Source organism: Balaenoptera ricei, chromosome 9 (genome assembly GCF_028023285.1).
Source record: "Balaenoptera ricei isolate mBalRic1 chromosome 9, mBalRic1.hap2, whole genome shotgun sequence".
NCBI classification, from domain to species: domain Eukaryota; kingdom Metazoa; phylum Chordata; class Mammalia; order Artiodactyla; family Balaenopteridae; genus Balaenoptera; species Balaenoptera ricei.
Window position 1 is genome coordinate 55253041 of NC_082647.1, and position 144179 is coordinate 55397219.

Sequence of the window (144179 nt, forward strand, 5' to 3'; positions counted from 1 at the left end):
TATATTCTCCCAGGTTGATATCCAGTAGAAAAGAGTGCATGCCTATCTCTCAACAGTCTCTGCAACTGTCTCTGCATCTTGGGACCCCTGATTGGCCATATGCCCACTCCTGAACCATTCATCATGACTTTGGCCAGATCTGAGAACTGCCTATACCCAGAGACAGAAGGAAGCCAATCCCATCCAAAGCATATGGATGGAGTAGGGAATCAGGATATTATAAATATGTTATTATAAGTATATATAAATACTGGGCAGCAAAAACATTTGCAACAAATATGTTGGTCAAAGTAAAATAAGTTCTCTCTCCTATAAAAAGCAAATGTTATTCATAAGCTAAACAATAAAACTAAAATAAACATGTTTTAACTCTTAATATATAAACAAATTCTAATGCTACATCTCTTCCTTAATGGGGAAGGAAAAGGGGGAGTAGGGAGAAATTCTTTTGGTGGTGGAGGTATCTTGCCAAATAGGAGGTAGATGCCTTAATGCTAGATGTAGAGCAATGCTAGATGTCTGTGTCCCTGTATGGCATTATGCGGTTTCCACAGCCTGTCTCCACTTCCGTCAACCCCCTTCTCCACTCAGGAAGCTGCAAAATTGAGTTCATGTCCAGGGCTGGGAGAGACAAGAATCTGTTTTCTCAGAAAGGAAAATATACTGGAATTTGAGTCTAGACTCTAGGCCCATAGGGTGCACACAGCAGTGTACTGGTTAAATGTATAACAACCAGCTCTGCAAGGGGAAAAAACCCTTATTTGTAGTGTTTGCCAATCCCACTATGACCAGTTTCAAGCTACCAACATGGTGCTACTGAATGCAGAGTTGGGAAGACACGCATAGAATCCACTTTCATTATCAGATAAAAGACGGCTCCAACACCCCACTGGGCCCACCTTCTCTTACTTTCTCCTCCCTCTTCCCCTTACTCCTCCTCCCCCAATTCACATTCCTCCAGGAATTTTTCATTATTCTGTCTGTGAGGATAGTAGCATCTGCCATGAGAGGAGAAATTACAATTGTTGTTATTGTTCTAATTAGAATGAGTTACCAGCAGCCTCTCACCCTGGCCCAGCTGCCCATTCTCCTTGTGGCTCACAGGAGTACATAATATGCATCAGCTTATCAGTGAGCTTTGTGCTCTCTTGAATCCCTTTCTCTATTACCACCACCCCCAAGAAGATAGCAGACAGCATAATTTGTTCCTCTTCTTCACAGGCAGCCCTAAGCACAAAGGTTCCATGTAAAGGGGAGTTACTGAGACACAAGAATGGATGTGGGTAGGAACATGCAACGATGAGATGCCCATACAAAAAGCACCAGATACACATTCAGGAACATCTCAGATACACATAGAATCGAGATGAAGTGTCCATGGCTAAAAGCAATGAATGTTTACTCCATTTTGTAGACTATAAGTTCCTTCCTCAGACTCTAAGCTCCCTAAAGACAAGATAGAAACCACATCTCATTCATTATTGTAACCAACACCTCAGTAAATAAATTATTGAATTAGTGTGATGGTGGCCTCAGCTCCTGGCAACCTTCCCCTCAACTTCTGCAAAGGCAGCAAAGTCCTGAGCTCAAAGGGAAGGTTCAGCCAACAAAATACTATACAGGGAATGCTAAACATGGACATGTTAAAGTAGTTCAAATATATGTGCTTCATAACAGTGACAGGCTTTCTCTAAAATGAGGCATAAATACTATTACATTAATATAACCAGTGGGTAGAAATAGAATTGATATTTCTTGGCTGAACATTATTTTTTGTATTTAGTACAACTTGGTATCTCCAGATTGATTAGGACTGACTGCAATCAAAATAATCTGTGAGTTCTGTAGAACTTCTCCCTGCTGTTGTAGATCTTACCCATCAGGAAGAGGAAAGGTAAAATAGGGCAGGTTATTACCTAGCAGCCATTTAACAGAGGAAGAAATGTACACAGATGGAGGGTAGTAAGGTTGCTTAATCCAGACACTTGCACTTGGTAGACAGACTATACCCAAAGTTCGCATATTATAATTCCAGCCACCCGGCAGCGAGCCAGTGAAATCAGTCCCTCTGTCTGACAGGGTCACTAATTCTAACACGTCTCCATCTCTCCTCACATCCTGTGCTCCCACCATACCACTTCTGAGCCCTAGGGGATTGGTGCCTCTCCCATCCAGCCTGGCTGAAAGGTGGACAATATATTTCCTTCCATGAGTCAACTGATACAAAATTTCACCTCCCAGACTTCTGCTAATAAACTACATGAAAAGAAAGTCAAGAAAATAAAAACGGAGTTGAGTGAGCACAGATGAAAGTGGCTTCAACACTCCTCGGTAATGAGATTTTTACCACATGAGGGAGGAGTTCATTCCATGATTAGACCCTGTTAGCCAGTGCTTGCTCATATTGGATGAAAACCAGTGAATAATGAGGTGAACAACTTTTGTTCATCTGGTCCTCAGTCTGCCTTCTGGAACACAGGGTACATTTCATACCACAGGAAAAAACTATAATGTTCACCCTCAGTCTTTCTGGGTCAAATATCCAGTTTATTTAATCATTCCAGACCATGAATCTGGCCAGCCCTTTCTGAAGTGCTACAGTTTGTGATTATTCCTCTATACTGAGACCAACAGAACCGAACAACAATTTACAGGTGTAACAGGACACATGGAGGGTATAATGAAACTAGCCCCTCTCATTTTTACACACCTTCTGCCAACATAGCCTGAGCTTACATTAGTTTCACTGGCAACCATGTTTCATAATCGCTTGTATTTATTTTAATTTTTGTAGATATTTCCTTTTAAAGGAGATGGAACATAACTCCCCATTCCCTAAAGTGTGGGTAATGCTTAGTGCCTTGCTTCCAAAGAATACAACATAGAAAGAGAAGGGAAAGTAACTTTACAGCCAAGAAACCTGGCAGATGCTACCTCAGCCAGGGTTAAACGCCATCTGTGTTATGTCATGTTGACAGCATGTACCCTTGATAGGAAGTGCTGAGAACAGTGCTTTACTCCTGTAGTTTTCACCCCAAAAAACCTATAACCCCAGTCTAACCATGAGAAAAACATTAGGCAAACCCAAATTGAGGGACATTCTGCAATACACCTGACCAGCATCATGAAGTGTCAAGGTCATCAAAAACATCTTCTTAGAGCCTAAGAAGACATGACAACTCATTGTAAGTGGTGTCCTGGATGGGATCCTGGAACAGAAAAAGGACATAAGGGGAAAAACTAGTGAAATTCAAATTAAATATGAAGTTTAATTAAAAACGTATCAGTATTGGTTCATTAGTTATGACAAACATACGACTTAACGTAAGATGTTAACAATAAGAAAAAATGGGTGAGGCATATACAAGAAGTCTTTGCACTAGCCTTGCAACTTTTCTGCAAACTTAAAACTATTCTAAAGTAAAAAGTTTATTTAAAGAAAAAAAATTCTATAGGAAGAGCAGAGGAACTTTAAGCATAGATGCTCAATTTTTATCCATTGTATCACCTCATGAAGAAATATTTTGGGAGCAATATTAGATGTTTTGCTGTCTTTTTTCAGCTTTCAGTGCTCTGGAAAACAACTGGTTATGAGTTAAGCTATATGAGTTCAGCATAAAACCAAAGCTGTGAAACTGACTGAGTCTTTACCATAATACCACTGCAAGAATTGGTGGGTTGTGGGGTTTTCTTTTCGGATGATCTGTCTGATCTCGTCTGATGATTTTGAATCGGGCAAAAGAGAAATACATATTGTTCCCCACTCAACCCTATGTTGGCTACAATTTCTCTTTCTTGGAAAAAACACCATATTTTGACATCATAAAAGTGCTTTTGAATTGTATTATTTCCTGCTGCATCTTTGTCCCACAGCAATGACAACTCTGGGAGTCAAGAACTGTGTCTCGATTGCTCAGCAGTGTACCTCCAAGCTCAATGAATTTTTTTGAATGAATAAGTAAATGATGAAAAAAGAATACAATTTGCTATATACAAATGACATGATTTGTGCCCCAAACTGGGGGGATTTAACAGAACATTATATCTAAGTACCATCAAAAAGGCTTAAGATGGGGACTTCCCTGGTGGCGCAGTGGTTAAAGAATCCGCCTGCCAATGCAGGGGACGTGGGTTTGAGCCCGGTCTGGGAAGATCCCACACGCCGCGGAGCAACTAAGCCCATGCGCCACAACTACTGAGCCTGCACTCTAGAGCCCTCGTGCCACCACTACTGAAGCCCGTGCGCCTAGAGCCTGTCCTCTGCCACAAGAGAAGCCACCGCAATGAGAAGCCCTCGCACTGCAACGAAGAGTAGGCCCCGCTCGCTGCAACTAGAGAGCACGCATGCAGCAACGAAGACCCAACACAGCCAAAAATAAATAAATAAATAAATTTATAATAAAATAAAAAATAAAATTAACTGCCTTTCTGCTTGTTATTCCTTTTTTAAAATGAGGACTATAAAAATGAGAACATAAAACAAAATTTTAGGCCTTAATGCATAGAAAAATAATATATAAGATAGCTTGGTGATGAGATACATATATCAGAAGCCACACAGTATACTACATCAAGATTAAATATTACTTTTTAGGATAATACTGGCATTAGTTTTGGCACAGTTTTAAAGTCAAAATTATGTATAAGATACCTGATAAAACTGGTTACAATTTTACTGCATTGATTGTTGTATTAAAAAATATGTTGTATTTGCATTTAAGTGGTTTTTTCTTTAAAAAAAAAAAGAGGCTTTACAAAGATGCCTTCTAAATAAAAAATTATTGACAAAATACCCCAAAATATGGAAATGATAATTCAATAGCCATAAAACAATTACATATCAACAAAAATACAATCTATCTTCATCAATATTAAAGAATTAGAAATAATTTTGATAAATGCTACAGGAAATATTCGAGCTCATAAATACTGACACAGGGTTAAGTTTTCAGGTTGGTGTCATCTTGCTTGAGGTATTTTCTGTGTTCTCTTAAATGTAAAACTCATGTTTTGTAAAATCCAGTCCTGTAAGGTTAGAGAGGAAAAATTGTTAACATTTGTTCTAATATGACTCTTAAGATTCCCTCCCTTTAAACAACCCTATTGAAAAAAATTAATTTCAAAAGCCTAAATACATGTTGATGTTTAAAAATTTTTTCAACAAATGTAATATGAATAATTACAGGGCTATATGGCTTTCTTATGAACTACTCATGGGGAAAAAAATAAGATGATAATTTAATGATCTACAAAAATATATCATTCCACGATCATTTAGAATCTAGTATTTGCACATCAGAGCTCCTGTGGTTTCTAAATAATATAAAATCAGTAAAAATGAAAATCAAAGCTGATCATATTAGGAAAAAATATGGCAAATTTGCTAGCTTATTAGATAAACTTTAAAAATCAGAAAGATTAAATATTGAATTTTTAAGAAAACTAAACTGCTATTCTCTTAAGTACACATTTAAATTACCTCCTGTTATCTTCTGTGGAAAATTATACTTGGGAGGCATCACCTGTCTTCTGCCCATTCCATGGGATCTTGAAAGCAAGCAGTCTACATACATGTCCCAGAAATCCTGAGCTATGCTTAAGAAGACATTATAATGTCTAAGCCGCTGGGATTTTTGCAGGAACAACATGAAATTCCAGAAAGAATCCACAGTGTGCTCTATCTTGATTTCCTTGAGATCTATCAGTGTCAAAGAGCAAGCATTCCAGCACTGGAGATCAATGTCTTCCATGATCCCTGGGCTGTTGCTGGCAAGCACCCCCTTTTGAAATTCAAAATCCGCATTAATCAGATTTATCAGCATCATGCAGCCCAGCGGCAGGTAGAACCATCTTCTTGTGGCAAAAACCATATTCTATACAGAAAAAAAAATGAAGGGATATATTTTTAACTTAAAATTATTCAATTACTTGATGATCTGTTTAAACCTAAAAAATTATAACTACTTATGTATTTGGTTTTGATCAAACCTAAAAAATTATAAATACTTATGTATTTGGTTTTGATCAAGCCAAATTTGCCTACTATGTATTTATTGGTTTTCCTCTAAGTTGCTGACTCTCAGACTTTCCTTCGAAAGGATATAACAACAGCTTTACCAACATTCTGATAAACAGTCTTCAGGAGCCACTGAAATCCAACACATGTTTATGAAGTTGTGATAGATTCATTTCATCAAAGACCTTTGGAACTGAAAGAAACTCTAAAAAGCATGTGTTCCAACCTTCTACTTTTACAGATTAGAAAAATTCTCAGTGATACAATTCAGCAAGTTCTCAGGTCTCCTGTCTCCCTATCCAAGACTCCTACCACAATACATTTCAACCAAGAGGATCAAAATGCAGCCCTTTCTACAGGTAACCATAAAAAAAGGTGTGTGTGTTTTTTTAAAATTGACGCTTTCCAATCTATCAAGCGTTGGATGCTCAAGCACCGTTTTGGGTTTCAAAGTTACTGATGAAATTTATTCATTGAAAAAATATTCGTTATGCACTGATATCTGGTGGATCCCTGGCTTTTCTCAGGTTGTTCAGGAGCTGGTTAGAGAAGATTAACATACATACACAAAGGAGCACGAAGACAATAAAAGTGATATAAGCCAATATGACATGGTGCAGCACCAATAACATTCAGTAAAATCTTGGTATTTCTCACGATTCTTTGCACAAGTTTCCCTGAAAACTGATTGCTCAGTAAATCGGCCTGAAGCGTATAGGTGAAGTCAAGGTCTAAATTCGCTTTGAATGGCCCTACCATTCCAGGCTGGCATTGGAAATGCCCCTGACACAACCTTGACAGCCAGGTCGGAGGAGTGGAGCGGCGAGGACAGATCCGGAAGACGGTACTCACCTTCTTCCCCGTAAACCGCTGTCTTCCACTCCCCCCCACCCCCCCACCCCCCAAAAAAGAAGTTAGGTTAAAGAGACAAACCCAATGAAACAAATTTAAACTTAGGTTATTCGGGTCGTTTCACGTTGTGGAAAATTGTGCAGGTTTCCCAAACAGAGCTGACAGTGGCCAAAAGGACTGAGTGGGGCCAGAGAATTTTATTCCCCAAGAATTTCAGGTTACCCTCGGGACCAGGGCGCTCCTCCCGGGTCGGGTCACCTGGACGCGGATAGGGAGCCCGCGGGGAATGGTACCTCTCTTAGGCAGCGGAGGCGAGCGTCCGGGTGCGATGTCCTGCGTGCGCTGCGCTCCCTCGAGGGACGAGGGCGGCTCCTGACTGGAAGGGACAAGAGGTCTCTGAGAGGACTCCCACCCCCTGCCCAGCCGAACCCACCCCTGCAGGCTGGTGACAGGCGGAAGCGGTGCTCTGCGACCTGCCGCCAGGGCTCCCCGGGCGCCCTGAACTCGCCCTAGGGAACCGCGCGGCCGCACCGCGCTCCGGAGCCAAGCAGCTCAGGCTCCCCGAGAGCGGCGCTGCGAAATCTGCTGCCGCCGCTGGGGCCTCGGAGTCAGCCCTGCAGCCCGAACCACGCTCCCTTTCTAGAGACTGAGTGAAGGGGCAGAGTGTGTGGCCGCTCTCAAGGCCCCGCCCTCACCTTGCCCGCCTCCCCAGTCCGAGACACAGGAACAAGGACAGTGTGAAAAAGAGTAAAGTCACAAGAGTATCTCACTAATGATGATAGATGAAAGATCCTAAACAAAATATTATCAAACCAAATTCAGCAGGATTTAGGAAAATACACATCAGTATCAAGCTGGGATTATCCCAGGGATGCAAAGATCAACATATGAAAATCAATTAGTGGATTCACCACAAAAACAAATTGAAGAGAGAAACCATTTGATTAAATGCAACACCCATTCAAGATAAAAAACAATAAAAAAAAACTCTTAGTAAACTAAGAATAGAAGGGAATTTCCTTAACCTCTTAAATGTTATCCACCAAAACCCTACAGCAAGCATCTTTCTATGGTAAATCATTAAAAGTATTCTCTTTTAGAGTCATGTACCAAAATGTTCATTGCAACACTATTTACAATAGCCAGGATATGGAAGCAACCTAAGTGTCCATCAACAGATGAATGGATAGAGAACATGTGGCACATATATACAATGGAATATTACTCAGCCATAAAAAGAAACAAAATTGAGTTATCTGTAGTGAGGTAGATGGACCTAGAGTCTGTCATACAGAGTGAAGTAAGTCAGAAAGAGAAAAACAAATACCGTATGCTAACACATATATATGGAATCTAAAAAAAAAAAAAAAAAAAAAAAAAAAAAAAAAAAATGGTCCTGAAGAACCTAGGGGCAAGACGGGAATAAAGACACAGACCTACTAGAGAATGGACTTGAGGATATGCGGAGGGGGAAGGGTAAGCTGTGACAAAGTGAGAGAGTGGCATGGACATATATACACTACCAAACGTAAAATAGATAGTTAGTGGGAAGCAGCCGCATAGCACAGGGAGATCAGCTCAGTGCTTTGTGACCACCTAGAGGGGTGGGATAGGGAGGGTGGGAGGGAGGGAGACGCAAGAGGGAAGAGATATGGGAACATATGTATATGTATAACTGATTCACTTTGTTATAAAGCCCAAACTAACACACCTTTGTAAAGCAATTATACTCCAATAAAGATGTTAAAAATAAATAAATAAATAAAAGTATTCTCTTTTAAATTAATAACAAGACAAGGATTATCTTTGTTAACATTCAAAAGAATACCCTCAAAGAAAGGTTAAAAAAAAAAAAAGGAGGAGGGAAGATAAGGATTAGAAAGGAAGAAACAGAACTTTTCAGTCTAGTGGAGAGGCAGCAAAGCTATTGGTTTAGCATGGAGCTTAGGGATCAACTGCCTGGATTTAAATCCTGCCTTCTAGGTTCAAATGAAAATTTGTGACTTTGGGCAGTTACTTAATCTCTTTGTGACTTAGTTTCCTTATCTGTAAAATGGGGATTAAAAAATAAACCTGTTTCATAGGGATGTTGAGATAATTAAATAAATATCTGTGAAGTGTTTGGAATAGTGCCTACAAATAGTAAGAATGCTATATATGTGTTTGTTTTTTTAAATAATAAATTATATCCACAGACAAACTATTTAACAAGAGTATTGTAAGGTTTTGTAAGGTGTCTGGATATAAGCTCAATCTAAAATATCCACTGCATCTCTATATCTGAGTAACAAACAATATAAATTAGAAAAGAGATGTTATTTATAATAACAAAAAATATAAGATATCTAGAAATAAATTCAATGAGGACATTAAATCCTTTATGGAGAATTTTTTTCTTGAAAGGCATTAAAGAAAATTTCAACAAAAAGAATGCTAATATGTGGTCTAAAGATATCTATCTTCCCAAAATAATATACAAATTTTCAACCAAAATCATACCAGGGTTAATGAAAAGTTATTCTAAAAGGTATATGGTAGAGCAAAGATCCAAAATAGCTAAGCTTTTCCTAAAGAACAACAATAAGGAAAGGGGACTCACTGGTAATTAAACAGGATGTCATTGGCTCAGGAAAAGAGAAATTAACCCACTGAGTAGATTAGAGAGCCTAAAAACAGACCTACACATTTATAGAGACTTATATGTGACAGAACCAGCATTGCAGATCTGTAAGGCAACAGTGTCTTTTTCACTAATTGAGGCTAAGATGATTGGTTATCCATACAGAGGAAAAAAAAAAAAAAAAAAGGATTCCTGGGAATCCCCTGGTGGTCCAGTGGTTAGGACTCTGTGCTTTCACTGCCAAGGGCTCAGATTCGATCCCTGGTTGGGGAACTAAGATCCTGCAGTGTGGCCAAAAAAAAAGTAGATTCCTACCTCACACAATCACAAAAATCAATCCCAAGTAGATTAAGAATTTAAATGTGAAAAGCAAAGCATTACAACTTTAAGAAGAAATTCAGAATATCTTTCTGATCTTGAGGCTGGCAAGCATTTCTTACACAAAATACAAGTAGTGCTAAGCATAAAAGAAAAATTAATACATTTGACTACATTAAAATTAAATCTGTTCATCACAAGACACCATAAATAAAGATAAAAGATAAGTATAATCTGGGAGAAGATATTTACAGCACATATAACCACAAATGGATTAGAATTAGGATCCAAGATATAAGAATCTTCCAAGGAATCAACAAGAAAAAGACAAATACCACAAGAGAAAACTAGGCAAAAGGCTTAGAGGGGCATTTCATAAATAAGGAAACATAAATAATGAATGATTGAATAAGTATATTCATAACCTCATTGCAAGCAAGGAAGCACAAATAGTGAAAGACCATAATAAGATATGAACTCACACCCATCAGGTCATCAAAAATTAAGAAGTCTAGCAAAATCAAGTGTTGGTGAGCATATGAAGGGTATTAGTCAGGGTTATCTAGAGAAACATGGGTTAAATAAATAGAGGGAGAGAGAGAGAGAGACTGATTTAGTATAAGGAATTAGCTCACATGATTATGGAGGCTGGGAAGTCCCATGATCTGCTGTCTGCAAGCTCGTGACCCAGGAAATCTGGTGGTGTAGTTCCAGTCTAAGTTCAAAGGATTGAGAACCAGGAGAGCCAATGATGTAAATCTCAGTCTAAGTTAAAGAGAAGACCAACGTCCCAGCTCAACAGTCAAGCAGAGAAAGCAATGGGAGGGCCATCTTCGTTCAGTCTGCTAATTCAAATGCTAATCTCATCCAAAAGTACCATCACAGACGTACCCAGAAATACTATTTAACCAAATATCTGGGTACTCCATGGCCCACTCAAGTTGACATATATACTTAACCATCACATGAAACAATAGGTACTCTTACACAGTGCTAGGAGGAGTGTAAATTGGTTCAATTAGTCTAGAGCACAAATTGGTACTATCTTGTGACTCTGAACAAGCACACAGTCTGCAATAAATCTTTTTACTCCCAGGAAAGATCTTGAAGAAACTCTTGTACATGGGCACTAAGAGACATACACTATAATGGAATGTTCATAGTAGCACTCTTCATAAAAGCAAGAAACATGGAACAATCATAATGACCTAATGTTTAACAGGAGAATAGATAAATTAACCATGGTACATTCACAAAACGGGATGTAATTCGGCAGTGAAAATGAATAGACTACAGCTATATGCATTATAGATGAAAAAAGCAAATTGCAGAAGATACCATTTTTATAAATTTCAAAGACAAGCAAAATGAAACCACATGTTCTCTATAAATACGTATATATGATAATGTAATTTTAATGGTAAGGAAGTGATTAACACAAAATTCAGGAGAGTGGTTACGTTTGAGGGAATGAGATGTAGAAGAATGCACAGAGAGCTTCTATGGATGGTAAATTTACTAGTCTTTATGATTACAGTTGCCAACAAATATGCGTTAGGTATATTCTTTTCTACTGTCAAATAATGCATGTTAAAACTTCTAGGATAGTGACAAGACATATTTCAAATACATAAAGACAAAGCTTGGTGACTGGTCATATTGATATGGGATGGAAAGAAAAGAGAACTAACATTTTTGGCATGCATCCTTAGGGGGGTGACAATGACAATATGAAAAATGGAAAGGGAGATTAGTGGGGAGGATAAATATGATTCAGGATGTGTTGCATTAGATTTGATTCTGGATCTTCTGGAGTATCTAAAATTTAGCTAGAACTATAAGTTGAAAGGTCTCTGTTTTGATAGAAAATTACTGCTGCTATGAGAGTATACATTGATAAAAGAAAGTTGAGATGAAGATGGAAGACTATGTCCAAATTTAGGGGTCCATGAACTGCAGACAGAATCAGTGAAGGAAGAAGAGATAGAACAATCAGCCTATACAAGCTCCAGGGTGGTATGATGTCACAGAACCAAAGGGAGGATGCTATGGTCTGAATGTTTGTGTCCTGCACAAAATTTATATGTTGAAATTCTAATCCCCAAAGGTGATGGTATTAGGAGGTAGAGCCTGTGGGAAGTGTTTAAGTCATGAGGGTGGAACCTTCCTGAATGCGATCAGTGTTTTATAAAAGAGGCTCCAGAGGGATCCCCAGCCCCTTTTACCAGGTGAGGACACAGCAAGAAGTAGGCAGTCTGCAATCCAGAAAAGGGCCTTCACTAAAACCCAGCCATGCTGGCACCCTGATCTTGGACTTCTAGCCTTTAGAACTGTGAAAAATAAATTTCTGTTGTTTATAAGCTACCCAGTCTCTGGTATTTTGTTATGTTATCCTGAATGGACTAAGACAGAGGATACAGCTGAAGAATCAGAAGACTGCTATAGGTCAAACACTTGGAGAATTGGTCTTGAAATAATATTTTTCATTTGGCAAAAAGAAGGTGCAGTGGTAAAACTCAAAAGCACATAGTACATTTAAAAATAGCCATGATAAATTCATGTAGAAGCTTAGATTTAACAGTTGGTTAAAGTCAAGTTAATTAATCCATCTAATTATCATTTTATCTACAACAAACCCTAAGTAATAAGCAACTATGTTTTCCATGCCATGTATCATTTTTATTAAAATCATCTTTGAAGATGGTGGAGTAGAAGGACGTGCTCTCATTCCCTCTTGCGAGAACACCAGAATCACAACTAACTGTTGAACAATCATCGACAGGAAGACACTGGAATTCACCAGTAAAGACACCCCACATCCAAAGACAAAGGAGAAGCCACAATGAGATGGTAGGAGGGGCGCAATCACAATAAAATCAAATCCCATAACTGCTGGGTGGGTGACTCACAAACTGGAAAACAATTATACCACAGAAGTCCACCCACTGGAGTGAAGGTTCTGAGCCTCATGTAGGGCTTCGAAAGCTGGGGGTCCGGCAACGGGAGGAGGAATTCCTAGAGAATCAGACTTTGAAGGCTAGAGGGATTTCACTGCAGGACTTCAACAGGACTGGGTGAAACAGAGACTCCACTCTTGGAGTGCACACACAAAGTAGTGTGCGCATCGGGACCCAGGGGAAGGAGCAGTGACCCCAGGAGAGACTGAACCAGACCTACCTGCTAGTGTTGGAGGGTCTCCTGCAAAGGTGGGGGGTGGCTCTGTCTCACTGTGAGGACAAGGACACTGGCAGCAGAACTTCTGGGAAGTAATCCTTGGTGTGACCTCTCCCAGAGTCCGCCATTAGTCCCACCAAAGAGCCTGGGTAGGTTCCAGTGTTGGGCCGCCTTAGGCCAAACAACCAACAGGGAGGGAACCCAGCCCCACCCATTAGCAGTCAAGCAGATTAAAGGTTTACTGAGCTCTGCCCACCAGAGCAACAGGCAGCTCTACCCACCACCAGTCCCTCCCATTAGGAAACTTGCACAAGCCTCTTAGATAGCCTCCTCCACCAGAGGGCACACAGCAGAAGCAAGAAGAACAACAATCCTGCAGCCTGTGGAACAAAAACCACATTCACAGAAAGAGAGACAGGATGAAAAGGCAGAGGGCTATGTACCAGATGAAGGAACAAGACAAAACCCCAGAAAAACAACTAAATGAAGTGGAGATAGGCAACCTTCCAGAAAAAGAATTCAGAATAATGATAGTGAAGATGATCCAGGACCTTTGAAAAAGAATGCAGGCAAGATCGAGAAGATGCAAGAAATGTTTAACAAAGACCTAGAAGAATTAAAGAACAAACAAACAGAGATGAACAATACAATAACTGAAATGAAAACTACACTAGAAGGAATCAATAGCAGAATAACTGAGGCAGAAGAACGGATAAGTGACCTGGAAGACAGAATGGTGGAATTCACTGCTGCGGACAGAATAAAGAAAAAAGAATGAAAAGAAATGAAGACAGCCTAAGAGACCTCTGGGACAACATTAAATGCAACAACATTCGCATTATAGGGGTCCCAGAAGGAGAAGAGAGAGAGAAAGGACCCGAGAAAATATTTGAAGAGATTATGGTCGAAAACTTCCCTAACATGGGAAAGGAAATAGACACCCAAGTCCAGAGAGCACAGAGAGTCCCATACAGGATAAACCCAAGGAGAAACACGCTGAGACACATAGTAATCAAATTGGCAAAAATTAAAGACAAAGAAAAATTATTGAAAGCAGCAAGGGAAAAACGACAAATAACAGACAAGGGAACTCCCATAAAGTTAACAGCTGATTTCTCAGCAGAAACTCTACAAGCCAGAAGGGAGTGGCATGATATACTTAAAGTGATGAAAGGGAAGAACATACAACCAAGATTACTCTACCCAGCAAGGATCTCATTCAGATTCGATGGAGAAATCAAAAGCCTTACAGACAAGCAAAAGATAAGAGAATCCAGCCCCACCAAACCAGCTCTACAACAAATGCTAAAGGAACTTCTCTAAGTGGGAAACACAAGAGAAGAAAAGGACCTACGAATTCAGAAAATGGTCATAGGAACATACATATCGATAATTACCTTAAACGTGAATGGATTAAATGTTTCAACCAAAAGACACAGGCTTGTTGAATGGATACAAAAACAAGACCCATATATATGCTGTCTACAAGAGACCCACTTCAGACCTAGGGACACATACAGACTGAAAGTGAGGGGATGGAAAAAGATATTCCATGCAAATGGAAATCAAAAGAAAGCTGGAGTAGCAATACTCATACAAGATAAAATAGACTTTAAAATAAAGAATGTTACAAGAGACAAGGAAGGACACTACATAATGATCAAGGGATCAATCCAAGAAGAAGATATACCAATTATAAATATTTATGCACCCAACATAGGAGCACCTCAATACATAAGGCAACTGCTAACAGCTATAAAAGAGGAAATCGACAGTGACATAATAACAATGGTGGACTTTAACACCTCACTTACACCAATGGACAGATCATCCAAACAGAAAATTAATAAGGAAAAACAAGCTTTAAATGACAAAATAGATCAGATAGATTTAATTGATATTTACAGGACATCCCATCCAAAAACAGCAGGTTACACTTTCTTCTCAAGTGTGCATGGAACATTCTCCAGGATAGACCACATCTTGGGTCACCAATCAAGCCTCAGTAAATTTAAGAAAATGAAATCATATCAAGCATCTTTTCTGACCACAACGCTATGAGATTAGAAATCAATTACAGGGAAAAAAATGTAAAAAACACAAACACATGGAGGCTAAACAATACGTTACTAAATAACCAAGCAATCACTGAAGAAATCAAACAGGAAATCAAAAAATACCTAGAGACAAATGACAATGAAAACACGACGACCCAAAACCTATGGGATGCAGCGAAAGCAGTTCTAAGAGGGAATTTTTTAGCTATACAAGCCTACCTCAAGAAACAAGAAAAATCTCAAATAAACAATTAACCCTACACCTAAAGGAACTAGAGAAAGAAGAACAAACAAAACCCAAAGTTAGCAGAAGGAAAGAAATCATAAAGATCAGAGCAGAAATAAATGAAATAGAAACAAAGAAAACAATAGCAAAGATCAATAAAACTAAAAGCTGGCTCTTTGAGAAGATAAACAAAATTGATAAACCATTAGCCAGACTCATCAAGAAAAACAGGTAGAGGACTCAAATCAATAAAATTAGAAATGAAAAAGGAGAAGCTACAACAGACACCGCAGAAATACAAAGCATCCTGAGAGACTACTACAAGCAACTCTATGCCAATAAAATGGACAACCTGGAAGAAATGGACAAATTCTTAGAAAGGTATAACCTTCCAAGACTGAACCAGGAAGAAATAGAAAATATGAACGGACCAATCACAAGTAATGAAATTGAAACTGTGATTAAAAATCTTCCAAGAAACAAAAGTCCAGGACCAGATGGCTTCACAGGTGAATTCTATCAAACATTTAGAGAAGAGCTAACATCCATTCTTCTCAAACTCTTCCAAAAAATTGCAGAGGAAGGAACACTCCCAAACTCATTCTATGAGGCCACCATCACCCTGATACCAAAACCAGACAAAGATACTACAAAAAAAGAAAATTACAGACCAATATCACTGATGAATATAGATGCAAAAATCCTCAACAAAATACTAGCAAACAGAATCCAACAACACATTAAAAGGGTCATACACCATGATCAAGTGGGATTTATCCCAGGGATGCAAGGATTCTTCAATATACGCAAATCATTGTGAAACACCATATTAACAAATTGAAGAATAAAACCCATATGATCATCTCAATAGATGCAGAAAAAGCTTTTGACAAAATTCAACACCCATTTATGATAAAAACTGTGCAGAAAGTGGGCATAGAGGGAACCTGCCTCAACACAATAAAGGCCATATATGACAGACCCACAGCAAATATCATTCTCAATGGTGAAAAACTGAAAGCATTTCCTCTAAGATCAGGAACAAGACAAGGATGTCCACTCTCACCACTATTATTCAACATAGTTTTGGAAGTCCTAGCCACAGCAATCAGAGAAGAAAAAGAAATAAAAGGAATCCAAATTGGAAAAGAAGAAGTAAAACTGTCACTGTTTTCAGATGACATGATACTATACATAGAAGATCCTAAAGATGCCACCAGAAAACTACTAGAGCTAATCAATGAATTTAGTAATGCTGCAGGGTACAAAATTAATGCACAGAAATCTCTTGCATTCCTATATACTAATGATGAAAAATCTGAAAGAGAAATTAAGGAAACACTCCCATTTACCATTGCAACAAAAAGAATAAAATACCTAGGAATAAACCTACCTAAGGAGACAAAAGACCTGTATGCAGAAAGCTATAAGACACTGATGAAAGAAATTAAAGAGGATACAAACAGATGGAGAGATGTACCATGTTCTTGGATTGGAAGAATCAATGTTGTGAAAACGACTATACTCCCCAAAGCAATCTACAGATTCAATGCAATCCCTATCAAATTACCAATGGCATTTTTTACAGAACTAGAACAAAAAAATCTTAAAATTTGTATGGAGACAGAAAAGACCCCGAATAGGCAATGCAGTCTTGAGGGAAAAAAGCGGAGCTGGAGGAATCAGACTCCCTGACTGCAGACTATACTACAACTACAGTAATCAAGACAATATGGTACTGGCACAAAAACAGAAACATAGATCAATGGAACAAGATAGAAAGCCCAGAGATAAACCCACACACCTATGGTCAACTAATCTATGACAAAGGAGGCAAGGATATACAATGGAGAAAAGACAGTCTCTTCAATAAGTGGTGCTGGGAAAACTGGACAGCTACATGTAAAAGAACGAAATTAGAACACTCCCTAACACCATACACAAAAATAAACTCAAAATGGATTAGAGACCTAAATGTAAGACCGGACACTATAAAACTCTTAGGGGAAAACATAGGAAGAACACTCTTTGACATAAACCACAGCAAGATCTTTTTTGATCCACCTCCTGGAGTAATGGAAATAAAAACAAAAATAAACAAATGGGACCTAATGAAACTTCAAAGCTTTTGCACAGCAAAGGAAACCATAAACAAGACGAAAAGACACTTCTCAGAATGGGAGAAAATATTTGCAAACGAATCAATGGACAAAGGATTAATCTCTAAAATATATAAACAGCTCATGCAGCTCAATATTAAAAAAACAAACAACCCAATCAAAAAATGGGCAGAAGACCTAAATAGACGTTTCTCTAAAGAAGACATACAGATGCCCAAGAAGCACATGAAGAGCTGCTCAACATCACTAATTATTAGAGAAATGTAAATCAAAACTACAGTGAGGTATCACCTCACACCACTTAGAATGGGCAACATCAGAAAATCTATAAACAATAAATGCTGGAGAGGGTGTGGAGAAAAGGGAACCCTCCTGCACTGTTGGTGGGAATGTAATTGATACAGCCACTATGGAGAACAGTATGGAGGTTCCTTAAAAAACTAAAAATAGAATTACCATATGGCCCAGCAATCCCACTACTGGGCATATACCCAGAGAAAACCATTATTCAAAAAGACACGTGCACCCCAATGTTCATTGCAGCATTATTTACAATAGCCAGGTAATGGAAGCAACCTAAATGCCCAACGACAGACAAATGGATAAAGAAGTTGTGGTACATATATACAATGGAATATTAGCCATAAAAAGGAACAAAATTGGGTCATTTGTAGAGATGTGCATGGATCTAGAGACTGTCATACAGAGTGAAGTAAGTCAGAGAGAAAAACAAATATCGTATGTTAACGTATATTTGTGGAACCTAGAAAAATGGTACAGATGAACCGGTTTGCAGGGCAGAAATTGAGACACAGATGTAGAGAACAAATGTATGGACACCAGGGGGGGAAAGTGGCGGGGGTGTGGGTGGTGGTGTGATGATTTGGGAGATTGGGATTGACATGTATACACTGATGTGTATAAAATGGATGACTAATAAGAATTTAAAAAATAAATAAATAAAATCATCTTCACCAGCAGCAACATATTCATCACCATCCTATCATGATCCTCTGTTCCCAGCATATTCCCATTGTCCCCAGATTTCATCTCTGAGTTATATCGCATCTCTCTTTTTCTCTCTGCCAATTTAGGCCCTGATCCCACTTCAAAGTCCCTTCCATTTAATTCACCCTTCCTTCTGCAATTAGGTATTCGTTTTCACTACAATATTTGGCATCTATTTGTATTTGGCATCTATTACTACATTGGTTGTCTTTTTTTTTTTCCATGAGAACATGTAATCTTCCCTACTAGTTTATAATAATACTATCTTTACTTCATGTTCTTCTAGTGACTGGTATGTGACACAATCGGCACTCAATAAATATCTTTAGCTGATTTCTACTTCATATCCATGATATTCCCTCCACTTAGGGAGTTTTGTCAGCTTTACACAAGGCTCACCCAAGTCTTTCAGAACTCTAGTGCTCCCTGGGAAGACTTCCAGGGTTAGTCAGGCCAGTGGCCTATTCATTTGCCCCCATTCTTCCTACCTTCCAATCACTTAGCTGAAGTTCTGTCACACTTTTGTTTATCCCGTTTCTTTTCTTTTTTTTTTTTATTTTTTAACATCTTTATTGGAGTATAATTGCTTTACAATGGTGTGTTAGTTTCTGCTGTATAACAAAGTGAATCAGCTATACGTATACATATATCCCCATATCCCCTCCCTCCCACCCTCCCTAACCCACCCGTCTAGGTGGTCACAAAGCACGGAGCTGATTTCCCTGTGCTATGCGGCTGCTTCCCACTAGCTATCTATTTATCCCATTTCTTCTGTATACAGCTTGTTTCTCCAGGAAATACTGCCATAATCACACCCCCAGAGAATTCAGAAGACCACTCCACACACAGCAAGGACATGTTGACTAATGCTGAATACCCACTAAAAGAATAATTTTTCAATTCACTGACTTTCTGACTCAGTATAATGAAAGACATTAATTTAAAAACCTATGATTGCAATGGCCTCTAGTAATCCTTAGTAACAATGTATTTATCAAAGTGTGATTCAATGACCTTGGGGAGAAAGAGAGCAGGAAATGAAGTTGAAACAAATAAGTACCCTGCAGAGAAAACAAGCACTAGTTGACTGCTGACTAATTGAAGGGAAAGTAGACATAATTTTTTTCATGAACACAGGAGACAAAGATGAGCAAAATGCTGACTCTAAGACAGGAGAAAAAGTGTTCAAGAGAGAAGTCGAAAAAATATCATATAATCCTTACCCCTGACAAAAAAGACCATTAATAGAAATAGTTTGTTGTCATCATTTAAGAAGAACAAGAAATAAAAAGTTTAACTTAGGTTTGTCTATCTTTAGTTTAGCTGAAACATAGCATATATATAAACATTATGTATTTCAGGATCCTTACTTTACCTCTTTGCATTATTTTTTAGTGGTTGCTTTAAGGATCACAATATATATACTTTTCACAGCCTACTTAGGGTCAATATTGAATCAATTCATGTCAAATACAGAAATCTTGCAAGGTAGGAGTTCATTTACTCACCCTTGCCTGTTTTTGCTAAAGTTGTCAAATGTATAACATCTACATACAGTAAAACTCTATGATACAATGTTATAATTTCCAGTGCTCTCATCCCCCCCCCAACCAAGATCTGAATTTTCATCTGTTTTTATTTCTCTTTAGTGTGTAGAACTTCCTTAGTATTTCTTATAGTACCTGCCCACTGTCAATATATTCTTTTAGTTTTCTTTTTCTGAAAATGTATTTAATTCTTGGAAGATCATTTTCACTGGATGTAGAATTCTGATTTGATGTGGGCTTGTTCTCCCTTCCCCTCCAGCACTTTAAAGATGTTGGTCCACTGTGGTCTGAATTAGGTCAAATTTCGGAAGTTAGGAGCATAATTCTACCCTCACTTCAGAAGCCAGATGTAAATTCCAGGGTTCTCAGGTCACCCATTCTTCTGATTAACTGGCTACAAATTCAGGGGTTCCCAGTACTCCCTAAAGTATTATAATTCACTAGAATGACTCACAGAACTCAGGAAAGTACTACACTTATAATTATAGTTTTATTATAAAGAATGTAAATCAGGAGCAGCCAAGTGAAAAGACCCATAGAGTGAGGTCTGGGGGTCCCACACACAAAGCTTCTGTGTCCTCAGAATGCCTCAACTTCCAGGCACGTTAAGGTATAAATACCAGTCAGGCAAGCTCACCTTAGTGCCCAGAGTTTTTACTGGAGTTTCATTACATAGACTTTGTTGAGTGAATCATTGGCCATGTGCTTGAACTCAATCTCCAGCCAGTTCTGCCCTCTTCAGAGGCTGGGCTCATATCACCTGACTAAAAAAGCCCCAACCCTGTAATTACCTGGTTGGTCTTTCTGGTGTGGCTAGCCCCCATGTTGAGTCATCTCATTAGCATAAACTCAGGTGTGGGCCCAGAGGCTCACCATGAGTAACAAAGATATTTCTATCACTCCAAGAAATTCCAGATTTAGAGGTTATTTCCCAGGAACTAGGGACAAAGACCAGCCAAATTCTTTATTATACAACAGTGTGGTTTTCTTTGTTTTTATCTCATTTCAGGTTTGTTAAGCTTCTTGAAAATGTACATTTATATCTTTCACTAAATTTGGAAAATATTCAGCCATGTTTTCCTTAGATATTATTTCTGCCCATTATTCCTTTCTCTCATCTCCTTCTGGGACTCTAATTACACATTCTTAGAGCTTTCAATATGGTCCCTGAGGCTTGTTCATTTTTACTTCAATATTTTTTCTCTGTGTTCCTCAGGTTAGATAATTTCTATTAATTAATTATTTTTTTCTTTTTTGGCCTCACCATGCAGCATGTGGGATCTTAGTTCCCAGACCAGGGATCGAACCCTTGCCCCCTGCAGTGGAAGCGTGGAGTCCTAACCACTGGACTGCCAGGGAAGTCTCAATAATTTCTATTAATGTATCTTCAGCTTTGCTGACTCTTTCATCGTTTGCATTCTGCTGTTAAATACATCTGGTAAATTTTTATTTCAGATATTACATTTTTTAGTTCTGCAATTTCCATTTGTTTCTTTTTTATAGTTTCTCTTTCTGTTAGATATCCTATATTTCATTCATAATGCACATATTTTCTTTTACGTCCTTGAATATGTTTTATAGCAGGGGTCCCCAACCCCTGGGCCACAGACCGCTACTGGTCCGTGGCCTGTTAGGAACCGGGCTGCACAGCAGGAGGTGAGCGGTGGGCGAGCAAGCGAAGCTTCATCTGTATTTACAGCCGCTCCCCATCACTCACATTACCACTTGAGCTCCACCTCCTGTCAGAGCAGCAGCTGCATTAGATTCTCATAGGAGTGCGATCCTACTGTGAACTGTGCCTGTGAGAGATCTAGGTTGCGCAATCCTTCTGAGAATCTAATGCCTGATGATCTGAGGTGGAGCTGAGGTGGTGAGGCTAGCTAGTGCTGGGGAGTGGCTGCAAATACAGATTATCATTAGCAGAGAGGTTTGACTGCACAGAGACCATAATAAATCAACTGCTTGCAGACTCATATCAAAACCCTATCAGTGAGTGGCAAATGACAATTAAGCTGCATCTGGCAGCAGTCTTTAAGTCAGAATCTGACACTTACTTTAGTCCACGCAGGGCCTGCCCATTATTTTATTTACCACTTCCATCTGTGCCTCTTTCCCCACACTGCACACTTGTCTCAGTCACAGTTTTGGTAAGCCCATAAGTTAACCCTAGCCAAAATGAGTAAAAAACAAACATCTCTAGAGAGCTTCTTTGAAAAGGGGGAAAGACCCAATTATGAGACAGAAGACTCTAAGACTGCCAACAAAAAGAAAGCTGCATTTAAAAGAAAATACCAAGAGTCCTACTTAAATTATGGGTTCATTGCAACAGGTGATTCACATTCTCCAAGCCCGCTTTGTATAATATGTGGCGACCAGCTATTCAATGAAGACACGAAACCTTCAAAACTGCTTTGCCACATGGAGACCAAGCACCCTGCATTAAAAGACAAGCCTTTGGAGTTTTTCAAAAGAAAAAAACGTGCACACAAAGAACAGAAGCAATTATTGAAGGCCGCCACTTCATCAAATGTGTCTGCACTGAGAGCATCATTCTTAGTGACTAACCGCATTGCTAAACCTAAAAAGCCCTTCACTATTGGTGAAGAGTTGATCCTGCCTGCTGCTAAGGACAACTTTTAGGAGAGGCTGCAGTTCAAAAGGTGGCACATGTTCCTCTTTCAGCTAGCACCATAACTAGACGAATTGATGAAATAGAGGATATTGAGGCACAATTGTTAGAGAGGATTAGTGAGTCACCATGGTATGCAGTCCAGGTTGACGAGTCTACCAATGTTGACAACAAGGCAACAATGCTTGTTTTTGTGATATATTTTTCAGGAGGATGTGCATGAGAATATGCTATGTGCACTTTTGTTGCCAACCAACATCACAGCTGCAGAACTATTCAAGTCTTTGAATGATTACATATCAGGAAAACTGAATGGGTCATTTTGTATTGGTATATGCACAGACAGAGCGGCTGCCATGGCTGGACAGTTTTCTGGTTTCACAACTTGGGTCAAAGAGGTTGCTTCTGAACGTGAGTCTATGCACTGTGTCATCCATAGAGAAATGCTGGCTAGCCAAAAAATGTCACCTGAACTGAACAGCGTTTTGCAGGATGTGATTAAAATTATCAACCACATTAAACTACATGCCCTTAACTCACGTCTGTTCACGCAGCTCTGTGAGGAGATGGACGCAGAGCACACAGGTCTTCTCTTATACAGAGAAGTGAGATGGCTTTCTAAAGGTAGATCACTGGTCAGAGTTTTTCAGTTACAAGAGCCACTCCAGAGATTTCTTTCAGAAAAACAGTCACCACTGGCAGCACATTTCAGTGATACTGAATGGGTCGCAAAACTTGCTTACTTGTGTGACATATTCAACCTGCTGAACGAACTCAATCTGTCACTTCAGGGGAGAACAACAACTGTGTTCAAGTCGCAGATAAAGTGGCTGCATTCAAAGCCAAACTGAAATTATGGGGGTGACGAGTGAACACTGGGATTTTTGACATGTTTCAAACATTAGCAGAGATTTTGAAAGAAACTGAGCCAGGGCCTTCTTTCTCCCAGCTGGTGCATGATCACCTATCTCAGCTTTCAAAAGAGTTTGAGCATTACTTCCCAACCACAAAAGACCCCCGAACTGAGAAGGAATGGATCCGCAACCCATTTGTGAATAAGCCAGGTGAATCGACTTTGTCCGTGCTAGAAGAGGATCAACTGCTTGAGACTGCAAATGATGGTGGCCTTAAAAGTATGTTTGAGACAACTTCAAATCTCCATACGTTCTGGATTAAAGTCAAGACGGAATATCCTGAGATTGCCACAAAAGCACTGAAAAGCCTGCTTCCGTTTCCAACATCCTAACTTTGTGAAGGAGGGTTTTCTGAAGTAACAGCAACCAAAACAAGATTACATAGTAGACTGGATATAAGCAACACACTTCGGGTGTCACTGTCTCCCATCACCCCCAGATGAGACCATCTAGTTGCAGGAAAACAAGCTCAGGGCTCCCACTGATTCTGCATTATGGTGAGTTGTATAATTATTTCATTATATATTACAAAGTAATAATAATAGAAATAAAGTGCACAATAAATGTAATGCACTTGAATCATCCCGTAACCATCCCCCCGACCCCGGTCCATGGAAAAACTGTCTTCCACAAAACCGGTCCCTGGTGCCAAAAAGGTTGGAGACTGCTGTTTTATAGTAACTGCTTTAAATCTTTGTCTGCTAGCTTCAACATCTGGGGCATCTCCGGGTTGATCTTTGCTGATTGTCTTTTGTCTCAAAAATGAGTCACATTCCCATATTTCTTGATTTATTAAGTAATTTTAGGTTGTATCCTTAACATTGTAAATGTTATTTTCCAAACATCTTGGAGTCAGTAATACTCTCCCAAAGAATGTTAGTTTTTTTGTATGTTTGTTTGGTTTGGTTTAGTGTGCAATTGACTTAATTGGGCTATATCTTTTGGGCTTGGTTGCTTAAAGTTTGTCCTGTGCAGGAATAGTTCAGGCATCAGCAGAAGATTTATTAAAAAGATTTTAGGATCCCTTCTCTGGATCCCTCCTACCTTGGATCTTCCCCTTACTTTCCAGCAACTATACTTATCCCAAACTCATACCTCTCATTCTTCAAGCCAAAAAACCTGGCGTTTTGCAGCAGAATTTTAGTCAACCTGCAGGGAGCAGACTGAGGCCAGTCCTTAGGCTAGAAACTGAAAAAAGGGATCTGAGTATCTCCCTTCTTACAAACGGTCAACTGCCCTCCAGAATCTGCTTACTCTTGGTCATTCTAAGGATAAACTTACAGTTTATCATTGTTATATATAGAAGGATCATCTGACAAGAGCAACTCATGTCAGAATTCCTCCATCACCCTCATTTTGTAGGTTAAGAAAACTAAGGCCTAAGGACGTGTTTCCTTGTTCATAAGGAATTTATTGGAATTGGGGCTTGCCACCATGAAAGTTGAGTTGTCGTAGTAAGATAGATGTTATCGGGCAATTTCCTTAAATTTAATAAACAAACATCACTAGTTTGAATTCATTGGCGTTACACCCAGTCAGTGTTTATCAAAATTCTATATTATAAAATATTGTAAAATAAATGTTATAACTTTTTATTATTTTTAAAGGACTTGGCTAGCAAAGTGCTAAAAGTAAAAGTTCCTAAAAGATATGTTTTATTGAGGTTCTAAAAACTGTTTGAAACTAGTATATACACCTATGCAAACAAAAAAATCTAACATGAATGTTTATTTCAAAAGCTAAAATAAAAGGAGACCTTCAAGATGGAGGAGGAGTAAGACGTGGAAATCACCTTCCTCCCCACAAATACATCAGAAATACACCTACGTGTGGAACAACTCCTACAGAACAACTACTGAACGCTGGCAGAAGACCTCAGACCTCCCAAAAGGCAAGAAACTCCCCACGTTCCTGGGTAGGGCAAAAGAAAAAAGAAAAAACAGAGAAAAAAGAATAGGGACAGGACCTGCACCAGTGGGAGGGAGCTGTGAAGGAGGAAAGGTTTCCACACACTAGGAAGCCCCTTCGCGGGCGGAGACTGCGGGTGGCGGAGGCGGGGAGCTTTGGAGCCACGGAGGAGAGCGCAGCCACAGGGGTGCGGAGGGCAAAGCGGAGAGATTCCCGCACAGAGGATCGGCGCCGAGCAGCACTCACCAGCCCGAGAGGCTTGTCTGCTCACCCGCCAGGACAGGTGGGGGTTGGGAGATGAGGCTCAGGCTTCGGTCGGATCCCAGGGAGAGGACTGGGGTTAGCTGCGTGAACACAGCCTGAAGGGGACTAGTGCACCACAGCTAACCGGGAGGGAGTCCAGGAAAAAGTCTGGAGCTGCCAAAGAGACAAGAGACTTTTTCTTGCCTCTTTGTTTCCTGGTGCGCGAGGAGAGGGGATTCAGAGCGCCTCTTAAAGGAGCTCCAGAGACGGGCGCGAGCCACGGCTATCAGCGCGGACCCCAGAGATGGGCATGAAATGCTAAGGCTGCTGCTGCCGCCACCAAGAAGCCTGTGTGCAAGCACAGGTCACTATCCACACTTCCCCTCCAGAGAGCCTGTGCAGCCCGCCACTGCCAGGGTCCCATGATCCAGGGACAACTTCCCTGGGAGAACGCACGACGCGCCTCAGGCTGGTGCAACGTCACGCTGGCCTCTGCCACCGCAAGCTCGCCCCGCATCCGTACCCCTCCCTCGCCCCGGCCTGAGTGAGCCAGAGCCCCCGAAGCAGCTGCTCCTTTAACCCCGTTCTGTCTGGGCGGGGAACGGACGCCCTCAGGCGACCTACACACAGAGGCGGGTCCAAATCCAAAGCTGAACCCCGGGAGCTGTGTGAACAAAGAAGAGAAAGGGAAATCTCTCCCAGCAGCCTCAGAAGCAGCAGATTAAAGCTCCACAAACAACTTGATGTACCTGCATCTGTTGAATACCTGAATAGACAACGAATCATCCCAAATTGAGGAGGTGGACTTTGGGAGCAAGATATATTATTTTTTCCCCTTTTCCTCTTTTTGTGAGTGTGTATGTGTATGCTTCTGTGTGAGATTTTGTCTGTATAGCTTTGCTTTCACCATTTGTCCTAGGGTTCTGTCCGTCCGTTTTTTTGTTTTTACTTGAAAAAGTTTTTTTTTTCTTTTTTTCTTAATAATTATTTTTTATTTTTAATTTTAATTATTTTATTTTATTTTATCTTACTTTATTTTATTTTATCCTCTTTCTTTCTTTCTTTCTATTTTTTCTCCCTTTTATTCTGAGCCATGTGGATGAAAGGCTCTTGGTGCTCCAGCCAGGCATCAGGGCTGTGCCTTTGAGGTGGGAGAGCCAACTTCAGGACACTGGTCCACAAGAGACCTCCCAGCTCCATGTAATACCAAACGACGAAAATCTCCCAGAGATCTCCATCGCAACACCAAGACCCAGCTTCACTCAACAACCAGCAAGCTATAGTGCTGGACACCCTATGCCAAACAACTAGCAAGACAGGAACACGGCCCCATTCATTAGCAGAGAGGCTGCCTAAAATCATAATAAGGCCACAGACACCCCAAAACACACCACCAGATGTGGACCTGCCCACCAGAAAGACAAGATCCAGCCTCATGCACCAGAACACAGGCACTAGTGCCCTCCACCCGCAAGCCTACACAACCCACTGAACCAAGCTTAGCCACTGGGGACAGATACCAAAAACAACAGGAACCACAAACCTGCAGCCTGCGAAAAGGAGACCCCAAACACAGTAAAATAAGCAAAATGAGAAGACAGAGGAACACAGCAGATGAAGAAGCAAGGTAAAAACCCACCAGACCTAACAAATGAAGAGGAAATAGGCAGTCTACCTGAAAAAGAATTCAGAATAATGATAGTAAAGATGATCCAAAATCTTGGAAATAGAATAGACAAAATGCAAGAAACATTTAATAAGGACCTAGAAGAACTAAAGAGGAACCAAGCAATGATGAACAACACAATAAATGAAATTAAAAATACTCTAGAAGGGATCAATAGCAGAATAACTGAGGCAGAAGAACGGATAAGGGACCTGGAAGATAAAATAGTGGAAATAACTACTGCAGAGCAGAATAAAGAAAAAAGAATGAAAAGAACTGAGGACAGTCTCAGAGACCTCTGGGACAATATTAAATGCACCAACATTCGAATTATACGGATCCTAGAAGAAGAAGAGAAAAAGAAAGGGACTGAGAAAATATTTGAAGAGATTATAGTTGAAAACTTCCCTAATATGGGAAAGGAAATAGTTAATCAAGTCCTGGAAGCACAGAGAGTCCCATACAGGATAAATCCAAGGAGAAACACGCCAAGACACATATTAATCAAACTATCAAAAATTAAATATAAAGAAAACATATTAAAAGCAGCAAGGGAAAAACAACAAATAACACACAAGGGAATCCCCATAAGGTTAACATCTGATCTTTCAGCAGAAACTCTGCAAGCCAGAAGGGAGTGGCAGGATATACTTAAAGTGATGAAGGAGAAAAACCTACAATCAAGGTTACTCTACCCAGCAAGGATCTCATTCAGATTTGATGGAGAAATTAAAACCTTTACAGACAAGCAAAAGCTGAGAGAGTTCAGCACCACCAAACCAGCTTTACAACAAATGCTAAAGGAACTTCTCTAGGCAAGAAACACAAGAGAAGGAAAACACCTACAATAACAAACCCAAAACATTTAAGAAAATGGGAATAGGAACATACATATCGATAATTACCTTAAATGTAAATGGATTAAATGCTCCCACCAAAAGACACAGACTGGATGAATGGATACAAAAACAAGACCCATATATATGCTGTCTACAAGAGACCCACTTCAGACCCAGGGACACATACAGGCTGAAAGTGAGGGGATGGAAAAAGATATTCCATGCAAATGGAAATCAAAAGAAAGCTGGAGTAGCAATTCTCATATAAGACAAAATAGACTTTAAAATAAAGACTATTACAAGAGACAAAGAAGGACACTATATAATGATCAAGGGATCGATTCAAGAAGAAGATATAACAATTGTAAATATTTATGCACCCAACATAGGAGCACCTCAATACATAAGGCAAATACTAACAGCCATAAAAGGGGAAATCGACAGTAACACAATCATAGTAGGAGACTTTAACACCCCATTTTCACCAATGGACAGATCATCCAAAATGAAAATAAATACGGAAACACAAGCGTTAAATGATACATTAAACAAGATGGACTTAATTGATATTTATAGGACATTCCATCCAAAATAACATAATACACATTTTTCTCAAGTGCTCATGGAACATTCTCCAGGATAGATCATATTTTGGGTCACAAATCAAGCCTTTGTAAATTTAAGAATATTGAAATCGTATCAAGTATCTTTTCCGACCACAACGCTATAAGACTAGATATCAATTACAGGAAAAGATCTGTAAAAATACAAACACATGGAGGCTACACAATACACTACTTAAAAATGAAGTGATCACTGAAGAAATCAAAGGGGAAATCAAAAAATACCTAGAAACAAATGACAATGGAGACACGACGACCCAAAACCTATGGGATGCAGCAAAAGCAGTTCTAAGAGGGAAGTTTATAGCAATACAAGCCTACCTCAAGAAACAGGAAACATCTTGAATAAACAACCTAACCTTGCACCTAAAGCAATTAGAGAACGAAGAACAAAAAACCCCAAAGTTAGCAGAAGGAAAGAAATCATAAAGATCAGATCAGAAATAAATGAAAAAGAAATGAAGGAAACAATAGCAAAGATCAATAAAACTAAAAGCTGGTTCTTTGAGAAGATAAACAAAATTGATAAACCATTAGCCAGACTCATCAAGAGAAAAAGGGAGAAGACTCAAATCAATAGAATTAGAAATGAAAAAGGAGAAGTAACAACTGACACTGCAGAAATACAAACGATCATGAGAGATTACTACAAGCAACTCTATGCCAATAAAATGGACAACCTGGAAGAAATGGACAGATTCTTAGAAATGCACAACCTGCCGAGACTGATCCAAGAAGAAATAGAAAATATGAACAGACCAATCACAAGCACTGAAATTGAAACTGTGATTAAAAACCTTCCAACAAACAAAAGCCCAGGACCAGATGGCTTCACTGGCGAATTCTATCAAACATTTAGAGAAGAGCTAACACCTATCCTTCTCAAACTCTTCCAAAATATTGCAGAGGGAGGAACACTCCCCAACTCATTCTACGAGGCCACCATCACCCTGACACCAAAATCAGACAAAGATGTCACAAAAAAGAAAACTACAGGCCAATATCACTGATGAATATAGATGCAAAAATCCTCAGCAAAATACTAGCAAACAGAATCCAACAGCACATTAAAAGGATCATACACCATGATCAAGTGGGGTTTATTCCAGGAATGCAAGGATTCTTCAATATATGCAAATCAATCAACATCATACACCATATTAAGAAATTGAAGGAGAAAAACCATATGACATTTCAATAGATGCAGAGAAAGCTTTTGACAAAATTCAACACCCATTTATGATAAAAGCCCTGCAGAAAGTAGGCATAGAGGGAACCTACCTCAACATAATAAAGGCCATATATGACAAACCCACAGCCAACATCATCCTCAGTGGTGAAAAACTGAAACCATTTCCACTAAGATCAGGAACAAGACAAGGTTGCCCACTCTCACCACTGTTATTCAACATAGTTTTGGAAGTTTTAGCCACAGCAATCAGAGAAAAAAAAGAAATAAAAGGAATACAAATTGGAAAAGAAGAAGTAAAGCTGTCACTGTTTGCAGATGACATGATACTCTACATAGAGAATCCTAAAGCTGCTACCAGAAAACTACTAGAGCTAATCAATCAGTTTGGTAAAGTAGCAGGATACAAAATTAATGCACAGAAATCTCTTGCATTCCTATACACTAATGATGAAAAATCTGAAAGAGAAATTAAGGAAACACTCCCATTTACCACTGCAACAAAAAGAATAAAATACCTAGGAATTTCTACCTAAGGAGACAAAAGACCTGTATGCAGAAAATTATAAGACACTGATGAAAGAATCTGAAGATGATACAAATAGATGGAGAGATATACCATGTTCTTGGATTGGAAGAATCAACATTGTGAAAATGACTCTACTACCCAAAGCAATCTACAGATTCAATGCAATCCCTATCAAACTACCACTGGCATTTTTCACAGAACTAGAACAAAAAATTTCACAATTTGTATGGAAACACAAAAGACCCCGAATAGCCAAAGCAATCTTGAGAATGAAAAATGGAGCTGGAGGAATCAGGCTCCCTGACTTCAGACTATACTACAAAGCTACAGTAATCAAGACAGTATGGTACTGGCACAAAAACAGAAACATAGATCAATGGAACAGGATAGAAAGCCCAGAGATAAACCCACGCACATATGGTCACCTTATCTTTGATAAAGGAGGCAAGCATATACAGTGGAGAAAAGACAGCCTCTTCAATAAGTGGCGCTGGGAAAACTGGACAGGTACATGTAAAAGTATGAAATTAGAACACTCCCTAACACCATACACAAAAATAAACTCAAAATGGATTAAAGACCTAAATGTAAGGCCAGACACTATCAAACTCTTAGAGGAAAACATAGGCAGAACACTGTATGACATAAATCACAGCAAGATCCTTTTTGACCCGGTTCCTAGAGAAATGGAAATAAAAACACAAATAAACAAATGGGACCTAATGAAACTTAAAAGCTTCTGCACAGCAAAGAAAACCATAAACAAGACCAAAAGACAACCCTCAGAATGGGAGAAAATATTTGCAAATGGAGCAACTGAGAAAGGATTAATCTCCAAGATTTACAAGCAACTCATGCAGCTCAATAACAAAAAAACAAACAACCCAATCCAAAAATGGGCACAAGACCTAAATAGACATTTCTCCAAAGAAGATATACAGATTTCCAACAAACACATGAAAGAATGCTCAATATCATTAATCATTAGAGAAATGCAAATCAAAACTACAATGAGATATCATCTCACACCGGTCAGAATGGCCATCATCAAAAAATCTAGAAACAATAAATGCTGGAGAGGGTGTGGAGAAAAGGGAACACTCTTGCACTGTTGGTGGGAATGTAAATTGATACAGCCACTATGGAGAACAGTATGGAAGTTCCTTAAAAAACTAAAAATAGAACTACCATATGACCCAGCAATCCCACTACTGGGCATATAACCTGAGAAAACCATAATTCAAAAAGAGTCATGTACCAAAATGTTCATTGCAGCTCTATTTACAATAGCCAGAACATGGAAGCAACCTAAATGTCCATCATCGGATGAATGGATAAAGAAGATGTGGCACATATATACAATGGAATATTACTCAGCCATAAAAAGAAATGAAATGGAGTTATTTGTAGTGAGGTGGATGGAGTTAGAGTCTGTCACACAGAGTGAAGTAAGTCAGAAAGAGAAAAACAAATACAGTATGCTAACACATATATATGGAATCTAAGGGGAAAACAAAAAAAGGTCATGAAGAACCTAGTGGCAAGACGGGAATAAAGACACAGCCTACTAGAGAATGGCCTGAGGATATGGGGAGGGGGAAGGGTAAGATGTTACAAAGTGAGAGAGTGGCATGGACATATATACACTATCAAACGTAAAATAGATAGCTAGTGGGAAGCAGCCGCATAGCACAGGGAGATCAGCTCTGTGCTTTGTGACCACCTAGAGGGGTGGGATAGGGAGGGTGGGAGGGAGGGAGATGCAAGAGGGAAGAGATATGGGAACATATGTATATGTATAACTGATTCACTCTGTTATAAAGCAGAAACTAACACACCATTGTAAAGCAATTATACTCCAATAAAGATGTTAAAAAAAAAACACGAAATTAATACTAAAATATCTGGGAGCTCTGCAGTAACCAAATGAAAGATTTAGTGCTGTTGCAAGAACTAGACTGAATGAATAAATGAATTGAGAGGCCAAAAGGAATTATTACCGATTTAATTTTTTTAATGTATATCTCTATTAAGTGTCTATGACCCTTAAGAAAGGTTCAAAAAACTGTATATATTTTATACTCTATAAAACTCTTTTTTTTTAAACATCTCTATTGGAGTATAATTGCTCTACAATGGTGCGTTAGCTTCTGCTGTATAACAAAGTGAATCAGCCATACATATACACATATCCCCATATCCCCTCCCTCTTGCGTCTCCCTCCCTCCCACCCTCCCTATCCCACCCCTCTAGGTGGTCACAAAGCACCGAGCTGATCTCCCTGTGCTATGTAGCTACTTCCCACCAGCCATCCATTCTATTTTTGGTAGTTATACTCTATAAAACTCTTGAACAAAATGAGTTCTCAATAAACTTCATTTCCAACCATAGCCTCCAATAAGTTATGTGTTCTGCACCATCTCAGAGTGTATTCTCTGCCATGAGTCTAAGTAGGCTATATAATGACTGCAATGTGTACAAATGCTGTTCCATTCCAAAGCTGTAGCTTACCATGTACAGAATGATAGTCTAACACACATGCCTAGGACAATGATTTACATATTCTTACAATACCTTTTTCTAGAAGAGAATATTTTAACTGATTAATTTATGATGTGGTAGTAATAAAGACAAAATAATACAGGAATAAGCTAATATAAACATTAATTTCCTTATTTTTAATTACTATTCAAATTATCTAAGAATTCTATTTGTTAGTAAGTGGTTACTGCTTTATGAAATATCAGTAATAAGTAACAAAGAAAATGGTTTAGGTAAATGAGAACTCAATACACTACCAACTTTCCTGCTGCATGAGTACTCTTGTTTTGGAGAAGCAGAAGTATCATTACAAAGGCCCTTCTGATAATTCCACTGCCATTCTTATACCTGTAGATGATTAAAAGAAAGAATAAAAAAGAGAGCACTCAATGACTCATAGTATAGCAGAAGCCCCTTAAAACTTTTTTCTTCCTCTAGTACAAATGGTTGACAATGGGGGTCTTCAAAACATGATTCAACTATTTCTTAGGATTTCTATATATATATATTTCTAATAAAATAACCTTTCAGTGATACCCTTCAAATTAAAAACAGGGTGCATTAAAAGCAAAACAAAATCATGTTCAGTAGAAATGTTTTTTCCACTCACTATGAATTCAGGTATCAATAATATTAAAATTTGCTTCTTTCATTAACACAACTACTGTGCTTAATTATTCTTACTTAGTTATTCCGTAACCAAGGCAGGGTTCTAGCACATAGCTGAGTGTGTGGGACAAATTAGGAACTTGGTAATTGTTACATGAATGAATAAATGAAGAAACTAAAAATCCTTAGGAAGAAAGGCAATAAATTCACTTTTTTTTTCTTTACATAGGCCTTGTTTCAGGACAATAATTACATGATCTGAGGCCCTTACTTTGACAATACTACATTTTAACTTAGAGATGAAGAGCTTAGATGGTATATAGCTCTCATTTGTTCAGTCCATTTACTTTTATCATCTAGGAGAACTTCATTTTATCGTATAGTGTAAGACCCCAATTTATAATGATTCTCAGAGTAACAATATTTTCAACAGTATGAAACTAAAAGAATATTTGACGTTAGTTTTGGGGATTATAAGGCTGTTGAGTGAGAATAACTTTATGCCCCACTTCAGGTAATTCATATGTCATAGGAATTAGCAATCTAGCTATTGTCTTTCCTAAAAAAATAAATTAACTAACAAATATTCAGAGTATATATTGAGCCAAAGGACCTGTTAGGAAATATAAAAAAGGGTAAGGTGTAGACATCTGAATAGTTGATGGTAACACATCCCCCTTAAAAAAAAAATCTTTTCAAGATCAAGGTGGCAATAAGATATAAAGATGGAATGTCCAAGAAAGGAACTTTATAAATGTTCCCATCTGAAACATGGATACAGCAGTCATGCTGAGCCCATGAGGGGATCTTGAATTCAGTGATCTGATTAAATCTGTATGTTTAAGGGGGAAAAAAAAAAAAAAACCACTCCTCTGGAGATCATACGGATAAAGGACTATAGTGAACAAGACCATTGTGTTATTTTCTTTGTACATGAAAGCTAGTGAAACCTGCTAAGTTGGGTTATAGAATCAATAAAGTAATTAAAGTTAGACTGAATCTTATAGAAACAATGTTAGCTGCTACCTTCTCTTATACAAAGGATACCAAAAAGCCTCCGCTTCTTTCACATATTCCCCCCATGGAAGGATCTCCCACACTTACGCTTGAATTTTTTTAGTAGAAGCTAGAGCCTTTTATTCATTTCACAATTAGAGATAAAAACTAAAAGTAAATGCCCTGAGAATCAACACACTGACTTAAAATCACATCAGCTTGTAAAATGCAGGTATCAAAGCTATGCCTGAGATCCAGTTTTGATAGGTACTGTGAGGGGAAAGCAGAAGGGTACTTAGTACCTGTAGTAAGAAGAGGCAATTAAAAGAAAGGGAGTGGGGGATGCAGAAAAGGGAGGTTAAGAACTAAAAAAAACCCAATTATGTCAACATTCTGTCCTTGGGGTGGCTCCGGAAGAGGAACTGCAGAGAAGAAGCCTTTTCTTAGGATGTACTAGTAAATCCAATTTAATGATTACTTCTTGCTAACCTATATCATAACAAAAATTATAGATGATGAAGAGTATCAGAAAGTTAATATCACAGCAAATGCTGAGGTAAATTACCTCTTGAGTAACTATATTAACAGAGAGAAGCGGGATGATTATAAAATAGCATTATAAAGTGCTAGATTTCTTAATTATATTTGTTCATTTTATGCTTAAAGTAATAAACTACACTAAAATGTTTATTAGATTAAATGTAATGTGGTATTCAGGATTGAGTCCTGGAACAGAAAAGGTTATTGTTGAAAAATTAGTGAGATCAAATAAAGTCTAGTTTGGTTAAGAGTATTGTAGCAACATTAATTTCCTAGTTCTGACAAATGGTTATACAAGACGTTAACTTTAGGGCAAGCTGAGTAAAGGGTATATAGGACTCTTTGGGCTATCTTTGTAACTTTCCTGTAAATTTAAATTATTCCAAAATAAAATGCTTATTAGGATGCTTATTAGTTATTTTTATTAGAATAACTCTAGTTTACAACATTTAAAAAATCAAATTGTACGTATGCCACTGGCTCATTTGAGACTATTGTGCTTATTATGCAAAATTCTCTAGTGCCTGAGTTTAATGGTTTGCCTATACTTTAATCTTAGCAGCCATGGGGAAGGCATTCTATCCACTCACTGGCAGAACTAATAATAGTTTCTGTCAGTAATGACTTATGCATCAGGGTCATTTCACCTCATGTTCATTTTAGCCGAACATTTAAAGGGGACGATTTACATTTCATGTTTCTTTTACTATCTGGTAACCAGAGCTGTAATAAATATTTCAGGCACTGATGGTGTTTTGTTCAAGAAAAATATTATGTTTTCTCATTTGTTTATAGTACCTAATGTTCCTCAGTATTTTGAGATGTTTTTATATCAACTTCCCATTTATTTTTATCTGCTGTTATCATGTTCCCATGTAAATGTTATGACAAGGAAAACAATCTGGCCTTGTGTTCACTAATAAAAAAAATAAACCTTAGAAAATAAACAGATTGGGCTCAACATAATTCTGAGATTGTAAGACCTAGTAAAGATAATAATCCAAATGGCAGCAAATGTTATTAAGATTAAACACCTACTTAGTAACAACCTAATTTCTTCCTTCCTTCCTCCCTCCCTCTTCCTCTCCCTCCCGCTCCCTCTCTCCCTTTCTTTCTCTTTCTTTCTTTCTTTCCCCTGCCGCGTGGCTTGTGGGATCTTAGTTCCCTGACCAGGGATTGAACCCGGGTCCTCGGCAGAGAAAGCGCCGAGTCCTCACCACTGGACCGCCAGGGAATTCCCATCCTAATTTCCTGATTAATTAATCATTACAGGTTAAATGACAATTATAGTTTTATTGATAGGGGTGGGGTAGAGAGAGGTTCAGTAGTACGAAGGGAATCAAGACTGAAAGGGATAGTTCTTACACCGTGTATTTCCTAACAATCACTGTCATAAGTGAGGGGTAGAAATAGGAGAAGGATTCTCAGTTTTGAGTTCAGAAAGATTCTTAGGCTGGCAGCGTAGTGCAGGGCCGCCTAGCAGGGCTGTGTACCTCTGTCCACTGCGCGAGGGCAGGGGGAGACGGGGTGGGTGGGGCGGACGGAGACCCAGTCACTCTGCTGGTCCTGCCCAGCTTGAGAAAAGGGAATCTAATTCTCACAAAGGCGCGCTGCAAATCAGAGTTGAATAATGACCCATAGTATCTACCGGACCCCTAGAAGCTATTATCTGACAAACAGTTGCAAGATTCCTTCCCCACAGAACACAGTGAAATTCTTACAGATCTCAGATCCTGACCTTTGGGTCCCAATTTTTAAATTCATTGTCTCTTGGAAGATTTTGCTGGATATTACTCAGCTGGTCAATGAATTAACAGCTTTTTTCCCAGGTGAGTTTCTGAGTCTTTTACGCGTTTGCTTTTACTGTCCGTGGGAGGTGTTTTGTTTTGTTTTTCCACTCTGCTTCGCCGAGAGTAAAGATTGAGGTATCTTGTGGTTACCTTAATTAGCATAAAAACTCCTCCAAGGCAGCAGAGTCTCCAGTGCCATCCTATTCAAAATATTCCTGAGGCACCTACTCCGCACGCGACTGTCCCCTGTCACATTGCCTCTCGACATTGCCTCAGCGTTTTACTCCGCTTGCTTCTAAACAGACACCACCTTCCACCTCCCCGTGGGGCACAGCAAAACGCATGCGCACGTTTCCGTGAGCGCGCGCGCCTTACGGCCGGTGAGGCTGTCCTGCGGCAGCGTGCGGATACAAAATAGCAGCGGCGGTGGCGGTGACGTAAAAAGACCGCGCCGCAATTCGGTGCGAATAGCTGCCGCGGGAGTGAATGCTCGCCCATCGCGGGCATGGTGAACTGCAGTCGGGTGTTGCTCAGAAAGGTCCGTGATTGGTGCCCCTCAGCCTGATGTCCGACGCCTGGTGCCTGTAGCCCCACCTGAGGGCTCTGGTTCTCCTTCGCCTCCATCCCTTCCCACTGTTTTCTTTCCTGCTTCTTTTCTACCATAGTCTTCTCCTTTTCGCCCCTCAAGGAGTCGGGCTTGGCCTGTAAGGGGTGAGAAGGGCGTGTCTAGTTTCCCGGGCATGGTTAGGACGGTTGTTTGGAACAGGGTTTGGGATTTTTCAAGGGAATTGTGTGCACGTGGGTTGAAGAGCTGGGGTAACTGCCTGCTGTTTATACATGCAATACGGTGTATGTGCAGTGTAGGTTTGACTTTTTCTTTTGGCTCAAATAGTGTATTTTCCTTCTTTTAAGTAATAATATCCATAACTTGTTTTTACATATTTTTTCATTGAGTGCATTGTTATTAAGAGCTTTCCAAAGACAACTTTTCATCAGTAAACGAAAATAGGTAACTGACTTGCCTTCTTGCAAGAAACTAGGTCAGCTTTTGTGCAGTGCGGGTTTTAGAATCGTTTCTGTAAAAAATTTACAGTTGCTTTTCAAATTTAAAAACCTCTTTAAGATCCTTACTAGCAATGTTTTTTGAAACCTGCCGTCATCAAGTTTGGTCATTACCTTATTACTAAGGATGAGATTGAGATACTACTTTTGAGTTCTAAATCTATGAACCTGATAAATCTAGAGCAGTAAAAAATGTGTCACATATTGAAAGGAACTTTAAAAACAGGAGTTTTCTTTTTGTCGGAGGAAAGGCATGGTTAGTAATACCATGGTTAGTAAAGTTTTACTTTATTCAACCCTCTATTTTCCAGAAAATAGGTGGTCAGAAGAAGAGAGACTTGTGAAGGATAGTACTTGGGCATATAGGATAACTAATCTGTAAGCTAAAAAAATGAACTACTGCATTTTTTGCTGGATATGTTATTAAATGCTAGTTGCGTAACTTTACTGCCATAACAGTAACTTCCAGTCGGTGTTGTTTGCAAGGGGAATCTACCTCTTCACTTAGCTGTGATGCATTTCTGATCTAGCTCTACCCAGCCAAAGCATAAGTTCATCAGCCTCCAGAGAAAAATACTCTGGCTAGCCCTTAAGTTCATGTTTTGTATATTCCTTCCACCCTCACAATGCTCTGTTTCATGACTATATTTGCATACTCAAATGAAAAGCTGTGCTTTGAATCTTTGCTGTGTAACTATCCACTGCAATCTCAAGTCTAGACAGATTTATCAGAATCAGCAAAGGAGCTTTTGATAGATGTGCTGGCTTACCCTATTCTCATCCCCTCCTCCAGAGTATCAGAATGGTCAGTGGAGTGTATGCATTTTTGAAAAAAGTTCCCAGATGTTTTTGATACTTAAAACTATCCTAAATGATTAAAGATGTGAAGATTATGAATTTAAGAAATTACTTTGTGAGGAATTTTGATAGCCCAGAGGGCTAAGACATAGGATCTTACCTGCAAGAAGTTCTTGATTTAGTGAGGGAAACAGAAATAAACCCTAAATACAGTGTATGATTTCTAGAAATCTAATAATAGAGATATAATCCAATTACTGAGAGCCCAGCAAAATCAATGGTTAAGTGTTGGTTAAAGGAATTAAGAAAGACATCGGAAAATATGACATTCAGGTGGGTTTATGATAGAAAAGAGCAAATGACATTGTAAGTAGATGAAAAAGCATGAGCAGAATGCCATGGAGAAGTGACAGTATATTGTGTAGCATAGAGCAAAGAGAGGAAGAGGATATAGGAGGGGTTGAATGAATGGAAATGAAATGGGAAGGGTAGGTTAAGAGCTTTGAATATAGCACTGAGAATTTTAGACTTAATTTCATAAACAGCAAAAAACCATGAATGGTTTTTGAGTAAGGGAGAAACATGTTGAGAGATCAGATCCATTGTCAGAAAAATCGCTCAGGCAGTGAGACAGAGGATGTGTTGAGGAAGGAATGACTAGACATTGAAAGACCAGTTAGGAGCTAATGTAATGATCAAGATACTAGGGTAGTTAGTTGTGCCAAAAAGGAAAGATGATAGTAGGGCTTCGGGAAGAGAAGCAGGTATAATCTAAGATCCCCATATGTGGTCTCAGTGAGTAGATAAACTATCGTTTCATTATTTGTGAGAACATTGGAGGAACAGAATTTACCTAGGGAAAAGTTTGGTTTTGTTATATAACATGTATTTAGGTGGCTATTATCCTTTCAATACCTAAGAACAAGTTATATATTTGAGGGGTTTCAAATATAAGTTAAATACTGATCTCGTTCTCAGTTGCTTTAGACTATTAAGCTCACATCTGGTGGAGATGTCCAACTAACTGGGATAGAGAATATCTCACCTAGGTGATAGTTACTGGTACAGACTGAGATCACCCAGGGGAGAAAGTCTAGATTGAAAAGTGGGCCAGTGTCAGTCCAAACCTTCAGGATTGGAAGGACAACAATTGATAGTGAAAAACAGGGTCTTAAGAGAGTTAATCTAATGGGAAAGTGAGGTCAGACAGGAGGTAAACTAAGAAAAGACAATAAATGTGGCATACGGAAAGCCATTTTTTTTTTAAGGAGTTTTAGTGGCAACAAAGAACTAGAAAGGAATTCAAAATTGGTAAGCACATGTGGTATACAAATGTTCTCTTTCTCTTTTTAAGTATGGAAACTTCATTGATAACTTGAGAGTCTTCACCAGGGGAGGAAGTGGTGGAATGGGCTACCCTCGCTTAGGTGGAGAAGGTGGAAAAGGTGGTGACGTCTGGGTTGTAGCCCATAACAAAATGACTTTAAAACAACTTAAAGATAAATATCCTCAGAAACGGTTTGCGGCTGGAGAAGGAGCAAACAGCCGGTAAGTATTTAACTGAATGACTTTGTATGGAATTAATTCCCCCCAGAAGAAGAAAAAAAAGTTGAGATAAAAATTTAATTGGTAATTTGAAGTAAATAATATCCTGGATTTGTAACTGAGCAAAAATCTACTATTTTTTGTCTCTAGTAAATATAAAAGATAGGTACTATGGAATGTTTTGACGTTTTTAAACTTTTTATCCTTTTCTTCTCCCAGTGTCTGTTTATATTCTTTTATACTTCCTTTGTAGAACCAGAAAATGATCTGAATCCCCACTGTTTTCTTCTAAAATTATCTTTGACAGTCTTTAGGAAACTTTCTAGACTCTTAACTGGCTACTCCACCCCACTACCACCCATAGTTCTGCCAGCATCTTGTAGGCAGTACTTAAAATTTAGAGCCTGTTTGCTGCTACATCTCTTGAATGTTTTCCTTTTGCCTCTATTTTGATTTTCTCTCTGTGACAGCAAAATCTTCCCTTTGCTTTTTGTTAATGTTTGCTATTTTCTGTGGAACATATTATGTTGGCCTCAAAATATGAGAAGAATTTTTTCTTTCATTGTAAAGAAAATGAAGAAGAAAATTCTTAAAGCTTCCATCAAAATGCAAGCTGTGATTCCTCAGGCCTCTGTCATTTTGTTGTTCCTTAGGAGGTGTTGGTATAAAGGTTAGGCTTTCTGTTCCTTTTTTCTTTCCCCTTCCCAAGGAAGTGTTTGGGTATATTTATTTGTCACAATCGTAGAGGATGGAATGTGGCACTTGCTTGGGGGATAAGTGTAAGCAAAGGATAGAGCCTGGATATAGGCTAAACACCCTGTAACACAGGGTGAGGAATGCCCCCAACAACAACAACAAATTATCCTGCCCCAAATATCCAGCAGCATCCTCTGCTGGTAAAGGAATCCTTGGAGAAACCCCTTAAATTTCTTTTGAGCATTTTTGTTTATGAATAGTCTTTACAGGGCAAATTTTGAGAGCCCTAAATTAGAATTCAGTAATCAAAGTTTTAAGATCAGAATGTCGTTTTATTATTTTGATGTTACAGGTAGAAAATAACTGCAGTTTATATCCTAAAGTAAAATTTTTCGTCATTTTATAATTTCTTTTGAAAAGTAAGGTTGCTGTAATTCCAACCTTATTCTGTGTTTAGATAAGTGGTATGCTAAAGATGGTGTATAACATTTTAAATGTTAAGAAAGATTTAAATAGAACAGTTACTGCGATTGTGTGTTGGAATTTTTAGAATGTAGAGGCTTAAATCTAAAGGATTAATAGGAGCCAACTGGATGAAGGGGAGGAAAAAGCATTACAGGAAAGATAGCAACATGAACAAAGACCCAGTGATAGAAGACAAATACCAGTATAAAACACTAAAAGAAGGTCAGTGTGGCTGGAATGCAGAAAACACAGAATGTAGAGGAAGATGAGACTAGAAAGATAGGTACAAGCCAGACCTTTGTCATTTCTGAAATACTGCAGTATTCTCCAGATTGGTCTCCTTCTCCAGTCTCAGTCATCACCTCCAATCCATTCTTTTTCCAATTATGTCTACAGTGCTTTTTCTGTAACACCAGTTTATTAATGTCACTTGCATATTTAAAATCCTTCAATGTTCCCCATCAATCTAAGATAATATTCAAACTCTTTAACATAGCATATCAGGCTCTTCGTGATCTGGACTACAGTGTCTTCCACCCCACTTCTGCTATGCTTACGCTAGAAGTAACTATTATTTCACCAAATACCTTGTTCCCTCCTAATCTGGGATGTGTGTGAGTGTTTTTTTGGTTTGTTTTTCTTTCTCTTTGCCAACACTTTCCTGCCTTGATTATCTGGCAAAATCTTATTCCCCTTCCGAGACTTGTTCTATCCAGAAATAACCACTATTAACCTTTTCATGACTTTTCTACGACTTTTGTGTGTCTACCCAAATGTAATTAAATGTGTCTGTAAAATTGGGGGATACAAAAACAAGAGCACAAAATTTTGCAACCTTCTCTTTTAACTTTTTTTTCCATTCCAGAAAATTGTTAAGCATGGCTGCATAGTCTTATAGTATTGGAAATAACATAAATTATTTTGTCATTCATCTATTTAGGTAATTAATGATTTTTTTTTTACTGTTATTGTCACAATGCAGTACACATCTTTGTGTATATAATAGTTTACATGGTTCATTTTTTTTTTTTAGGATAAATTCCCAGAAGTGGAATTACTAGTTAGAAGCTTGTATGACTTTATCCTCTCTTGAGCAGTTTAAGAATCACCATATGAGCCTCCTATAATTAAAGTACTCTCATTTCAGGTCATTTTTTAAAAAGCCTTGTTATTCACTGGATTTTCCATTTTTTTCTAGTTTATTCATGTTGCAATGGTCTCTTCCTTTCAAACATACAATATTTTAGTTCATTATGAGTTTAAATGACTTTTGGTAGTTAGCTTGGTAACTTAAATCATTACTTAATATTATTTTTATTGAGATACAGTAGTCTAAAATGCAAATAAATAGGGATAATTTTATTTTTTCTCCATTATTTGGCCATTTAACATCTGCATTATAAGAATTGGTCGCTAGTCTTCTTTGTATACCATTGTATTTGCTTGAAACATCAACCATTTAATCTAGCAGATTTTCTTTATGTTAATTTAGCTTTATTTTTTTATAGAGTTAGTGCACTGAAAGGCTCCAAAGGAAAAGACTGTGAAATTCCTGTACCTGTGGGTATTTCAATAACTGATGAAAATGGTAAAATTATAGGTAAGTGTATTGTAGATTCTAAGGTTGTGAAAAATGTGCACATTTTCTAAAATTGAGAGCTGTGGGGAATAGCACCTCTTATGTTTCAGGATTTTTTTTAAACGTTAAGTATTTTAGCTGCTAGTTTATAAAACCGCTTTTAAAAACATTATATAACAGTTCAGAATTAGCTGCTAGATTTAAAATTATTTTAAAGATGTAAGAGTATTTACTCGGTTTTAAAACAAATAACTAGCATTCTTTCAGCCACTTGCAAAAGTGTTTTCTTGGGGTCAGATTTTTAATAGAAACTTGATCCTATCGTTTAGCCCTTTAGATTTGTAAACTGGAATTTCCTGGCATCTGTTTCTGAAAGAAAAATGTCATTAGTGATTAGCTCCACTTACTAATCTTTGCTTTAAGTATCTTTCTCTCTCTTTTTTAAGGAGAACTCAATAAAGAGAAAGACAGAATTTTGGTAGCTGAAGGAGGTCTTGGTGGTAAATTACTTACAAATTTCTTACCATTGAAAGGCCAGAAACGAGTAATTCACCTTGATCTAAAACTTATAGCTGATATAGGCTTGGTGGGGTAAGTATCATTCATATTTTTATTTTTATACTTTCAGAGAGATAGTTCATGAATAGAAAGTAAATATAAATGGTAATTTGGGACCAGCATTATTTCTAGTTTATGGAATTTGTGTATTGTTTGTGTACTTTAAGAATATGCTGCTTAAAAAAAAAAAAAGAATATGCTGCTAATATTGCCAACATGGAGTTTCATAGTCACTATTCATTTGTCAAAGATCATAGCAATTGAATAAGGCAGTGGAAATGTTAGAAAATAAATAAACACAGAAAAACCAATCAAATACAAAAGAATGTTACCAAGTATTAAGGAATAAAATTAGAAATCCAAACAAGCCCATTTTAAAAAGTGTATAGGGGGCTTCCCTGGTGGCGCAGTGGTTAAGAATCTGCCTGCCAATGCAGGGGACACGGGTTTGAGCCCTGGTCTGGGAAGATCCCACATGCTGCGGAGCAATTAGGCCCGTGAGCCACAACTACTGAGCCTGCGCGTCTGGAGCCTGTGCTCCGCAACAAGAGAGGCCGCGACAGTGAAAGACCCGCGCACCGCGATGAAGAGTGGCCCCCGCTTGCCGCAACTAGAGAAAGCCCTCTCACAGAAACGAAGACCCAACACAGCCAAAAATAAATTAAGTAATTAATTAATTAAAAAAAAAAGTGTATAGAAGGAAATAAAAAGTAGGAGAAAAATATTCTTACAAGTCTTAATAGAGGTATTGAAGTATCATTAATCAGATGGCTAAAGGCCGGTACAGATGATCTCAACCATCAGCTTTACACACTATTGAGCACTAAGCTGGATCTTGCTATGACCGTTTCCCTATCCTTCACTCTCTGTTTAGGAACTGTCCATTCTCAGTGCTGCAGACCTTCCAATGTTGTCCTCCTCCACCAGCCTCCACTCTTTCATCAAACAATGCTACTTAGCTATAGGGTTTGCAGTGATGGCACATAAATGGAGGGAGATAGATAGCAAGATAGAAAGTAGATAAAGGAGGGGAAAACTTCAGCTTTGCATGTCTCCTCTCTCTCTCTGTCTTCCTCTCCCAAGTCCCACTATAGCATTACACAATAGTCAGATGGAAGGCCTCAAGAAAAGGGAGGGGAAACTGCCACTCTACTCCAGCTGCCAGTTCCATGCCTTGCTTTCCCATAGCTGCTTTCTAAGCTCTTTTCATCTTCCTCTTCCCGCATCTCACTGCTTCTTTACTACGCTCTTCACTCTGAATCCCTCACCTCTTTCCATGCCTGTTTAGGTCTTACCGGCAGTGGCTTAGCGTTCACAGAGGCCTCATCCCTGCTGAAGTTGTAACAGAGAAAGATGTGATCCTGGCATTTAAGCTTGCCATTCGCATTTAATTTTTTCAATGAAACATAGTTATGAGGGTTATGAGTCATAGGTTCTATAATACTATATATTTTTAGGAACATTATGGACTTAATAGGGTTTTGTGGATAAGACTGAGAATCTAGCCATTCACTTTCTCATTTCCTAGGAAAATATGTTTCAGGTTCCATAGAGACACCTTTACAGCCTAATAAGAACATAGCAAGGCTGAGTAGTGAATAAAAGTGGGATGGCGATGGGAGACTCACGTGAGACTGTTTGGGTTGGAATCTCAAATCCTCTGGAGGCTGGCTGGATGGTCTTGGATATGGTCTCTCTAAGCCTTTTTTTTTTTCTCATCTTTAATAGTAGATGGCAGTAGTTCTCACCTTAAAATGTTATTGCTGAGTAAGATATTGCATTTGCAGCATAATACATGCCTTGGATTTATGAATGCTCAATGAATGAATGGTAGCTGCTATTATCATCATCATTGCCAACTTATTGGAGACCACATATAGTGATACACTAAGCTTTTCAGAAGTGGACTTGATATTAGTCAATAGCAAGCATCATGATTCTAGAGCACAATGTTTAACATGTATGCTAGTGCTTTTAAATTAGGTAACTATTCTTAAAAAGTTGCTAATATGAATACCAGCATAAGCAGATGTCCTTTTAGCCAGTTTCAGGAATGAACTGAACATTAGAAGAAAGGTATCATATAACTAATACACTTGTACTGCTGTTTTCAAATCTGGTCTTTGCATAGGTTGGATTTCAGCCTCTAAAATTTTCATTAGGTACTTGGCAATAAAAATCTCAGGTATCTGTTCTTCACCTGGTAACTTCCTTTTTCTTCTTGTATTTTGATCTCTTTGGAAATAGTTGCTTGCATTTTTCTGTGTTTAATCATTGTTATGAAAATATGAGGATATTAGAAAGAAATAAGCAAGTCCAACTAATGATAATCATGGCAAAAATGATTGCAATTTGCTTTTCAAAAAGTTACAAGAGCCTGGGTGTAACAGGATATAAGAAAATACTGTATTTCCAGGGGAAACGAGTCATTAAGAAATCTCACATAGTTTTATTCTAAATTTATTATAGAAATATTTTAATGAGAAAAATTGTTTAAAGAGCTCCATTAAGAGCATATACATTTTTATAGAATTCCAATTAATATTTGTAAAATATTATACCATTATTCCAAATGAAAATTTGGCAGAGTTTTGAAAGATCTTGATTTGAATGAAAACTGTGAAGACAGGGATCACATCTGTCTTATTGATTGCTGTATTTCTCCTGCCTAGTATATTGCCTGACCCAAGTCAGTGCTCAATAAATATTTGTTGGATAATTTTTTTTAATTGAGATATAATTGACATATAACATTATATTAGTTTCAGGTGTACAGTGTAATGATTTGATATTTGTATATGTTGCAGAATGATCACCACCATAAATCTAGTTAACATCTGTCACCATGTATAGTTACAAATTTTTTTTCTTGTGATGAGAAGTTTTAAGATTTACTCTCTTAGCAACTTTCAAATATACAATATTATATTATTAATTATAATATAATATATGATTATAATATAATCACCATGCTGTACATTATATCCCCATGACATTTTTTTACAACTAGATTTTTTTTTTTTTTTTTTTTTGCACTACACAATGTGGCTTGCAGGATCTCAGTTCCCCAAACAGGGATCAAACCCAAGCCCTCAGCAGTGGAAGTGCAAAGTCCTAACCACTGGCCCGCCAGGGAATTCCCCACAACTGGATTTTTTTTTTACCTTTTCACGGCCTTTGCCCATTTTGTAACCCCCCCCCCCCGCAGCTGACACACACACACACACACACACACACACACACACACACACACGCACACACACATATTTTCTGTATGCATTCATCCATTGATGGACACTTAGATTGCTTTCACATCTTGGTTATTGTAAATAATGCTGCAGTGAACATGAGGTGCATATATCTCTTTGAGTTAGTGTTTTTGGTTTGTTTTTTTTTTTGGATAAGCATCCAGAAGTGTAATTGCTGGATCATTTGGTAGTTCTATTTTTAATTTTTTGAGGAACCTCCATACTGTTTTCCATAGTGGCTGTACCAATTTACATTCCCATTGGTTGAATAAATTTAATGAAAATATCTGAATGAAATTTAGGAAATCATCTCTTAAGTGGCCCCCATTCCTAGTACTTTCTTTCATCCATTGTGGGCCTTTCTTGAGGGATATTTAGCAATAAAATCAAGGCCTTTAAAACAGCCATATAGTTTAATCTAGTATTTCCTTATCTAGAAATTTACCTCAAGAAAGAAATTAAAGGTATATGTAAAGGTTCACTTCAGCGTTTAAAGTTTTTTAAAACAAGCTTGACAAATAATTAGTGCTCATTTGCAGCAAGAAAAAAAGAGTTGACTGTTAATTGCACCATTTGATGTTAAGGTGACTTAACGTTGGTGTATGTCTTTCTAGCTGTATGCGTATTTTTTGCAGAGTTATTAATAACAGTAAAAAATTTGAGACCACCTAAATGCCTAACAATAAGAAATTAGTTAAGTAAATTACACTACACCCTTGAAATGCATTCACCTTATATAATTCAGTTTAAAAGGAGGCCGACCAACTGTGAATAGTCTTTCAACAAAAAAGGAATCAAAGCTGAATCTGATCAAGGCTTCATATCTACCAATTTATAGGAGCATGTTAAATGACATCATGGGCATCAGCAGAAAAATACAGACTATGGCAAAGAAACTACAGGACAAATGGCCCAGTTTCTTTAAAAATAAAATTGCAAAGGGGAAACAACCTGGAGAGGGAGCCTGTACCAAAAGAAATTTAAAAGGCACATCAACCAATTGTAATACACAGACCTTATTTGGGTCTGTGTTTTAAACAAACCAACTTTAAAAAAATTATTAAGAATGTATTAATATTTGTTTAAGCTAGGTGATGGCTAAATAGGATTCATTACTTTGCTAGTGAAATGTCCATATAAAATGTTTTTTTTTAAAAATCCACAAGACAATATAAGAAATATTTTGTCAGTATTTGGCTAGAGATAGTGAATTGCAGGTATTTTTATTAGTTTCTTTATGTTTTTCTATGATTTACAAGCTGTTTTTTTTTAACATTATTTGATTTACTGTCAATACTGAAACATCTTTAGTGTTCACCATAAATTTATCTTTACCTTTTCTATAAGTATATTTTGTTCCTCAAGTTTTTCAAGATTATTTTAAATTTATAGTCTACTCCTAATCCCAGCAGTATTCAAGAAGCCTGCTTCTTGAAATGTTAGGAATTCAGAGATAAGCAAGTATTAATAATGCTGATATTTGTTGTAATGTATAAATTTATTTTCTTGTTTCAGATTCCCAAATGCTGGAAAATCCTCTTTGCTAAGTAAGATTTCTCATGCAAAACCTGCAATTGCGGATTATGCATGTAAGTATAATTTGTTTTGTTTTTTTAATGTGTAGAGGTAAATTTTTAAAGACTAATCTTTCTTTGAGTATGAAAAAAATGATAACTGGGGTAGCCTTAGTTTGAAAACTCTTGGCAGACAGAGTACATGTATTTCCCATTAATCTTTAAACCTTTATAGCTCTCAGCAAAGTTCCTAGTACTGCTTATTAGACACTTTGTTACATTTATTTGTCTGTTGCATAATCATTATTCAGTTTAGTTAATGATTTTATGAGCACCTACCCTTTATCAAACACTGTGATAAATGCTATGAAGGTAGAGATCAATTCTTTCATTCATTTAGCAAGTATTTATTTCTAGGAATTATCAATACAGTAAGTTCTGGAGTTAACAAAGACTGGTAAGCAGAAGTGAATACTGTTTTGATTTTTATTGAACTTACAGACAAGTGGGGGAAGGCACAAATCTCACTAATGAATGTAAGAGAATATAATATGGTTCTATGAAAGAGTGTAGGTGACTGCTTTAGATTTCTTTGGGAAAGTGTGATGGTGGGGCTGAGATATGAACAATAAATATGAGTTAATTGGTGACAGACAATGGAGGTGAGAGTCTTTCAGTCAGAGGAAATAGCATGTACACAAAGACTCTGTGGTGGCAGGGAGTAGGTATGTTTGTCTAGAGAACATGTAGTAAGGGGAAGAGGGAATCAAGATGAGGCTAGAGATGCAGGTGGAGACCTGTGATATAGGCCATATAGGCTGTATTTGATCTCTGTGGCTTAAGAGCAGTTGATAGCTTTTTAACAAGGGAAAACAGTGATGAGATTTGCTTTTCAAAAAAGACCTATTGGCGTGTAATGTAGAAAATGGATTGGTGTGGGACATAAATGAATCTGGAAAGAACAGTTAGTAGAACTGGCTATTGCAGTAGCTGGATGAGATATAATGGAAGCTTAGACTAAGAGTAGTGAATGAATATGATAGGATCTTTGCCATCATTAAACAAAATGGCACAGAATGACATTAACATGGAAAATAAAATTAAACCATTCTAAAATTGATAAAGTAGAGTTAATTTTGTACTAACTGCTATAAATCACATGGCCAATATTTATTGTTACAATACAGGGGATTCTTGAGAAGGAAAGAAGAAGAAAAGCAAAAAGTCCTAGGAAGGAGGCTAGGGCAGGATTGATGAAGCGTGAGGATAACTAAATGAGAAAGGACCGTAGAGAGATTTCACCCACAGCCCAAGTGATAGAAACCTAAAGTCTGCCCCCATCCTCAGCACCTTTACCATGCTCCTTAAAGTTTGAGACAGGGACTTTGAGGCCCACTAATTATATTACACCTGTGCTTTCGAAGATTATAAAAATCTATATTTTGTCCTTTTCCAAGTATATCATAAATAGCAAAGATAATTATACCTTTAATTTCAACAAATGAGAACATAATCTGAATTAGGTTGTTCATAGAAACGAAATATTATTTATTTTATACATGACGCTAAGACAGTTTTGAGAGTCTAAGCCTTTATTCTAGCCTCAATTTATTATTGTTTTTCTTTTAGTTACAACATTAAAGCCTGAACTTGGAAAAATTATGTATACTGATTTCCAACAGGTGGGTATTTTTAAAATAAGACACTTGGTTAGTAATGAAAGTACTTGCCTTAGTGCTTAGATTTTATAATATTTGGCAGTTTCTGTGGTGTTAGGGGGAAAAAGTAGCAGGATTTTGTTTTTGATAAGTGAAACCATGATCAAATCAATTCTGCTGACCACTATCAGAGTAAAAATACTGTATAAGAATATAATTTCTTGTTCTTCCAAAGTTTGGATCCAGTTGTTCGTTACAACATTGATTGTATCTTAATTGCCTTAATCAGTTTGTCCTCATTGCAAGTCCATATTTTACTGCCATATTTGATTATTGATTTTCATTTCCTAAAAATATTTTCTAAAGTTCATGGATGTAATTTTACTCCAACTTACTGTTTAAAAAAATGTTTTTTTTAATTGAATGGGATCCTCGTCTTAACTAGCTGTTAAAATTTATTTTTCCTTGCTACAGAAGAACTTTTGAATAATTAGAATAAAAACAAATTAAAAAGGAAAGTAACAAAATTTTAAAAATATGTAATGTATGATCAGCAGGTGCATTCCTTGGTATTTACCCAAATAAACTGAAAACTTACGTCCACTCAAAAGCCCGCACACGGATGTTTGCAGCAGCTTTGTTCATAATTGCCAAAACTTGGAAACAACCAAGATGTCCTTCAGTAGGTGAATGGATAAATAAACTGTGTACATCTCAATAATGGAATGTCATTCAACACTAAAAAGAAATGAGCCATCAAGCCATGAAAGGACACAAAGGAACCTCCAATGCGTATTACTAAGTGAAAGAAGCCAATCTGTAAAAGCTACATACTGTACGATTTCAACTATATGTCTTTCTGGAAAAAGGCAATACTATGGAAATAGCAGAAAGATCAACGGTTGCCAAGGATTAGGAGGAAAGAAAGGTTGAATAGGCAGCACACAGGATTTTTAGGGCAGCGAAACTATTCTGTATGATACTAGATACATGTCATACATTTGTCAAAACCCATGGAATATATAAAACCAAGGGTGAACCCTAATGTAAAGTATGGGCTTAAAGTGATGATGTATCAGTATACTTTCATATAATCCATTGACATAATTCAAAAGACATAGAAGATGTATATTTATAATAGTGGTATAACAGTAAAAATTTTTTAAAACTTTGACAATTATATAGAATGTTAAATAATAAGTAAAATTATAAGTGCAGGATAATATGAATTTAGAGAACAATATTTAGAGGAAAAGACAACATTATTGGTAATTTTTAAGGGAAATCAGTAGAAAACCTCTGAAGAGAATTTCAGGACATGAGACCTACATGTACATTGCTTTGTCACATAGCTCCAACTTCCTTTAAAACTGAAATTTTTAACCACACAGGCAGTATGTGTAGAGCAGTGTTTCTCATCCCTTACTGTACATCAGAATCATCTGGGTAGCTTAAGAACAACAATGATAAATGAAGCCTGGGCCCCAGTGATTTGAAACCAAACCCCTTGGGGATAGGGCTTGAGCATATGTAGTTTAGAAAAGTTTCTTAGATAATTACGACATGCAGTGAGGTTTGAAAACCACAAGTGTAGAATAATGGTTAGTAACTCTTATAACCTCCAAAAGGAGCATAGTAACACTATTTCCCTTACTTTTTAAGAGTGGTTAATAGTTCTGGTAGAGTATGAACAATAAAGAAACAATGGTACCAAATAACTATTTACATATAGAATAAAAAACTTAAAACTACAGAGCTATACTAAGTCAATGTCTGCTGAATTAATATCCTTGTATACTTTTAAGAATTTAGAAAATTGAAATTCTTTGAAAAGTTCATACTGAACAATATAATTTATGGAATTCTAAAGAGAATTTATGTGATTAGTAAATGTTAAACTAAGCCATAAAATTCCTAGATTGTTAAAGTAAAAAATGGGGCTAATTTCTGATAACAAAGGACTTTGATTCTTAATACATTTATTTCGTTATAAAGGTATCTTGGCTTTATAGAGATGCAGTGGTAATCACAAATTAAGAACTGTTTATAATTGAAATATCATGAAAATTGTTGAATGTAATTGTATTTGTGGTTTTCATATTTTTTTTAATTATCATACCATTTAATTTTGTGTTAGATATCAGTAGCTGATCTTCCTGGTTTAATAGAAGGAGCACATATGAACAAAGGAATGGGCCACAAATTCCTCAAGCATATAGAAAGAACTAAACAACTACTTTTTGTTGTAAGTCATATGCCTATCAATGTAATGTTTAAATGAATGTGAGAACCAGTGAATTTAGTTTTCCTAGAAATTTTTTATAATAACATTTAAAGATAAAGTAGCAGCATATATTATTCCACTAAATCTATTTAGATAGGAGTCAGATACAGTTAGTGATCTTTATTTATAATATGGGGATGGAAGTGGCATTGTTTACTATGTCAGATGAAAGTTTGGCCATACTTGTCAGGTTTAATTCATTAAGATTTTCAATATACTACTAAATTATATAGGATCAATTTCCTACTTCATTTCTGGTGTTGAGTTATATATGAGATTGTCTGTATTGGTATAAATTGTTTAATCTGTACTAGTTTCTTATTTTATTAATGATTGTGGTTTTATCAGAATAATTATAATTATCTTAAAACATCAATTTCTCTCATTTCGAATTACTAAATTACCAGAGTATAGATTGAGAAATTATTTTTAGCTTGTGCGAGTAAAACATTTCAAAACAGAATTGTATAGCTGTTGTTCTTATGTTAAAAGCAATCATTTTCCCTTTTTTTTTTTTTTTTTTAGGTTGATGTTTCTGGATTTCAGCTTTCTTCGCAAACTCAATACAGAACTGCCTTTGAAACCATACTACTGCTTTCAAAAGTAGGTTTTCTGTTTTATATCTGGTCTAATACATAGGCACATAGGACTGTATGGAATAACGTATGATAATTCGAATAAATATATCGTCTCCCTTTACTTTTTAAAGCTTTGATGTCAATTAAAGAGTTATCTAAACTTGCTGTCTCCAGTTTTGCGATATTCACCTGCTCCTCAAACTGTTGTAATCAATAAAACCTTCCTTGATTCCAAATCCCTGTTACATACTTCTCAGACTGTATCATGCTTAACTTTTATTCCTACTTCTTAGACTATTTCTCAGTCTACTTTTTAGGTTCTCTGATACTCAGATATTTTGGTTATGTTTTAGATCAGCTGCCTATTGGACATCTTTGATTGGATGTCCCATTAACCTCTCAAATTTAATATGTATAGAACTGAACTCCTTTTTTTTTTTTTTAATTCTCCAGCCTCCCCCAGAACTTTACTGAATATGTAAGCCAGAAACCTGGGTGGTAGTGATTCTATCTTTCTTACCACCTGTATCAAGCCCTGACAGTTTTATATCCTAAATTTCTCTGAAATGCAACTACTTGTCTTCACCCACACTGTTATAATCATCAGCCCCTCTTACTAGAATGTTCTAAGTCCCTCCAGCTTGTCTCCCTGCTTCCAGTCTTAGTTCTCTCCAGGCCATGTTTTATATGGCAGCTAGAGTGATCTTTGTTAAAGAACCAAGCAGATGTTTGTTCCCTGCTTAAAACACTTCGATGGTCTCCCATTGCTATTAGGTTAAAGTCTAACATGAACATGGTTTATGAGTTCTGGCAAGGTTGGGTTCTTACCAAGCACTGTATCTCTATTGTTCTCCTCCCTCCTCCCACCCCTGGCCGCGCCCCATACATTCTATATCCAGCCAATGATTTCTCTCTAACACAACATGATGTTGTTTATCTTCAGGACTTTTATATCCTATTTCATTTGCTATTTTTTGCCTGTTATTGATAACGCTGCTGTGAACATTTGTGTACAGGTTTTTGTGTGGATATGTTTTCATTTCTCTTGGGTATATACCTAGGAGTGGAATTGTTGGATAATATGGTTATTCTGTGTTTAACATTTTAGGGAACTGCCAAACTGTTTTCCAGAGTGACTGCAGCATTACACCATTTTACAATCTTACTAGCAATGTATGAAGGTTCCAATTTTTCCACATTAATGTCAACACTCATTTTTGTCTTTTTATTTTAGCCTTCCTAGTAGGGATGAAGTGGTATTTCATTGTGGTTGTGATTTGCATTTCTTTAATGAGAAATGATGTTGAGAAATGTGACTAATGATGTTGAGCATCTTTTTATGTGCTCATTAGCCATTTGTATGTCTTTGGAGAAATGTCTATTCACATTCTTTGCCCATTTTTAAAATGGGTTGTCTTTTAATTGTTGAGTTGTAGGAGATCTTTATAATTTAGATACAAATCCTTTATCAGATATATGATTTGCAAATATTTTCTCCTATTCTTTCAGTTGTCTTTTCACTTTCTTTAGGTTGTCTTTTGAAGTACAGAATTTTAAATTTTAATGAAGTCCCCTTTGTCTATTTTTTCTTTTGCTCATGCTTTTAGTGTCAGATATACGAAACCACTGCCTAATCCATAGTCACAAAGATTTGCTTCTAAGCATACTTAACTTTTTCCAAGAATAATACAGGTATAGCATTAAGTTGTCACTATCTAGTTCTGAATTTTATCTTTGTGCTTACTAGACGTCCAGATATCTGTATTTGGCTCTAGGCACAAAATCACAACTGTCTCTAGGATGTCATGTGAGCTAAAATGTATTAACACATGACTTAACTAGTAAGCATTTTCTGCATTTCCTTTGTTAATTAGTTTTGTGATTATTGGGAGTTACTGCATTTCAGAGGTGCGAATGGGCCCTAGATTACCCAGGCCTATAAAGTAAAGAAAGACATTACCAAATAGGTCATTTATATAGATATTTTAATAAAATTATTTGGTTTTTCTCTTTGATTTAAAGGAGTTGGAGTTGTACAGAGAGGAACTTCAGACAAAACCTGCGCTCCTGGCAGTTAATAAAATGGACTTGCCAGATGCCCAAGATAAATTCCACGTACTGATGAACCAACTCCAGAATCCTAAAGGTAAACCCATTCATTCATTTAGTGCCAGTTTAATGAATACCTGCTGTTTGCAGAGAGTGCTAGGTACTATAATCAGTGGAAAAGAAAACTGAAAGTTGCTACTCTTAAAAAAAAAGTATGTTTGAAGAAAGAACACATACCATATGAAACTTTTAAATAACACTGTAAAAAATAATATCCCATTTCAGAATGTGTAATATGGACAATAAGTTAGAGGAGACAGAATGAAAGAAAGATTAATTTGAGCTGAAAATGTCAGGCATCATCAAGAAGTAAAACTTAAAGTGGGCTCTTAAAGAGTTAATGGGATTTGGATCAGAAGAGAATAATGTCAGCATCTACCTGTGAAGTCTGTTAACATATTTCACAAGTTCTAGAACTTCATTCCCCTAGTACATCATGAATTTTAAAACAGAGCTAGTAGTTCTAAAAAGAGGTATGTATCTTTGCGGTGCCAGGTCTGTAGATCTCTGAAGAGTACGAATCTTCTAAAAAGAACTTGAGTCACTGTGTATGTATGGTACAGAATAATAGATGCTGTTACTCTAAAAGGATTTGTTTGAAATTTGTTCCTAAATGGACCATTATGTGTAAAGAAATTTAAAGGGATTCTCCATAGTTTTGAGTATTGACCTTTACAGAACACTCTCTATCCTACAGTGATGATGCTTTCATTTTTCTGAGTCTGTTTTGCACAAATGAGGAAAGTAGGGTGGAAGGTAAGTAGTTAACATGTTTTTAAATAGACCTAATCTCTCTTTTTATCCTTGGGATAAAAATTGGGGAAACTAAATTATAATGTACTAGGACTATCAGGCAGCACCAGAAGATCCTCTCTCCCCTCTTAAAATCTACCCCCCCCACCCCGTATAATTTACATATTGGGCTGTCCTTGAGTTAGTAAGTTACTTTGGGATATAAATATTCTCTGGAATATTTATAAATAAACCTTTATTCCTTAATGTCATTTGCTTTATGAGGTCATTAGATCTATCTGCTGGCTGGTCTTGCAGAAAAGGGAATTTTCAGAGGAGGTACCAGAAGGGAGGGTAATTCGGGAGTTTGTGGCTATTTTGGACCATCATAAAACAATGTAGTCCCCTCAGTGATAATTCCCAAGTTAGCCTCTCAGACTTCACTGGGGGTAAATGAATCTCAGAATCCAAGCTCTGTGTTGGTTTGGCTAACCTCTTTTAGGCAGCCTTCCCAGTTCGTGTCAATGTTGATCCATCCCATCAGGATGGCATCCCTACTTCTGTTGCCTTGGTGGCAGGGAAGAAGGAAAAGTTATATAATGGCTGTCAGCCCCTGTGGGGTGATAGATTGGATTCACCTAAAATGATGAATTGAACTCCTTGAACTCTTTTCAATTTTAGTATGGTTCATAGCACCAGTGATGATAAGCCATTAGGACAATTAAAGGCCACCTGTGTGCTGAAGCAAGCTAGAATATCCCAAATCACAAATGATGTTATGTTATAGGAAAGTTCTTTCAGAAAAATCTATGTTGTCTTACTTTATTGAACCACCCCAAAACAAAATTTATTGCTTCCGTAAGTAAATCATCTTCTGTGATTCATCTTTTAATTACACTTAATTTTGTTTAAAATATATTCATGCAACAAAAATTTTTAAGTACCTGTCATGTGCCAAGAACCTTACCATTGTCACTAGTAGAAACCAAAGGTTCTGAGAGCTTATTAGAAAGAGAAGGAAAAAAAAAATTTAAATGCTTAGTTTTCGGTTCACTGGTTCAGAGATCAAACCTCTAGCATAGTTTTGACTTACTTTCAAAGATAGTGAAAATCAGCCTAGTTTTGTGTTCTTTGTTTCAGATTTTTTACATTTGTTTGAAAAACACATGATTCCAGAGAGGACCGTGGAGTTCCAACACATCATCCCCATGTCTGCAGTTACTGGAGAAGGAATTGATGAACTAAAGAACTGTATAAGGAAATCTCTGGATGAACACACCAACCAGGAAAATGATGCATATCATAAGAAGCAGTTGCTTAATTTACATATTTCCAATACAGTATCTTATAGTGAGCCACCATCAAAGAATGCTGTTGCTAGTCCCAGAATAGATATAACTTAAATCTGTTAAAAGTGATATTGAAATTGCGTTCATTTGGAAGCTTTTCCACAGACATATTTTTTAGAAGGTTAGTTGTTACTAACCTGGTGTATATGCCATCATTCAAGAACCATACTTTTTAAAGATGTTTTGTACTTAAGTCTATCAACAGTAAAAAAAAAGTAACTGAGGGTTAAAAATGACAGTTTATAATTTTATGGCCAATCCACCTATAATAAAATCCTATAATATTCCTGTACATATGTCTCTAGTGAGATCATTTTTTTAATTATATAAAGGATTCCGTATGAGCAACTAGGTTTTGTTTGTCTTTAAGTCTGTCATGTACCTGGTTCTACTAAATATATAATAGTTTGGAAAACCTCAAACCCTAAATTTGAACATATTCAGTGATAATAAAGACCACTGATAATCAGTAGATAGATCTTTGTGATTTCAGCTTTTGGAAATTTTTCTTTCTTAAGTATAAGAGTATTTTTTTCTTGCTTTGGACATACTGATGTATGTCTCATCTTATTGTGTCCTAGTCTGTTTCACTGTCTACTTTCATATTTTAGTAAAGAGAATAAATAGGAAGTACAATATTAAACAGTATTATCCATCATCAGTATATTCTCAGGAGATTATAATTTCTAAATTTCTGCCTGACTTTCAAAAATACTTACATATTATACATTTTCTCTTAACGCATTTTATTATAAAATATACATGTTAATTGTAAAATAAAATAATATTTAAACAGTGCAAAAGCATATAAAGTAAAAAAGAAAAGTTCCCATCTTTCTGCATCAGGCTCTCCAGTTCTCAGGGAAAACCACATGTTCTTGCAGAATTTTTTAATGCATATATCTTTTTGCCTAAATGAGTTCATTATATAAGACTTTCCAAGGTTTTTTGGTTTTTACAAAATAGTAGCAAGTTAATGAGCTTCTAAAAATTATTCTTCAGTGCTACTTTTAAACTATTAGGAATTGTTTTGGAATTTAAGGCTAAGTGAAGCCTTAACATGTGGCTATAAGTATTAAATAAAAATGTCACTATCATTCTACTTAAATTTCTTCAGATATGACAATGTGAGTGACTTCTTACAAGTGTTATTTCACTTTTATTTGTTCTGTTTTCTATTCCCCACTCCCACCTCCCATCCCAGTCCCCAGATCACTGGCTTTTCTTGTGTTTCTTTTCATTGCACGGCTATTTATTGAGTGTCTCCCCTGTGCCAGGCACTGTGCAGGGCGCTGCATGTACAGTGTTAAGGAGAATAGACAGGACCTGCTGCCCTCATGGATATCACGTTCAACGTCAGAAGCTGCAGGGGATTAGAGCGCTTCACAGCAAAGGAGTAAGAGTGAGGAAAGCGTTTGGAATTTGAACATCTTTACTGATCATAGTGACCATGTTTCATATTGGGTATGTTTTACCTTTATGACTTGAGTGTCATTTTTCTCTTTTTCACTTCTATTATTTCCTAAGTGTGAACAAGTGGCAGTGTGATGACAGTTAGATCAGGTGAATTTCTGACGCTCTGACACCATAATCTTATTTTTTGCTGTGGCAAAGGATAGTAGATGTGTGTTGAGGACTAAGAGGAAATGTAGCTTATTTGTTGTGTCTGTATTGCCCAGGTTACTACTCCACGACTAACTGGAACATTTTATGTAACTCACTAAAATGTTCCATCATTTGTATTTTCTTCTTACCAAAAGTGTACTCTATGTACCTTTTTCTGATGGTTGATTTTTATTCTAAATGAATGAAGAAAATCTGGATTCCTTTTTTATTTTATAAAAAATAAATTTTAAACACTTAAAGATTTATTTTGAAATAAATATTTTAACTGCCATTTATTTTGTCCTTAATACTTCTTTGTTAAAAAGTATTGTTATAGTACTGAATCCTTAATTGGATCCTTAATTGTTATAGTACTGAATGGCCAGGGTATCAATACACTGTGTTTAACAAATTTTTACCAAGTCCCAGTCATTCTTGCAGAGCTTGCTATGTCAGATTCATTTACCATCATGAATTACAAATTTATGCTACCAGACACTGTCAAGTATTAAGTATACCGTACTGTGAGGTTGGATCTGTGCTCTGAAGATTTCACCTATGAAAAAAAAATTTTCAGAAACCTATTGTTCTTTTTGTAATATATATCCATATTATTTATCATAGCGAAATGACCTTTTTGTAAAATTAATGTTTTCTTTTAAGTGGTAAACATGTATTATGTAATCAAGGGGAAAAATCTGCTTTCATAATGGGCAAAATTAGGTCAAGGGTATTTTATTTCAGGATTTATCCAGTTAGTTTTCCTGTAAAGTTATGTCTTCTTTTAGCTCAGTGTTCATTTGGTTTGTGAGGATAGAGGTCAGAGAAAGTTAATGAAAGCTACTGATTTGTTTTTCTTGCTAAAAATGTACACAAAGACGTGGAGTATTTTCCAAGTAGTTTCACAGGGTTTTTGCAAAGTTCAGATAAAATGTTCAGTTAACAAAGTTATGTTCCATCGAGAAATTTGTAATACCATTAAGGTGCATTAAAAATAATGTTTCAAGGCAACAGCATATAAATATACTTACAAGTTATAGCTTAAAAAACAAAATGAAAATGAGGAATAATATAAATTGGTAAACTTTATACAAAAGACAATTTCAAAAATATGGCAACATTATTTTTGAAGTCCAAATTGTTAAGTTGGATGGTAGGTACATGAGTGTTTTGGGGGTTTTTTTAACCTTTTCGTGCTTTAAAATATTTTATAACTAAAAAAAAGTATTTGCCTTACGAAAGTTTATATACCTTGAGAATTAAGAGATAAACATAGTTGATAAATATTGGCAGACAACATGCTACAATTTTTACTGCAGAGTTTAATAATGAAAAATATCTGTTTTTTTTTTCTTAAAGAAATATTTCAGGGAAGCGTTCTATTTATTTTCTGTTTTGTGATCAGAGGTAGCAAGTAGAGGGAAAGTATCAGAGGACTCTTTTTAGCTTTGAGTGAGTGTCACAAGCCAGCTGAAGGAAAAGCAAAATCAAATAGGTAATAGAAATGAGAAAAGGAGAAAAAAATGAAAGAAAAGTATGTATGTTGGAAAGTTGGAGTATTTCCTTGTGGATAACTTAGGAGTAAAAGGTGGGCTCATTGCCTCAGTTGGATGAAAAGCCAGCGGCAATTTCAGCTACCTTTTCTGACTATAACTAACCACTAATTTTAGGCTGTCCTAATTAAAAAAATGTTTTTTCTGTTTCTCATTGTAAGACAGTTGCTTAATTAATAGTTGTTGGGTATTTGGAAGACTTCAAAGGAAGTAATCTCCTTTGTGTATATTATTAGTGTGTTCATAATAGAAGTGAAACCTTTTTGGGGTACCCAGATACCAAGCTATGTGAAGCATAGGTGTTATCTGAATCATGTCCTTTCCTTTGAAATACTTGGAATTTGAAGAACAGGATATGCAATTTATATTACAACTAATTCTGGAGCAAATATAGCAAGGCAGTTTTTTCCTGTTTATTTTGTAAACTCTGAGTGCATTGAAAGTTGAAAGCAAAGGACAAGAGCTTCCTTTGTTCATGGCACATATTTCAGTATATTTTTCTGAAATTGTCAGTATCTTCTGACCAGTGCCTTCATTTTCTTATTTGTTGTCAAACATTGTTATTGGCATTATTTCTGTATAAAAGGCTTTAGGAAGGCCATGGTGTAATATTCTTATATTAAGAAAAAGGATATGATTATAAAGCTAAAACATAGCTTCAGTTTTATTTGTATATGGTTTGCTACAAATTGAGGGAGATTGAAAATATTTTAAATCAAGAGCAGACATTGAGTAAAAGCTTATGGCTTTGGATGGATTTGAAGCATGATTAAATGATAGAGTAAATAAAAGTCCCTGGTCAACCAAATCCTAATGGGGGGAAGTAAGAGTACTGCATAATAATTGAGCCTCAGCTTCAAAAACAAATCTTTCTGTGAACTGGTACTACTCCCAGGGTCAAGAGAAATAGTAAGAACAGTACTGAGCACACATGGCCTTTCCTATAAAAATATGAACCAGAAAACTCACAAACTTAAAAGAACCATTAATGTCATAATCCCAAATTTGTAACACATTCACCAAATGTTTAACATACAGGTTTCTCTTTAAAAACGGGGTATAAAGCAGAAACTAACACACCATTGTAAAGCAATTATACTCCAATAAAGATGTTAAAAAAAAAAATCCATACAAAAAATAGTGGTGGTAGGAGGAGGAGTAATAGGCATGGTAAAAGACAAAAGATTTAAAACACCTGCAAGCTATTCCAGGAAAAAGCCTTCAATTATTGTACTTTAAGCCAATTCTGTTGTACAATCCTGTCCCCTCCCGGCTCCCTCCCCTCTTCACTAGTAACTTTATTAAAGATCAGGAACAAGTGCTGTCATCCTACCTATGTTATAGTAGATGACACGTTCCTAACAGTTTTTTTTTTCAAGCAAGGGGGAGCTCGTTCTGTGTGCTGCAGCACGAGGAAGCGAAAACAAGAAACAGGTGCCCTTGCTCGCTAGCCTAATAGTTTTTAAAGTGACATCTCACTGCTTGATTTATCCAGAACCTTCTTCCCTTATTTCCTGTATTAGCTTGCTAAGGCTGCCATAACAAAGTACCACAAACTGAGGACTTAAACTGCAGAAATCTTCTGTCTCACAGTTCTAGAAGCTGGAAGTTGGAGATAAAGGTGCCAACAGGGTTAATTCCTTCAGAGAGCCGTGGAGAGAGAATCTTCCATGCCATTCGCCTAGTGTGTAGTGGTTAGCTGGCAATCTTTGGCGTTCCTTGGCCTATAGAAGCATCACCCCAATTTCTGCCTTCATCCTTGCATGGCATTCTGTGTGTGAGGTTGTCTTCAGAGTTCCCCTCTTCCTAAGGAAACCAGTCATATTGGATTAAGGCTAATACTAAGGATCTCTTTTTAACTTGATTACCTCTGTAAAGACCCTATCTCCAAATAACGTTATATCCTGATGTATGCTGAGGGAGTTAAGACCTCAGTAGATGAATTTTTGAGGGACATATTCAACCCACAATGCTTCCCTTCTTTTCTTTCTACACTTCCCAACTAATAGTAAAAATTTACTTCCCAACTATACTTGCCAACTTCCCAATTATAATGTTATCTATTATTTTTATTTGACAGTCTCCTCTAAAAACAAGTTTATGGGTTTTTTCATTAATCTAAATTTGCTGAATTTCAGTCATGGAGTTGGAGAAATACTATGGTGAGACATGACTGGAAAAGGAACAGTGTGTGCAAGTTAATTTACAATTTGAGGTTGAACTATGTAGTTTACTATGTAGTTTAGAGAAGATACAAATATTCAGAGCAGGGGGGAGGTAGGTAGGATTTGAGTGAGCAAAGAGGATAGTATGAGGTCATTTCAAGTTCAGGAATAACTTCAATGAGCATTTAGATTTAAGTAAGATCTTAGAGGCAGAAATCCAAAAATAGGAAACTGTCCTGAGTCTGGACAATTCTGAATAGTGACAGCCACCTTTTAGGAAGATCTACCACTTAACTACTTCTTGACTTTGGGCAAATTATTTAACCTTTCTGCATCTCAATTTCTTTGTCATTAATATGAGGTTATGGTGATTAAATTAGAGAGTCCATGAAAAAGTGCTTGGTATATATTCAGTGTTATCTATTATTTTTTTAATTGATAATATATGTAAGGAAACTGTTAACATATCTTAATGTGAAGAAGTGAAAGCAGCTGGTGGACAGTGAATTAATCAGATAAACTAGAAGAAAGGTAGAAATGTTGATGTTTCCATATCCAAGGAAGAAAAGTTTAGGGAAAAAAGGTGGTCTGAATTGTATAATGTGGACCTGAAGCCGGTGGAAGAGAATTAGGACCAAAAAGAAGCCTTTGGATTCAAGCAGAAAGAGATTATTAGTGACTGTAGTAGGCAGAATAATAGTCCCCTAAAGATGTCTTCCTCCTCTCTGGAATCTGAATATGCTCTGTTACAGAATTAAGGTTGCAAGTCAGATGACCATAAAAATAGAAAAATTATCCTGGGTAGTCCAGATGGGTCAATTTTTTTTTTAAATTTATTTATTTTTATTTTCGGCTGCGTTGGGTCTTCGTTTCTGTGTGAGGGCTTCCTCTAGTTGCGGCAAGCGGGGGCCACTCTTCATCGCGGTGCGCGGGCCTCTCACTGTCGCGGCCTCTCCCGTTGCGGAGCACAGGCTCCAGACGCGCAGGCTCAGTGGTTGTGGCTCACGGGCTTAGTTGCTCCGCGGCATGTGGGATCTTCCCAGACCAGGGCTCGAACCCGTGTCCCCTGCATTGGCAGGCAGATTCTTAACCACTGCGCCACCAGGGAAGCCCCCCAGATGGGTCAATTTTAATCACAAGGGTTCTTAAAAGCTAGAAGAGGGAGGCAGAAGAACGTAGGGTGAAGTGATTTAGATGTTGAAAGACTCAACCAGTCATTGCTGGGTTTGAAGATGGAAGGGGGCCACAAGCTAAGGAATGGTGTCCTCAGGAACTGGAGCAGTAGAAGGAAAAGGAAATTTCCCTGGAGCTTCCAGAAAAAAACACAGCTCTTGCTTCCAGAAAAAAACACAGCTCACACCTTGATTCTAGCCCAGGGAGACCCTGTCAGATTTCTGACCTCCAGAACTGTAAGATAATAAATTTGTGGTGTTTTAAGCCACTGAGTTTGTGGTAATTTGTTGAAGCAGCAATACGAAACTAATAGAATAACCAAATGAGAATCTTCATAGAATTTTGGAGATGAACAGTATATTACAGTGAACTTGGAAGCCAGGATTGTTAATTGCTCAAAGTCTTACCTAAAGTACTTCTGAGAATGATATTCCAACATTCTAGTCCCACTAGGGCATGTAAGTATTTCATGTCATCTTTTCCATACCAAAGGCAGGCTAACCATAGACCTGAACTTGATCAATAAGTCTAAAAATAGGGTTGTCTTCCCTTCCTTTTATAGCTTTAAAAAAACATATTGTCAACTACATATACATCTCAGCTAAAGTCTGCTAACAAGGTAGTATTCATCAATGACTGGGAAATAAATTATAAAATGATTTTGTACACAGTTATTTGATTCAATTCAGTTTTATAGATAAGAGAACTGAAGTTCAGAGCAAAGAATCCTGTGTCATATCGTCATCATCCATCTGCTATTGCCAGAGCTGGCCTGGAGCCCAGAGCCTTTCTGTACCCAGAGATCCTTTTACCACCCAATGCTGTCCCTCTTTCTCATTGTTACATCTTGAGGTCTGGCTTTGGGATTGGATTGCTTCTGGCCTTAAATCACCTTACATCCTCCGAAGCAGTACGGAAGATGAGAAAGTGGTAGCAGTGCACAGATAGTAGCCTTTTTCATACTAACACATAGTCCCGTTACTAGAGCAACACAAAAATGTCAAATGGAAATAGCAAATATGTAAAGTCCTTATTGTGTGTTAGACACGTATACTGTTTATAGTAACTCATTTAATCCTCACCATAGTTTCTGGTATAAATACATTATTATTACAGATGAGATCCTGAGGTACAAAAAGGTTATTTAACTTGCCCAAGGTCATACCGCGGCAGAGTGGGATAGGGATGGATGCCATCCTTTACTTTCATTTAAAACTGTGATGCTTTTTCTCAAACTTTTTATTTTGAAAATGTTCAAAGGTACAGAGAATTTGAATAGTACAATGAACACCCGTATACGTACTCTCTCTAGATTTAACGATTATCAGTATTTGCCACATTTACTTTATCTCCATTTATGTGTATGTGTGATCATGACACTTCAGCATCTGCCCAGGGCAGGCCACCTCCAAATATGCCTCAATGGCATATTGATTGTTTTGAATTAAAGTTACTTGAGAAACAGCAGGTGGAAAAAAAAAATGATATAAAAACAAAAAAACACTCTGACCCTCCCTCCCCCTTTCCCACTGAAAGTGGTAAATAAATCATTAGTGGGAAATATTTACTTTGGTACCCAACTCAAAACTATTTTTAGTTTTGTTTCCGTTAACTGTTTTTTAGACCTATAACTCAAATCTGGACGGAACTGAAGGAGCTAGAGGAATGGTGGAGGTGGGAAGCGGAGCAGAGGGCGGGAAGTGGTCCCAGGATATTGCCTGGGACTGCCAGCCCAGTGGATTTTGGGAATTGTAGTCTCCCAGTCATCCAGGACATTCTGGTTTAGGGAACCTGACTACGAGTCCCAGAAGCCTCTGGTGTGGCTCACTGGGAACGCACTTCCTGGGACGCGGAGAGGGAGACGGTCTAAGAGGTTCCTCAGTGTGGGCGAGTAAAATGCTCTGGATGTGAGAAACAGGTAGGTCTGGTCAAGAATGTTCCGATTTCTGGGTCTTTTGCATAAGTAGTTGAGGATTTTGTGTAAGGTTGCTTAAACGACGGGAGTCATTTAGCCTTGAAAAATGCTGACCACATTTGCGGACGTGAACACTGAGTGAGGAGGTATTTGGTAGAGCTCTAAAAAATTATTTTGGACCCAGGAGTATGAATATGTCTAGGTGTCTGGTCGGGGCAGCCAGGGGCTTGGGGCTTGCCTGGCCGGGTGTGCGGTGTGGAGCTGCAGGTTGCTATTTTTGAATCAGCAGCTCATGCTGGTTGTGTAATGATGACCTGCTCGCTATTCAACCCACTCAGTGTTGCAGAGATGGGTTTTTCTGAGAGCGTTCATAGTCACTTTTGCGGTCTCTTTCCACTGGTTCTAACCTGGAAAGCTCTTTTTTTTTTTTTCCTTCTTTTTTTCTGCTCGCTCTGGTGCTCCTGAGGACACAGCTCAAAGGGAGTGGGGGGTGGAGGGGAGGCTTCTCTGGAAGCTTGATTTGCTTTCCTCTGAAGCCCAAGTTCTGTGTTACAGGCTTTGCAAGAGGCTAGTCACGACATTAGAAAGCCAGACTTGGTGACCCCACTTAAAAATGATTGCTCAGAGATCCTGTTGTGTGTTTTCTATTATAAAAATGATTTCACTTAACTTCAGAGTGAGCAGTTGTGCTTGAAACCAACCCAGACATACATCTGGAAAAGAGAAAAACAAAAACAAAAAAAACACCTGATTGAAATCACTTCTGTGCAGACTGTTGGGAACATCATTCTACTTAATGATCGTAGTAGGGCTAGTGATATAGCCTTAATCCAGGAAGTTTTCAGGTGTTTACAAGTTTTCCTTCTCATCCTCCTATTTGAGGTAAATAGTGTTTGAAGAGGAAGTTGTTGATGCTTAAGAAAGATATATGGAAACGTTTAAATGGCGGGTTGAGCTATTGGTGGCACTATAAACTCAAATATTCTAGATGCAAATTTTAGGAGGCACAGTGTGAATCAACTTGGACTAGTTTTGTTGTCAGTATCCTTTTAAAAGGTATAAAAGAAACATCATGAATGTCTTTTATGCCAAGACAACTGATCACACAGTGTTTCATCGGCCCTCCATTCTTTCACTATAGTCATGAAAGGATCTAAAAAATTCATTAAATATTGATTATCTATTTCTAGGACAGTAAAGTGACTTTTATCCTTATTTTTCCTATCTTCTCGAATCACAAAATGAGGGTTAATTTTTTCTTCTGTATCTCACATATAGATATTGTGTGAATTTAAGAATAAACTGCCTTTTTTTTTTTTTAACTCATTGACCACCTTTTTTGGTTTAAGATTTCATTGGTTTCAGATGATTGCTAATTACTTTTCCTAATGCCCTGTGAATTCAAATTGAGTTTTTAAACTAGTACCATATTAATCTGAAGTACTTTTCCTATTTCTTTAGGTCCAGATCATCTGTGCTGTGTGTTCAGATGTGCATATATTTCTTCTAAGTTGATTAAAGTTGTTTTAGAACTATCAAGTACCTCAAAGAGTAAGTACATTCCTTGATTATATCTCTTCCTTTTGCTACCATATATCAGATGACACTTTTTCTCTTGTTTAACAAAATAAAGTTATAGGACAAACCTCCATTGCAAGTGCTATGTTGATGATCTACAGTTTCTAAGAAAACCCAAACTACGGTAGAAGGGACTGCTAGTGTTACTACCAAGGATTAATGTAGCTGCTATTACAGATGTGTTCTCATGTATCTGTTCCTTAGAATTGTTCCTGAAAAAATACAATAATGGATCTGGTAATTCTTTAAGCTCTTAGCCACTATTCCTGCTCCAGACCTCTTTGAACTCTATTTCAAACCACAGGAAAGATATTCTTTTGAAAATATTTTTATTTGAAATATCTTTGATAACCTTTAATTGTGTACAAAAATTTATCCATCTTCTTCTCTGCAAGTCATTGTGGAACAGTTAGATGACAAATGTGAAGTGGGTGTTTTGAACAGAGTTCTTGTCTGATTTGGTCAGTAACTACTCTCAGAGAGAATGCTCTCAGATAAACCTACCAATAATCATTACAGACTTAAATTCCTGATCCTATTCTGCTTTACAAAGGTCTTTACTCTTTATGATCTCACAGCTACCTTGGGGGACATTTGAGAAATTTAAGATGCAGAGGACATAGGTGACTTTCCCAGTTTGCAAATGGTAGTTTATGACTGGCATATGAGTCTTGGGGTTGCCTGGGTTACAATACCAAGCTGCCTCTCAGATGGAAACAGCAAGCCCAAACATCTGTATATACAACCCAGCTCAAGACTGTCAGCCAGCTAGTGTTCATGGGTGTGCCTCAGATTGTTAAAGTGTGTTCTTAGCCTTGCACATTTGCTGCAGTCGCTAATAAGGGGTTTTCATATGGCAAAAAGATGTGTTTTTCCTCATTGGGAGAAATATTTTAAAGAGGAAATATAAATAAAAATATAATAAATTGTTTAACTTTGATAAGCAAACATTAATTTGATATATGAACCACTCTTAATGGCAAGGGGCGAATCCCGTATGTAACATACCTGTTAAGTTGAAAACACGAGAATCAACAGAGCCATAATTGATCGAATCTCTAACCACTGTGGAAGTTAACCAGTGTCGCCAGACTTAGATATGTGTTTCTAGAAGCATAGGCTGTATATAAATACCTGGGAATGGCCTCATCTTTCTTGGGAAGTTTCTGGGGGAAGAAAATGAACTTTATTTTTAAAAATGAGAGGCTTTGGCCAATAAAGAATGGAAAGCAGCATTCTAGAAGCAGTTTGAAGGCTTCAAAACACAGAGTGTGAATGAATGAAATGAGTGGAACTGATCCTAGAGCAAATTTTTAACTTTCTGTGTCCTGACCATACTCACATGGACCTTCCATTTGTTTGTTTGTTCATTCATTCAACAAATAATTGAGTGCCTTCTGTGTGCCAGTGTTGGACACAGTGAATAAAACAGAAGGCTCTCTGTCCTCCTGAAATTTACAGTCTGGTCAGAAAGATAAACATTGAACAGGGAATATAAGCATAATCACTGCTACCAAAGAAAAAGTACGAAGGTGCAGCCAGAGCGTGTAACTAGGGGCAGGGGGAAGGTGAAGGGTGGGGGAAGAGAGGGGAGGTTTAGGGCCAGACTCCCTGGAAACCAGAAAGATGAGTACGAGTTAGCTAAGCAAAGAATAGGATGGGATTAAGAAAGTTCTAGGAGGAAAAACAGCATGAGAAAAAGCCCTTAGCCAAATTGAAAAACAAAATTTGAGAAGTTAAAAGAAAAGCAGTATGGCTACGTAGACAGTAATATGTAAGGTGGGACGATGACACAATAAGGAGATTGAGAATCTGGCAGGAACCAAATGGTGGGATTTAAAACTTTGGAAACTATGGGAAAGATTTAAAACTTTACTCTGAGGAAGCTATTCAATAGGAAGCTATTGAATGGTAAGAAATGTAGTGAAATGATCAGATTTGCATTTGAAAAAATTATTCCAGATTCGAAATTAATTGGTATAGCTCTAAGAGTCAGCAATATCTTTCAGTTTTAAATCACTAAACATATTCCTTCTCCCAACTATCCCTATAAAATGTTACTTCATCCCTCTAGTGAGATATACTACTTACCATCAAATCATACATATGTGGAGTTAAGAGCAGGGTATAAAAAGTAAAGCAGCCAAAGAAAGTTACAAAGAGCAAGGACATTAATTCCAGCACTGAGACTGAAATTTAGTTAAATAGAGGTTAATAGTATTTCCCTTCTGAAAAATGCCGTGGTATACTTGTTGGCTCTCTAAAATAGGACTGTTAGTTAGTGTCTGGGATCTGAGCTAAGGATACTTCAGCAGACGCAAATTCAGGAGACTGATATAACACTTGTATTGATTTGATGCAGGATAAATTTGAACACACTTGATACTGAAATAGATATTGACTATTGACCCACCTCTGTTTATTAGTGTCATTTGATAGTCTGTAGGCTAAGAACTACAGAAATTTATTTATCAATAGCAAAGTCATTCATACTGATCTTGTGTCTCATTCCATTTGCGTTGTAGGAATCAGGGGTACAGGGCAGCTTGATTGAAGAAATCTCAATTACATTGATACTCCAAGTATTTGTCCCCTACCTCTGAAAGCAGGAAGGAATTGTGATTGGGTTAGGACTTTGCATGGGTTATCTGAAGGAGTTCTGAAGCTTTGAAAGAAACTGGGGGAAACTTTTTCTTACGTCTTTACAACATTGATTAAATCTTCATTCTCTTTCATTGCTCAGTTTTTCTCTAACACTGAATGATACATTTTTATGAACAGGTATCTTATTGGGTCACTTTGCTTAATACCTAACAATAATCACTTGATAGGTAATAATCAGACATCTCTTTCATTATCAGCATTTTGAGTTCTTATAAAACAGCATATTCTTTCCCTCAGTCTGACTGTTAGCACACTGGGGCAAGGTCCAGATCTTAATGGCCTCAGTGTCCCTCTAGGGCCTAACAGAGTGTTTTGCATGTGCTAGATACTCAGTAAATACCTGTTGAATGAATGATTGCTTAGTAATGGCTACTTCCTTGTCCAGTTCTACGTCATTAATAGCCTACCTTTGTGAGTTGCTGTGGCCTTGGGTCGGGGCCCAGTATTTATTTATTCAAATATTCCTAAAATGACTCTTGTGCCAGGCACTGTGCAAGTTACTTACAGTATACTGGGGGGACAGGCAAATGAGCAGAAACCAACAGGAAGCTGGATTCTAGAGACTGACAACAGTAGTGGCATTTTCCAGGGTAAACATCCTCAAACTTGCACCAGAGTTTCCATTATTGGACTAAGGTGGTTGGATGGTTGCTAAAATTAAGCATTTAAAATTTGCAGGAAAAAAATACATTAGGACCATAATTCCTCTGTTTGAAGTATTTTCATCCATAACATTTTCTTAAACAATTACTACTTTTGGTAATATTGACAGAAGACAGCATGATAAACAAGTAGTAAACTAAGAGCAGAGAAACTTAGAACTAGTTATGCTTAACTTGAGGACTTTAAAAAATGGTCATTTGTGCTTAAACTCCGATTTTTATATTGTACACTTATATATGTATGTGTGTGGATAGGTATGTACACATACGTATATGTTTTCTGCTAGTAAAATTATTCCTAGTTCATGTGATTGCATTAAATATATAGTAAATTAAAATAGTCTGTTCTGTTGTCTCATAGGAGGCATGATGGAAGGCAGAGAAAATATATTTGAGTGGTGTTTGGAGAGTGAGTTTCAAACTCTTGAAGAAATAAAGCTGAATAATATACTGTTTTTTATAATTTGTTGTATACAGAAAAAGAACACAGCCTTTTAATTTGAGATGAAAGGCCTGGCTACTTTTTTTCTTTTTCCTTATAATAGCATTAATAGAGATAGGTTGTCATTTCTTCAGAAATCTTTGTGTTCATCTTATATGAGCAGTAATAGTAGACTAACCAATCATAGTATATTAGTATAATAACCAATAACCAATAGTTTAATAACCTGAAATGCATGCCCGTCATCTTGAACCAGTCAGGAAGTAGATGAGTAGAATAATTTCAGGGACCTTTGTTCTCTCTTTTTCGTTTGAGTAACTCATTGGAGAGGAGTCTATTTACGTTTTGTGATTTTCTGGTATGCCTGGTATATAGGAATGAGATGTTTGCTTTTTTTTTATTTAACGTTTATTCAACAGATGTTCTTTGAACTGCTCCAGGATGCCAAGCACTGAGTTGATCACTGAGTGCTAAGAAGTAGTTAATGCTTGCATCACACTTACAAGGCGCCAGATATAACTTTAAGCATTTGACATTATATTAACTCATTGAATACTTAGAAAACCCTGTGAGGTAGGCACAGTTACTTTTCCCATTTTACAGATGAGGAAAATGAGGCACACAGAAGTATTGTTGTTGACCCAAGGTGACTTTGGTCACTTGGCTAGTAAGTGAGTAATTGGGGGTTGGAACCCAAGCAGTCTGGCTCAGAGTCTGCCCTCAACCACTCTGCTGCCCTGTAGTGCTTCTTTCCCTATGCCTTTGTCTTTTATGCTGGTCTCATTTTACATTTGCGTGAGCATTTGAAGCCGAATTTGTGTTTGTAGTTGACGGTTGATGAGTGCTTTGACCCTATATATTTGAGTGTCTGACACATCAAAGTGCTTGAAATGTGGTTGTTGAATGAGTGATTTTGGACAACTGAGAGAATTTCTGATGTGATGTTAAGAGAATCTGAAATTATTTTGGTTGTTCCTCTGATTCACTGTGTAGAAAAATACTCATGTGTGAAGACTCTAGTTGCTATATGACCCAGGCAGTAGTAAGCAATCGTGTGTGTGCAGCTGTGCTCTGAGGTCACATGCATGTGTGCTTACATACATTCATATTGTATATGGAGAGGAGACAAGGGACAGAATTTCCCTGTTTGCATTGATGTCATTGGTTGTGTTTCCAGTCAGCACCGTGCTCTCCTGTTGTCCCCTCATGATTTGTCCTCTTGTGTGTCACCCCCTAGTCTGACTGGCAGTACTGCACAAGCCTGCCTGCCATGGGCTGTCGGGATGTCCATGCAGCCACGGTCCTCTCCTTCCTGTGTGGGATCGCCTCGGTAGCAGGCCTCTTTGCGGGGACTCTGCTTCCCAACTGGAGAAAATTACGACTGATCACGTTCAACAGAAATGAGAAGAACCTGACTGTTTACACAGGCCTGTGGGTGAAGTGTGCCCGGTACGACGGGGGCAATGACTGCCTGATGTACGACACTACTTGGTACTCATCAGTTGACCAGCTGGACCTGCGGGTCCTCCAGTTTGCCCTGCCCCTCAGCATCCTGATTGCAACGGGGGCCCTGCTGCTCTGCCTGATTGGAATGTGTAACACCGCCTTCAGGTCCTCGGTGCCCAACATCAAACTGGCCAAGTGTCTGGTCAATAGTGCCGGCTGCCATCTGGTGGCCGGGCTGCTGTTTTTCCTGGCAGGTACTGTGAGCCTCTCCCCATCCATCTGGGTCATCTTTTATAACATCCATCTGAACAAGAAGTTCGAGCCAGTCTTTATGTTTGACTATGCAGTGTATGTCACTATTGCTAGTGCTGGGGGCTTGTTTACGACTTCCCTTCTACTGTTTATTTGGTACTGTGCATGCAAATCTTTGCCTTCTCCTTTCTGGCAACCGCTGTACTCCCATCCTCCCAGTATGCATACATATTCACAGCCCTATTCAGCACGCTCCCGCCTCTCTGCCATAGAAATCGACATTCCAGTAGTTTCACACACCACCTAGTGGGGAAATAGTTGCTAAAGAAAACTTGTAGCCTCACATTTCCCTTGTGCAAGGAGCTATCTTGGACCTATATACATTTTCCTTTGTTTCTGATCAGTCAGTGAAGCCAAATTAGTATGTCTTAGTAAGATGAAGTGCTGCTAGTTTTTATGAAAAGTACAATATTTAAATGTGAATCATTCCTTTTATCTTCTTATGCTAGAAGGATTTTTAACCTCCAGGTTGATATCTGGTCAGTTATTTCGGTGGAAAGGACCTGTGTCTCAACTGAGGTGATTTAGAGCAACATAGTAAAAAATGATTGCTAAGAGAAGCTCTTATAAGCGATCCTTATGAGTATTTCAGAATGTGTATTGTCCTTTTGCTACAGTACCTTAAATTGGGAAAAAAGGGCAATTTCAAATTAAAAATTTTTTTTCAGGTAAGGGTAATATTTTAACAGTAGCCAGTCTACCAGCTTAGGCTGTAACTTTTCTTACTTCTTTCTCGGGGCTAATTGTATTGAATAGAGTTTGGTATTTTGAAGATGACTTTCTTTTGTGAGTTCTAATCTTCTACCTCATGCCTGTGTTTAAAAATAAAATGTATTTTAAGTGATGTCAGAGAGAATAAGCCTAACATTTAAAATATCTATTAGTATGGATAACATTTAACATAATTTTAAAAGTTAATAGTTCTATAAGTTGTATTATTAAAGTTAAAGTGCCATGTGATGGATTGGTGCTTCCTCTGAGGCAGAAAAACTTTTCTCCAGATATCATCCACCAAGTGGTACTCATGCCCACGTATAATCTCTTAGTGATTAAGAGAAAGAAATAAAGAGGCCCGAGTGGTTAGTTCTCCTTTAGACAGTGGTAGGGGACAAGCATCTGTTCTTCAGTGACAACATCAGAGATTCATTCTGGTGGCTGCCTTTTGGGTGACGGGTGAAGTGAGGCATGGCTTCACCATGACCGCATTCACCCTTGATTCAGTTCCTGCCCCCATCACCGATTATTTCCTTGAGGATATATCTTTGCCCAACACTTTACTAGGTGCTATAGAGGATACATGCAAAGTATGAGAGCCGGTCCCATCTACTAAGAAATTTTAATTTAATAAGAGAAGATCAAACTGTTATCTGACAATTAGGGAACAGTCTGACTTCAGTGGCAGCTGGTCTTCACTTCTCAAGCATTGATCTAGGAATATATTTCACCCAGAGACATGGCTTTCTGTCAGACAGGCTTATTGTACAATACCAGCAATGTTTGGAACCCAGAAATTCAGTTTGTTGGATCCTTTAGAGCACCTACATTAGCCTAGACACTGTAATAACATGATACCAGATTCATAAGAATGGATGGGCAAAAGTGGTAAAGATTAAATTGTTCCCTTTTCACCTCTGAAAGTATGATGATGTATTAAAGAGGGAGGAATATTTAAAATCTTTCTAATGGGGTAACATTTAGAGGAAACCATGTTAACACCGAGATGAATGCTTAGAAATTCAGGGATATTGGGTGTTTACCCTTATGAATTTGAGCTGTTTATTTGATGTAATTTGCTACACATTAGTACTATGTTCATGGGGATTTTGTTCTGTTATCCATTACAGATTTCACAGACAGCTAGTTGCATGGTTAACAGATTATTGTGCCTCTTCTGCAAATCTGAGTATGCTTCTGGTATTTCTGTGGACGTAAATGGTACTTTTGTTTCTAATTCCAAACACTAGTTTATGTACATAGCAAGTAAATACAGTTGTATAATTTTTAAATGCCATCAGTTGAAAGCATGCAAAACTATGGTTTTCTTAGCTATAGCTTCTGATTTCCTTCAGTTCTTTTAATTCTTCTCAGATATAGCTGAGTCTTGATCATTCCAAGACAGCGTCAGGTAGAATTTTGAGATTAATATTAATTTCCCCCTTTGCTAATTAATTTCTGTCCCCTCTCTCACTGAAATTGTCCTAAAGTGTCGAATTCCACCATTCTTTGTATAAACAATGTTAAAAGCAGACTCAGCCATTAATTTTCTAGACAGTTTTTAGTCCATGGGATCATGTATATAAAATGTTAAACTTTTCCTGTAAGAATCTTTCGGATTCTTTTCATAATCTGTAGCCTCTAATTAGTATTTATTATAGATTCACTTGGCAAAAGAAACAATTGTTTCCCTTACTGTCATTAATATTTCAGATTTGCTATCAGGAGCTATTCTTCAAAGCCATCAAAGGAAATCAAGTATTTATAATTCTTTTTAATAACTTTTGAGCATTCATCAGTCTGTCATTGTGATGGGGGATATCTTTTTTTGTTGTTACAAGTCTCTTAATGTTAAAGGCCTTTTACAGAAGCTTGGAAAACCTTAAATGTAGTATGATCCACCAGATTTGGTTTATCCAACCATGGGAGAAAAAAACCCTGAGCTTACTTTACTTGTAAATAAATATACACTATAACAGATAATATGTTTGCTGTAAACTGCAATGTAAAACCTCGATAAAACTGCACTGTACTTGATGTTTATTAAAAGATGTATTTTTACAAGTTTCTGTTTCTATCCTCATTTCGTCAGTGCTTTAAGTTGAAATATTTTGAGAAATGTTTCTCAAATATGTGCAAATTGAAAAAGACACAGCACCGTTTAAAGCCCTGTAGAATAGCAATTGGAATGGAATTGGAAAACTTAGCATTATTATTTCAGAAGCATCAGGACCCTTCAATTCTAAGAGTGGTCTTTGGAGTTCACTGGACTATTTCAACATTCCACAAAAAAAACACCAAATAAAGTCAAATGTGCCAGACTTGCCTCATCAATGGAGTGTTTCAGCGGTCTGTGATCTTGTAGATTGGGAGTTCTCAAATGGTTAAGTGGGAGGATCTTTCCTTACTCTTCAGAACTCGAGGTTAACAGGAAAAGCAGTCCTAACAGGTAAGTCACCTCAGAATTTCTGGAGCCTGGAATGAGCTCTTAGTTTTCTGCCTCCTGGTGAGAGCATTCACAAGCACTCCTTACTGAACCCAAGGCTCTCTGGTGGGACATTAGATGCCAGAGCCGTACGTTGCGCTGGAAATCCAAAGCTGCTTCAAGCTGGCCATCCCCATAGCTGATTATACTAACGCACCACAGTCCGGAGTCTGCCCCTTGGTTGCACAGTCTCACTGAGGGTGGCTGAAATGCTAGAGAAACTCTTCATGCTAAGCAAATTCACAAGAGACTGATTTACCAACCAGAAGTGAGAAATATAGATGCCTTGCAACCACTATCCAAGACCAGTGTTTTAAAAATACACCCTACACAGAGCTCCTTGGAGAAAAGACCGATTCCACTCCTGGGGTAGGCAAAGTACAAGATGAGCCCAGCACATCGTCTTCCGTAAAGGAAATGGTCAAAGAATGATGGGGACTTATCCAATTACACAGAAGCCGGCTTAAAGAGGTTCCCACTGGCCAAATCTGGGACAATCTGAGCATCAAAATAATAGTAATGGGTTATAATCCATTGAATAAAGCAAAAATCCATGCATCCCTACTGATACAAATGGGAAGAAAGAAAAGTTGTTTCTTACAGTAAAATACCAAATAAATATGGAAAAATAGATGGAGTTGGGAAAACATCAATAGAATTGAAACTAGTTGGTGCAAGTTTGATGAGAAAGAGGATATTTACGTTGTCTCAAAATACTGCTCCACAAATTACTAATTTCGGAGGGAAAAGTAGTAACTTTATTAGTCGATAAACTTGGCAAACACAGCCTTAACCAAGTGATTAAATTTATCACCAATACAACAAACCAACACCATGCACCTTCTAATATGCAACAAGAAGGTCAGATCATTGCTTTTGTGGTGTTTCCATTAAAAATACATAGCTTGAGACTAATCTTGAGGAAACGTGCAGTTTGTCAGTTCCACTTTTACTTTTTGCCCCCTCCTCTACCTCTCCTGATCTCACACCTCTTCATTTTAATAGAAAAGCATAAAACCTTACAGCCTAAGTTGTCTCTAAAATATTTCCTACAGTAACTCTTTTAGGAGAGAACTTGAAGAGCTTGTGTCAGGTTTCTCTGGGAAAAATAAAAAGGAAAGGTCCTTGCAGAAGAGATGTAAATCAAAGTGACAGAACCACAGGACTCATGGGATCTTAATTAGCTGTCCCATTTCATTGCTTAGCAGTATCTTCAATCCTGAAGTATACTGATAGGTTAGCCTAAGGGCTATCTCCCTTCTTTCCCCTGCCCCACGCTGGAGTAACCTTTCTAGGAGAAGGTCATTCTCCCTGTGCTGGTGGGTGTCTCACCACCCTCCAGCCCAGGAAGGTTCTCTGTCAGTGACATAGCATGCCAGAGCCCTTTAAAACCTCACTGCAGGACTGGAACTCAGAAAAAGCACAACTATAGCCTGCCTAGTAGTCATATCCAAATCTGCTATTAACAGGAAATTTGGGTTTGTTTGTTTTAATTTCTTTGGAAATATGCCAGCTTTCCAGACTGTTATGTGAAACAAATCCTTCAGCAAATTTTGACGAAGAAAATGAGATGGTGAATGAGGAGAGAAATTGTTTCTTATTTTGTATGAAAAACCCAGTATGACTGGGTCCCGTTAGCAGGAATGTAGTAATCATGATTTTGAGTGGTCCTTGTTCACTAAAATCCTCTATAGAAAAAAATACAGATTCATGTCTCCAGGGTTTTGCTTTATAGAAGAAAGTTAACAGCTTCTCATTAAGAGAAAAGGCATTATTGATACTTCAGCTGCTTTATATATAGTGGCCTCGCTCCAAGATTCACTCTTTAACAGTTTGAAAGGGTACTTCTAGTAAATAAATACAGATAATTCATTTAAATTTAAAAATAATTTTTGCCTCTCTCCCCATGTCCCTTTTCTTGTCCTCATTCTCAGGCTAATCCTGTGTTCTGGACAGTCCAGGTGGGGAGTTTAGCACCAGGAGGTTTCTGCAGATAGTGGGGACCCCAGGTCCTGGCAGTCCCCCTCTGGGGTGAGCAGGTGCCTAGGAAGCGTGTCTTTCCCCTTGCTGGCCACGTGAATGAGGGCTTTGGCTCATGTTCTGACCTGCAAACCTGCTCCTGGCTGCTTCTGCTTTAACAGGTCAAAGGTAGCAGTGGATGCTGGAGCCAGCCCGGTGGTACCGGCCGGTTGTGCACATCTCTTCCCAACTCCTCACCCAGTGACATCATGTTGGTAGTTTGAAATTGGCCATGGTGGAAGTATTGATGCCACAGAAATTGGCAAATGCTACAAGTTAGAGTTTGGTTTTTTTTTTCTTTTTTTTTCTTTCCTCCCTCCCTCCCTCCTTCCCTCCCTCCCTCCCCTCCTCCCTCCCGCCCTCCCCTCCTCCTTCCCTCCCTCTCCTCCTCCCTCCCCTCCTCCCTCCCCCCCTGGGAAACTGGGAATTATAGCAAGTGCTGAGAGCTATAAAACCTTATCTGTGATAAAGGGACTCTCTGAAATAGACTTTTAATGGGTCTCTCTACCTCCAGTATTGCTCTATGTCCCTCCCCACCACCAACCCATCCTGTACACAGACAACAGAAGGAACCTAATGAATGCAAGTATGACCTAGTCTCTCCTCTACTTAAAATAATTCAGCAGTTACCTCTCAGAACAGAGTCTAAACTCTTGTTTTAAGTCTGAGTGGTAGGTCTTGTGCCGTAGAACAGATAAGAGTACATCAAAGAATATAGAGCCAGGAAAAACAAACTGCCTGGCATAGCACAGCCACACAAGTTATCTAGAAAGAGATTTTTTTCACTGTGTCCACAGCTGATCAGACTTTTAGCAATTATTGACACAATATCTCACAAGTCTAATGTGTAACAATGCAAATTCAAGAATAAATAATAGGGAATATCCCTTCTCAGGGACCTCTAGATTGGTTACATACCTTATTCAAGGAATTTCTGTTTCCTGTATGGCATGATGAATGTGATAGCTAGCCTTTAAGATGGCCCCCAATGATCCCTGCTTCCTGGTATTCATATCCTTATGCAGTCCTATCCCACACTGAACAGGGCTGACATGTGTTACTAATAAAATTTGGCAGAAATGATAGCCTGTGACTTCTGAGGCATAGGTCATAAAAGATGTTGTAGCTTCTGCTTCTCTATCTTGGATCACTTGCTCTGAGGGGAAGCCAGCTGCCATGTTGTGAGGACATACACAGCCCTATGGTTAATTTAGGAAGAACCAAGGCCTCCTACCAACAGCCAGTACCAATTTGCCAGCCATGTAAGAAAGCCATGTTGGAAGCAGATTTCAGATCACTGCAGCCCTGGCCAACATCTTGATTGCAACCTGATTGAAAGATCCCAAGCCAGAATCACCCAGCCAAGCTGCCCCCAACTTCCTGACCCACACACCCTGTGTGAAATAATGCTTATTGTTGTTTTAAGATGCTGTGTTTGGGGGGCAATTTGATATACAGCAATAGATGACTAATAAAAGAGCATAAAGCAAATGCAGGGGGTCAATCTTGAGGAATATTTGTTTTAATGCTATGAAGAGGTATTGTGAGATTTCCTTGCTCCATATCAGAAAAAAATCCCTCTCATGATCCCAGATTCCCTTGGAAAGTGCTGAATATTTTTTGCCAAAATGTGGTAAAAGAGCCTAATCTGAAGTGTGTATGTTGGGGGTGGGAGGTGAGAAGGATCTGAGCTTAGGTTGGGAGCAGAGTTCTCTCTAATTCTGGTTAGGTTATAAGTGACTGCCTTTGTTATCAGGGAAATAAACTGAAGAATAAACATTCATGGAGGTTGGAATAGATGTTAAATGCATTTACAGCCAAATCTGATATACATAGTGGTTATGTTGTTCTCTGGTTACCAGGAACAAATAAACCATACCTATAAAAAAATCATTTGTTTTTATCTAACCGTCCAATTATTTCTGGGGTCAGCCCTTCAGGAAGAAAATAAAACTGATAGTTTCCTAGGTAGATGAGGAAATAGCTGATTCTGAGACTCATTAGGCTGTTGAGTTGACAGGTAATACCTCCCTTTGATAGAACAAACAGCAAGATAAAAGCCTGTGGCAGCAATTGTGAGATAAGGAAGCTGGGAGAGGGAAGCTGAATTGTATTGATATTTCAGTGCAGTAAAGTTAATCTGATTGCTTTCCTAACACTTGGCCTGTAAAGGGGGCAAGCTAGGTGGCTTAAGATGCCCAGAGGGCAGCAGCCTAAGGACACTGAGCTCCTTGGTTGGGGAGTAAAAGAGATTCATAGGAGAAAATGTGACCCGGGATGGGGGTGGCAGGCGGCAGTGGATGGCTCAGCAATGGAAAGCATCAGAAGCCAACTTTCCCTACTCTTTTTAGGTTGCTTTTCTCCCCACCCAGCCTGTACAACTTGTCAGGCACTAAGGTGGAGAAAGCCATTAATGCTAAAGTGGAGTAGGGAGAGACTAGTAAATTCCCCCCCCCCCACCCCGGGTGGAACCGCAATGCCAGTGGAATTAAACTAGCTTTGACAGGGAACAGAGCAAGAATTAAGGAAGACCTAACACCTTGTGGTAAATGAGAATTATCTATAGTTCAGCTCTAGTGAAATTCTTGCTTTTAGAAGTGATACCATGAAAGAATGATGAACAGAAATTTAGTTTATTCAGAGAACAAAAGTATGTGATTGTTAAGGAAGTAAAGGAATCAAAGTTTAAGATGTTCCAAAGAGAAAAATGGCAAAGAAAAAAAAAATCATCTTTACTTAGAAAGCCTGCTATTGTCAGTCACTTATCAAGAGACTGGCAGCCTTTTTTTTCTGTGTTTATATATTTGTTTTTGTTTCTACAGATGCCTCTGAATTTTTTGTTAGAAGCAAAGTCACTCTCACTGCCAAGAGAAATTAGCAATGCTTTTACTGTGGCATAGAGACAAATCATAACAAGGACATATAAGAAGCACCCCCCTGCGCTCCCCCAGCCCCCGCTGGATCTGTGCTTTTGGAAGGCATTGTGTCATGAGGGCAGGACGGGCTTCATGGGACCTGTGCAGTCACGAGGCCCTGTGCTTAGCAGGGCTCTACCCTTGGTTTAATAGTCTGGTTGCTGTCTTGAAATTCTTAATTTATTCCAGTGGGATGTAGCGGAGAGAGAGCATTGGATGTGGAGTCAGGAGCACTGAGATCTCTATAGTTCCAGGTCTTGTCTCACTAAGTGGCAACCTTGCGCAGGCATGTGAAAATCCCTGCTCCTGTTTCTCAGTTTCTACATCTGTACGTTGAGACCAGTAACATCCACCTTACTTCTTTTTTTTTTTTTTTTAATAAATTTATTTATTTATTTTTGTTTGTGTCGGGTCTTCGTTTCTGTGCGAGGGCTTTTTTCTAGTTGCGGCGAGCGGAGGCCACTCTTCATCGCGGTGCACGGGCCTCTCACTATCGCGGCCTCTCTTGTTGAGGAGTTGAGGCTCCAGACGCGCAGGCTCAGTAGTTGTGGCTCACGGGCTAGTTGCTCTGCGGCATGTGGGATCTTCCCAGACCAGGGCTCGAACCTGTGTCCCCTACATTGGCAGGAAGATTCTCAACCACTGCGCCACCAGGGAAGCCCCACCTTACTTCTTTTAAAAGGTGGTTGTGAGGGTGCAATGGATTTTTCTTTAAGTTCTGCTCACTCTTACCTAATGTTGGGGCTGAGAATGAAGAAGGTGAAGCAAGGTGTCATGTTGCATATCAGAAGCTTCCTTTATAGATGGTTTGTATCCCCAGAAAAAACAAGAGTGCAGTCCATGCTAATGTTTGGATTTAGATAACAAGTATGTCTCTCTTCAAAATGCATTACAAGTTCAAGGGAACACAAATTGGGCCAATAGTTATAAGACCTGCCCCTCCCTTTTTACTACAATTTTAGGGCCAAATATGGGAATGAGAAGCAACTTATTTAACTTGGGGAAGGGGCCCAGTGAAAAGTTGACGCTGCTCTGATGGACAGGAGTTTGAGTGGGTGGAGGAGACGCTACAAATTACTCAGCCCTTGGTGTCGGTTGCACAACATTAGGATGTATTTAATACCACTGCACTGTCCACTTAACCATGGTTTAGATAGTACATTTTATGTTATGTGTATTTTACCTCCATAAAACATTTCGAGAAAAGAAAAGTGGTAGGCTGGACTTGGCTGGGTTGGAATATGTGGACCACTGCCCTAGTGGATCATCATGGGTGCATCCCACTTAGAAGACCCCTGGTCTATAAGAGAGAAGGGTGTGTATTTGCACAGTTCTCCAATAATATGACATAAAATAAATTAGGGAAAAAAAGAGACCTAGCCCTTAAACAGTATAGAGCTACCACACTGTTCTTCCATCATGTTAGGATAAAGATGCAGCCCTTACCCTTTAGCTCTAGGACAGGAAAAATGGAACATGGCATGGTCCAGGAAAAGGTATTACTATTTCATCAGTTATAAGCCATGTCCATCTGAAAGAGACACGTGCCAGAGCTGTGAGTGGGTTCTACTCTGAGCTGGGGGATAGGTGGCTAGGGGACTGGGTACTGATGTCATCTCTAGCTTTAAAAAATTTGTCCACAAACTCAGTAGGCAGACTTATTTTCTTCTTTTTGAAGTGCCTAAGGTTAAAGATATTTAATTTAGTTTGACCTGTAGATTGGATAGAGAAAATTGATAATAGGCTGTTAGTATTTTTTATACCAATCCAAAAACAGTAATTTTGTAGGAGAAAATCGCATAAAGTATGCAAACCTGCTTTGAAAATTATAGAAAGCACCATGGACTGAAGGTATTAGGGACTGACTGGTATCTATAGCTAAACATCCTTACACATATCACTTCGTTAATGTAATTCCTTGCAAATGAAAGATTTTTAAAAAGCAGCTGCATCTTCAGGTTTGATATTCCATATTTTGTTTTGCCAAGGTGAGATCTTCTTAGCCCTTTTCATTACTATGATTGTATTTTATATTTGATATAAAACTAAATTAATGAGCAACTATTTGTAAAAGTTATCACCTAACACTGTTGATTCACCTTCCTGTTTAATTTGCATCTCCTGCTTCTTTCTTTGATAAATTCTTATTTTAAAGCCAAACATGTATTTAGCCCAATGTCTACATGCAGTTGCTTGTATTTGGAACTTCTTAATTGGAACTAAATGTGGATTAGGTTTCAATATTTGCTTTAGCTATTAGTTTATGAGTACAGAAACAAATAAATGATATCTGTTTCCTAATATATTTGTGCTTATTTACTTTAGATCAACATAAAATATGTAGCTCGATATGAGAGCATTAGGAAATATCTGTGACAATACAGATTTTGATAAGCCAAATGTTATCTAGGGTCATAGGTTCCCCAAAGTATTCACATTTCTCAGAAGTAAGATCACACTGAATTGTGTCATATTTAGCTTAAAGGACAATAGAGTGGACATGCAGAGCCCAGGCTAAGAGCCACTGCTTTCTAGTGTGCTGTCACCCCACCCCATCTCTTTTTCTAGGCACCCTTTTTATGGTTCTTTCACAGTGGGCCTTGTTCTTGTTTAAACTCAATGAATCTTTAAAACTATTCAGCAATAGTACTTGAAGGCTCACCTCATCCAGAGGTATTTTACAGTTAACACTTTCAAAGATTGGAAAACCTTAAACTCCTCAAAATTAATCTTCAGTGGTGGAATTTAAGGTATTATGCATGTTTGTGGTGAGATTCTTTGAAGCCTGAGTTCTTCCTGGAAGCTTCCAAATCACACCGTATAAGCCTACCCCATTTTAGTGCATTTAAGGCTAAAGTTTTGTAAAAACATATAAAAATTTATTGAGACTTCTTTATGAGAAAAACATTTTTTAAAAAGATAATTTGAAGATCACTTTGTGAAATGTTCTGTTTTGCAGAGTACTTTGTGATATATTAAACTGTCCTTGCTGTAGAGTTGCACTGAGTGGCATGTATACGTACCAATTATCTTAAAGTGAAGGACTATATATATAGAAAGTTCTTTCTAGCCTTCATATTTGATTGATCTACCTTGGCTATAGCTTTATTTTTGTTGAACAATTGTGACATCTAGTGGTTATTCTAAGTAATTCTGAGAAATGGTTTCACGTGTTTTCCTAAAATTCATTTAAATGTGAGAACTTGCTATATAAACCACACTATAACAAATATTCTTATACACACCTTTTACATACTTAATTATATGAGATAAAGACCAAGGAGTGGAATTCCTGAGTGAAAGGATGTGTGTATTTAGAATGTTGATATTATCAATTCACCCTCCAAAGACGGTTGCACCAACTTATACTTCTACTGTAACTGTGAATACATATTTCTTCACATCATACCAACAATGACAATTACCAAAAGTTCATTTTTGTTTTAATTTTCGTTTCTTTATGAATGGGCCGTTCATCTTTTTACGGCTTTTTTTCCTTTTTCTTTCTTTTGTTTTTTATTTTGTTTGGCCTTGTTTTTCTTTATCAGTGAAGTGCCAGCACACATTGAGGAAATTAGTCATTTATCTGTAGTTTGCATTGAAAATATTTTTCCCAGTTTGTCATTTATTATTTATACTTTGTGATTTTTTGTTTGTTTGTTTTGCTTTGGAAAGGTTTAATATTTATGTAGTCAGGTATATCAGTTTTTTCCTTTATAATTTTTGTTTTATGTCATATTTTAAAAGGCGTCTCCTCTCCCAGAGGATAAAAATTAAATATTGTGTATGTTTAGTTATGGAACATACTCATGTATGTTATTCATAGTTTTTTGTTTTTGTTTAGTTTTTTACGTTTAGTCTTTTATCTATGTGGTATTTTAGTAAAGTAGGTAACTTTGTTTTCCCCTAACAATGTAAAGGAGATTGGTAAATGTAAATATAGCTCTTAAGATTGAGGTAGGTATCCATACTGATAAGAAAAGATGTCAAAAATATGCAAAGGGTAGAATAATATTGATAATATGATTCCTTTTATGTAGAAAAATTATTTCCCTGCAAAGGCACAGAAAATATGTGAAAGGATGTATAGTACACACATTTACACGTGTGCACGCATACAACTATTAGCAGTGGACACTTCTAGGGAGTGCATATGAGATATTGGTGAGATAAGTAGAATTTTACTTTTGTCTCTATAGCACAGTTTTCTACAACTTGAACATATTACCATGAACATGTATTGTGTATGTTATAAAAATTATTTTAAAGTAATAGTTAATAACATGGGAAGATATTTTAGGATCTGTAGTTAACTGAAAAAGCAAGTTATAAACGAGAAATAAAACATGATCCCGGGGCTTCCCTGGTGGCGCAGTGGTTGAGAATCTGCCTGCCAATGCAGGGGACACGGGTTCGAGCCCTGGTCTGGGAAGATCCCACATGCCACGGAGCAACTAAGCCCGTGAGCCACAACTACTGAGCCTGCGCGTCTGAAGCCTGTGCTCCGCAACAAGAGAGGCCGTGACAGTGAGAGGCCCGCGCACAGCGATGAAGAGTGGCCCCCGCTTGCCACAACTAGAGAAAGCCCTTGCACAGAAACGAAGATCCAATACAGCCATAAATAAATAAATAAATAAATAAATAAATAAATAAATTTATTAAAAAAAAAAAAAAAAAAAAAAAAAAAAAAAAAAAAAAACATGATCCCACTTTAGAAAATAGAAGAATGTCTGTGTAAAGAAAAAAGACTGGGTGGATATACACCAAAATGTTAACAATGATCTCAGAGTTGAAGGATTTGGGTAATTTTTATTGTTTTCTTTTGTGCTAATTTCTACTTCCCAAATACTTTACAGTGGACACATGTTGTATTTGTGATTATAAAAAGTAAAAAAATATATATATACTAGGGTTGATTAATTCCTGTGTACAGATCTCTGTCAGATACATTAACTGTAATTTCATGTAGCTTATGATTTACTTACCCAAAAGCCTAGCACTGCCCACTCTCTCTTCCCCACTCCAACAACCTATTTTATCATTAAGACGTTTGATTCATCAGGCATTTCTTATAAAATAAGATGATATACTCCTTAATAGTTTTAAAAGGAGAAATTCCTGGTTCATGGAGCCAGAAGATAATTGGATACAAAAATATCTGACATGAAGGTTATTTCCTCCACCAAATTTCAGTCATGCAAGACCTCTTAATCCTAGGATTTCTCCTCCGTACGTGACTGATTTCATCTATATTTTATGTGGAATAAGTAGCAAATACTTTTGACGTTCTTTGAATTCTTTTAAAATTATGTATATAATTATACTCAGCCTTGTTCCAGAAAGGATTTAAAGTCATTAGTAAAAACACACAAAGTTTAAAAATAAGTAAAATGTAACCAGATAAAGTAAAATATAAAATAAGTGGATGAAGCAATCAGGACAAAGAAAATATGAGAGAAGGAGAAAAAAAAAAATGAAACCACAAGGTGAAATCTATCCCTTAAGAGCCATCACTGTTTTGAAGGTGATCTAACTGTTCTAAATAGCTCCCTCACCCTCCAAGAAAGAGACCAGAGTTGGGAAGGGTCAAGCTATCCTGAGAGGGAGGCCAAAGGGAAATTACTTGGTGCATGAGGTTTATATATGACAATAACAGTGGCCCCAGCTTCTACTGAGGCTTCCTATGGGTCAGGAACAAGGCTAAGCTCTTTAAGTCATGGTTTTATTTCGTCTTCACAATAACCCTATTCTCAGTGGGGGACATTTTTTCCTGTTTGCCATGTTTCTTCTCCACTCTCCAGGTTCTTCCTTTGGGAGTGACTCTTTGGGCTTCTCAAATCTGCCCCTCGTGTAGCTCCTTCCTCCTCAGGACGAGCGTGGGATGAGCTTGGTAAGTTTGAGAGAAGGAAAAGCAGCAGCAGTTCATTCCCCAGGGAGACCTGTTCCCTAGTCCAGGGGGTTCTCTGCCCCTCCGTACACACCGGAGAATCCTGCCCCTGTACTCCTGGGGTTCCGATGTGTTCCTCAATTCAGCTCTATCTGTAATATGCCTGACACAGTACACAATTCCTTATCTGAAACTCCTGGGACCAGGTGGGTCTCAAATTGGAGACATTTTCCGATTTTAGAAAGGTTCTATGGTTCATTTGCAGGTTCTGGGACAACTCCTCATTGTCAAACACATTGTTATTTCTGCAATAAAAGGTATGAATATTCACACAGAGTTGGATAAATTAAGACTATATCATATTAAGTCAGAGCAGATTTTACTGGCAAATGAGTTCAGATGATGTTGGATTTTGCTGCCAACTGAGTTACAAAAACACTTTTGGTTTTTAGAACTTTTTGAATTTTGAATTGTAGATAAAGGATTGTTTGGCTGTGTTTTGATCTCCAACTGTGTCTACTTTCTCAGTGGGTTCCTGGCTTGGAGGGTAGAGAAAGGTTGAGGTAGATATACCACGAAGATAATAAAGCTTAAGTTTCAGGGCTCCTTCTGTGGCCCTATAACTTTGTATTTATAATTTTATATTCTTTCTCTTAAAGAGATCCCTCAAAAATATAAACTTCAGACCCCACAAAACCTAGGTCCACCCCTGGGGAGAGGTACGATTGCCTTCTCTAAAACCCCAGTAGCCTAAAGTTAGGTACCATCATCATCTCCATTTCACTTAGGAAGAGACTGAGGGAAAGTGGTTAATAAGGTGGCATCAGTTACAAGTGGCAGAGTCTGGATTCAAACCCAGACAGTGGAACTACTGAGTTCGTGCTTTTAACCACTGCCTTTCTACGTCTGTAGATAAAAATTTAAAAATAGTTAACATTCTCTTTCCAGTTAAAGTAACTCCCAGAGGATAGCCTTTATCCCAACAAAAATAACCTAAATCATCTTAATTTCTACCAAACATCTCAGTCTGATAAGAATGAAATTCTTCAAATAATATCCTCTAGTAACTTAGGGAAAAAAGCACTAAAATAACATCTCTGTACACTTTCTTCTAAAGAGAATCCTTGGGATTAAATCCTCTTTGTACATTATCATTCTCCTGATATCAAGCCTTTGATACTCGGCAGAGTTTACTCTTTTTCCCCCAAAAGTGATTGTCTTTGCACTCCCCCAACATCTTAACTACATGGCTTTTCATAACATTCAGTCTGAGAGTCAGTGAAAACTGTGTACACAGGATGCTCTAACATTTTTGCAACAGTAAACAGTCTCACATGTGCATTACCTCATTTATTCTGTGCAACAAGCCTATGAGAAGGGGAACCAGGGAGTACCTGCATTTTATTGTACAAAAGAAGAAACTGAGGACAAGAGAAAGTAACTTCTCCAAGGTCACCAAATAGTGGTAAAATTGGCACCAGGACTCAGGACATTTTTCTCCCTAGTCCAGGGCCACGAAAACCGCTTCTGTTTTAAAAAAGCTGGAGGGATAATTTTCTCCATAAGGGGAATTGTAGAAGGTTGTTTGTCTAAAGAGCATCAACTCTGGTCACGTACGTTCCAACTTGTTTCATGCTTCATCTCTGACTAAATTGCTGTTGAAGTGCCTAAGAAAAACAAAACCATTCACACCTTCACACTTGGATTCTCCACTTGGCAAAAGAGAACAATAAAAAATTTTTTGTACTATTCCTTATAATTACAGTGGCATTTAAAAAATTTTTTATGAAATATAAATAAAGTTATAGTAAATAATGATGATCCCCTGAAGAAAATAATAATGGTATTCACCATCCAGCTACAACACACCTTATCATTTTACCATATGTTTGCTTCAGATTTTTTCTTAAGTAATAAAGTCCCAGTGAATGTTTCCCCCGTCCCATTCTTTTCTTGCACTGCTCAGAGGTAACCAGCAACCTAAAATTTTTACATTAATCCATAAATGTTTATATAGTACTGTAGCATTTAAATTTTTTAATATGTTTTGTATCTATCTAAAAAGATAAATTATCATTTATATAAATATCTTGTATCTACAATTCTGCAGTTTATTTTTTACATTCAATGTTGTTTTGGGAGTTATGTTGATATTTGAAGCTGATAGATTTATACCTTTAGCTTTTATGATATTGTAGATGGGACCTTCGTTTCAATTACATTTTCCAATTGGTTATGACCAGCATATGAGAACAGTATTGATTTGGAATCAAGAAAACTTTTTGAACTCATTTATTCTCATAGCTTGTAGATTCTCTTGGATTTTCCATGTGGGCAATCATCTGAAAATAAGAACAGGCAAGCATTTTTAGAATGATCATATTTCTCAGTGTGACCTGCTGTTTTGCAGAATAAAGAGCTCCTAAGGATATCTGATTTCTAAAATAAAATCAGTCTCCAGTATCTACAAGCAAATGTTCCAATGCAGATATTCAGGAAATGCCTCCTAATCACCATCCCGGATGTTTTTCTAGAAGTATAGTTATAACCATGTTCTTTTCTTGCTATGTTGCCCAAAGACTTTATTCCTTGGTGTGGCTACAAATGGAGCACCACAAGCCCAAAGAATTGGAAGCAAATGGGTGACTTTTATTTCAAGAAGAGCATAGTATCCCACTTAATATCTGTGATTTTTATAGAACAGTGGACTTTGTGGAGAAATAGTCTTTAGATTTACGAAGCTCCTAATCACATTTCTCTGTAAACAGAATGAAACAAAGCTGTTCTCTTTTTGTTTGTCAGTAAAAACAAGTTGGAGAAGAGCTGTGAAGTCAACATCATCTGTTCCCATTGAGAAGAAAAATAGTCACATAATGAAAATCAAGGTCAAAGACCCATTATCTTTGTGGCCGTTTATTCTGACCACCTATCAGTGCTGGGCAAAATGATCAGTAGTCTTAATAAAGCAAGAGTCTCCTGGGAGAACATAGTCTGGTTTCCATGTGAACTGGAAGCCAGAGATTTAACTGTATGTCCTTTCTTATTATTTTGAACTGACATTGTTTTTTTGTTTGTTTGTTTGGGGTTTTTTTAAAATTTATTTTATTTTTGGCTGTGTTGGGTCTTCGTTGCTGTGCGCAGGCTTTCTCTAGTTGTGGCGAGCGGGGGCTACTCTTAGTTGTGGTGTGCGGGCTTTTCATTGCAGTGGCTTCTCTTGTTGTGGAGCACAGGCTCTAGGCGCGCGGGCTTCAGTAGTTGTGGCACGCGGGCTCTAGAGTGCAGGCTCAGTAGTTGTGGTGCATGGGCTTAGTTGCTCCGCAGCACGTGAGATCTTCCCGGACCAGGGCTCGAACCCGTGTCCCCTGCATTGGCAGCCAGAGTCTTAACCACTGCGCCACCAGGGAAGCCCTGGACTAACATTGTTAAAGGACATTTCCTCCAAGCTTTGCTCAATAGAAAACATTATCTAATAAACTCTGTGTGTCAATTAGAATTCTTTGGATGCAAACAACAGGAGCTGACTAACTTAAGGAAAAAAGTTATTGGAAATATCCTAGGTAGCTCAGAGAGTCAAAGAAAATGTTGAACAGTTAGACCTCAGGAAGGAAAGGGATGAAGGCAGCTCTGGGGATCTGGGTAACAGGAACGAACAGACAGTCTCTGCAGATAACTGCCACGTGTCAGCTTTACACATATTCCTGTCTGTGTCGGTCCACTCAAGATCCAGACCCCTGGAAAAGAGAGACTGATTTGCCTGACTTGTGCCAGGTGGTATGTGTGTTGGTGGCTGAAGGAGGGTAGCAGGGAGGTCACCTTCATTTCCAAGTCCCAGGACTACACGTGCTGGGGAAGTTCCCAAGGGAAATCAGGGTTTTCTTACCCAAGAAAGGAGGAAAATTGCTGTACGGGAGCACACAACAGATGTCCATTTCATTCCTCCTTAGTCTGCTTTTTATGAAAGCATAATATAGCAGTCTCCCGGCAGAACCTCCTGGCAATTGCAGGAAAGGCATATAGGACCCCAGAAGGAGATGATTCCTATGGAAAATAGGCTTGAGGATACTGGGAAGGGAGCCTCCATCAAGTCCACAGGGGACATCAGGCCATCAGCATGGACCTTAGTCCTTTTGGAGAAAGTAGCTTTATGACACGCATGAATAAAGGGGCTGAGTTTTCAAAACTGAGAAGAGCCCATTCGGTGAGTACTTATGGTTAGGCTGAACTGTAAGGCTTCCAGGAAAGCAAAAAGGTACCCTAAAGGGACTTAAAAAAAACAAAAAAACGGAACACTTCAGACGATTGATTGTTAGAGCAGTTAGCTACCATAGGAGACTTCTGTGGTACTCGTCTCCCACTTTGACACTCGGCTTGACTACATAGCCAAGGTTCTTCCTAAAACTTCTCTCCCATCACCCCTGTTTTGCTTCTGCTGCTGCTCCTGTTGCCTTTGCCTGTAGCGTCACTTCAATATGAGTGACTGCTGCTGCTTTACCACTTACAGCTCTCTAATCTCCTCCTTTCTACATAAGATTTAGTAAGATACCCAATCATAGAATTACCCCCATTTCCTGATAGCATCCAATCCAGAGAAAAATCCTGCTTCCTTAAGCTCTTCCCAAGACCAAATCCTTCAATAAGTCCTTTTAAACACACACTCACTGAGATACCCCATGTTTCCCCATACTGTGCATCCTCCCTCTCTGTAATAAGAAATAAACCCAACTTGTTCAACTACAGATGTGTTCCTGGTGGTCTTTAACTGGAGAGTATTGACACACTCATGGGTTTTGAAATTTCAGTGGCCTGGTTTGGCATCCTGGCTCCACCATTTACCAGCCATATGAGCTTATAGACATCTTAACCTATCTCTGCCTGTTTCCTCATTTGTAAAATAGAGATAATTATAACACCTTTCCATCAAACTGTTATGGTTTTAACATGTAAAGAGCTTAGGACAGTGCCTGACACATAATAAATAATCAATAAATATTTGCTATTATTATTGGCTCAGTAATAGTATCATTTTCTTTATCTAATGGGCATGCTAATTCTAAGATTTGCATTTCATTTTGCCTTTATAGATCGGTGGATATCCTTGATTTTATTCCACGGTTCTTGCCAAGTCACATAACCTTAAATTCCAATGTATGCATGCAAACCTGTGCGTGCACACATTTGATGAGAGGATGAGAGGAGGGCCTAACATTTACGGAACATTGCATACCAGATATGCAACGATATGAACAAAAGCTAAGGAGATTTTTCTGAAAAATTTTTCGAGCCTAGATGCAAAAATTTCCAGCAGAACTGCAAACAATCTGCTGAAAGAAGGGGCCATTCAGCCATCCTCCTGAGGAATCTGAGCCTGATTTAAGTCTGAAGCAAGGATTTAGATTTAATTTTCCTGCTAGGGGTAGGTAAATTCTCTGCCAAAGACATGACCTTCAGTTTTTTTTTTTTTCTGAGAAATGTCTTTTAGATCCTGCAAAACAAATTCAACTCACATGAGAATGTAAATCAAGTTAGGATATGAAATCACATATGCTTCTTACTGGTTCCATAGAAGTTTGACAGCAGGGTGTAGGTTGCCACAAGCTTCGAGGTATCCGAGAAGACCTTTCATTTCAGGGCTTGAAATGATTAAATGATTAAAATTGCTCTTTAATAATTAAATGTGCCATCTGTATAAGGCAGAGTGTGACCTTTCACCCAAGGTCTCTCAGGCTGTTCTAGAATTTCTGCAGTTGGCACATATGGTATCAGAAATCCATTGCTATTCTTCCTTTGAAATATTAGAGGAGCAGACTTAGAGCAGCTGTTTTTGTGCTGCCAGATTTCATTGAAATGTGGGTTTTAAAAGCCCTTGGCTTGTCATTTTGAGTTAGCTTACCTTAATCACAAATTTCACCATAATACAATTCAACTGATGCCTGAAACTCAATATCGCGGAACATTTGCTGAACAATGCACTTAACGACAATGACCAACCAGAATGTACATTTTCCATTGAAATGCCCTTTTCATGTTATACGTGCCCTCAGAAACGTCTAATAGATTATAAACATTCCTTTTTTCTATAACAACAAAGTACCAAGAAATCAATCCCCACCATGCTTTCTTTCCCCTGGTTGGGCACGTAAAAAAGAATGTGACATTTGCAGAACTATCTGCTCTATTACTGCAGTACTACTGAAATATTGATGGCAACCCTGTCATTAAGCCAACTGTAGTAATTAGACAGCAAGTGATGAGTACCGTTGCGTGTTTGTCTTAAACGTCATATCGGACATCGTTTACGGCTCAGTGGTCCGCAGGTAAAATGGCCTGAACAAAAGAACATCGGTCACCAAAACGTAATTTCTCTATGTGTTTGGGGGAAAGGGGCATAGACAGCAGCTGTAACAGTACTCACTAATTAATCTGTAGTATCCTGGGGACTTTTCATCTGCTTGCCTTCAACAGGCTGTTTAGTTATTAAAGTTCAGCTGTTAGACAACATCCAAATGCTATAAATTTTGACTTTAGTGTTTCTATTGGAGATAAACTCAATTCACTTCCATTAATAACCTACATGGGAAAAGAATATGAAAAAAGAATGGCTATATGTATAACTGAATCACTTTGCTGTACACCTGAAACTAACACAATATTGTAAATCAACTATACTCCAATATAAAATAAAAAATTAAACTAAACAAATAAAAAATAAAAGTGTGGACTTTCAAAGCCAAAAGCAAAGATAAGTGAGCTGGTCTTATTTTTTTTTAAATATTGCAAATTTAATTTTTAAAAGCCAAATTGTGGTGGAAAATCTCTTAGATTCTGCTATTTGAATTTGTTTCTCATGTACACTTATAGCCAGCAGTCAGGAAAAATTATCCTGTTTGTGTTTTTTTTTTTTAATTCCTAGTATATAGCCATTACTGATTTTTTTTTATAAATTTATAAATTTACAAATTTTTATAAATTTAAATGGGACCTAATGAAACTTCAAAGCTTTTGCACAGCAAAGGAAAACATAAACAAATTAAAAAGACAACCCTCAGAATGGGAGAAAATATTTGCAAACAAAGCAACGGACAAAGGATTAATCTCCAAAATATATAAACAGCTCATGCAGCTCAATATTAAAAAAACAAACAACCCAATCCAAAAATGGGCAGAAGACCTAAATAGACATTTCTCCAAAGAAGACATACAGATGGCCAAGAAGCACATGAAAAGCTGCTCAACATCACTAATTATTAGAGAAATGCAAATCAAAACTACAATGAGGTATCACCTCACACCAGTTAGAGAATGGGCATCATCAGAAAATCTACAAGCAACAAATCCTGGAGAGGGTGTGGAGAAAAGGGAACCCTCTTGCACTGTTGGTGGGAATGTAAATTGATACAGCCACTATGGAGAACAGTATGGAGGTTCCTTAAAAAACTAAAAATAGAATTACCATATGATCCAGCAATCCCACTACCGGGCATATACCCAGAGAAAACCATAATTCAAAAAGACACATGCACCCCAATGTTCATTGCAGCACTATTTCCAATAGCCAGGTCATGGAAGCAACCTGAATGCCCATCGATAGACGAATGGATAAAGAAGATGTGGTACATATATACAATGGAATATTACTCAGCCATAAAAAGGAACGAAATTGGGTCATTTGTTGAGACGTGGATGGATCTACAGACTGTCATACAGAGTGAAGTAAGTCAGAAAGAGAAAAACAAATATCCTATATTAACGCATATATGTGGAACCTAGAAAAATGGTACAGATGAACCAGTTTGCAGGGCAGAAATGGAGACACAGATGTAGAGAACAAACGTATGGACACCAAGCGGGGAAAGTGGGAGGGGGGTGGGGGTGGTGGTGTGCTGAATTGGGAGATTGGGATTGACATGTATACACTGATGTGTATAAAATTGATGACTAATAAGAACCTGCTGTATAAAAAAATAAAATAAAATGCAAAAATTAAAAATTAAAAAAAAAATAAATAAATTTATTTATTTTTGGCTGCATTGGGTCTTTGTTGCTGCATGAGGGCTTTCTCTAGTTGTGGCGAGCAGGGGCTACTCTTCGTTGCAGTGCATGGGCTTCTCATTGCAGTGGCTTCTCTTGTTGTGGAGCACAGGCTCTAGGCGCACGGGCTTCAGTAGTTGTGGCACACAGGCTCAGTAGTTGTGGCTCACAGACTCTAGAGCACAGGCTCAGTAGTTGTGGTGCATGGGCTTAGTTGCTCCGCGGCATGTGGGATCTTCCCGGACCAGGGCTCGAACCTGTGTCCCTTGCATTGGCAGGCGGATTCTTAACCACTGCACCACCAGGGAAGCCCCTGTTTGTGTTATTGATGTCTTTATTATACTTAGGAGCCAGATGGAATTCACTGGGCATTAAGAGATAACATAAAATAGGGTACGTTTGCCCTTTTTTCCCCAGCAAAATTTTAAGCCATGGGGACAGACAATAAGTATTCACTCATTTATTTATGAGTTCCTTCTATAATGGAGGACTTAACACCATGAATGAGACACGTAAGAACTCAACCTTGGTTTAGTATAGGGAGCCAAACACATAAAATGAGTATCCATAATACAAGGTGATTTTATATACAAGTACATATTTGTGTATAAATGTATATCAGAGGAGACGGCTATTTATTTTGTGAAGGAAAGGTATGGATTATTCACCAGCCAACCTTCCAAATCCGTTCTCCACCCTTCTCTGCCCTGCCCTGACCTCTACAGTTTGCATTACCTTGGTTTCTTTACCTCTTTGACTTTGGGAACCTAGATAGTAGGAGAAAAGAGAGGTCAGGGTATTTATTCTCACTGCTCAGCCAAACTGTATTTTCTCTACCTTATGGCCACAGCTCCTGTCAGGTAGCCTCTCTTCAGTTCTCTCTGGATTTCAGCCTCTCTGGTAATAGCTTCCCTTTGATGTCCCAGGGTGCTCCACCATCCTTTATTTGTTTTTGTTACTTCTTCATTGAATTCCCTTCAATTAGCCTTCCTGGGCCCTTGATTGAGACAGAAAGAAATACGGAAGGTCAAGAAAGATAATATAGACGTTCCTTTACCTTCAAATGTTCAATGTATACACTTTGATAGATATGAGCAAAGCTATTCTCCAGACTATAAACATGTCATTTCTGTTGCCACCAACAGATGGCATCAGCAGTCATGTCAGTCCTTTAGGGCTGTGCATTGTTCTCGAGTGTGTTGGCTCTTGTGATACTGTGATTTATAATAAGAAATATATATTTGGTCTTCATCCCCTTTCTGGCACAGAGCTCCTAAAACCCTTGGAATTTCCTACAGCCATTATTTTGTGATAAGTTTTAATGGAGTATAATCTATAAAAATACTCACTATGCTGTATCCCTGAAACTAACATACTATTGGAAATCAGCTGTACTTCAGTCAATCCCTTGAAGTTTCCTAAGTGAGGACAGTGATAAAGGTGTCTTGTTATGTTGATGAGGTGACTTTTGGAGCCCCCATCTAAGGATGGGGGCTGATTGCCAGTCATCCCCCCGCCCAGAAGAGAGAGGCTGGAGGTTGAATCAATTGCCCGTGGCCGGTGATTTAATCAAGCACACCTATGTAACGAAGCCTCCATAAAAACGAAAAAGGACTAGGTTTGAAGAGCTTCCCAGTTGGTGAACACAAGGAAATGCGGGGAGAGTGGCGCTCCTGGAGAGCATGTGGAAGCTCCTCACCCTTTCCCCATACCTTGCCCTATGCATCTCTCCCATCTGGCTGCTCCTGAGTTGTGTCCCTTTATAATAAACTGGTGATTTTGTAAGTAAAGTGTTCCTCTGCATTCTGTGAGCCACTCTAGCAAATTAATTGAACCTGAGGAGGAGGTTGTCGGAACCTCGAATTTATAGCCGGTTGGTCAGTAACTCAGGTGATAATGTGGACTTTCAGCTGGTGTCTGAAGTGTGTCAGGGGTGAGGGTGCAGTCTTGTGGGACTAAACCCTTACCCTGTAGAAGCTAATGCTACCTCTGGGTAGACAGCATCAGAATTTAGTTGAATTGAGGGACACCCAGCTGTTGTCCAGAGCGTTGTTGTGTGGGGAGTCTCCCACCAACACATGTTGAAATTAGTGACCAAAACCTAAAAGAGTTGGGTTTTTTTTTTTTTACTCTTTTTTAAATGTTTTACAAACATTAACTCTCCACCCGATAAACACAAAAGCAGTGAAAGTACTGAAAAAACTATTTTAATAGGCACACATTTGCTTTTGATAAAGGCAAGAATGATGATGATTTGGAAAAAATGCAAAGTAGAGAGAAAACAACAAAGTTTGCATGTGCACAAGGAATGAATTTTTTTGACAGGAATAATTCTGAAGGACAAAGAGTGAATCTTGTGATGAGGGAAAAGTGCTATGCCTGACTGTTAGGGACTGAATGTGTCCCCCCGAATTCATGTGTTGAAGCCCTAATCCTAATGTGACTGTATTTGGAGACAGGGCCTTTGAGGGGGTAATTTAGGCTAAATGAGGTCGTAAGGGTGGGGCACTAATCCAGTAGGACTGGCGTTCTTACTGGAAGAGGAAGAGACACCAGGTGTGTGCACACATAGAGGAAAGGCCATATGAGGACACAGTATGAAGGTGGCCGTGTACAAGCCGAGGAGAGGGGCCTCAAGAGAGACAAACCCTGCCGGCACCTTGAGCTTGGACTTCCAGCTTCCAGAAATGTGAGAAATTAACTGTTGTTTAGGCCACCAGTCTAGTATTTTGTTATGGTAGACCGAGCTTTATACACGGGATTTGTAGATTTACATATTCCCTTTCCTCATTGCAGATATTTACATCAGCGCCAGGAAGGAGAACAGGGGCTTTTCTTAAGAACGATTATCACAAATCTGTTATCACCATTTTTCCTTCCTATGAGGAGTCTTTTTTTTTTTTATTTATTTTTGGCTGCGTTGGGTCTTCGTTGCTGTGTGCGGGCTCTTCTCTGGTTGTAGCGAGCAGGGGCTACTCTTCGTCGCGGTGTGTGGGCTTCTCATTGCGGTGGCTTCTCTTGTTGCGGAGCATGGGCTCTAGGCGCGCAGGCTTCAGTAGTTGTGGCGCACGGGCTTCGGTAGTTGTGGCTCACGGGCTCTAGAGCGCAGGCTCAGTAGTTGTGGTGCACGGGCTTAGTTACTCCGTGGCATGTGGGATCTTCCCAGACCAGGGCTTGAACCTGTGTCCCCTGCGTTGGCAGGCGGATTCTTAACCACCAGGGAAGTCCCCCTATGAGGAGTCTTGATATGTTGCTGTTGAGGAATGCTCAAAGAGACAGAAAACGTAACTCAAACTGGCTTAAGCAAAAGGGGAATTATTGCCTTAGATGATAGAAGAATTTGATTCCAGGGACAGTCTGATACAGTGTCCAAAAGGATAAGCAGGAACATGTTTCTTCTTCTGAAATGACTATTGTTTTTCTTTTTGTCCTTTTCTTGTCAGTTTATAAGAGCACTTTTCATATTATAGCTCTGTCTGTCCTCTGCATTACAAAGAGGCAAGGAAAAGGCAGCCTGGCACTCTGTACATCTTCCCCTTCACCATCTTTATTGTCAGTACTGGATCCATAGTCCTCAGGGTGCAGTCTAGATCAATATGTCAAGGGTGCCGTGGGACAACTCCATCATTCAGCCTTAAAAAACAAACCAAGGTATAGATCCCGGACAAGGACAAACCTCTATGCCCTGTTCCTCCCTACCATACGCCCTCCACAATGAGGCAGCATTGCTCAAATTTCAGTCATTCTGGAACCACCTGCACAATTTTGCCTTACCCTTTAAATTATGCTACTATTTATATTTCTGAAACCTGACATTTTTACATAGATTTACTTTAAAAGAAAAGCATATATTGTTGCCATTATATCATTATAACTACTAGTTATATTTTTCCCCATACACATTAAAAATAAATTCATAACTATGAAAATAAAAGATACTCATCTGCATACCACTTAAAATACACCGTACTTTGGGAAGCTACATTAGAGCATGCCACAGGGCCACATACTAGTCAAAGACAAGATCAAGGATTGAGAGAGTTGTGAGTTTCAGGACCTCATCACTTATCAATCGCACAATAACTCCCATGGGGCGTGGTGGATGGTAGGTTCCCTTACATCTGAGGAAAGCGGCACAGAAAGCTGCTGCTGCTTTCCAGCTATTGAATGGTGGAAATTAGAATCCAGGCCTTCTTCAAAAGCAACGGCCAAGCAGGGAAAACCTGTGGGCTTTGGAGGGAAATAGACCTCCATCCAGACCAGTGGACAAACTAGACCAGGGTTGCATTACAAACATTCCGCGTTCTGGCCGGAACATTAGGGGTACTAAAATTCTGCGAATTATGCTGGGGTCCAGGGCTCGGAAGGGGCTGGGATTGGGACAGGTCACAGTCCGTGAGTGGGTCCACGGGTCCAGCTCGGTACCTGGTGCCCACCGCGGTCCCACTGGCCGGCAACCGGAGGAACCCAGGGCCGAGGAGCCATGTGCCGGCCGCAGTCGTGGAGCCAAATCCTCCTGCCAGTATTCTTCTCCCTCTTTCTCGTCCAACTGTTTATCAGCTTCTCAGAGAATAGTTTTTCCCAAGTCTCCAGACACAAGAACAAGCACAGACCAAAATCTATGGATGACGGTAAGCCGTCCTGAGCCCAGAGGCTGCTGTCCCAGGCGTGCCACCGCCGTTGTTTTTCCTACTGGTTGTGCCACGCTGGCAGGCTGAGATTTTCAGCTCTAAAGTTGCCTTTTGGTGTTGGCAGGAAGACATTTTTTAAGGATCTTAATGTTTTTGGTGAAATCCAGTTAAATTGGACTCAAATTCATTTGCTTTATCTGAAGTGTGAAAAGTGGATTAAAACAGTTTTAAATGTGGAAAGCATGTTCCCCACGCCCGCATTTTGCATGACCTATAGTGCAAAGCTTTGTGCTGTGAATAAGGTGTTGGGTTTTGTTCTAATCAGACCCCACTCAATGGCCATAGCTAGTCTTTCTTAGTGTTGTACGGTCTTAGTTAATAAAGTACTTAATTTGGGTCTTATCTTAAGAAATAATTACTTGGTTTGGAGACTTCCTTTGGCTCCCCTCCCCAACTGAAGAAATTCTGAAACATTAAAAGTTGTACTGAGTTAAATTCATGAAGCTGGAGATAAGGTTTTCGGTATCCTAAACTGGAATTGTATAGATAGAATAAGGACAGGATTTGAACTACTTGGAAAATGCCCTGTAAAGCCAAGACTGCCATTTTTATGAAGACTATAAGACAGAATAATTACCGCTTTCTGGTTTTCAGAGTCAAAAAGATAGTATCTGTGAGTGTCTTCCTTCCTAAAACCAAACCCAAAGCGCTTAGCTTTGCACTGAAATGAGACTCTCCTTTGAGAGGGTGGAGGATGGGGAGAGGCTGAATCAAAAGATCTGGCTTGTTTCCTTTGGTTTCATCTTTCCCATACATTTTTCTCTCATTTAACCTCTCAATCATTCCCATACATACTTCAAGAGGAACAATGTTCTCATACCATCCCTGCCATGTTCTTCCCAGGAAAAGTGCCTAAAAACATAGGCCAAACATAGAAACAAATCCCTCCCTTTGTTCCCTAACAAATTGGAGTCATACTAGAATTTTTCAAAAAACCTTTTAAAAATGTTGAGGAAGAACAAAAAGGTAGTAAACAAAAATAAATCAAGAATCATGGATAACATAGTCTGGTCTTCTAGCTAGCTTGGTTCTAGGGCTGACGAACCCAGTCAGTGTTTCTGAGGAAACAGCTTCCCTTTGGAAGGGAAAGCCTGGTCAGCCTGTCCTGGGCCTCCCCTGAGTGTTTGCTTCCTAGCCTGGGGTAATTTCTCCTTTGAACTTGCACTCAACCTTCCTATTTTATAAGGATATGGTTTCTTAGACATTATGATTCTTTCACTTCCAAAACTGCGAAAGGGATTCTAACCTTTCACTGAGATCTCCACATACATCCCTGCTGGTGGTCTGAGTGATAGACCTTTCCCACAGGCAACCCACAGGACTTTGTTAATGATCCCACATCAAGTGAGATCTCCTACTAAGCGGGTTGCTTTGATTCCCAGGGCTTTTAACCCTGATGTTTCATTTACATTTGAGAGCTTAGTAAGCAATATCCCAAGAAGTTGTAGTTTGCTCTTGGAACTTTGGGTTAAGAATCTTCTTTTCCAATACCTAATGAATGCATTAAAAAATACTAAAATGTAGAGAAATTCTCTTACTGGGAACAACCAGAAAACAAAGGGGTATGGCCTATAAAACAAGTGGCAAGCTAGGAAAGAAATAGAAGATTCTAGATCAAAATAGAATAGCACAACATGGTAACACTGCAAATGCCACCATCACCCTTTAGAAATGACTGAGTCACTAAATTCCAAGAATTTTGATTAGTACTCCCAGATCTAGAGAGATGCAAATTGAGTGGGTGTCCTATTCTTCACCTGTTCTGAAGATCTACAGAGAAATGGTTTTGGAGGAGAAATAAGAAAAACAGAGAAACTAAACAGTGGATCTGACTCTGATGGAAACACAAGTTCCTGGGCTACAAACTGGATTTAGGGGCAGAACTACCATACAGAAATATTCCCTGTATGGAAATGGGATATATCTCCAATTAGCTAGAGTGAACCCTGGCAGTGGAAAATGATAAAACCTCAGAAGAGAGTGTAGAGCCCAGATATTCTAACAAAGTCTGGCACAGACTCACCTGAGTTCTCTCCCTTTGTCAAATACTGAGAACAACCAAGTGAAGAGAGCATAAAATACAGTAAAACTGTAGTTTGTCAGAAAAAAAATTTCAAGGACAGTGGTAAGGTGGTCAAAATGTCACTTCTACTGTGTCAACACAAATAGAAGGTCTGAACAGAACTATCTAAGCATTAGTAAGATGAAAATAGACAATATAGAACCTGTGCAAACACTGCGTAGCTAACAGAATAAATAATGGAGTATATGCTCCCATGCAGAAAAACAGCTAATCTGTCCTAGAAGAAAACATAACTCAAGGAACAGATGAAAATTTCCCCACAAGTGCTGAGCTAGAGAACCACCAAATGAGAAATAGATTCAGTGAAACATATCTCAAAGTCAAGATATCAGAATGAGATGAAAGGCAGATTTCTCCAAGGAAATGAATTGAAGGCTAAGTAATTTGAACATGAGGCAAGGCTTCCAGGTTTTCTCTTTATTTCTGTAGTACCCATTTGTTTATTTCTGTAATGGTGAACATACCAAGAATATTTGTCATGCGGACTCTACATATACTTATTATATTGGACTCTGGTAGCTGCCTCCTTCCTCTGCCCTCTAGCCTAGCGTGTGCTGATATCTGGGGGGAGGTGGGTCTTCATTGTCTTTCCCCTGGTAGATTTCTCAATCTCTTCTATCACCTGCATACCTGATTCCCAGTACTAAGTTCCCTATGTTATATATAATCAGAGTGATTTCTGTCACTCACAGACCCTTTCTGAGAAAGGTGTACTCATGGATACTATTCAGCAAAATGAATATAAACTAAGGGGAAATGTGGGATTCAAGAAAGAGTAGTAAGCAAAGAAACCAGTAAAACTTTTATAAATGATTGATTACAAGTCAATAGCAATTTAAATACATTAACAGTCTAATAATGATTGATAACCATTTAATAATAATTACAATTCCAGATGATTTCTACCTGGGGAGTGGTGTGGGAAGGGAAAGGAAGAAAGTTAAAGCATATTAGGGTCCTTATATAGGTAGAGAATGTAGATCCTGATTAAGCAATGATAGAAAGTAGAATATAAAATATATCTCTCAAAAATTTTTAAGGAAGTAAATAAAATGTAAGGATGTAATATAGAGAATAGTAATATATGAAATCTTGTTATCTTCCCCCCAAATTTTTCTCTTAGCTGTTCATCAAAAATTTTTAATTCCAGATAAACTTTAGAATCAACTTGTCTGATTCAGTTGTTCTATTTTTTTTTAATTATTAATTAATTCTTTTCAATGCCGATCAAAAAGAAAGTTTTTGTTTTGATATCTGGTATAATATATGTTGATGCCTGGCATCTCTAGGTATTTGAAATTCTGATCCCTCATGGAAGAAGAGAAGAGAAACAAGGATGGAATTTTATGGAATAACAACATTTTAGACATTGATAGAGGGAATGGAACCAGTCAGGAAACTCTAAAAGGAATGGCCAGAGATGTTCCAAGAGAACTAGGAGAGAATGATGCTGCAGAAATTATGAAAATGTAATCAAGAGGAAGGAAGTGACTAGAGAGAAAACAAATACACAAAAAAATTGGGTCTTTAAGAGAGTATAGGAAGAATCTGGTCCTGAGAATGCTGTGGAAATAGCTAATTCCTCTTTCTTCAGGAACAGAGTAAAAGAAGAAAAGAACCTATTGCTTCATGTAGCACATTGTCATGTAGGTCAGCTGTCCCTCATTGGTTCTTCAGTAACAGCAAGAAAGACTGTAAGAAAGATTGCTGGTTAGTTGTACAAATACTCAGTCTAAATCTCTGCGATGTACCCTGATCGAGTCATTCACTGACATGAAGTTCAGGCTAAAGAGAAGGGAATGAGGCCATGAGGGGCAAACAGATTTGGAAAACAATGGAAAGGTCAAGAAAAGTGAAGGTCTGAGTCATGTCAAAAGGCAAGCAAGAGAGGAAAGGAAAGAAGATTCTAGTCAGAGACTAGAATATTGGTATTTAAGATTTCATGGTTGCAGTTATTTGGAATGATGGCAAAATCCAAGTTTAGATCATGGAAATAATTTATTTAAAGTAAGATGAAGCATCAGAGTTTCTCTGGATGGTGGAATTTCAGCTGATTTTTATTTTTTTGTGTATATTTATTTCTTATATTGAACATGTGTCACTTTTATAACTACATAAAGACAATCCTGTTTAAATTTTTGAAAAGTTGGAGACAGAGGCTCCGCACTACCCCTAACCCTCAAGTTCCAATCTGTAAATTGTGGAAGGAGGATTCTGATTGGCCTGACTTGCTCAGATTCCTTCTCCCTGGATCAATGAGTGTGGTGTGGGATTAGCCCAATTTGATTCAGGTACGTAGCTTTAGATGCCTGGTTGGGACCAGGGAGTTAGTGTAGGAGAGGAAAGTTATTTTTTAGAACTTACTTGGCTAATCAAAGTTGGATGATGCTATTTCATATTTTTCTGAGTAACAGGAGAAAGGAAGGAGTTAGGATTTAACTGGTATCAATGAGAAAGTGTCTAGACATATGAAAATAATAAAGGAAAATGCTCAGGGTATGGATACATTTGCCATGAAACAGGAATGACTTAATGAAACACATTTTATATAAAGTTGAGCAATAAATAGGCTTTGTATTTATATTTTTGTACTTAATTTTTTTGCAGCATGTACTGTATGGAAAAATTGTCAATTGTGCACAGAAAATAACAAAGTAAGTTAACTTTTATTTGAGGAAATTGTCTTGGGAATGTTATAAAGTCACACAGTTTACAGTTGTAGTCTAAAAGATATGCCAAACTTTGTTTTACACAATTTTTTAACAGTAGGAATGACTAATGGTGGTTATTAAGAAGTATTCTGCATTTCAAACCGCTCCTTGAGAATCTAGAAATAAAGGAAAAATTTAGTGCAAACATGTACTTGCTTCTAGAAAATTATACTTCAAAAACAAAATAATTTTTTGTTTGAAAAAAATTATACTTCAATTTAAAAAAAAGAAAAGAAAAAACACACTCTTTAGTCTGGTTCAAAACCCATCACATTCTGAGAAAAGTTTACCTTTCCAAATAATTCCACAAAATTTCATGACGACGGATTTCACTCCTGCCACAGTGGAAACCTGTTCTTTATTCTACCATAGCTTCTGTGTCTAAAGCCCTCCCTTCCTGCACAGATTTTACCTTTTCTTCAAAGCTCAGACAAATTCTCCCTATTCTCTGAAAGAAATCTTATCCAATCAACTAGAAGTGAGTACTTTTGCTATGAACTCCTATTACATTTATTATCTGTTCCACTCCTTTTGAAATTCTAATATTCTTCCATTTAGAAACATTTGTTTTTTATAGAGTAGAAATATTGTACCTGCAAGTTAAATTTTCAACCTCTAGAAAACAATGCTTTATATATCAATGTAACCTAACTTCCATTATATCTAGCATTTGCCCATAAATAATTAGTAAATGCTCTTTTTATCCTCTCTATGTCCACTACTTTAAAATCCCTCTTTGCACAATAACACTTATTTAATATTTTTGGCCAGTATAAGTATTAAACCATTTGGTTTATACAATGTTAACGAACGATTAAACATTACTATGTACCTTCCTTTCTGCATTTTTTCATTTTAATAATATTAACCATCATTCTAAAGTCTGTTAGCTGACTTCTCACTTCTCACTCTCTTAAGGGTCTGAGGTTGGCATGGCTTTGTATTTATATGGGTCATCTTCCTTAGCTACAAGAAAAAAATTCATGTAATTTGTCTTAAATTACGAATTACTAATTTAGAGATGTTGAATATATTCTACTGTTCCTCTGGGTAATTTGAAGTTCTTCTCTTTGAAGACTTTTTAGCCTTAGTTAAGGAATTAGTCAGGGACTTTCTTGGCGGTCCATTGGTTAAGACTTCACCTTCCAGTGCAGGGGGTGCAGGTTCGATCCTTGGGTGGGGAGCTAAGATCCCACATGCCTCCAGGCAAAAAAACCATAAAACAGAAGCAATATTGTAACAAATTCAATAAGGACTTTAAAAATGGTCCACGTAAAAAAAAAAAATCTTAAAAAAAAAAAAGGAATTGGTCAAATCTTTTTGAGGTAACTGACAGACACCCAACTCAAACTACTTTATTAAAAAAGAGAATTTATTAACTCACAAAACTGGTAAGCCCAGGGTGGCCTTGACATCATGTACAGCTGAGTCTTAAAGGATGTTATTCCCATTTCCTCTCTCTCTTTTCATCTCCCAGCTCTGCCTCACTCTGGGTATTGACCTCATTTTCTTCTATGGCAAATGAACATTTTCCATATAGCTGGGGAAGAGGCAGGCTCCCAGCAGACCTCTCTCAATGCCTGTATACAATTCCACAGAAGATTCTGATTGACCCTATTTGGGTCTTATGTCCAGTCCAGCACTAGTTACTGGGCCAGAGGGATGGGCTACTCTGAGTGCCATTGCCTGGGTCAGGTGATTCCAGGAGGAGGAAAGTGGTGGAGCACAGCTGACTGATAGCTGCAGACCCACATAAAGGTGGGGAAGAGGTCCGAAAAGGTAAGAGGGTGTGGGTTACCAGAGGAAGAAGGATGGTGACACAATCTGGGCAGATAGAGAGTAAAAAAATAAACTACCTTAGGCTACTGTGTTTCACCCTTTGACCTTTCAGGAAGTACACATTCTGTTTTCTCCATCCCTACATTTAAAAAAATGCTCCTGTTAATTAATGCAACCAACCCTCAAGTAAAATTGTACTTACCCAGAGTCATTGTCAGTTATTGCCCCCCAGCTATAACTTTGGAATGTCAGAGAGATGTACGTGGTGTGCAGACGTTCTGTTGAGTTTCCCTGGCCAAGCAGTGAGTTATTGGTCACCAATCTGGCTGCCCCAGGCTTAACCTGCGAAGGAGCTCCCTTTTCCGTTGTTCTCTGAGCTCCTATCAGAGAGAGGCACAGGGAAGAGTGCCTCTGGGGACTGCACTGCTTTAGGAGCTCATGTGCTGTGAACCTGGTTATCGGGGCCAGGGAATCAGCTTAGCGCTAAGTGACCACAAGCTCCTCTCTGACAGGTTCAGGTTTTTTCTGGCAGTTCATCTCCCTTAAAACCCTGCTAGATGGCATGAACTTGATTCCTAAAAACTCTGAGATCTAATAACCAAGGCCTGAAGTCTCTGGGCTGTAATCCTTGAATGTAGACTTTGACTTTGAAGTTCCAGTCTTTAAGCAGCAGTCTAAGAGGACAGGACCCATTTAGCCAAAATGGCTTCAATCTTAAATTTGCCTTCATTTGACCTTTGATCTTGGTTAACATGAAACAAAAGTTGGCCTGTGATATATCTCTTGCTCTCAGGCAGTGTCTAAGGGGTGACTTTTTACAATGGAATGTATATCCTGCTGGTCTCAGGATATACAGCAAGAAGTGATTGGGAGGGGTCTGGGATCAGTCTTATAGGATTGGTTACCAGCATAGAACCAAATTGATTACATTAGAACCTAAGCTTCCCTGTTTACTAGGTATGTGACCTTGTGTGAGTCATTTGACTGCTCTGTGCCTTATTATCCTCCTCTATAAAGTGGATATAACAGTACCTAGCTTACAGGGTTGTCATGAGGATGAAATGAGTTAATATATATAAAGGGCTCAGAATGGTGCCTGTCACATGGTAGGCCCTATGTAAGTGACAGCCATTTTTACCACTCTGTCCTCATTTTTTTTTACTCTTCCAGATTCTAGTTTTATCTTCCGTGGTGGTTGCCACCATTGTACCTTGCTTTTGCTTACTTCAGCAAGAGACTTAGAATTCAATTTTCCTACTTCCACATGATCATCTGGCCACCAGTGAGCAAAAAGGGGAAAGGGGGTAAAGCAAGGCTGGTTTACAGTACCACCAGGCCCACATGTAACAGAAGAGGAATCCCCAGAGGAAAGTGTGAATGCTGCAGACAAGGGGAATGGGAAAGAGTGTTAGAAAGAGAGAGGGGAAAAAACAAACAAACAACAACAACGAAAAACACCCTATCTTCTGAAGTCATTATTACTACTTTGTGAAATAATGTCTTAGATTTAGTTCTCTAACTACAGAGCCTGAGAAAGGGATTCAGGTACATGTGATTTCTTGAGTGACTGCTGTTCAGCAAAATTCTATGAAGGAGTAAGGAACTCAGAGAAACTAAGGGACAAGAGCCAAGCAAAGATGTGATCTCAGCTAAAGCCTACACTTGGCCTGAACCATGGGCAGCCCTGGGGCAAAAAGTTACATAGCAGAGTTGTGCCTGCCTTGAGGCAAGGATGTCCATTGTTTGGAACCCCATATACCAGTCAACTCCTGACAGAGGTGGAAGTAACCTCATAGGCAAGATGGTCCCTATCCACGAGGACAATGCAAGAAGAATGGCAGCTTGAGCCGTTGGCAGTCAACACTCATTGCAGCTAGGTTTGTGTGCATGGGCCTGGTAAAGTGGATCTGGTAAAGTGGCAGACCACCAACAGCATCAACTACAAATAATAATAATAAAATGATGATGATGATGATGGCTGTTATATATTGAATACTTATTGAACTAGTACTAGAAACTTACTGGGATTGTGGTGACTATACTTGGACACTACTTTTATTTTTTTCTTTCCAAATACAGTGTTTTTGGTGCAGTGAAGAAAGGGCTTGCAGAAAAATTTGTTTTCCATATTTCGGGTGTCATTTCAGTTCTATATTTTGGTTGAACTGTCGCGGTGAGTTGTCCTTATTTGAATTTTATGTACTTTTTACAATTGATTTGCAAACTAGTGATTTGCTACAATTGAAGAGTTATAAATTATTATATTTGCTTTATTAAAATATAGCAAGTTTGTTCATTGGTGTTTCCTCTGATACAGACTGATACTGATTGTTTCCAGGCAGTGTTGGTTCAAACTAGGTCAACATTCATTCTGATTTGTGGGTGGCTTACCATACCAATTGTTAAATACTTTAAATTTCATCTCTAAAGTACTCTGATGTACAATAACCATAACCCAGTAAAAGGAGGTTTGTGTTCTTAAGTTGTTTTAGGAACTCCAGGAGTTTCTTGTAAGCTAGTCCTGACGAAATATTGAGCCCAACAGCATTATTAATAACTTATATTTCCTCAGCTAATGTGTTCAATACTTGAGACTTGACATTCAGAACAATGACTCCCTGGGACTGAACTCATCTCAATCATCAAAGAATCTTTAATTTTATATCTGTAATGTTGTATTTTTGGTTTTTTTAAAAAATTGAAGTGGAAAAATGTAAATTGTGCTCACAAGTCCATGTTTTCTTCAGGTACCATCAGGTAAATTTAAATCATAGTTGTAGCAAAGAACATATATATAGCAAGTGACACTTCATGTATTTAGTATGAATGGGGAACCCTAGTCTCCTACTTCATCTTCTTCCCGTCTAGTTTCATTTTACAGGTACACCAGGCTGATAAGTTAAATAGTATTGAGAGGGGATACAGTTTACAGGTGCGCTGGCAATCTGCTTTCCCAGCAAGCGTTGGCTGCCTTTTTGATAAGGAAGCGCTGAAACTCAAACAACAAACCAACCCCTGCTACCTACTATTTTATCTTCATAGAAACAGCAACCTGAGAGATCTATTCTTTCTGTTGAGATATTGCCTGGAATGAGTCTAGAGACAAAATAAAGGAAAAAATAAGCCTGTGGCCTAATAGTTTACCAATCTGGAGATAAAGGACATTAAATGTTACCTCTTTTTAGCAACCCAGATTATTTTCAAATGTTAGTGATTATTGCATTAAGAGTAGTTTTATTGGAGCATATGATGTATGTTATCATTTTAAATAATGACCTGTGAATTTGTATTTAAGAATCAGACTGCATGATATTAGGAATGATGAAACTATGAGAAATTATTAACCTTCTGTTAGCTTAAAATATATTTCTTTTCTTTTCATACATTTCAGTTGACATGTTTGGATTCCTGATGCTTCTACTCATTGCAATATTGATTATAGTGTTCATTTGTCAATGCCTCATCTATCAATATTACCTGCAGCCGTATGTTCCTTTTATCCTTAATAAGAATGCACTTTAGGATACTATCATTGAAGGGAATGCTAAGCTAATAATCAGCTAGAATGTTTTACTTTTTTTATGTAATAAAAATAGTATATGCATCCATATGATAAAGGAAAAATTTTTCAAAAGGTACAGAAAATTGTAAAATAAAAAGGTTATTCTGGGACTTTCCTGGTGGTCCAGTGGTTAAGAATCCACCTTCCAATGCAGGGGACGCGGGTTCGATCCCTGGTTGGGGAACTAGGATCCCACATGCCACGGGGCAACTACGCCTGCGTGCCACAACTAGAGAGCCTGTGCCTGCGTGCTCTGGAGCCTGCATGCCACAACTAGAGAGCCCGCACGCTGCAACTACTCAGCCTGCGTGCCACACCTAGAGAGAAGTCTGCATGCCGCAACAAAAGATCCCGCATGCTGCAGATCCCACGTGCCTCAACTAAGACCTGACACAGCCAAAAATAAATAAATAAATATTTAAAAAATAAACTCCTTACCTTATTAAAAAAAAAGTTTATTTTTCCCACTCCCCACTCCACCTCCGATAGCTCCTCTCCAAAAATAATCCTTTTAATATGATTCTATTTGTAGTTCTTTTTTTGGCTACCTCCATGTGTTTGAAAAGTATGGTTTTATCTCCTTTTCATGATTTCTTAACTTTACATGTTATCTATCAACTCCCCATCATGAAAGCTGAAAAATTTGTCTTGCACTATCCATATTTTTTTGTTATTTTGCTGTTAGGGGATATTATTATTTTGCTATTTTTGAATTGTAACTATTGTTCATTACTAGCTCTTAAGATGCCTAATCTTTCTTCTGTTGGTTATCTTTTTGACTTTGAGTAATCCATTCAGTCCCTGTTTCTCTATCCATCAATACTTCTCCCATTATTTAAGATAAGAAAATTTGGAACCCTGTGTTTCCTTCTACCTGTGTAAGCTTTCGCACTCATTTGACCTTGTCAAGTGTATAATATTTACATTCTGTTCTGTAACTATATTTATATCTTGAAATGCTTACCCTATAGTTTGAATCTAAAATGTCTTAAACTAGTAAAATAATAAAACATATTATGATTGTGTTAATACTGTTTAGGAAGCAACTGAAGTGGAAATAGGAAAGGTAATTCTACGTCACTAACCTGCATTGCTTGAAAGGGAATTACCTAGTGTTAAGATCAAATAGAGTCTCTTTCCGTACTCTCCATTTCTCTAAGTCATGATACATTTCAGCTTGTTTCATGTTTACATTGTGACTTTCCTATACAGCTTTTGCATTTCCTAGAGTTTTAGTTACCTTCATTATTTCTTGTCAAGGACACAGGACACCTGTATCTTTATTCCTATCACTGTGATTACTCATGTAGTATTTGGTAAAATATATTCATTGTCTTCTTATAGATATTCTTTTAAAAGTCCTGTGACTTCCTGTTATAATTTACAAAAATTAGTTTCTTTTCACTGCTCTACTGAGAAGAAATTTTTGGATCCCATATCTTCCTTTTTTTAGGATTCATTTTTTTCCCCTTTTGCTGGAGTATATTCTCAAGTAACTTTTTCAAAAGTAGTTCACAGAGGTATGGAAAATATTTTCATAGTCCATACACGTTGAGAAGTTTGTTTTTCTTCATTCTCCTTCAGGCCAACACAGTATTATTTTCTTTCTTTAAATTGTACACCTTTTTCAAGAAGGAGCCAGAGACAAGATAGAAAGATCCATAGATAAGGCAGAGGCACTTTAATAGGCCCATCTGTAAGTAAAATGTGTCTGTATGAAAAGATAAGTGTTGGCCAAATGTTCTGTTTGCTTACTTAAGACCACTTCTTTGTCTAGGACTTTGTATTTTTCTGGCTATGAGACCTTATATCCTTTTCTTATTAACATATAAAGATAAAAGAAAGGGTAAGATGGAAGATAATTCCTTATTCTTACATCTTAGAAAAAATATATACCCAGAAGGAAGAACCAGTAAGGGTACATTACATATGTGGCAAGAGTCTGTGACAAACATGTTGTTTTATATATATATATATATCCCCCCCCACCAGGATCCTGGTCTCTTATAAGTGTCATCACTTTTTTGCATAGTGCTTATCAGTTAAGTGGCTAATTATTCCCAGAAGAGAATAGGGTCCTGAGCAAATATCCATCACTGAAGTTTCTGCAGTTTAGAAGGAAAACTCAAGCTTCTCTGCAAATATGGGCCAACAACTGCCCTCAGTTCTGGTGTAGCTCTGCTATTCATCTGCTATCTCTTCTTTTTTGATTTCTTCTAGAGATCTCCTAGACCTTGTTAATTCCATGAGCACTGCATTCTGTTAGAGGAATTTGTCTTATTAAGGACTTCTTGTACTTCATAATCCAAAGATGCTGCTTGGGTTCCAGAAACATCCATCTTTCATTAAAAAAATGAATGACTAATGGGGCATCAAAAGATTGATTACTACATCTGATCTAATAGTCTTGTTATTTAGCGATATGATTTTAAGTTAAAGCACTTTTAAAGTTCCAAGTGTTAGAGAACATAAATGTTTAACCGCTCGTGTACTCACTGCCTCCTTTGACTCTCATCTATTTTAGTAAATATTTACTGAGTATTTATTATGCCTTAAGTATAAGTGGTTGTCACTAGGGACATAATTATAACAAGAAAGATAAATCCTTGCCTTTGTGGAGCTTACATCCTACTAAGAGAAGGCACAGAGAAGTAAACAAGCAATTATTAATTCTATTGCTAACTTATTGATATTTTAAATGATATTTCATTTATTTTAATTGTATTACTGTATTCTTAATCAAACACTTTAATTCTCCTGGTGGATAAATAAAAGGAGAACTTAATGTAATAAAGCAATGGTAATAAAAAGTTACATAAATGTAGTCTATCTAATAAGATAATTCCAATTATAACTTTATTCTGAAAATAGGCCTCACTAACTCTAAGTTTACCATCCTTTTGAACAGAACTCAAGTCTATATTGCTGGAAGACCACACACAATTTACATTCCTCGTGGGACTGCTCCTGGCAAGTATTATAATTTGTTTGATGACGTGCCCTAGACTCTTTCAGTAACTCACAGCTCAAGTCTTCCCCTTACTTATCCCGGGCATCAAAATTAAAGTATGAGTAGGAAACACTGTTCTCGTTTCTAAAACACATTCTTATAACCTCAATAGATAGTGTAGGATGGGTAAAAACCATAATATTGATAGAGAAGAGTTTAAAATTTCCAACCTAAATTGGATATTAATACCTTTCCCAGTTACCCCAACTCCCACTCCACAAAAGCAACTCAACAAAAGTTTCACTTTGCTTTAAGGAATCCTTGAAGACTTTTCCCAAATCAATTCATCCTACCTAGTTGACTGACCCTCTCTCCACTCTTTTCAGCTTGATTCTTTAAACCTTCCCGTACTTACAAGGCTCCTGCTTACTCAGAACTCAGATCTTAGCTCCCTTCAGCTCAACATGCACAGCTCTGGGCGGGTCCTCACACTCCTCTGCCCAGGCCTAGATCCTGGGACCCCAACTGAAGTCAGAACCACAGCCCCCTTGTTCACCTGGGTAATTGAACCATAAAGTATCGACTGATGAAAGGGTACCGCAAGGTCCTTTATAATTTCCATTAAAAATAACATCAGGGGACATCCATATTGTGCTGCTCTGGGCCTCTGGGACATGATACTAAATCTGAATGAGAAGCAGGGTAAACCTTGTAGGGGCAAGGATGAACTGTCAAGCATGTACATACTCCATTGCTAACTTCTAGATCTTGTTACGTAGAAATTGTTTTGATCGTAACAGGATCACGAACTGTTTCAAAAAGTTATTTGAGGAGAGGAGCTGAAGTACAGGGTGATTGCTGCTTCCTAGGATTGAAATCACACCAGAGGGCTGCAGAGGACGATGCAGCATTTCAACTTGTCTCCCTCCATGTTCAATTCCACAGCAAACTGAACCAGGAGAAATGCTTTGAAAAGAGCACAGGGTTGGATATTTATTCATTTCAGATAGAAACCGTTATCTATTCACAGATTGAGAACAGTTAGTTACACTAGATTTATTGTAGGGAATAAAATGTAATCAAATTCAGAAAGCAGGATTATTTTCCACCCAGGAGAAAAAAATCTCAAGCCCAAGGGATAGCCTATATTAAAAGGTTGAATAAAGGAAACAAGATTCTTCAAAAGGAATTGAGAAGGTGGAAAGTGGAAGCATGGTGTCATAGACTTACAGATTGGGAGTTTACTGATACCCTACTGCATGTGGTAGTCTTATGCGTGTTTATTCGAGACACAGAATAAACAGACTTCTGACTTGTGGAAGAAGAAAATATGGAACCTGAAAAACGTCATACACTATGCACATTTGACACGATGCCTCTCACCCACAGAGTTATTTTCCTGGAGTGATGGTAATATCGCCCCTCTTGGTCCTTGGTCCAAACTTCTCTAGAAAATGAATTCAGAAGATGATTTGAAGGGATTAGGGATTCATTGAGCATCCACAGATTTTCTGTCAGCAGAGACAACTAGTCTTGTGGTCACCAGCAAATGTTTGGCCTTTTCCTCTTTGTTAAGCTCATACCCAAGTTGATAATACCTTAAGTCATTTGAGCCCTAAATATTAAAATAGCAGTAATATTGCAGTATCAGAATAGAAATCGTATGATTATTTCTAAATATTTTATGTTTAGCATTTTAAAAAAATTAGGCAAGTCCTCACTGACTTTTCTTAGAAAGACTTTGAAAAGGTAAACTGTTTCTCTCTTCTCATAGTATATAATGAATAGATAACTGAAAAGCTAGATCATCCAGAGAGAGAAGAAGGAAGTTTCTTCAATGGTAAGCTTTCAAATTATATTGCATGAATTTTCTGTATGACTTCCCTCCCTCCTATTATGTAACTTTTCAGAAATATAATCAGAATCATTAAGAAAGTAAGTGGAAATAAATCTGTAAAATGTAAACTGATATTCCATGCCTGACACACGTAATAGAAGGCAGCAGAAAATGGAGCTATAATAGCTCCTCAGTCAGGCTGCCTTAGTTGAAATCTGGGCTTCATTTACTAAGTATGTCACATTGGACAACTAACTTAACCTGTCTGTGTCTCAGTTTGCTCATTTGTTAATATTCTCCAGTAATAGTGAATAAATCAGTGGGTAGCTCTGAGGGACAAAATGAGATTTTATGGGCAAAATTTTTAGAATTTCCCTGACACTCAGTAAGTTCTTAATAAATGTTAATCGTTACTGCTGGAGTACAGAATCTCAGCCCTTGGAGGCATATGAAAGTCACCCTGCCCAACCCCTCCTCCAGTGCTAGGACCCTCTTGCCCGTATCTCTGGCATGTTTGATGGTGAACAGCTGGAGACTGTCACTTGTATGAAAACAATGACTAATTTGGCTTCGTGTGTGTGTGTGCGCGTATGTATATGAATGTTGTGTGCACGCACAGGTGCTTGACTTTCAACAGGGTAAACACACAGGCATACTTTAATTGCCACTTCCTACATCCACCTGCACAGAAAGGAAGACCCTAGCTAGAGGCATGCTCCATAATTGTATGGCTCCTGAAGTTGTCAGTGCCGGTGAATAAGGAAGGAGGGGAAGGAGAATTCAGGTAACTCCCAGAAGCCTGCAGGCCCCCTAGAGGCCAGAATGATCTCCAGGAGAGAAATCAGAGTTTAAAAGATCAGTGACACTAGGATGACCATCTATCATCCTAACTGGGACCATTTTGAGAGTAAAAGGGGGTACTATTAATAATTGTTCTGGGAGAAAAGTTAGAAACCAGGAGTATCTTGAGCAAATGAGAACATGTAGTCACGCTGGTTAACACCCACTGTTGTGAGGGAAATGCGTGCATTTATTTGCTGTTGGAGGGACTGGGTATCTATACAAACTTTTAAAAAGGCAATCTGACAGTGTCTATTAAAACATTTTTTGTTTACTCTTTGACCTGGCAATTCTGTTATTAGAGATTTTCTCCCCTTATGAGTCACCAAAATTATGTGTATTAGTTGAATCAGATGAATTTCTAGATTTGTTCATTTGTGACATACAATTTCATACAGTTCAAACTAATAAAATTGTCAGGAGTTGATTTATGTGTTGTGGGACCTGAAGCTTATGAAATTTTGAGACCCTCATAAAAATTGTTTTTAAATCTTCTTTTTGTTAATTTTACAAAAATGTTTGACTCTGATAACACATATTCCCAGAGACTTAAAAGGCCTAGGGCAAATGAAGGCTCCTAAAGCTTAAGCTGTACCACACACACACATATTTTATTAAATATTTTAAAAATAGGACACACACATCACACATATTCTTGTCTAGACTTGAATAAGAATGGAACTGTCATACATTTGGGGGTATAAGTTAGTACAAGAATTCTAAAAATTAGTTTGCCAATATGAATCAAGAGCATGAACCTTTTTTTACTCTTTAAATCCCAATAATGTCACTTTTAGGAATTTATCCTATGAAAATAATCTGAAATAGTTTCATTTTTAACAGGTAGCTCTATGATCCATTAGGAATTAAGCATGATATATGGTGTGAGATTCAGTTCCAATTTTATCTTTTTCCAAATGGCTATCAAGCACAATTTATTTTAAAAGCCCATCTTTACGCCAGTGATGAGATGGAATTTTTTTCATAAATTAAATGTACTCAAATACACATTTGAGTATATTTTTATTCTATTCACTGCCATTGGTTTGTCTGGCTAATCATTCCCTAACACCATAATTAATTATGGAGGATATATAAATTATTTTAATATCTGGAAGGGATATTAAACTTCTCCCCACCTCACATTACTCTTCTTGTTTCCATTTTTTCTTAATTTTAAGTTCAAGCATAATAAAGATGAGTTGTTTATTCTAACTTGTGCCAATGCTGGAAATTTCAGAAAGTTAAACATTTGTTCTCTGGAAAAGATAGTCATTCTAGAACTTCAGAGGTTCTCCATGTACAGTAATTCATGAATTTACAGTGATTTCCTCTTGATTTGTTGCAACTTGGTTGTCCTCCCCTCCCCGTCCTGCCTTTCTTCCTCTTCCTCTTTCTCTTTCTCTTTTTCTTCTTTCTGTCTTTTCTTTTCCCTTACTTCCTTCATCTCTTCCTTCCAGAGCAGACTTACCAAAGAAGGACTTGATGATATTAGTATTTTTTTTAAAAAATTTATGTCTTCTCATGCTGCCTTGTTGTCCAACTTTTGTACCAGAGCATTTCATTTTGAATAAAATGCTACTGCAGGGGGAAAGTGTTGCAGAAGAGCTTTTACTATACAGTTGACCATATAATAATCATAGAAAGACTTTCAAATGCATAATGGAAAAGTTATAATTTTTAATGCTTTTTGGTTACATATTCTGTTAAAAATAAAACAATGAAACATTTTTTAAAAATAGACCTGATATTCCAGCCCAAAACTGTCTTCTATAAAGCAATATTTTGAAATCTTAGAATAAGACATAAAAATATACTAGGACAAATTATAGAACCTAGTTTTCTATTCTTGTTCATATCTAATCAGCAAATTTAGAGAAAAGGAAGTGAACTCTACTGAGAGTTTTGACCCAGGATTGTGAGGAAACAGGACTGTGAGGAGAGAGGAATAAAGAGCCAGAAAGACTGGTATTCAGGGAAGGCTTTGTTTGAGTGATGAGAATAGAATGAGAGAAGGAGTATTTGAAGGGAGAACTATCTTAAATTGGGAAGTGGGCTCCAAGGCAGAGCTTTGCCTGCAAGAATTTATTGGAGAATGCTCTTAGGAATAACACATATAAGGGAGAGAGAGAGAAGCAGACTTGGGCAGGGGGAATAATTGAATTGTCATATAGTCACAACAGAGCCCTCAGTAAATTTAATGGAGAGTTCTGGAACCTAGATGGCCTCCCTAATTGAGGCAAAGGAGCCCAAACCTCCATATCAACTATCATTAGATGTGGGATGCGCTCCAAAAGGAGACTTAACTTTGAGTGCGGCAGCTCCCTTTGAGGGCAATTATCAAAGAGAGCCTGGCAGCTGGAGGAATGAGTGCCTTCTTCTGGAAAGGGAAGTCCAGGCATCTGCCACAGCAGCTGTCATTCATTTGGGGGAATATTGAGAATAGTGATGCTAGGAAGATAGGATTTGAAATGTTCTCCTACTCATTAAGTGCACACTCCTCCCTCTCCACTTTAGCATTTTCTTTACAACGGAAGTGAATATTAACATTTCTTTCAATTATATCTTTCCATTGTTGTTGAAATCATTATTATTATTATTATTATTATTATTATTATTATTTGATTGACCCTATGCAGAGGTTGGGCCATATGTGACCAGCTTTATTTCTGGGTTAAATAAATTTTGGAAAAGAATTAATTGTGATGGTGACCAAGAAGGGAAAAATATGCAAACAGAAGATGGTAGATTTACTAAGAAAAGAAGGTAATTGAAAAACGGTTGTCTTGGAGAAGTAGAAGAAAGCAGATCTAATGGGACAGAGAGTGGTGAAGTAGAACGTTGTCACCAGAGAATAAAACTTCTCCTAGAACACTAGGAGATGGAACAGTTTCAGTCAGGAATTGGCAAACTTTCTTATAAAGGGCCAGATAGTAAATGTTTTAGGCTTTTGGGGTCTTCTGGTCTACTCAACTTTACTGTCATGTAAAATCAGCCATAGACAGTACATAATCGAATGTATGTGACTGTGTTCCAATAAAATTTTATTTACAAAAACATGAGAGGGCCAGATTTGGTTTGGGAGCCATAGTTTGTGGAACCCTGGTTTAGATGATGAAAAAGACCATTGAATGGCTAACTGGTGTTTGCCTAGCTTGTTACACTGACTTGTAACAAATGTGTTTAAAGATTCCAGATAAAATAGCCAAAAGATGATACAAAGGGAAAGCTAGAATAAAGTAACCATTAGGTAACTAATAATCCCATCACTTTTGTCACATGGTTGATCACAGTATCCACAACCTTTCACTAATTTTTTCATCCTTCACATTTATATTCTTACTTCTAAATACTGAGTTTTTTGAGATGGAAGCAACAATTAATCCAGCCAACATATGCCATCCTGATAAATCCAAAGGGGTTTTGACAAATACATCATAAAAAGTAACTAATCTCATAAGAAATGTAGCAATAATCCAAAAGGAATAGATTAGACTTCTGAAATATACATGTGACAGGGGTCTTTCCACTTACTTTGTGTGGAAATTGGTGTGGATTCTTGACAAATCTTTTATCCTCTATCCTTTATTATGCATCTGTCCAATAAAACACCTTTGATACTTTTCCAGAGTTTTGAAATCTACATGACAAGTTTTAAACTTCTTTGAAAAGGATGTTCATTGCCTTTTTGGAGTAAGGCAGTATTTTCCACATCCAAGTTGCTGCCTGGCCAAATCCACAAACAGGGATGTTATTAAGGAAAGTCTTCATTGGGCTGTAGGAGAGATGAGATGACCCTAATCATCACGACTGTACAACCAACAGAAATTTACTCCAAAATTTCATTTACTCTTTCAAATTGGGTGCCCAAATAATAAAAAGGGAGAATTAAAGAGACTCCTTTATGTTGCTTGTGTTTTTTGGTAAACATATGCTGTTGAGTTATCTATTGAGCATGCCAGAGCCTAATGAGAAAATTTGTGACTGAAAATCGTGGAGACAGACTTAACCTTCTGTTTCCTCCTGGTAGAGGAGAGCAAACAGTTAAAAGGCTGAGGGTGAGTGGCAGAATGACAATAGCTTTGTTAACCTGACTCTGTAGATTAGATGATCATTGCCCAAAATGCCAGCTTCTGGTTGGCTGTAAGAAAATGCCTTTTTCTCATTTCACTCACCAGTTTCTCCCTCCATTTAAATGGTAATTACACATTTATAATGCATTGCAAGTATGTCCAGTTTTACTCAGAATCCTCTGGGAGCTCTAGAAACTAGTGCTTTCATAATGAGGGATACTCTTTTGGAGTTATTTCTTTGCTTGGGAAGATCTTGGTTCTATTAATTTTTTTCTACTTTCACTTGTCCTTTTTTTTTTGTTTCCCTCAAAACCAATAGGATTTTTACAATCAAATAGTGAGCCCTGGCAAAATTGAATAATGATATTCAAGTCATGTAACTTTAAATAATATCTTTATTTTAAGTATCTTTTAATTACCTTGGTAGTTGCTGCATATTAATTTGGTATTATTGTTTTCCCAAAAAATAAATCAGACTCATTTCCAGTAAAATCACCCCCCCGCCATTTATCCCTTTTCAAAATTATCTTCTTATATTTTTGAAAAATCTAATGGTTAGGGACTTACCTGGTGGCGCAGTGGTAAAGAATCCGCCTGCCAATGCAGGGGACACGGGTTTGAGCCCTGGTCCAGGAAGATCCCACATGCTGTGGAGCAACTAAACCCGTGCACCACAACTACCGAGCCTGCGCTCTAGGGCCCGCAAGCCACAACTATTGAGCCTGCGTGCCACAACTACTGAAGCCTGTGCGCCTAGAGCCCATGCTCCGCAGCAAGAGAAGCCACCGCAATGAGAAGCCCGCGCACCACAACAAAGAGTAGCCCCCGCTCACGGCAACTAGAGAAAGCCCGCGCACAGTAATGAAGACCCAATGCAGCCAAAAATAAAATATACATGTAAAAAAATCTATGGTTAACTCTGACCCTGCATTTTTCCTTTTTCCCCTCTTCTCTCTGTGCTTGGTATTTAGTTCAAGATTCATTTTGGTATTCAAATCAGTGCCTACTTGTTTCATTAGGTTTAGTATTTTATCTTGACCTTCCAAAAAACTTGAATGCAATAGAAATACCAGGCAAAACCTAATGATCTGGTGAAATTAATAATGACAAGTACTAAATATGAACCTCTCAACATATTCCTGACCTAGTACTTATTTAAGCAATCATTTTATATCAATAACTTTTATTTTTCTGATATCAAGATTATTTTATGTAAACCTCCATCAAATTCTTTGGGGAACAAGCATTTTTTGCCAAGTTATTTATAATAGGTAGGATTAATAGTTATACAAAGATAAACGTTGATAAAATATAATGCAGGAATAACTTTTTTTTTAAATAAGTGTATATAGTGATGGTTTCTGTCAAAACGGTGTCTAAATGAAATAGAACCATATAAATGAGACCCTGTGAGTAATTTTTAAAAATTAGTGAAGGTGGGCTTCCCTGGTGGTGCAGTGGTTGAGAATCTGCCTGCCAATGCAGGGGACACGGGTTCGAGCCCTGGTCTGGGAAGATCCCACGTGCCGCGGAGCAACTAGGCCCGTGAGCCACAACTACTGAGCCTGCGTGTCTGGAGCCTGTGCTCTGCAACAAGAGAGGCCACGACAGTGAGAGGTCCGTGCACCGTGATGAAGAGTGGCCCCCGCTTGCCGCAACTAGAGAAAGCCCTCACACAGAAACGAGGACCCAGCACAGCCAAAAATAAATAAATTAATTTAGAAAAAAAAAAGAAATGTACTAGGATCCAAAAGATTAAAAAGAAAAGCTTGAATTAAAAAAAAAAAAAATTAGTGAAGGCAATAACATTTTTCTCAAGGGACTCCTCCTAAAATGTGGCAAGTGCTTTTTGGGAGATGGGGGAATTCTGTGGTCAGGTTTATAAGATGCATCTGGAATTTACTCACTGTAAGATCTCAGGTAAATTGCTTAATATCTCTGAGCCTTGATTTCCTCATGCATATAGGAATAATAATAACCACTTTGCAAGGAAGTTGAGGTAAAATGTAGGAAAAGCTCTTGGAATATAATATACAGTCAATAAGTGGTAGCTCCTGGGCAAGGGAAGGAGCCAGGTAAGATACTACAATGAAGTAGGAGTCTAGTCCCTGAACCAGCAAGATCCTAGGTTCTAATCTCTGCCCACCACTTTTGAACTGTTTAATGCTAAGCAAATTATTTATATACTAAGTCGCTCCATATGAAAGGGAAATAACAATACTATAAAAGTTGTGTGAGAAGTAATCTTTATAGTGCTTGGCATATAGTAGGTACTCAATAAATGGTTCTATTATTGTTTGTTATGTCACTGTAGGTCTGTAGGCACTATGGGAACATATAGAGGAACCTTACAGGTTACCTTTAGGCACTTAAAATCTTTCAAGGAAGAGAAGGCCTTGAGATAAGTATGTTTAGGTAGTACAAAATATAGTATAGTGAGTTCCACAACAGGGGTCCATAGGTGCCTAAGTGTTGAGTTAAAGTCTAGATAACTCATATTCATAGGGGTCAAGTAAGACTTCATGGAAGCAATCATGTCAGCTCAGCTGAATTTGAAGAGTGGTCAGAATTATCAACAGACAGAGATTAACGCTGTTAGGGGAGGGAGTTTGGGAGAAAGGAAGCAGAAGGAGCAATGAAAGTCATGAAGGTGAAAAAGCGCAGTTATACATGAGTAAAATAGTAAATAAATTCTACTATTTCTTTAAAGTATAAGGAACAGGGAAGGTGCAGGATTAATGGCTGATACTTACTGGGCACTCATGTGCCTGGCACTGTTCTAAGGGCTTTAATTCATTGAATCCTCACAACAGTCCCATGAGAAAAGTCTTAGTACTTCATAGATAAGGGAATAGAGCCCTTATAGTGCCTATATGTGAAATAGAAAATGATGTCCTTTCTTCTGAGCCTGTAGCAGCCCTGTGCTGAGACACAGCTTGGTGAGTGGTGCATGGGCTACACTTCTACTCCTGCTCACCCCTCACCCTCAGCCAGATGCTTCACTCAGGACCCCTCAGCCTACACTAATGCGTGCAGCAGTCCTGCTTAGTGTCTTAAAGCTGGGCAATCTGGGTCCAGGGTCTGAGCTTTGAATCATGATGCTATGTGATGAGAAAGGTACCTGGTCCTTATTTGTGGGTAATCTTGAAATCCCCACTTAGGAATTTGAGCTTTATTTTAAAAGTAAAAGGAGACATTGACTTTATTTTGAAGAAACGTAGAGGCACTTCTTAGCAAAGGTGAGGAATAACAATCATTTATTTGTAAGGAAATATATCTCGATGATATTATTGGGGTGGGGACAGGGAAATGGGATGGGTGGATGATTTAGAGAGGGGAGATTCAGGCAGGAAGACCAAGTTAGGAGAGTGCCAGTCATTCGAGTGGGCACAGGTGAAAGCCCAAATGCGAATGGTGGCATGAAATTGGGAGGAGACTTGAATGACATTTTAGATTAGAATTCACAGACCCTCTTGATCATTTAGAAGTAGAGTGTCAAAAGGAGGAGCTGAAGGAGATTTCAAGGCTTCCAACTTGGGTAATTGGAAGACAATGATGCTGTTAAGATAACGAAGGAAAACAGGAGGAAGGGCAAGGACATTTTGGTGAGAAGGATAAAGTTTTCATGTTGAATTTGTGGTAATGGCAAGACATGCATGTAGAAACTCCAACCAAGAGTTAGGACTGTGGGTGTGGAGCTGGGGAAATTTGAGCTGAAGAACTAAATGAAGAAAGAGTCTACATGAATCCATGGGTGTGGGTGAGAGCAATTGTGGAGTGTGTCAAGAGAACAGAAGGACAAGAAAGGATCCTTCAGGATAGCCTTAATCTAGAGTGTGGAAAGAAGTTATGGTGTCACCCAAGAAGATGGAGCAGTGACCCAAAGTAATCAAGTCAGAATAGAGCAGAGCTAATATATAGGACAAGGGTGTTCAGGAACACCAAATGTGTGGCACAGGCAAAGTTGCTCATACACATAATCTATTTTGTAAACTGCAGCAATGCCTTTAAACAATTAGGATGTTTCAGGATACTAAGGAGCACTTTGGTGCATATTAGGTACTGTGGTAGCTGAAAATAGATTGTAGCTTTCTACAGTGCATTTTCTGTCCTATGAGGAGTGTCATGTGTAATAAATGATTTATCTTACAGGACAGAGGTTGCCTGGAGCATCATGTAGAGAAGGAATCTGAGTAATGCCCAGGCTCAGTGGGAAAGAACATTAGAATCTATTAGCAATATTGACCCTCTGTGGTAGGAGTGGGGAATACTGTGTCAAAGTTGGTCTTTTCTGGATTAGATGCTTCCTAAGGTATTGTTAAAGCTCTAAGTTTCTGTGATCATCAGAGCCTAGTTTATCATACACATCAACCTTTTTAAAAAAGGCAAATGACTCCTCATGATTTTGTAGCACAATTTTCCAATGAGGCTTGCAAAATGAGACTGAATGTCAGGTACTCTAGAGTGAATGAATGAAGAAAAATTATGTGCATTCAATAGGGTAAATAAGGGAGAGTCACCACACACCTTCAACTCAGCTGATTCCTAATAAAAGGGTTAGGGATGTGTGTGTGTGTGTGTGTGTATTCAGTTGTTTGGGACTTCAGATAAATGTTCTAATGGGAGTATGGTGGTAATATGTGAAAGAATTGAAAGTAATTGCTTTTTACAGAAAGAGGAAAAAAGTTATTTAAATTTCTCCAGTCAAGAACTTTGATTATAGAAAGCCACAGGCGGGGAACTTAAAAAGCCAATGCTGAGCTGGATTATTCACTGAGGAGAATTCATAGTAACCACATTAATAAAGTTTTAGATGAGACTCTTCACTGTTGTATGTAAATAACTATTGCAGAGAAGCTTTTATTTTATAAGTATTTATTATCATAGAAATTTACTGTTCTTAGTCTGGAAAAAGTTGTCCTGAAACACTTTTGGAAAATGCCATTGTAATTTAAATACCTATTGGAATTAATTTTAGAAACAGTTTTGCTTTGCAGAATCCTAGAGCTGTAGCCCTTTGTATGTCTTCTAACATATCTACTGTATTATATGAATGTACACAAATCATTTCATCTCTGTGTCGGAATAGAACTCCTTGAGGGCAAGGGCAGTATTGCATCGCTATACCATTGGCATCGCTGTGTGTAGCGCCTCTCCCTAGTCTCCTCTGACTTTTCCTCCTGTCCACTGACATTTTCAAGAGTCAGCTTTCATAACCCCTCTGATGAAGGTGTGGGACGTGGTATCTGCCATCAAAAAACTTAAAATCCGGTTGCTGAGAGAATAGTCTCCAGAAATAGATAATGAACAAGGGAGGTAATCAGCAACTTAGAGAATAGGTCCACAGTAATTGCTATTTCAAAACCTTGATTTCATTTTCATTCCTGCTTCAGCCACAGATAAATTCTCAATGAGGTAGGCAAGGACTTTCAAGAGATGTGACAACATATAGTAACTCTATGATTACTATTTCCTGTGCACACTTACTGTCTCTTTCCCTGTATTTTTGTTCTCACTGTTATTTATTTATTTATTTTTCTGATGAGGGGCTCTTGTACCAATTCCCGATATTCATTTGTCAAAACGCTAACTTTTTTTTTTTTTTCGAATCTCGTCTTCAATGCCACCTTCAAACACATTTTCCTGGTCTCCCTTAAGCAACTGTTATCTCTTCCTTTTTTCAGATCACTTTCCTTTCCGCTCTCTCTTTGTACTTATCTTAAGGTGGAAATTGTGTTTTATTGGATAGAGTATAGAATCTCAGCTCTATCATCGTTTGTGATATCTGGAGCACATATTAACCTCTCTCTGTCTCAGCTTCCTCGTCTTTAAAATAGGGATAAAAATAATTGCTTGTTTACATAGCTGTGGTGATACGATGAGATAACATATGTAAAGTACTTATAACAGTGCCTAACACATAATGAATACTCAGTAAATAATGACTGTTATGGCAACAGCTTACAGTTCCTGGCATATAGTAGGGTGTATGTTTTGATTTGAATAATAATGATAAAATTGAGTAAATGATGAGTTCATTTTGCTCTGATTCCAATAAGAGCAAAGGGAGTTAGAAAGAGATCAGGGTAGGGTGGATTTGATTGAATAAGCATTTATTGCATTTTGCTTTGTGCCAGGCACTGGGGATACAATGTGAACAAGACAGACAACATCAGGGAAAAGGGGGGATGTTGGTCAAAGGGTACAAACTTCCAGTTAAAAGAGAGTAAGTTCTGAGGATCTCATGTACAGCATGGTGATTATAGCTAGTAAGACCATATTATATACTGGAAAGTTACTAAGAGAGTAGATCTGCAATGTTCTTACCCCACGCCAAAAAAAAAAAATGGTAATTATGTGAGGTGATGGACGTATTAGCTAATGCTATGGTAATCATCATTTTGCAATATGTAAGTGTATCAAATCAACACATTGTATACCTTAAACTTACACTATGTTATATGTCAATTATATCTCAATAATGGGAAAAAAAGACACTGATCCCAGTATAAATACAAAAGAAGTGAGGAGCAAAGGAAAATAATTTAAAAATTGTGACACTGCTGGAAAGAAACAAAAGGACTGAAATTGGGGGAAAGGAAGGTGGGGAACGTACTTGAGATAAATAACAAAGGCATCGAGGGAGTGGAGTTTAAGCAAAGACCCAGATATGATGAGGAGTCAGCCAGGAGCAGAGTGGGGCGAAGGAAATACCAGGTGGAGGCTCCAAGGCGAGCCAGAGCTTGCGGTGTTGGAGAAACTGAAGTCCAATGTGGCTGGAGTGAGCAAGGGTTGAGCTGGATACATAGGCAGGGGTCAGACTATGTAGGGATTTAGAGGCCACTAAAAGCAGTGTGGGTCGCATTAGACTTGACTGAGAGGGTTGGATTTTCAGCTGGGTTTAAGACTGTAAAATGTAGAGAAATATTTGGGAGTAGGCATCTGAGGTGGAAGAACAAAGCCATGGGGTTGTGAGGAAGAATGATGTCAGAGGAGACAAGAAGTAGTCTGTGAAGTGGAGGAGTTGCACTGGGGCATATGAGAAACTATTCTCTTTTGGAGGCTATCATTCTACAGAACAGCTGCTGCCTTACAGTAATGGATTTTGACAGATTTTTCTCACAGCAGACGAAAAGTTAAGCTGATGTGGTGACCTTTTGGAATAGATGGTTTCTTTTCTGCCAGTTTGAACCTTTTCTGGGAATATTTGTGCTGAGTGAGCTCTTTAACCTTAGTGCAGGGTGGGTAAATGCTATCCTTCACGAGCATTCAAGTCTTTTCCTTTCATGTCAGCAGAAGGAAATAAATCATTTATGTTGGTTCGAGTAATTGTAGCAGCTTTTCATTTCCAATTTACCCCAGTGTGTGTGACTAATTTGAGTTGATAATCACTGTTACCCACGCACAGCTTTTCAAGGGAAGGACCATGAGTCGGAGAACATTACGTTTCTATAAAGATTGGTGTAATGGCCTTGAACTTAAGCTTTCTAGTCTAAACGTGAAACCTGAGAGTTAATGCTGTATTACATTTCCAGTAATGACTGTGTCCTTTTTCTTTCAGATTTCCTTCAGGATTTTAATCATCCTTACAGCCTCTTTGAGAATGACTGAACTTCCAAATTCCCTTAAGTTAAAATTTTAAATTCTATTGAACATTTTTGTAGAGTATTTCATTACTTTTACATTATGACTTGTGCAGTAATTTGTGTTTATAAGGGTTAAAAAGCTCTCGAAACAAGATTTTATGGTCAGTTTAAAAGATTTTTGTTAAACTTTTGAATAATCTCCTTCCTAGCTAGCTTTACAATCTTAATATTCTTCCCTTTGAACATAAAGCGGTATAAAAATAGAATGTGCAAGCACCTGACATATAAATTTATATATGGCAGAAGGATTAGAGGCTACATCCCATGATTATGTCTGACGTTGCTGTTTTCTCATCAGTATGACCAGACGATAAATAAATAATCTTATTTACATTTATTATTACAAAAATGCTCCACTATTCAGAATCTTCCATACAATAGTAAATTTTAGGTAATGATCGATATTATTAGAATCTGTGTTGATGAATATATATCAATGATAATATATTTTTAATGCTATAGATAGTTTCAAATAAAAGAGGTAATGACTCTTAACAATGTAAGAAAAATACTAGAGGGTTTTTTAATACAGTAAAATTATGCCAGGCTTGTTTCAATACCAAATAATTTCTTCATTAAAATTCAGTAATGTTCCGATATATTCATTAATAAGTATGTTTCACCAATTTTCTTTTTTAACCTCTCCCTGTTGGGCAAAATTCAGAAAAAGAAGGCATAAACTTATATTTGATATTTTTGTTACTTTTAGTACTTTGATATAAAACTAATATGGCTTCAGTTAAACTGGGGGTGGGAGATGTGATACCAAAAATTGTGAAGAAAATAATCGATTATCACAATGGGGGGAATAAAACTTGATTCTATATATATTTAGAAGTGTTCTCCCACGCTTGACCTAGAGGGGTGGGATAGAGAGGGTGGGAGGGAGACGCAAGAGGTAGGGGATATGGGGATATACATGTACATATAGCTGATTCACTTTGTTGTACAGCAGAAACTAACACAACATTGGAAAGCGATTATACTCCAATAAAGATGTAAAAAGAAAAAAAATTGCCAAGAAAGACACATGGAAAAAAAGCAAAAAAGAAGTGTTCTCTCATGCTATCAAGGCTGGAATAACTTGAGCTAGGAAAAACCAAATTTAAGTTGAGGTGGCTGTAACTCCAGCAAGACAGACCTTATACTTGATCAAAGATTGATTTCTATGCTAGGCAGAAAATTTGACTTTGATTAGAGAACTGAAACAGCAATGCAGAAATAAGTAATCACTTTTGTTCCACCAAAATCTGAGAACTTCCTGTCTTTTTTCCCATGAAGTAATAAGCCTAAGCTTGCTCCTGTCTGTCTGTCTCTTTCTTTGCACTTCAGCTTGTTTCCTGGTGTTTGTCCTCACTCTATTCCCTTCAACCCAGCTTTACTGAGGTATAATTGACAAATAACGTTACATATATAGGGAATTCCCTGGCAGTCCAGTGGTTAGGACTCTGTGCTGTCACTGCCGAGGGCCCAGGTTCAATCCCTTTTTGGGGAACTAAGATCCCGCAAGCTGGGTGGGGTGGCCAAAAAAAAAAAAAAATCATATAAAAGAGTACAGCATGATGATTGATATGCATATATATTGTGAAATGATTACCATAATCAAGTTAATTCATACATCCATCACCTCACATAGTGACGTGTGTGTGTGCACGTGTGTGTGTGTGTGTGTGTGTGTGATGGGAATGCTTAAGACTACTCTTTTAGCAAATTTCAAGTTAAAATACAGTATTATTAAATAGTCACCATACTGTACATTATATCCACAGAATTTATTCATCTTATGACTGAAGGGTTGTACCCTTTGAGGAGGATCTCCCCCCACCCCTAGCCTCTGGTAACCACCATTCTACTCTCTGTTTCTATGAGTTTGACTTTTTTTTTTTTAAGATTCCACATATAAGTGAGATAATACAAGACAGTATTTGTCTTTGTCTGGCTTATTTTATGTAGCATAATATCTTCCAGGTTCATCCATGTTATCACAAATGGCAGGATTTCCTTCTTTCTCAGGACTGAATAATATTCCATTGTTATATGTACATATGTAACATATACATATCACATAACATATAACATATGTTGAGTATTTATAAAATCACACTTGCCAGATTTAAATATATCTTTTTCATTAGAGGGATTCATATCTCAATAGCATGCTAAGTTTCAGAATGTTAAAAATATATTCATTTTTTGTTAATACATATGGGCATCTTCAAAATCTCATTAATTCATATTTTGGGGGGAGTTTCTTTTTCTTCTCCTTTCACAAAGATAAATTCCAATTTGCTTCTTTGTTCAAAACAATTCAGTATAGACTGTGTTATCTTCTATATGTCATGTCACTGCTACTAAATTGTGAAAAACAAATCATGTTTTAATTACGTAACCTGAGTATGGCTTTTGATTTTCAATCATCCAAAAGAGGGCTTCTATAAATAAATACTAAAGGAAATAATAAAATATTAAGCCATATTTAATTTATTTTATTTTAATTTTAATAGAATGTTTCAATTAATTTCTTCATTACTGGTCCTAATTAATTCATTTTAGAACTTGCCATAATTCTGTATTTACAAAAATTATTTACTGACTATTTTTTAAAGTTTTTTCTCAATCACTTATTTTATGTAGTCAGATTGAATAATTCTCAATATATCATAATTCCAAAATGAACAATACTATATTTATAGGATTAATGATTTTGGAGTTGTTTGGTGTTAAGTGAAATTATGAATAACCTTGTTCTCTGTGCTCTGTTTGACATTTTCCTTTCATCACCTATCAGGGAATCTAAAAAAGTAAAGTGCAACTCAGCTGGCTGTCTATGAAGAATAATAATTTGAAATGAGAGTAAGTTGATAGTGTAGTAATGGTCTGGTGATAGCTTTCCCAGGAGACATCTTATGCAAAAATGATGGAAGTCTGCCCATCACTGCACACAGAATGCTGACATTCTTGACTTTAATAGGAAAGCATTTATCTTTTGCACCTGCTCCAGTTTATGAATAGCTGTCATGTACTCCAACAAAAGAGAGGAGAGCTGTCACTGTGATTTAAGAAATATACATTGGTGTAAGAAAAAGCAAAATGTTTTGAGCACTTAGAATTTATTTTTCTTGCTCTATTATGCCTGGTTTCTACAGTGAATTATTTAAGTTATACTTAATAGTATTAGAATTTTCCTACTGAGTCCATCAGTATGACTTCATCATTATAGAAAGCACTTTGAATTATTAAAGAGACCCTGCGTGTGTGCTTCAGGAATAAAAGGTTGTGCATTTATGATTACTGGATTTTCAGTAGTGTGTAACAAAATGAAACACCTAGATAAAGTGTAAATGCAGTCTTTACAAGCATATCAGTAAGACAAAGTTTGAGGTTTATAAAGTTAAAACTTATTCCTAAAAATTCACTAATTCAAATAAAACAAGTAAAGTAATGGAGTTAAATGCATATTGAAATTGATTTTTGGAAAAACAGAAGGTTTTCTTAAAGGTTTTTAGATTCCTGACAAGTTGACAATGGAACCAGAGCCTTTAAATGTGTTAAAATATTGAAATGTTACTGCTTTTCCACACATTTTTATTTCTAAATATTACTGTTTTACTGGGTGAAATTATGAAAGAAGCCTGTCAGATCTTTTTTACATTTATGTTTTCCCAGCAGGTGTTTCCTCCCATGGCATTTTACATGCTGATTTTTCTTCTCTTGCTGTCTTTCAATTTTAACTTTTCTTCTAAAAATACACGAGATTTCAAGATTATGTACACACACACACGTAGTTTGTGTGTATACATATATAAAGTATAGCTATAATTTAATCTGACTCATCTTTTAACAAACACTAGACCAAAATTAATTTTCTCCCTTGAGAATATTCACCATTTGAAGTTATTCACTTATTTCACTCCTGCTGATATTACTTAAAATGTCTTTGGACCTATTCCTTTGAAATGTCTTTAAAAACCTGCAGAACATATAAAATACATCTTCATTTTTTATGGATGGTTGAGAGATGGCAGACAGGCATTCAGAGCCATATGTGATGAGAACAGGTAACTGATTGTTTCAGATAATCTATTTTTGGTCCAAGTCAGGGTTATGCTATAAAGAACTTGTTGTGTGTTTGGGAGAGGAAAAATGAAAAGGCAGGGAGGAAAAGGAGGGGCCCAAATTGATTATGATAGGATAGCAATTTGAAAAGAAAAATTCAAAAAGATTTTAGCAGTTGTTGAAAAAAGCTTTGAATTTTCCATGGTGACTGTTTTGAAAGAATGCAAACATTTGGAAGTACTGGCAGCCCCTTAAGCACTGAGGTTTTATATGATTTTCATTTGTACTTCTGAGCTCATATCCATATTGGGATTTAAAGTAAACAGCATATAAATCAAAACTGAATCTGATTAATTCTTCCTAAGGCTCTTTCACTCACCTGGCATCAGTCTGGACAAAAGCCTTATTGTCCACCTTGTACCATCCTGTTTGGTTCTTACTGGGAAGGCAGCTTTGTGGTTTTTTAAAAAATTATTTATTTATTTTTTTAGGCCGCGCTGCTCAGCTTACGGGACCTTAGTTCCCCAACCAGGGATCAAACCCCGGGCCCATGACAGTGAAAGCCCGAGTCCTAACCACTGGACCACTAGGGAATTCCCACATCTTAGCTTTGTTGAGTTTCTGAAAACTCCTGAGTTGTATAGATCATGCTGAATCAAGATGGCTCCAGGAAATGTCAGCTTTGAACAGAGGAAGCAAAGTAAATTTAGAGAAGAGGAAAGGAGCCTAGATTCAGAGAGAGTCTCCATTCTAACCAGAACTTTGGGTGGTTTTCACCTTAGGAAGGTATGATCTGGAGAGGGATCAAAAATGAGCAATTTAATACAAGCTGCTAACTGAAATTTCATACTAATTATCGAAGTTTCTCTATGTCTAACCTCATGAGATTGAGTGGTATGCTTGGAAGAGGAGATCAAGTTTTAGATTTAGGAAACCTAGTCCTAATTTCAGTTCTGACCCTAAAGTATTTGTGATCGTGACAAATTAAAGAAAATGGTGTTTTTCTCATTTTCTAAATTGATCTTTTGAGTTAGATAAGGAATTTAAACAAGCCAGCCACAGCAAAATGAATTGTCCAAGATCATAATGGATTTGAAACATGGAGGTAGGCTTGGAAGGATACAGCTTTTGTCTCATAAAAACATCTGCTTCTCTGTGAGATAATAGCTCAGAAATTTTCTTTCAATTTGTCTAAAATCATGCACGAAAGAGGTTACTGTGCTAGAAAAGACATCCCTGTCAGTGAAACTGAACAATTCTGGAGGAAAATGCTTTTTCAACTGTACAACAGTAAACCAGAAAAACCCATGCTTGGTTTTAAAGTTAAGGTTAAGTATGCTTTTTATTATCCTTTTAGTTGGTTCAAACACTTCCACTGATTTCCAGCTCAAATGTTTACTTTGTTCATCACGGTGAAAATCCCAAATCACGTAAGATTATACTAAAGGCAGTCTTCTAGTCATCTGGAAATCAAATACTAAAACCTTAGGGAAACAGCTTCCATTTTTAAGAATAGTTTTCTGTCCAATGTTTAATCCTAACAACATTTGAGACCCTACTCTGTACAGAGCATTATAGGTTATTCAGAATAATTGCAATAACAACACTTCATATAAAAATATGACACAATGGGCTTCCCTGGTGGCGCAGTGGTTGAGAATCTGTCTGCCAATGCAGGGGACACGGGTTCGAGCCCTGGTCTGGGAAGATCCCACATGCCGCGGAGCAGCTAAGCCCGTGAGCCACAACTACTGGGCCTGCGCGTCTGGAGCCTGTGCTCCGCAACAAGAGAGAGGCCCGCGCACCGCGATGAAGAGGGGCCCCTGCTTGCCGCAACTAGAGAAAGCCCTTGCACAGAAATGAAGACCCAACACAGCATAAGTAAGTAAGTAAATAAATAAATAAATAAATAAATAAATAAATAAATAAATAAATAAAATTTATAAAAAATAAAATAATAATAATAACAACAGGAAAATGGATAAATAAAATAGGAGTTTAAAAAAAAAAAAAAATATGACACAATACCCCTGGACATCATTTACTGTAGATACAGATTCTAGCTAATAGGATGTTTTCATGTTCTCTTGGATAAACTTCATGCTCTATCCCGCAGACAGAGGTTGTTTCATTTGAAAAGATAATTACAATAGAAAAAAATCAGTGGAGTATATATAAACATTAGCAATTGCCAATATGTTTTTCTAATTTTATGTGTTTTTAACCAATAATAAAGATATTTTGTTGCATATAACTCCCTTTTTTTAATTCTGAAATCTTATTGACTTGATTTTTCTTACTTGAAAATTCTTCCAAGATTTTTGTAAAAAAACAAACACAACAAATAAGGACTGTGGCTAGTCTCAGTCTTTTCACAACTGGAATGTTTTTTTTTTCCTAATCTTGTATCAACTTTTATGTTGAGAAATGAGAGTTAAATCAAATTTTTTAAAACAGATACACACTACTATATATTATAAAATAGATAAACAGCAAGGATATACTGTATAGCACTGAAAACTATATTCAGGATCTTATGATAACCTATAATGGGAAAGAATCTGAAAAAGAATAGATATGTATAAGTATGTATAACTGAATCACTTTGCTGTACACCTGAAACTAACACAACATTGTAAAACAACTCTACCTCAATTAAAAAAAAAAAAAAAAAACTGGAAGGGGAAAAATGATTTTTTAAAAAGCCAATATTTGTTTTGTTTTTTACAAGAAGAGGGCAGAAAAACAAAGCATCCATAGTTCAAAATGCATAATCAAGTGTCTTTCATTCTCTCCCAATTGTCTCAAAGGTGACTGGCAAACTTTCTCCAAAAGAGCCCTCAGCATTCTATAATATTACACTTTCTGATTTGTTGCACTAAGGGAAAAAGAAAGGCTAGAATTGTTTTAGGAGGGGGAACCATTTACAATGTTCTATGAAAGTGAGCCATTTTTAAGTACAGTGTTATGAGATAGTTAATATATTTTACTATTTCATATATACTATGTATACTACTTGATACACACTGTATGTGTGTGTATGTGTAAATTTTAAACATAGCATTTTGCTAAATTTTATAAAAAATTTGAACCTCAGATCCCTTAATCAAGAATGTAACTTTTACCATATTTTTTCTTTGGGAAAAATATCAACTTGAATTATTATTATTAGCTTACATAGTAACAAGAATAAAATTTTATGTAACTTTATGTTAACAAAGCATCATCATGACCTATAACCCAATGAAGGGCTATTTTTCTTCTTTCCCCATATCACTCTCCCTTTATCTCCTTCATTCTTCTCCCCCACCAGTTTTATTGAGATTTAATTGACATATAACATTGTTTTAGATATACAACATAATTATTTGCTATATATATATATAGCAAAATGACGACCACATAGCATTAGCTAACACCTCCATCACTTCACATAGCTACAATTTTTGTTTGTTTTTTTGCTATTGAGTTGTATGAGTTCTTTGTATTTTTTGAGTACTAACCCCTTATCAGATCTATGATTTGCAAACATTTTCTCCCATCCCATAGGTTACCTTTTCATTCTGTTGATGGTTTCTTTTCCTATGCAGAAGCTTTAAATCTGATGTAGTCTCACTTGTTTATTTTTGCTTTTTTGTCTTCGTTTTGGTGTCAAATCCAAAAAGTCATTGCCAAGACTGATGTCAAAGAGCTTCCTGCCTATATTTTCTTCTAGAAGTTTATGGTTCAAGTCTTACATTCAAGTCTTTAATCCATTTTGAGTTGATTTTTGTATATTGTGTAAGATAGTGGTCCAGTTTCATTCTTTTGCCTGCAGCTGTCCAGTTTTCCCAATACCACTTATTAAAGGGACTGTCCTTTCTCCATTGTATATTCTGGCTTCTTTGTCATAAATTAATTCACCTTATGTGCATGGGTTAATTTCTGGTATTCTGTTTCATTGGTTTATGTATCTGTTTTTTATGCCAATACCATATGGTTTTGATTACTATAGCTTTGTAATATAATTTGAAATCAGGGAGCATGGTGCCTCCAGCTTTGTTTTCTTTCTCAAGATTGCTTTGACTATTCAGGGTCTTTTGTGGTTCCATACAAATTTTAGGATTGTTTGTTCTACTTCTGTGAAAAATATCATTGGAATTTTGACAGGGGTTGCATTGAATCTGTAGATTGTTGTGAGTAGTATGGACATTTTAATAATATTAATTCTTCCAGTCAGTGAACACAGAATATCTTTCCACCTATTTGTGTCTTCTTAAGTTTCTTTCATCTATGTCTTATAGTTTTCAGTGTATAGGTCTTTCGCCTCCATTGTTAAATTTATTCCTAGGTATTTTATTCTTTTTGATGCAATTACAAATGGAATTATTTTCTTAATTTCTCTTTCTGATAGTCTATTATTATTGTATAAAGATTGTAACTGATTTTTAAATATTGATTTTGTATCCTGCAACTTTACTGAATGCATTTATTAGTTCTAACAGTTTTTGGTAGAGTCTTTAGTGTTTTCTTTATATAACATCATGTCATCTGCAGATAGAGATAGTTTTACCTCTGTTTTATTTGGATGTCTTTTATTTCTTTTTCTTGACTAATTGCTGTGGCTAGGACGTCTAGTACTATGTTGAATAAAAGTGGCAAGAGTGGACATCCTTTTCTTGTTTCTGATCTTAGTAGAAAAGCTTTCAGTTTTTCAACATTGAGCATTTTAGCTATGGGCATGTCATATATGGCCTTCATTATGTTTAGGTACGTTTCCTCTATACACAGTTTGTTGAGAGTTTTTATCATGAATGGATGTTGAATTTTGTCAAATGCTTTTTCTGCATCTATTGAGATGATCATATGATTTTTAAATTCATTTTGCTAATGTGGTGTATCACATACACCATGTTCAAGTGGGATTTATTCCAGGGGTGCATGGATGTTTCAACATCCACAACTCAAACCTTCATTTGCCTTTGTTTAGGCTACCATATGTCTCAGTTTGCCCAGGACAGTCCTACTTTATGCTGGTTGTCTTAGTGTAATTAAAAATAGAGCCCCCTCAGGTAAGCACATGAAAACGTGTTCACCATCGTTAGTTATTAGGAAAATGTAAATTAAAACCAAAATGAGATACCACTACACACTCACTAGAATGGCTAAAATTATAAACAAGCATTGACCATACCAAATGTTGGTGAGCATGTGGACCAACTATAATTTCAAAACACTGCTATAAAGAATGTTAAATAGTCCAATCACTTTGGAAAATATTTAACAGTTTCTTAAAAACTTAAAGGCACCTACCATGCCACCCAGCCATTCCACATCTAGATGTTTACATAAGAAAAATGAATGCATATCTCCATACCAAGACTTTTACATGAATGTTCATAGCAGCCTTATTTGGAATAACTCCAAAATGGAAACCCAAATGTCCAGTAACAGGAGAATGGATAAACAATTACAGTATAGCTATACAATGGAATATTACTCAGAAATCCATAGGAAGAAATTTTTGATACATACAATCTGTAAGAATCTCTATGTGAAAGAAGTCAAACAAAAAAAGATAAAGTGGATAATTCTATTTATATAAAATTCTATAAAATGCAAATGTGACAGAAACCAGATCTGTGGTTACCTGAAGATAGGGAAGATGGGGGTGAAAGGAAAGGTTACAAAGAGGAAACTTTTTGAGATGGTGACTATTTTTATTATCTTGACTGTGGCAATAGTTTCACAGGTGTATGCCAAAACCCATCAAACTGTAAATTTATTTTTTATCATCATTATTTTTTAAATATAGAACACTTCACGAATTTGTGTGTCATCCTTGCACAGGGGCCATGCTAATCTCCTCTGTATCGTTCCAATTTGAGTATATGTGCTGCTGAAGCGAGCACAAACTGTAAATTTAAATATGCACAGTTTATCATATATCAATATACCTCAATTGGCTTTTAAAAGAAATAATGCCACCTTTCACTCTCAAAAATATTTCAGTTTGAATGTTGGTAATATTCTATTTCTTAGTCTGCATTTTATAGATTTTTTTAAAGATCTTAATTGGAGTATAATTGCTTTACAATGTTGTGTTAGTTTCTGCTATATAACAAAGTGAATCAGCTATACATATACATATATCCGCATATCCCCTCCCTCTTGCATCTCCTTCCCCCCCCAGCCCACCCCTCTAGGTGGTCACAAAGCACCGAGCTGATCTCCCTGTGCTATGCGGCTGCTTCCCACTAGCTATCTATTTTACATTTGGTAGTATATATAAGTCCATGCCACTCTCTCACTTTGTCCCAGCTTACCGTTCCCCCTCCCCATGTCCTCAAGTCCATTCTCTACGTCAGACCCTTTCTTTTTCTCTTCTTCTTCTGGGACCCCTATAATTCGAATATTGGCACGTTTAATGTTGTCCCAGAGGTCTCTGAGACTGTCCTCAATTTTTTCATTCTTTTTTTTTTTATTCTGCTCTGTGGTAGTTATTTCCACTCTTTTATCTTCCAGGTCACTTATCCATTCTTCTGCCTCAGTTACTCTGCTATTAGTTCCTTCCAGAGAATTTTTAATTTCATTTATTGTGTAGTTCATCATTGTTTGTTTGCATTTAGTTCTTCAAGGTCCTTGTTAAACGTTTCTTGTATTTTCTCCATTCTATTTCCAAGATTTTGGATCATCTTTACTATCATTACTCTAAGTTCTTTTTCAGGTAGACTGCCTATTTCTTCTTCATTTGTTTCATCTGGTGAGTTTTTACCTTGCTCCTTCATCTGTTGCATATTTCTCTGTCTTCTCATTTTCTTTAACTTACTATATTTGGGGTCTCCTTTTTGCAGGCTGCAGGTTCGTAGTTCCTTTTGTTTTTGGTGTCTGCCCCCAGTGGGTGAGGTTGGTTTAGTGTCTTGTGTAGGCTTCCTGGTGGAGGGGACTGGTGCCTGTGTTCTGGTGGGTGGGGCTGGATCTTGTCTTTCTGGTGGGCAGGGCCACATCCGGTGGTGTGTTTTGTGGTGTCTTTGAACTTAGTATGATTTTAGGCAGCCTCTCTGCTAGTGGGTGGGGTTGTGTTCCTGTCTTCCTAGTTATTTGGCACAGGGCATCCAGCACTGGAGCTTGCTGGCCGTTGGGTGGAGCTGGGTCTTAGTGTTGAGATGGAGATCTTTGGGAGAGCTCTCGCCGATTGATATTATGTGGGGCTGGGAGGTCTCTGGTGGTCCAGTGTCCTGAACTCAGGTCTCCCACCTCAGAGGCTCAGACCTGACACCAGGCCAGAGCACCAAGACCCTGTCAGCCACATGGCTTTAAACTTCCTTCCTTGTGAGCCCCTGGAGGCGAAGTTGATTTGCCAACCAAGTTCCCGCTTCTCCATTCTCTGGCCATTGACTCAGGCGTGTGCTGTTAGTATCTCAGCCTAGGTTTCCTTGATGGCAGTGGGAATCCAACAGGGAAAGAACCTTCTCCGCTGAGGCAGGGGGCTTTGGCTGGGCTAGGACCCAAGGGGAGGCGTCCATACAACCAATTCAGGAATGCCACCTCTCACCGTGGCTCTCGGCCCTTCTCTCCTCCTTCCCCTCCAATTTTATAGATTTTAAATCTGGTTATTGGTTTCACAGATTTATTCAGTTTTTGAAAATCCATTTATGATATGTACACTTTTCTGTGTATATTTTAAACTTCAACCAAAACTTCCCCACAAAGGACCTGAAAGAATTTCTGACGGCAACATGCAGAAAGTGTCCCAGTTGGACAATAAATTATAGCCTGACCCTATTCTTTGTATTTTTATTTTTTCTACTTTAGAGAAAAGAAAACTAAGATTTAGAAACACCTTGTAAAAAGCCACAAAAATAGTAAATATTTCAGTGGAGACTTCAGATAGGTTTTTCTTTCCTGAAAAATCTAGGTGCTTTCCTATGCTTTTCCACCCAGTGAACAAACTGGCTTATCTTTAACAAAGGTTTGTTATGTTAAAAAATAACAAGCCTTATTCCTTTATAGTCATCCCTTATACATTTATATCATAATTCATGATGATTGCATTAGATTCCTTCAGAGCTAAAGAATAATATTCATTTCAATATTTATAGCAAATTTTGGAACACAAAGGAACTGACCCCTTCTCAGTTAGTACAATGGTACCAATATGGTCTTTGGGAAAAGACCCTGTAATAAAAGAGGATTTTAAGGAAACAAAAGACCTCCCACTAGTGGAGAATGTAATTCTGATCATAGGATGAAATGACCAGTAGAGAAAATAATATATTCATCAGCCTTTTGAGATACAGTGAACACTTAAGAAAAAACTCCATGCATTGATGTATATTAGTATGATGCTTTGCATACAGTAGGCCCTCAAAATGGAGTAGACTAATTTCAGTTCATAGCCAGTTTAGGGAAAGGATAGGGAAGGAGAAGGTGGTAAGGCAGACAGGAAAGAGGAGGGAAAATTTAGGTGCAGTAGAGCAAGAGACAGCAGAGAAATGCTCTGTAGGTTCTAAAATAAATCATTTCCAGTGATCTCTAGCTGTTACTTGAGGCTTTGGGCTCCTAATTATAGAAGATTTTATTGGTTGCCTACTCAATATCTATTTCTCTACACATATGTGCTAAAACCATGACTCCGATTTTGTTCAAATAGCCACTCTCCTCCATGTGGCCACATACTAGTGAGAGGCTGGCCCTATTCCAGCCCCAGAAGGTAAATCCTAATTGCTCTATGGCATTCTCATTTTACTTGCCATTGTTTTAGAAAGGACACATGTCCCAGTCAGAAATGAGAAATCTGCTAGAAGCTTCTAGGAAAGGCTTTCTTACTCTTAAACAAGACACAAGAAGGACGGCTTCCTCATCTTTAGTTTGGCAATATTATATCTAGGTGTGATTCCCAGAGCTGCTTCAGCTACTTTCCTATCATGAGATAAGCATGTGGAAAAAGTTGATACCTTGAAGGAGGCAGAACTGAAAATTGGAAATTACCTAGGTCCTTAAGTGATGTCATTAAGCCACTAATTTACCCATCCTTGGGGGTTGCTACTAACCAGCCAAGTGATCTAGGCCTGAGTTTCTCAACTATAAAATGAGAAAGATGATTTTTTGATTTGATCCATCTGGGACCCTTCAGCTCTATCATCATTCCATGCTTCTTGCAATCCATAAACCATGGCAGTGAAGTTACTGAGCACTTCTTACTGGTGAAAATATATAACCTGGAAAATGAAAACATCAGTGAGTTCTAATATAATTTTCAGTGTAATTTCTAGGAACACGAGTTTTAAAATTTGCCTAGGGCCAAGCTATTAAAAGATTTCCAGGCATTTCAAATATCAAAAGCTGATATGTGCCCAGTGTTGATATAATGTGAGAAATAATTGGTAAGAAACTTGAGTAAGTGCCAAGTAGCAGAATGTAGACTGGGACTCCCAACATTCCAGGACCAGTCTATCTCTTTTGCTTTCTGTGGTGTTGCTGCTACTACCTGACTGTTAACTTACATCCAGTGTTTCAAAGCCATTTGCTCTTTGTTAAAGATGTTTTGGAATTGCCTGACCTTGCAATAATTTATTTATTGTCAAGGCAATAAAAAAGGAAAAAGGATTCTTGCATCAAATGGGGTTTTAAGCTAACTGATCTCCAAGCCTTGAGTTCCTGAGAAGTAAACATTTTCCCCCAATAGAATTTTTTCTATTTTCACAAACAACTATTAATGTTTCCCAGTTATTGATAGAAAAGGAAGTCTTTTAGTGTTAACCCATCTAAAGCCACTCTTATGTGTAGACAAAGAAATGGTTGATTTTCAGGTATCTTGGGATGTTCCCATTATCCAGTACCTGCGTTTGAAATGCGTGTGTTAAGGCAAATATTTTTCTAGGTTCAAATTTCTATGAGTCAGTATGATATGAATTAGGACATTAGTAAAGGCTATCTTACTTTCTTCCATATAAATCATATATGTGATGAGTCCCTATAATATATGAGGTACTATGCTTTTATTTCATGCAACATCTAAAATGTTATAACCAGAAAATTAAGCCAATAGAAATGGAAACATCGTTAGAAACGCTGGACAAAGAAAGCAAGTGATAGGGAAGGGGTTGGGAGTAAATCCTGCAATTTGTGGCTTAAGTTGTGCTTTAGTTTACCATTTATGTAATGATAGTTAATTGAATATATTTGATTATTAATAAAAACCACCTGTTTATAAAGGGCTTAGAACTTTATGAATTATGGCAGAGCAAACATAAACATGATTTGGGGATCTTAAAACTAATAATATTCTCATCTAATGCTTTTTAAAAAAAGTGTATAAACTCTGTTTTGGTCATAATGGTTCTAACATTGCAAATATCACACTCAAGAGACCAGCTTTTCTTTGAACAGTTTTCTCTCTGGAAATAATGTTAGGGAAAGCCAGCCTGGTTTCACTTCCCTGCCTCATCTCCTTTCCTTTGTCTTTTCCACAGATGCCCTCTGCTCACAGACACAGTTTCACCCATTTCTGTCCAATCATAGGTTCCTCAGACTATCTGCAAACTTTTCAAAATTAACTCATCGTACCAGATCTGGATCCCTGGGCTGTTCTGACAAACCTAGAGTCTCTGGTGTGCCTTGGATGCCTAGGCACTCCTTATCTAGAGCTTTCTTTCACCCCTTCCTGCTTCTCCATGTGTACAGGGTCTGCCTCAGTTGCCCTGTCTGCCTTCTCATCTTCCTTACCTAATAGTGATGGCCCTCCTCCTAGGATCAAACAGTTCCTGCCAGGCCATCCTGTAAAACAAGTCATCAATATCTTACAACTGAGAACCAGATAAAATTTCCCAGTATCATGGCTGGCCTTCTAGCTTAAACACCCATTCCTCCTTCTAGCGACAGTTCCAACTTTTGCTTGGGATTCAGCCTTCCCCCATTTTAGTTCACGTAGACTGGGTGGGCCTTTGTTCTAAGCCCTAGGGATGGAGTTTGGGACCCAAGATATCCTATTTCCACAGTGATTGGTTCAAAGGTGGGAATGTGACCTAAAGTGACCCAAGCAGAGAAAATGTCAGGACTTCCTCTGGAAGTTGTAGGATAGTTGTTCCCTCTTCTTTGGTTAAACTTAAACCTGTAAGGTTGTAACCTAATCAGATTTGACTCTAATATCTGTAGCTCACAGAGTAAGGAAACAAATGGAGGCCTATGTTCTAAACATAGAACCATATGCTTAAAAATGTAAACATTATAAAATCCAACACAATGTTATATACAAATTGTTCTTTTCTCCTACCTGGACAAATATACTTTCATAATGACCCAGAAGGCAATGTTCAGATTCTCAGACTCCTCAGATTTCTGCTCTGGAACATGGCTGGATGAAGAGATCACACACATTTCGGCCCAACTCCTTCTCTTCTCACTCCAGCCTCAATTCTCTGCCAGAAGGGGACTCATATGTATGAACAACCCAGCCTGCTCATCTAAATTCCATACACATCATCTGCAAACAGCTCACTCTTGGGCCCAAAGGTATGCAGATTGTCAGTTTAGTTCACCTTCAGGGGGATGGGCTAAAAGGAGAGGTCCACTGAGGGCTGAGAACTAGCTTGGAGATTTTTGGCAGGGAATCCTTTGGTCTGTGGTATCCAGAGTGTGATCCAGAGGGACGTGAGAGGGTTCTGGGGGAGTATGTGTCTTTGGCTCCTGAGGCTCTTTGCCCCATGGGGAGGGGCATGGCTGAAGGAGAGCCAGAGAAGAACTCCCTATAGTACAGGGTCCACAGGAGGATCCCTTTTATCTGGATTGAAGGATGGCACTGCTTCAGACAACTGTCTCACAACCATGAGGGTAGGACCTGTCTTAGAATAAATCCAACACATCAGAGAAGAACCAAGCCAAACCAAGAGATAGAGAGAACTGGGTTATGGTTATATCATGTAAGTTTCCACATAAGCCACACCTACAGCCAACACTCTCCTGGGACTGTCCAGTTTTATGAGCTAATTCATTTGGGTTTTGCTCAAGCCAATTTGGGCTGAGGTTTCTGTCACTTGCCAACTGAAAGAATCATGTCTGGTAGGCTTCTTGATGGTATTCTGTGAATGACTCATGTCTGGGCTGCTCTGCTTCCTAAGGATGTGGATTAGCTCCCCCATCTCCCTCCCTTGCACCCTGGTAGGGAGGGGTCCTATGTCAGTGTAAATTCTCTTCTTTGTCAGCCCCATTTTGCCTAGGTACCAACCTTCCTCATATCTGCATCCTCCTAGTTTCCAAGGAGAAGGAGCTATAAACTGCCAAACGATAATCCATTCATGAAATTATTGCTAAATTTATAACACCCAACAGTTGGGCCAATTGAAAATATGCTACAATGTGATAAATGTCAGAGAAAGACTCAAACAATTTAATGAACTCTATATTCTTGAAAGCATCAATTCTTCATCATCAGCTTCTTCAGTAAGGGCAGTCTAAACATTTGGGAAGGAAATACTCCTGCTTTGAAAACTGGTTCTTCTGTTTATTGACAGCTTGTGTCAAAATTTAAGATGTATATATGTGTACAAAGAGCTTTGTTTCTCATTCCCCATCTCCAATGGCCTGTCTGATTTTAGTACCAATTAAGAAGGTTCAGCTCAGAATTCTAGTCCCCTGGCAGAGACTCTAAACCCCCAGAAACTAACTTCTTAAGGTCATATGGAACACTACATGAGAATAGAGCTTTATCAACTTCAATGACTAATCACTATGTTCCCTATAAAATCATGCCCTAATGAAGTGTGTTGTTTTTTTTAAAGGTAAAATGCCTTTATTGTTTGAAGCATAAAAAAAGTGTAAACAAATTGGTATGATATTTCATTAGTCTTCCCAGTGACGTTATAAAAATACAGTGCCACTTAGTCTTTTAAACTCTTGAAACTGTCCAAAAGTTCATATTTAGCATTACATAAAAGACACTTAAAACACACACTGAGATGATAAAAAAAACAAAACAAAACCACCTCATAAATACAGTTGAAATTGCCTTGGGAAAAAGTTCTAAATATAGACTCCTCAGTGAAGTCTAAATAGGACTTCACTTTTTCTTTTCCAAAACATAGTATTTTCCTCATGTTTTGCCTACAGGCATCGTAAATGTAGACTGCCTTCTCCTACCTTCTGTTCTTGATATCGGGTAACAGAAATGCAAGCTAAATTCATTTTTCTTGTATTTAATCTCTTATTTGTTTTAAGATAAATTTTTAATTTGTAAGCAAGATCTTTTAGAATGCCTGGCTCATTTTCATCTCGTTTCAAAT

General features: G+C 37.8%; 4 protein-coding genes and 1 non-coding gene across 5 annotated transcripts in view; 3 read left to right on the forward strand and 2 right to left on the reverse strand.

Annotated features, from left to right (window-relative positions):
- Nucleotides 1-5450: 5450 nt before the first annotated feature.
- FAM237B (family with sequence similarity 237 member B) lies at nt 5451-33297 on the reverse strand. The gene is made up of 3 exons (XM_059932767.1): nt 33277-33297; nt 7162-7244; nt 5451-5873 (listed from the first exon to the last, which is right to left on the reverse strand). Exon 3 carries the CDS (start codon nt 5868-5870, stop codon nt 5451-5453), a length of 420 nt encoding a protein of 139 aa, XP_059788750.1. The 5' UTR covers nt 5871-5873; nt 7162-7244; nt 33277-33297.
- Nucleotides 33298-37405: 4108 nt separating this feature from the next.
- On the forward strand, nt 37406-57601 carry GTPBP10 (GTP binding protein 10). The gene is made up of 10 exons (XM_059932768.1): nt 37406-37492; nt 40169-40362; nt 43029-43120; nt 43546-43690; nt 48421-48494; nt 50049-50101; nt 52215-52322; nt 52887-52964; nt 54962-55085; nt 56921-57601. Exons 1-10 carry the CDS (start codon nt 37460-37462, stop codon nt 57181-57183), a joined length of 1164 nt encoding a protein of 387 aa, XP_059788751.1. The 5' UTR covers nt 37406-37459; the 3' UTR covers nt 57184-57601.
- Nucleotides 57602-65458: 7857 nt separating this feature from the next.
- Nucleotides 65459-75422, forward strand: CLDN12 (claudin 12). Its single transcript, XM_059932769.1, has 3 exons — nt 65459-65543; nt 67002-67091; nt 72124-75422. The coding sequence occupies exon 3, from the start codon at nt 72157-72159 to the stop codon at nt 72889-72891; it is 735 nt and encodes a 244-aa protein (XP_059788752.1). The 5' UTR covers nt 65459-65543; nt 67002-67091; nt 72124-72156; the 3' UTR covers nt 72892-75422.
- Nucleotides 75423-99175: 23753 nt separating this feature from the next.
- Nucleotides 99176-144179, forward strand: part of PTTG1IP2 (PTTG1IP family member 2) — a 92195-nt gene continuing 47191 nt past the window's right edge. Inside the window, exons 1-5 of the mRNA XM_059932523.1 lie at nt 99176-99323; nt 104074-104120; nt 108036-108129; nt 109348-109441; nt 112427-112488. Coding sequence (XP_059788506.1) covers nt 99176-99323; nt 104074-104120; nt 108036-108129; nt 109348-109441; nt 112427-112488 — 445 coding nt within the window. The remainder of the gene's footprint in view (nt 99324-104073; nt 104121-108035; nt 108130-109347; nt 109442-112426; nt 112489-144179) is intronic.
- On the reverse strand, nt 136705-136811 carry LOC132372293 (U6 spliceosomal RNA). The gene has a single exon (XR_009505161.1). It is a non-coding gene; the product is annotated as a U6 spliceosomal RNA (small nuclear RNA).

Excerpts from the sequence above, each read along its gene's own strand:
- CLDN12 (XM_059932769.1), top strand. The coding sequence starts at position 72,157 with ATGGGCTGTCGGGATGTCCATGCAGCCACGGTCCTCTCCTTCCTGTGT.
- GTPBP10 (XM_059932768.1), top strand. The coding sequence starts at position 37,460 with ATGGTGAACTGCAGTCGGGTGTTGCTCAGAAAG. Across the intron at positions 43,121-43,545 it reads TGAAAATGGTAAAATTATAG|GAGAACTCAATAAAGAGAAA; the intron begins GTAAGTGTATTG and ends CTCTTTTTTAAG. Across the intron at positions 48,495-50,048 it reads TGCAATTGCGGATTATGCAT|TTACAACATTAAAGCCTGAA; the intron begins GTAAGTATAATT and ends TTTTTCTTTTAG.
- FAM237B (XM_059932767.1), bottom strand. The coding sequence starts at position 5,870 with ATGGTTTTTGCCACAAGAAGATGGTTCTACCTGCCGCTGGGCTGCATG.